At 37.7% G+C, this 144179-nt stretch overlaps 2 protein-coding genes and 1 pseudogene across 4 annotated transcripts; 2 read left to right on the forward strand and 1 right to left on the reverse strand.

Annotated features, from left to right (window-relative positions):
- Window positions 1-36488: 36488 nt before the first annotated feature.
- ERMN (ermin) lies at window positions 36489-42198 on the forward strand. The gene is made up of 3 exons (XM_003921960.4): window positions 36489-36961; window positions 37609-37701; window positions 40553-42198. The coding sequence occupies exons 1-3, from the start codon at window positions 36721-36723 to the stop codon at window positions 41071-41073; spliced, it is 855 nt and encodes a 284-aa protein (XP_003922009.1). The 5' UTR covers window positions 36489-36720; the 3' UTR covers window positions 41074-42198.
- Window positions 42199-43385: 1187 nt separating this feature from the next.
- GALNT5 (polypeptide N-acetylgalactosaminyltransferase 5) lies at window positions 43386-97013 on the reverse strand. 3 transcript variants are annotated; one of them, XM_003921963.4, is made up of 10 exons: window positions 95016-97013; window positions 75888-76054; window positions 73875-73994; window positions 64192-64327; window positions 63392-63511; window positions 61983-62100; window positions 60655-60978; window positions 55786-55866; window positions 52903-53064; window positions 43386-50434 (listed from the first exon to the last, which is right to left on the reverse strand). In XM_003921963.4, exons 1-10 carry the CDS (start codon window positions 96467-96469, stop codon window positions 50294-50296), a joined length of 2823 nt encoding a protein of 940 aa, XP_003922012.3. In that variant the 5' UTR covers window positions 96470-97013; the 3' UTR covers window positions 43386-50293. The 3 variants fall into 3 exon arrangements, with proteins under 3 accessions (XP_003922012.3, XP_074255765.1, XP_074255764.1); XM_074399664.1 differs by lacking the exon at window positions 95016-97013 and adding an exon at window positions 87661-88563; XM_074399663.1 differs by lacking the exon at window positions 52903-53064.
- Window positions 97014-110443: 13430 nt separating this feature from the next.
- LOC141584692 (uncharacterized) lies at window positions 110444-133896 on the forward strand (annotated as a pseudogene).
- Window positions 133897-144179: the final 10283 nt, after the last annotated feature.

The raw sequence follows: 144179 nt of genomic DNA on the forward strand, positions 1-144179 counted from the left end.
ATTATGCCAAATACGAATGGCTAATGTGGGTATCCTTATCTTATTCCAGTTCTTAGAGGAAAGACTTTCAGTTTTTTTTTTTTCCCCATTCAATATGATGTTAGCTAAGGGTTTGTCATATGTGGCCTTTATGATGTTGAAAAACTTTCTCTCTATACCTAATTTATTAAGCGTTTTTATCATGAAGTGAGGCTAAATCTTATCAAAAGCTTTTTCTGAGTCTATTGAATTGAGATGATTATACTTTTGTCATTGATTCCATTGATGTAAGATATAACATTTATTAATTTGTGTATGTTGAATTATCTTTGCATTCCTGGGATAAACCCCCCTTGACTGTGGTATGTTATCATTTTTATATGTGTTAAATTTTGTTTGTTGGCGTTTTGCAAAGATTTTTGCATCTGTGTTCATCAGGAATATTAAATTGTAGTTTTTCTTTTCATTGCTGTATCTTTGTCTGGTTTTTGTATCAGGGTTATGCTGATACCAAAAAATGAGTTATGAAGAATTCCCTCTGCTTTAAATTTTGGAATAGTTTGAGAAAAATTGGTATTAATTCTTCTTTAAAGGAATGCTGCTTTACAACCTCTACCCATCAATTCAACATTGTTTTCTGGCACATTTCCTTTCAGGGCGATCAGGTGAACTAGTGAGAGGTTATCTTGGGTTTCACTAGAGCCACTTGGCTTACCAGTTTTAGAAGTAATCATTCTGGATTTATTTCTGCTCAGGGGCATTCATTTTTAACTCCAATTCTGGCCTGTGTTTCTCTTTTATTCCTCTCCTCCTCATGTTACCTCCAGGTGGTTTCTGGGGTCAAGTATCCCAGCCTCAGAAGCAGTTTTGCTTATGCTATTTGCAGTGCTCACTTTGACTTACTTAGGGCATCTGCTGAGTCTTTTGTGAACCTCACATACTCTCATTCCTCCTTATTTTACATAAACTGTCTTTGGAAGAGTCTTTACAGATATTTTATGTTACTTTAAGATGTACTGGTTTGTTGCTTTATTCCTCAACTGTTTTTGGTGCTTTTGGTAGATTCCAAGGAAGGGTACAGAATAAATATGTCTTTAATCTGATATATTTTTCTTAAATTCAAAACTTAAACAATTTTTATAAACATAGTGCTAAATGTAAGGCCCAGCTTGTTTCTTTTTCAGTGTCAACCTGGGAGGATAGTCCTTTGATGTGGTATAATATGAGAAGCTGGCTGCAAAGTGGCCAAAGCAAACAGCAGAGTGAGAGGAGTGCATGCACTATTAATTTTTTCAATAAAAACATTTTTAGAAGAATCCCTTTCCATTATGTTATTTGTATCATGAGGTGACACCTTGCATTCCTGTTTCTACCCTTCAGAGTCTTTTAGATATTTTAATACAAAAACATTACGTGAGCTTTCATATATACCTGACCATCTCTGTAGAGCAAAGACACTGGTTCACATTGAGAGTGGGATTTGAGCCAAAGGACAAATTCGGGCAAGAGTAACCTCCAACAACAGAAGCATTTTAACAATACGTGATCATGTTGAAGTCTTCTAACCTCCAGAGTCTTATAGATATTTTTAATACAAAAACATTATGTGAGGTTTTGTATATACCTGACCCTCTCTGTAGAACTCAGACACTAGTTCACACTGAGAGTGAGATTTGAGCCAAAGGACAAACTCAGGCAAGAGTAACCTCCAACAACAGAAGCATTTAAAAAATATGTGATTATATTGAGGTCTTAAGATGTTTCTCTGTGTTGTCATTATTGCAACTTGATGCTCCATGGGACCCAAGATATTCCTGATTAGGTTTATAGAGAGTTGATAATTTCTATTCAGAGAACATTGTTGGGTGGAATTAAAATTTTAGTCAGAATTTGTTTAATCATTACTATATATACTCTAGTACTCTTCAAACTTTAAGGTATACATTACCTCATTTTGGTTCATTTTGCTTTGAGAATCAGTAATAATACTATTTCCATTTTTTTCCTAAGAGGAGTGCTATGGTTTGGCTGTGTCCCAACTGAAATCTCACCTTGGACTGTAATAATTTCCAAGTGTCAAGGGCAAGGCCAGGTGGAGATAATTGAATCATGGGAGTAGGGCCCCCCATACTGTTCTCACGGTAGTGATAGTGAATAAGTCTCAAGAGATCTGATGGTTTTATTAATGAGAATTCTCCTGCACATGCTCTCTTGCCTGTCACCATTTAAGATGTACCTTTGCTTCTCCTTTGCCTTCTGCCATTATTGTGAGTTCTCCCCAGCCATGCTAATCTGTGAGTCCATTTAATCTCTTTCCTTTATAAATCACCCAGTTTTGGATATGTCTTTATTAGCAGCGTGAAAATGAACTAATGCAAGGAGACTGTGGCTCATTGAAGTTATATGTTGATGTGGATCTCAATATAACGTTCATGGACTCTTTAAGAATATAGTAACAAATAGGCTATATCCCATATGATACAGGTACTTTTGAAGAATTTGATTCTGAAAGGTAAACACCAAGAGGCTGTAAATTGGTAAGTGGAAATATTTGAGCAGAATCTCGTGAGATTTACCAGTCTTGTCAGAGTGTAGTAAAGTAGTTGAGAATTTGGCCTTTAGAATCAGATGCCAGGATTCTCTAATAGTTGTGTGACCTTTGCCTATTTCCTCATCTTTAAAATAGAGGTTAAATTGCTGTGTAACTCACAGAGTTGTTGGATGATTAAATAAGGTCATTAGTGGAAGCTCTCACTACAGTGTCTGGTCCATAAGAAAGATCCAGTCAATGTTAATTATGTTTAGAAGCTGCCATACTTTGGCTTCTGTCTTCCAAATTCTCAAGAGGATGAAAGTTGGGAAATTCACTAGTTCTAGAATTTCTGTGTATTGATAGTTAATTTCACTTGAGTTCCTGTAATGCAGATCATCATTTTCAACTAATAAAATTCATCCATATAAATCCGCATTTGGTGTTTTTCTCTAGAAACTCTGATAACTTTTCCAGAAATGCCTTAGAGAGAAGAAATTGCCTGATTTGGTGAGCTTCTTACTTGAACATATTCTCTTTCTTTTTCAGCCTATAAACAAGGCAAGTTTCCTATTGTTACCTGACCTTCTAAGGTAACAGGAAGAACTATACTTGTATAAAGACATAGCTAATGCCCTGACACTAATAAAATGCTCCAGGTGTAACTACAGAAGAGGATGTAGTATTTTAAAGGAAAAATAAAAAGATAGATTTTTTTTTTTTTTTTTTTTTTTTTTTGAGACAGCATCTCACTCTGTCACCCAAGCTGAGTGCAGTTGCGGTCATAGCTCCCTGCAGCCTTGAACTCCAAGTCTCAAGTGATTCTCCCACCTCAGCTTCCTGAGTAGCTGAGACTATAAGTGCATGCCATCAAGCCTGGCTATTCAAAAAAAAAATTTTGTAGATACAGGATCTCACTATGTTGCCCAGGCTGGTCTTGAACTCATGACCTCAAGTGATCTTCCAGCCTTGGTTTCCCAAAGTGCTAGGATACTGGTGTGAGCTACCACACCCAGCTAATTCTTGTAGTTTTAAAATTTTTTGAATAGAGTGGTTTTCTTTAAATACAAATTGATACATTTGCTATCTATGTCAGTGAAGACCTTATGAAGTAGATGTGAAGATGTTCTAGATATTATTTACCATGGGTCAGGTACTTCTAAGGTGGTATAGACATTTATAAATGTCTCTAAGCTAGAGACATTTATTTCTTCTGATAGTCCCATGAGATTGATTTTTGAATCTTTATTTTATAGTTAAGGACATGCAGCTCAGAAAGGTGAAGAAACTGTCCTGAGATCAGTTCCCTGTGAGTGGTAGAATATGGATACAAACATGTCTTTCTTATTAGATACTCTGTGCTCTTGTTGCAATACCATATAGCTTTCTAGTCTAGTAGCCTAAATACATGGATTAAGCTATAATGCATGAACTTGCCTTTGATTTTTTTTTTAGGATTGTACTTAACCACTCACATACTAGTTCTTTTCCTTCCACTGATAGAAAATATTATCTCCAGAGTAGCACACTGATACATACTGATGACCACAAAAAGGAAAACTTGTTCTTTAGTTTCATATCACGAAAAATAATGGGCCCCTTCCCCAGTCCTGTTATCCAATTTACCTTGGTTATTTTACCATGAAACATTCTGTATAAATACTTATTTAGTGAAGGAACACCTGAAATTTTGACTGAAGTACCACTTTTATTTATTCATATTGACAAAACTTCTGTAAATGGGTAAAAGGGTTTAGAGCTCAGAACCTTTAAATTTCTTCTTTTTGTGCTGTGGATAAATGGAGCTGAATATTTCCCAAATGCCATGAGCTGGTAAAACTGGATGTTTATAGTTACATTGAGATGTACAGAAGTAAAGTTTCATACAATTTTCTACAACTTAAGTCTACTTTCATGATGTCCTCATGGAAATTTGCTTGCACATTTATAAGGCTATAAAACCAGGTTTACCAAAATACCAAGGGCCATGAAATCAAGGTAGACATTTTCTATCGGAAACCTTGTACAATCATATTTGTACTTCAAAGACTTAGCCTGACATCCCATGCTATTCTTCCACAAAGCACAAAGAATCCTGGGCATTATCCCTGTAATACAAACACAGATGGCAGCCTTTTCCTCTTATTTGTTACTGTTTACCTCCACAAATACAAAGCCTTGACAAACATAATATGATTATTTCAAGTTCTCTTCACAAAAAATTTAGACCATTGTATTGCCTGGCAGCCTGGTAAACTGCTCCTAGATTAGCCAACAAAGAAGAAAGAAAGAGAGAGAGAGAGAGAGAGAGAGAGAGAGAGAGAGAGAGAGAGAGAGAGAGGAAGAAAAGGAAAGAAGAAAACAAAACAAAAAAGAGGAAAGGCTGAAGTGCAGTGGTTCAGAGCTTCAATTATCTGCAGTTTTGCTTTCAGTGTTCATAAAGTTTGGCTCACTCAACTCATCTTTCACTAAGAGAATTAACTTATCGAACCAAAAGATTAGGTTCAGATTTTTTTTTTCTCACTGAGGAGCTCATTAGAGCTTCTAAATATGCCTCTCTTGAGTAGACTCAGTTTAAATTTTTCTATTAACAAAGACACTTCATCAGTCTTGGCCACCTTTTGAACTCATTCTGTTCAAAACTTCCTCAGTTCAAAAGTACACAGAAGCTGATAATTAGAAATGCACATTTCTTCTACTTTTCAGGCATATTTCAGGCCTTCGTCTTCTATTTTTAAAATCATCTTTGCCTTCACATTTTCTTTTTCACTTATTTTATTTTCTCTGCATTTTTCATATCTCTGCTGACCAAATTTTAAGATTAGGTAATATGTTGGTGTGGCTTAATGAAACATGGTGCAAAATCTGTGGTCTTGTGTCAAATGTAAAGACAGAACTAAAATAATCTGTTATAAGAAGGAGATGGAAAAATTTTGTAAACCCTAGGGTCCCTGGTCTTCCCGCAACGTACGCAAAAGCTAGAGACCATGTTTACTTTTGTTCCTACAGGAGTCTCACAATGCAGTGCTTTGTAATTCTCTCACGTCTGGTCAATGCTTTCTCATTCTCAAACTTTCTGCTGTGTAGATACTCCTTATTTTTAAATGTTACCTTTGAGTGTCTACCATGAAAGGCAATGAGCAGCATAAAATGGACTGAGAAAAAAAGTATAGAAATGTTGCCTTGATATCTCCTTTTTATTTCATAAATCAATCAGAAGAGCACATTGGCTTTACCTCTATAATATAACCTAAATCTACCCACCCCTTAAAGTCACCATTTCTGCTACTTACCTGTCTGCAATGGTAATCTATCAGCTGTTTTTGCCTATACTACTGAATGTTTCAAATGCCTACATGATTTCCCTTCCTGAATTCCTATTTCCACCCCCCACCTAACTAGAGTAAGCTTTTAAAATGTAAATTAAATCACATCACATCTTTGCTTAAAACTCTTCAATTGCTTCCCATTGAACTTGGGTTAAATCCATCCACCTTCACAATGATTCTTGAGGGATCTGGCTCTTGCCTATCACAGTGACCATATTTCCAACCACATTCTGACTTCTCTGCTTCTGCCACACTGGCCTCTTTTTCTCTAAACATGACAAGCTTACCATTGTGGTTCCCTGGGCTATAGTCATCCTTCCTGCCAGGGTTCGATTGGCAGGCTTCCTCTCATTCAGTTCTTTGCTTCTCAGAAGCCTGTCTTAGTTACCTAATCTAGATAAGCTCTTCCTTGTCACCATCTCTGTTGCTTTTCCTTATTTTATTATCATTTATTTTCTTTATAACACTTATCTCCATCTGAAATTATGTATTAATTTATTTCCTTGTTTATTACTTGCCATCTTAAAACAGAATCATAAGTTTATTAGAGCATTGTATTTATTTGTCTTGTTGACTGCAGTATCCTGTGCCCTGAAAACAGTGCCTGGTACATTGTGCATCCACAATAAATATTTGTTGAATGAATGAATATCCAAAGAGAGTCATGCATTGAGCATAAAAAAAAAGTGTTGCATCTCCTACTTAGATTCTGAGTTCTTTATAAGTTAGCCACAGTAGGAAGATTTGTTTCAAACAAATCTATGTTATGAACATAAAGATATTTAAATAACTCATCTGCATGTCATTTTAGTAACCAAGAATTTACTGTAGCTTTTCAGCTGCTCAGTGAAATGATTCCCAGAGGCTAAATGTGTAACACATTAAAATAAACATTTTTTTAAAAACACCTTAGATGTGTGTATGACAAAAACCACACAGGACATCTATTTTTAGAGTGATATGTCATGTGATGCTTAATTATTATCTCTGCTTATGCCAGAGAACAAGAAATGTGTCATGACAGTCTCCTGGGTGTTTCCCCTAGGATTTCTTGTCTAAGTTGTAACTCAATTTGGCTTGCACAGCTTAATATAAAATATAAAATAATTGGTGGTTCTATACTTATAAGTCATTCGGGAAATCAAATGGTAGAAAAGTTGAGGAGAGAAAAAGGAGAACTGAGGCAGAAGAGCTGGATGGTAATAAGTCAGTCAGCTAGGAGGATGCCTGAAATTTTTTTGCCCACTTGAAAATTTTAAATGTCTACTTTTCTTCTGTGCACCAAACAGGCACTCTACAGTTGTTTGAAAGATCCTATTTTGCTAACTGAAGAAGGCAAAAACAATGATTTAAACTATTTCTGGATTATTGGTTAAGAGTATTATAGAGATTTTGCAAGTTATAAAGAATCAGCATACTGGTAAAATTTAATTTCCACACCTTGAAATTCAAGTGATAATTTCTCAATTTTTCAAATGGGGAAACCAAGTCTGAGACAGTTAAAGAGATTTGCTTAAATGCAGCATTAAGAGCCAAGGCAGAATATGAAAAACACTTTTGCCTGTATTATATTTATATCTTATTGTCATTTCACTTTGGTCTCATTTACTAATAAATGGTCTGGATTAGAGGCATCTGTTAGAATAAGTAATATTATTTCATTCAGGCTGCATTAGTCTGTTCTCACACTGCTATAAAGATATAAAGAACTGTCCAAGACTGAGCCAATTTATAAAGTAAAGAAGTTTAATTGACTCACAGTCCCACATGACTAGGGTTGTGGGGAGCTCAAGAAACTTACAATCATGGCAGAGGGAAAGCAAACATGTCCTTCTTCACATGATAACTGGAAGGAGAAGAATGAGAACCAAGCAAAGGGGGAAGCCCCTTATAAAACCATCAGATCTCATGAGAACTTGCTCATTATCATGAGAATAGCATGGGGGAACCATCTTTATGATTCAATTGCCTCCCACTGGGCCCCTCCCATGACACATGGGGATTTTGGTAACTACAATTCAAGATGAGATTTGGGTGGGGATGTAGCCAAAGCATACTATTCCATTCCTGGTCTCTCCCAAATCTCAAGTCCTCACATTTCAAAACACAATCCACCCTTCCAAAAGTCCCTCAAAGTCTTAATTCATTCCAGTATTAACCAAAAGTCCAAGTTCAAAGTCTCATCTGAGACAAGGCAAGTCCTTTTTGCCTATGAGCCTGTAAAATCAAAATGAAGTTAGTTACTTCCAAGATACAATGGGGGTAAAGGCAAATGTTTTTCAGGTTAAAAAATCTTTTGGTCCCTTGCTATTTTGCCTGTCACAGAAATTGAAGAAGAATTAAAGAAACATGTGAAAATGAGACCAAGATTAGGATCATATTTGTAACTTCTCTGTTTTGGTGTTCCCTTTCTTTATACAAAAGTAGCAATGCCTCCCCTGAATATACCCACTCACATGTCTGGGGGTAGTCTCAGATAATTCCCAGCTGCCTCTTTCACCTGTGATGTCAAGTGACCCAGAGATGGAAAAGGTGGGGAAGAAAAAGAGCTGGAAGGGGAAAAGAAGTGGCCAAGACAGCACGTTTGTTTTAGACTTCTGTGTCAGGAATTGGAGCCCATGGGAAATAGAGCTAATACTAAAGATGTTGGATAAAGAGAGAGAGTGGAGAGAAGACTATGACTTTTGCTTTCTTGCCCTCAGTGTTCTAGCAAACCCCTATCTGTATAATTCAGCTGACATAAAAGCCTAGGAAATGCAGCCCCAAGTAATACAGAGCAGGGAAGAATGAATATATTTGGAGTCAAATATGTTCAAGACTGAGCACAGAAGTCATTGGCAGGGTACATAGCCCATGAGTCCTCAGGTTCTTCATCTATAAATTAGGAATAATAAAAGTACTTGCTCTTGATTAAGTAATATTATATATTAAAAGATTCTGAACAGATCATGTAACCAGTAATGGTGATACAAATAATGTAACGGAGTACCTAAAGCAGACTAAATTTTATTTATTTTATTTTTTTTGTGGCAGCCTATTTGTTACTTTGGAGGCTTAACTTTATTAAAATTTGTTACTTGAGAGGTGAAAACGAAAACTTTGAGGTGGAAATTGCATTCGTTCTGGGAAGGATTGCTATAGTGAGCCAAGCAGATGCAAATCATGCATGCATCTATCCATTGCTTTGGGAAGACTGAACCAGTGAAGATTGATGGAAATGCCTCCGCTGAAGGCCCCGAGGGTGAAGGTACTGAAAGCACAGTAATCACTGGTGTCGATATTGTCATGAACCATCACCTGCAGGAAACAAATTTCACAAAAGAAGCCTACAAGAAGTATATCAAAGATTACATGAAATCAATCAAAGGCGAACTTGAAGAACAGAGACCAGAAAGAGTAGCCTTTTATGACAGGGGCTGCAGAAAAAAATCAAGCACATCCTTGCTAATTTCAAAAACTACCAGTTCTTTATTGGTGAAAACATGAATCCAGATGGCATGGTTGCTCTATTGGACTACCGTGAAGATGGTGTGACCCCGTATATGATTTTCTTTAAGGATGGTTTAGAAATGGAAAAATGTTAACAAATTTGGCAATTACTTTGGATCTGTCACCTGTCATCGTAACTGGCTTCTGCTTGTCATCCACACACCAGGACTTAAGACAAATTTCATGTTTTGAAGGCAAGACAGGGCAAACAGCATTTGCTTGAAGACTTCATTTACAAAACAGCAAAGTGAGTTCAGTGGGAAAGCTTGAGTTGGGTCTGAAGGTACTCATCAATTATATCACTCTCTGTGCCAATCTGTCCCAAGTAAGAAACAGTCACAGCAGTAAAACAGGCATGAAAAGATCTATTTCATTGTTGCTATATAATGGAGAATGTGGCTTGGATCAAAGGCCAAATAAGCTTCTCACTACCTTCTCTTGAACTGAACTTATGTACCTAGTCAGAAGCAGAACAGCTGGATGGCAGTAAGTTTCCTCTAGCAACAGGAACAGAGACAGAAGAAAGAGAGGTGTAAAGGAAGGACAGCTGGAAAGAAGAACATATTCAGTCTGCAGGAAGGGAAGGTCCCCAAATAAGAAAGGGGAAAGGAAAAAGAGATTGGGCTACACATGCTTAGTTCCACCTCCTCATGTCAACAATAAAGGCATTCCTCCAAAGTAAGTCATGAGGGAGATAAGGTCATCCTCCCAAACTGCTTTCTCCTAGGAGAGGTATGGAAGTCTGTTCTTGATAGGAACCGAAGAGTGGTGATAATAAGCTGTCCCACTAAATTATAATTACAGTGGGCCTTCTTTCTTCTTACTATTTTGTTGGTATTTCTGAAAACTATGTCCTAAGGACTTTTAGAACTTCTTAAAAGCATTCTTGGGGTAGGAGAGCTGGCACAAATGTAGAAAGAGGGTATGTTTCAGAGAGAGTAAATAGAAAAGGAATTTTGACTTGAAGATACTATGAAGGAAGAAAACTTTGTTCAGGGACATGAAGACAAAAATAATCTGGATATAAAATTAACATACTCTAGAATGCCTCTATCTGCAATAAAGAGATGGCAATATGCATTGCTGGTCAGAAAATTTGGGAATCACTGACTTCCATATGGAAGCTTTTTGCAGGCACCCAATTATTCCAAGCTTTGTTTTCCTCTAGATGGAAGCTTGTCGTCTTTGAGCAAGCAGAAAGATCATAGGATATTTCTCCACAGCCTGATTATACATACATGAAGGAAGTGATATTTGCAGACTACTCATGCTTATTACATTTCCAGTTGCTGTTGGTTGGTGGGAAGTGTTGTTAAAGAGCTCCAGGAGGTATGACTTTCTTGAACTGAATAAAAAAGCAACAGTCAAAAGTTAGTGGTAAAAAAGAAACCACAGAAGGTGAATAGAAAGCCAGAATTTAAACAGCTTAGGAGTCTGAATGATAGACCATTATAATTGGAAGCCCATTTACTTTTTGTGGTTTCTGCAGAAGGAAAAAAGGCATAGTATCCATGTTTTGTTCTAACCATATATATACAAGCATACCTAGATCTTGTGGGTTTGGTTCCAGATCATCACAATAAAGCAAATATCACAATAAAGTGAGTTAATGGGAGTATAAATTAGTTCAACCATTGTGGAAGACAGTGTGGTGATTTCTCAAGGACCTAGAAATAGAAATTCCATTAGACCCAGCAATCCCATTACTGGGTATATATTCAAAGGATTATAAAGTGTTCTATTATAAAGACACATGCACACATATGTTCATTGCGGCACTGTTTACAATAGCAAAGACTTGGAACCCACTCAAATGCCCATTGATGACAAACTGGACAAGAAAAATGTGGCACATTTACACCATGGAATACTATGTAGCCATATAAAAAAACGATGAGTTCATGTCCTTTGTAGGGACTTGGATGAATCTGGAAACCATAATTCTCAGCAAATTGATACAGAACAGAAAATCAAATGCTGCATGTTCTCACTCATAGGCGGATGTTGAACAACGAGAACACGTGGACACAGGGAGGGGAGCATCACAAACTGTGGTCTTTTGGGGGTGTCTAGGGAAGGGACATGGGAAGGTAGGGAGGTTGGGGAGGGATAACATGGGGAGAAATGCCAGATATAGGTGATGGGTGGATGGAGGCAGCAAACCACATTTCCATATCAGTACTCATGCAACAATCCTGCATGATCTGCACATGTACCCCAGAACTGAAAGCATAATTTTTTTAAAAAAGTGAGTTGCATTTTTTTGTTTCCCAGAGAATATACAAGTTATGTTTACACTATACTGTAGTCTATTAAGTGTGCGATAACATTATATCTAAAATATGCACTAACTTAATTAAAAAATAGGTTATTGCTAAAATGCTAATGATCACATGACCCTTCAGCCTGAATTGTAATGTTTTTGCTGGTGGAGGGTCTTGCCTCAATGTTTATGGCCACTGACTGATCAGGGTGATGGTTTGCTGAAGGTTCATGTGGAAGTGGCAGTTTCTTAAAATAAGACAACAGTGAAGTTTGCCACATCAACTGATTCTTCCTCTTGTGATGTTGTCTGACATCATTTAACCCACAGTAGAATTTCTTTCAAGATTGGAGTTAAGTCTCTCAAACCCTGCCACTACTCTATCAACTAAATTTATGGAATATTCTGTTGTCATTTCAACAAGTTTCACAGCCTCCTCACTAAGAGTAAATTCCATCTCAAGAAACCACTTTCTTCACTTATCTAAAAGAAGCAATTCCTCATCTGTCAAAGTGTTATCATAAGATTGCAGCAATTCAGTCTCAACTTCAGGCTCCACATCTAATTCTATTCTTTTTCTATTTCCACCACATCTGCCATGACTTGCTTCATTGAAATCTTAAATTCATCTGACATGGTTTGACTGTGTCTCCACCCAAATCTCATCTTGAATTGCAGCTCCCATAATTTCCACATGTTGTGGGAGGGACCCAGTGGGAGATCACTGAATCATAGGGGCAGTTTCCACCATACTGTTCTCACAGTAGTGAATAAGTCCCACAGATCTGATGGTTTTACAAGGGGTTTCCCCTTTTGCTTGGTTCTCATTCTCTCTTCCCTGCTGCCATGTAAGACGTGCTTTTTGCTTTCTGTCATTCCGATTGTGAGGCCTCACCAGCCATGTGGAACTGTGAGTCAATGAAACCTCCTTTTCCTTATAAACTACCCAGTCTTGGGCATGTCTTTATCAGCATGTGAAAACGAACTAATACATCATCTGTGTCATCTGTGAGAGTTGACATAATTTATTCCTAACTCCTATCCATGTTGATATTTTGAACTTCTCCCATGAATCACAAATGTTCTTAATGGTATCTAGACTAGTGAATACTTTCCAGAAGGTTTTTAATTTTCTTTCTTTCTTTCTTTTTTTTTTTTTTTTTAAGCGGAGTTTCGCTCTTGTTACCCAGGCTGGAGTGCAATGGCGCGATCTCGGCTCACCGCAACCTCCGCCTCCTGGGTTCAGGCAATTCTCCTGCCTCAGCCGCCTGAGTAGCTGGGATTACAGGCATGTGCCACCATGCCCAGCTCAATTTTTGGATTTTTAGTAGAAACGGGGTTTCACCATATTGACCAGGATGGTCTCGATCTCTTGACCTCGTGATCCACCCGCCTCAGCCTCCCAAAGTGCTGGGATTACAGGCGTGAGCCACCGCACCCGGCCAGGATTTTAATTTTCTTTGCCTAGATACAGCAGAGGAATCACTACCTATGGTAGCTATGGCCTTACAATATATATATATTTTAAATAATAAGACTTAACACTTTGGGAGGCCAAGGCAGGAGGATCGCTTGACCCTGGGAGTTAGATACCAGCCTGAGAAACATAGTGGTACCATGTCTCTAGAAAAAATTTTTTAAAATTAACTGGGTGTGCTGGCACATGCCTGTAGTTCTAGCTTCTCAAAAGGCTGAGGTGAGAGGATTGCTTGAGCCTGGGAGGTTACGGCTGCAGGGGGCTCATAATAATAATACTTCAGAGTCAAAACTACTTCTTGATCCATAGGCTGCACAATGAATGTTGTATTAGCAGACATGGAAAGAACATAAATTTCCTTAGACATTTCCATTAGAGTTCTTGGGTGACCAGGTACGTTGTCAAGCAGCAGTAATATTTTGGAAGAATTTTTTTCTTCTGAGCAGCAAATCTCAACAATGAGTTTAAAATATTCAGTAAACCATGCTATAAACAAATGTGCTGTCATCCAGGCATTGTTTCATTTAAAAACTTCAGGGAGAGTAGATTTAGCAAAATTCTTAAGGGCCCTAGAATTTTCAGAATGATAAGTGAGTACTGGCTTCAACTTAAAGTCACCAACTGCCTTAGCTCCAGATAAGAGAGTTGGCCAGTCCTTTGAAGCACTGAAGCCAGGCGTTAACATCTTTTTAGTCCTAGATGGCATCTTCTTCCAAGGAAGGGCTATTTTGCTTCCTTATCATTAATGTTTTGACTGGAGTAGCATTTTAAATTTTCTTCGAGATTTTCTTTTACATTTACTACTTGGCTGTTTGGCACAAGATGCCCAGCAATTGTCCCGTCTTGGCTTTCAACATGCCTTCCTCACTAAGCGTAATTATTTCTTGCTTTGATTTAAAGTGAGAGACATGTGACTATTCCTTTCACTTGAACACTTAGAGGCCAATGTAGGATTAATTGGCTGAATTTTGATATCGTTGTGTCTTGGAGAATTGTGGATGCCCAGGCAGGGGAGAAATGGCCGGTGAGTGGAGCAGTTAGAATACACACAACATTTATCAATTAAGTTCACCATCTTTTATAGGTACAGTTTGTGGCACCCCAAAACAGTTACAATAGTAACATCAAAGATCAATGATTGGCCAAGTGTGGTGGTGCACGCCCTGTGGTCCCAGTTACTCTGGAAGCTGAAACAGGAGGATCACTTGAGCTCAGAAGGTTGACGCTGCAGTGAGCTGTGCTTATGCCACTGTACTTCAGGCTGGGTGAGAGAATGAGACCCTGCCTCAAATCCAAACCAAACCAAACCAAAACACAAAAAAACAAAAACAAAGCAAAGAAACAGTCAAAAAAGATCACTGATCCCCATAACAGATATAATAATAAACTTTGGAATACTGCAAGAAGTACCAAAGTATAACACAGAGGAAAGATATGAAGTGAGAACAGTTGTTGCTAAAGAGGTGCTAAAGGACTTGCTCCATGCAGAGTTGTCCCAAACCTTCAATTTCCAAGAAACATAATATCTGCAAAGAGCAACAAAGTACACCTGCACGAAGCAACAGCAGTATCATTTGAACGTTGGCGTTGTTTTATCATCAAAAGTTGCCAAAGATGATATCTAACAGCTGTTAAGAATTGAGTATCTGATTGGACAGATGAGGAAGAATAGTTGCTTCCTAAAGCAAGTGATAAGCTAATATTAAAGGCAAGTTAATTGGAATATTTCTTTTACTATTCTAAAGAAGATTAACTTTTTGAATAACACTTCTGGAGCTGGCTGGTATAACAGAAAGAAAATGGATTTTATCATTCTACAGACTTGAATTTAAACCACACTCTGCTCTTCACTAATTCCATGATCTTGAGCAACCTTTTAACTTTCTTAGCTCAGGTTTCATACTCCATATGATACAGTTGATAAGATCTACCTCATTGGGCTGCTGGGAGGATGATAGTAGAATTCATGTGTAAGGGGAAAATCAGGGCTTGGCTTCTTCCAGATTCCTTCTTGAGGGCAGATTAGGTGGAAGACTGGTTGAATGTTTGACCTATCAGCTGGAAGTCAGCCAGCCTGATGCTCAGAAGGTTCAAAATCTAGGCTCCATTGGACAACCTAGCAAGCCAGACAAATGTTATAATATTGGATTCTAGCCAATTGTGTGTGTATATGTATGTTTTATCAGTTATCTGTGTTACTTTTTAATTAAGGGCCTTAACACCAAGAGTTAGAGATAAAGGAAGAGTATAGAAGTAGTTGAGAGGATTACATAGACTTAGACACTAGTCAAATGGAATTGGTGTGAGCTCTACAAACACAGCTTCAAGGGCAGAGGGTTTTAAATCTACTGTTAACTTGTCTACTTCTGCAGCCTTTGGGTTCCTCTGTAGATATTTGAATGGTAAATAATGTTTCTCACGAATATTGAAATATATCACTCAAGAATTCTGGAAACATTTTGCATACTGTTTTGGGCTTAGGACTTTGAACAACTTTCTTTGTGATCAGAAGGTAAAGATATTATTTTCCCCTTCCTATTGGTTATACAGAATGTAAGTTCTTCGGACATTAAAGTATCAAGATGCCACAGGCAGAGAATATGGATGTGTATAAGATTCCTGAAGAGAAAAGTCAAAAGGTCTCATCTCATGACTGTTGATAAAGACTCTCTTTATAGGATGTGTGTTGTCATGGTATTGGAGAGCAGGGACTGAATTGGGAAGAAATTAAAGACATTATAGTGGGGTAAAGGGACTCAGCATATATAAGCTATGGAGAAAAGTGCATTTCCTTTATCTGGTCTTAGACATCACACAGCCAGCTTACAAGATGCTGGAAGATATTATGGAAATGGCAAACAGCTAAAGATTATGTGATTTCAGATTGGTCTCCACATTATCTAAGCTGTAACTTCAGAGTTGAGGGGGAAATTGGGTGGAAGTTGTTCTGGTAATGTTAACAGCTGGAAGTACTTTGAGAAGAGCGGGGGAGGCACACATATATCAACCACAAATGTTTTTGACACACCTAAATGTCAATTCAGCACAATTGAGTATTTACTTAGAAACATTTGTGCACTCATCCTTCTAATAGATTCTGTAGGCCACATAAAGGAGGTATATATTATCCCTAACTTAGAGGAAATAAAAGTCAGATTCAAATGCAAGTTTTTCTTTTTACTATTTGCTAGTGAATCTTTCAAAACTTCTGTGTGAGAAGCTTTGAGAATCAGGCTTAGGAACCTGTAAAGCACGAATTTTTCAGACTTATTTTGTAATAATAATGAATAAAAGTATAACTTTATTGATAATAATAGACTAATAGATTAGAAATATGTGTATTACACTACAGAATATTTCCTCAATCTTTCATATACTAACTTAATAATTTCTGTCAAACCTCAAACCACCTGTAATAGATTTACTTGTTACCTAAAACAAATTATTTATTTTTATTTAAATTAACTTACTTGAAAAAGAAATGCAAGGCAGGAGAACTGGTTGAACTTGGGAGGCAGAGGTTGCAGTGAGCTGAGATCATGCCACTGCACTCCAGCTCAGGCAGCAGTGCCAGACTTCATCTCAAAAGAAAAGAGAAAAAAAAAAAAGAAAAAAAAAAGAAAAAACTTGAATAGAAATATCCCTTGCCATAATAAAATATATTTGTAAAAATAAGTGCAATTAAAATAATGTAATTAAATTCAAGAAAAATACTTTTGCCTGCTGAAGGAAGGCCTGTCACCTACTCTCCCTTTGCTTAAAAGGGATAAGAACAAGTGCTAGCAGATGTGAAAATATACTGACACCAAATAGGGATTTTCCTTTTTATATAATTACAAGGATTAAAACAAAATTGAAGTAATTTTGGTACCATGTGATTTAATATTATTAAATGCATGTTCAATAGTCATCTAAAACCATCATGCTCCACATTTTGGCATTCACTACCTTAAGGCTTCCAACGTCAAGTGTATGTACTTAATTTTGTTTAGCCTTACAAGAATAACAACATATTCATTTATTAACCCAATTTTACAGATGAGAAGACAAAGGCACGAGGAGGTGAATAGGCACCTCATGTTTAATCAGTGGTCTATACAGACACAAACTGTTTCAGACTTTTGAGTAACAAAAGTTGTTTCCCATTACATAATCATTATATTATTATGTTATATACTATAATGTATTATATATTTTACAGCTATTATTTCATGCAATTTTGTTATTAATGAACTCAAAGAAATGAGTAATAACAATTATTGAATATTTTTTATCAAGCTATAGGAAGCTGTTTTCCATATTTAATACACTGATAAGCATTTTATTAATTAGAGAAACAGCCTCTGCTAACGGTATGCTTTAAGAGGGACATCTGCTAATGGTGTGCATTAAGAGGGATGTAGGTTAGCTAGTAAATTTTATTCATCTGTTTTTGTATATAGTAATAGACATTTGGAGTGAAAGAGATGTGACCCCGGGTGGCAGTATAAATCCTGTGCAATGGATTTAGAGCAATGGAAATGGGGACTCCTAATGTTGAAAAATACAAGGCAACGACAGAGGAAGAAGCAAAGAACTGAAGAAAAGATTTAGAAAGATTAAAGTATAAAATGGATCGCAACTTTTGACAAGGCCAAGGATAACCAAAAGACCCTAATTACGTTTTGGGTAAGAACAAGATCATCAAATGAATAAACTCAGTGGTGCTGTTTAGAGTGTAAAGTTGATGGTTGACACAGGAGAGTACTCTTTAATCTCTAGTTTGCTTTGTCTTTTCTCCTAAAGAGACTGATTTCAACACTAAGCTGTGTAGAAAAACATTGATTGGGATGAACAGAAGATGAAAATGGGATAAAATATTATAAGAGATAATTCTACTGCTAAAAATGAGTTCACTTTTCCTCCTGTGAGCAAATTTAACCCCAGAATATAATATCCTAGGGTGCAAATGAGGACAGTGATACACGAAGGAGGAAGGAAAATGGAAAAGAGGAAAATGTAAATGTAGATTCGCATTTTAAAAAGGAGGAGGAAAAATATCTATCCTGCTATTCAGGACTAGAGAACTTTAAGTTAACCCTGGGCAAGGTCCTAGAATAAAGTATTAAAGATGTAATTCATAAAAATCTAGAGGGAGATCCAGCAAGAGTTCACTAAGGTCATTTCTCAATGGAGTAACATCATTTTGTCCCTTAGCAGGAAATAATGCCTGTTGAATGAGTATCCGACATTCCACAGGCATTTTGGGAACACTTTCATAAAATTTCTGAGGATATGATGAAGAATGGGTTTAATGCTATAATACATACCCAATTGGAAGATGGTTCCCATGTATCCAAACAAGAACTGCTTAACAAAATGATAGCATTGAAAGAGGAGGTTCTTAATGTTGCTTCCCAGGATTTTTCCATGTGTAGTATTTGTTGCAAACTAGATCTACTGGTAATGAAGCTTCGTTTTTGTTTGTCTGAGAAAGTCTTTATTTCCCTTTTTTTTTTTTTTTGAGTTGGAGTCTTGCTCTGTCTCCAGGCTGGAGTTCAATGGCATGATCTTGGCTCACTGCAACCTTTGTCCCCGGGGTTCAAGTGATTCTCCTGCCTCAGCCTCCTGCGTAGCTGGGACTACAGGTGTATGCCACCATGCCTGGCTGATTTTTGTATTTTTAGTAGAGATGGGCTTTGTCATGTTGGCCAAGCTGACCTGAACTCCTGACCTCAGGTGATCTACCCACCTCAGCCCCCCAAAGTTCTGGGATTACAGGAGTGAGCCACCATACCCGACTCCCCTTTGATTTTGAAGGACAATTTGACTAGATATAGAATTGAAGATTTTTTGTTTTTGTTTTTGCTTTCAAGACTTTAAATATTTTATGCTACTCTCCTTTTGTTTATATAGTTTCTGTTGAGAAGTCTAATAATTTTTATTCATCTAAGGCAAAATTTTCTGCCCCTCTAGCTTCTTTCATAATATTCTCTTCCTTTTTGGTGTTCTGCAGTTTGTTTTGTTTTTGGCATTTATCTGGCTTGATATTCTCTGATATTCTTGAATTTATGATGTGATGTCTGTCATTAATTCTGGAACGTTTTCAACCATTTCAACTATTTCTTCTTTGTTCTCTTTATTTTTTTCCTTCTGACATTCAATTTACATATATGCTTTACCTTTTAAAATTGTCTACAGTATTTAGATGATGTGTGATTTAAATTTTTTTTTTTTTCTTTTTGCACTTCAGTTTGCCATTGATGATCTTAAATCTCACTGATTTTTGTTTCCTCAGCTGTTTTGGGTCTACTGGTGAACTCACATTTCTATTAGCGTTTTTTATTTTGATCATCTCTTTTGATTCTTAGAGTTTTCATCTCTCTGTTTACATTTCTCATCTCTTCTTGCATGTTGTCTACTTTTTCTATTAAAGCCCTTAACATATTAATTATAGTTATGATATTGTAAATTCCCTGTCTGATGATTTCATCACCTGTGTCATAGCTGAGCTTGATTTCTCAAGATTGCTTTATCTCCTTAGACTATTTTTGTTTGTTTGTTTGTTTTTTCTTGTCATGCTTTGCAATTTTTTGTTCAAACCAGACAGGTAAATAGACAACTAGGCAAGTAGGTCTTTATTGTGAGGATTTATATTAATCTGGCTAAGTGCTGTGCTATGTTTACGGTTTGCTATTGGTGTGGTTGTCAGAGCTTCAAATTCTTCCTTAATTTTGTCACTCACCTTGACTTTAGGCTTCCCTAGGCGCTTCTCAGAATCTCTGTTTTGCAAATTTTTCAAATGTAATCCGCTGTCATACGGGAGCCCTATTGCTGAGGTGAGAAGGTTCTAGGATGGGGAAGCATTCCATAATCTTATTAAAATTCCATCTTTTGAGGGCCCCATGTTTCTGAACACAGCTTCACAAGTGTTTCTTCAGTGATATAGCTTTTTAATTTTTCCCTTAGGAAAGACTAGAAGGTTAGAGAAGACAGGAGAGAAAGGAATGCCCTTCCTTCTTTCTGGAATGAGGCTCTGGGAAAGTCGCCCTGCAAAGCAGGCCTTTGTTATGGAGAATTCTCCAAGGGTATTTTATCCTCTTTCCCTGTCAAATCCAGGGAAGGATCTTTTTCACATCCTGACTATGAGAATTTGGCCGGGTTCTTCGAGGTAAAGATTGTGGCCCCCAGGAGACTCTTTTCTCTTATGAGTCCACATGTGGCCTCCAGCAATTTGTCCACATTACCATGTAAATGCTTCTAACAATTTATGACTCCAGCAGCTTCTGTTCCACGTAAGCAGATCTAAGCCGCTTCTTTTCCTGGTAAGCAGATCTCAGCTGTGTCTCTAGATACACCTGTCTCTCCAAATTTTGGGGTAGTGTTTTGCCCTGAAACTTCAGTTATTTGATGAGTTCAAGAAAAGTCATTGTTTTTGTTTTTCTAGCTTTTTGTTGTTATTGGAGGAATGCTTCCCATCTTATGGCGTATTAGACATGAAACTGGAAGTCCTCAATTCTATGTTTAACATTTATGAATTGTCTAGGTGATGTAAAGAATTTGGTCAGCCAGTTGAAGATGAATTAAACTAATCAGAACAACAACTGTATAAGGTGGCAGATTTGTGATACTATTAAACTGGACAATGACATGAATTTAACCAAATATATCATCCAAAGGATAACTTTAAGTTCCTGCTTTGGTTTCAAAACACATTTTTCATGGATAGGAAAGAGGAGCTGATCCTTAACAATGACATCCATGGAAACGATCTGGGGCTCTGAGTCATCATTTTGATTATCATGAGTCAACAGTGGGGATCAGCTTCCAATATAATTAAAGCATTGGTTTGTCAAAGTGCTTGTGTCAGAGGCGTGTGAACCAGAGCAATTGCATCTTAAATAGGAGCTGGGTAAAATGAGACTGAAATATACTGGTCTGCATTCCCAGACGGTTAGATGGTTACAGCATTCTTAGTCACAGGATGAGATGGGGGCTAGCACAAAATACAGGTCATGAAGACCTTGCTGATGAAACAGAGTGCAGTAAAGGAGCTGGCCAAAATCCATCAAAACTAAAATGATGATGAGAATGGCCTCTGGTTGTCCTCACTACTACATTCCCACCAGAGCCATTACAGTTTACAAATGCCATGGCAACGTCAGGAAGTTATCCTGTATGGTCTAAGAAAGGGAGTCATGAATAATCCACCCCTTGGTTAGTAAATCATCAAGAAATAACCATAAAAATAGGCACCTGCAGCCTTCGGGGCTGCTCTGTCTCTGGAGTAGCCATTCTTTCATTCCCTTACTTTCTAAATACACTTACTTTCACTTTGCAGTGCAGACACCACCCTGAATTCTTTCTTGCGCAAGATCCAAGAACCCTCTCATGGGGTCTGGATTGGGACCCCTGTCCTGTAACGCTTATCAGTATTAAACAAGAAGAAGACCTCATCTGAAATACACTGAGTTAAATCTCTTTAATGAAGACCTTCTTGGAAACTTTCATTGCTCAATTTCATCCATAACTTTTCAAGTGGATAAAGAACCTGTACCATTTTCCAAATTTATTTGACCATAGATCTGTTTTGGAATTCTTGCTCTGGAATTTAATAATTGTGAAAAAACTAGGCAAGCAAGATACATAACCCCTGAGGATCTTAGTTTGCTCATTTTTAGAACAGAAATAATGGTTCCTATTTCATAATCTTGCTGTGAAAATTAAATAAGGATAATGTTGAAAACATGTCATAGTGCCGGACACATAAGCAGTGCTGAGTACATGTTGATTTTTAAAAATTTTTTTTTTTTAATTTCTGAACAAAACCTTTAAAAAGGTATTTAGGAATGAGCCCTATTTATTTAGCAACTTGTATGATTAGGGAATTTATCAACCCCAAAGGACTTTGGTCCAGGAACAACCCTTGGTTATTGGTCATAAAGATGTCAAGAGGGTCCCAAGTGATGGGCACTTGATGAGAGAATTAGTGCTCTGGCTTTTTATCAACTTTAGAGAAAGTATTTCCATATTTTAATTCATATTATATCTATCATAGTATGTATCTGTCCACTATCAGCCTTGTATGTAGGCAAATAAGAGTATGTTCAGAGAAGAATGTTTAGTAGGGTAAAGATAGTCACTATAAAGGTATGTGAGGATCTGCTGAAGGAATCCGAGATGTTTATTCCAGAAAGGTGAAGACTTGGGGGAAAGGGGTGGGCATGAAAGCTGTCTTCAAATATCTGTCTTCAAATATCTGATTGTCAGGTGGAAGACAGGCTAGACTCATTCTGTGTGTCTCCAAAGGGTTCAATCAAGAACAATCAAAGTGTGAAAGCTTTAGGTCATGAAAGTTCAGCTCAACACAAGTAAAAGTTTTCAGAACTCAGAGTAGTTCAAAGAATAGCTGCCCCTATCAAGTGCTGAATTCTCCATTACTTTAAGATGTTCAGAGAGGCAATAGTCAAATGCCTGAAATGGATGTTGGAGAGAAGATACAATTACCATAATTATTTTTATAGATTCAATTCAAAGATCCCTTAATCCCTGAGCATCTTTGGTTCTATGACCTAAAGGTGGAAGTTCTTAGTAGTAATTCTCCCATTTCTGTAAACTAACTATATAAATTATGTTGAGTTTATTTCCATCTTTAGCCATAAAAAAGAGAGCTAAGAACTGCATAAATTAACTAGCAAGACAAGCTGCTGGTAAGTTAGAACATGAGTTGAGAACCTCTTCATTTCTGAGGGCTACTAATGTGAAGAGAGAAAAATAAAAGCAGTTCACTATCACCGAAGATACACAACTCAAAGCAGAAGTCAGTTTATTTATTTATTTTTAAATTTTGAGATGGAGTTTCATTTTTGTTGTCCAGGCTGGAGCGCAGTGGCATGATCTGGGGTCACTACAACTTCTGCCTCCTGGGTTCAAGCGATTCTCCTTCCTCAGCTTCCCAAGTAGCTAGGATTATAAGTGCCTGCCACCATGCCCAGCTAGATTTTTTTTTTTTTTTTTTGGTAGGGACAGGGTTTCACCATGTTGGTCAGGCTGGTCTCGAACTCCCGAGCTCAGGTGATCCACCCTCCTCAGCCTCCCATAGTGCTGGGATTACAGGTATGAGCCACCACCCCCGGCCCGGACAGTTTATTTTTTAAAGAGAGTTTTAAAATCTGAGATTTTCCTTAATTCTACACATAAATATATTTTAGTTACATATTAATACCAGTTACTTTAGTAAAGAAGGAACCAAAGGAGCAAAAGAAAGATTTAGAGATACACGGAGAAAGAAGGATGAGAGAAAGCTAGAAAAAAGGAGGGAAGCAGCCAGCGAAAAAGTTCTCTTATTTGCCTGGCTCCCTTAACTTCTTCATGCCTTCACTGCTGCCTCGTGAAATTTTCCACCTTTGTGAAGTCTGGGTTTTTGATCTATAAAAGGAGGCAGTTGGGTGCGATACTTTATTTATTCAATAAACATTTATGAAGTGCAAACTTGGTAACAGGCACTGTCTTAGCTCTCTGCGTGTGGTGCAGACACAGGTCTTTGTTCACCCTCAGGTTCTCTATGTCATGTCTAAGACAAGACGTCTGTGATCCTGGGCTGCCAGGTGTTGCCTTTGAACAGCTCACAATTACATTCAGCCTGAAATGATTTGCTTCCATCATCTCAAATGAATGGCTGATTGTGAAAGGGCTGTGAAACCTGGAACACGCCATCTGCATGCATATTATTATTATCTGAAAGTCTGTGCAGAAAGAGCATGGGGCTTAGACATGGGAAAGGAAACAAATCACTTTTGAATTGCCACAAATTTCTTCTTAGGAATGACTGTGAATTCTGATTCCTGCCATTCTCATTCCTGTTCCTCTTTTCCCACAGGATTTTGGACAGAAAAACTGGCAAGTTATTCCTTAAAATTGGTTACAAAGGTTTGCCTTAGGCATGAATTTTATTCTTAGCTATAAAATCTCATGAGAACAGAGTCTGGGAGATGCTACCCATTAAATAGTATTTCTTATTGTAGATGGTAAAAAGAGCTATAACCTGTAGGCTTTCTGGTGCATGTTATTAATTTTCCTCAAAACTGGCCTTTTATAGAGGTTGTGATATTATAAAAAAGGAAGCAGAGACTATCCTAATTAAGATAAACTAAAACAACAACAACAACAACAACAACAACAACACCACACACACACATAATGGTAGAATGCATCAGAAAGCTGGTGACTGCCGTGTTCGTTACCTTTTCACTCGGGGCTACCACTAAAAAAAAAAAAAAAAAAAAAAAAAAAAAAAAAAAAACTGCAGAAAATTTGGCCCCTTATATAGAAGAGATCTATGTGATTTGGTGAGACAGTGAGTTCTGCTATATTTTTAATGAAGTATAGATTTGTGTTTAAGAGCACAGGCTCTGACGCTGAAATTCTTTGATTCAAATTCTGGCTTTGTCCCTTTCTATTTAGGTTACTCAGGCAAAGTGCTGAAACTTTCTGTGCCTCAATTTTCTCATTTATAAAATGATGAGAATCAGAGTACCTGCCTCAAAAGGTTGTTGTAAAAATTAAAGGGCTATTGTATGAAAAGTTCTTTGACAAATGCTTGCCATATAATAAGTGGTAGATGTGTGTGAGTTATTATTGTTTTTAGCTACTCCCAGAAGTTCTTAAGTAATAAGAATGAAAAAAGTTTTGTTTTCCAAGAGAGTTGCTGTCTCTTCATTTATCTTTGTTTATGTTTGAAAATTATAAACTGTAGCATTGCTTATTAGGATTTGTACTTGTATCACCTAGGTTCTTGTTTATAATGCACATTCTGGTGTACAACGAAATCAGAATATCTGGGAGGGTAGTCTAGAAATGTGTATTTTAAATGAGGTGCCCAGAGGATTCTGAGGCAAATTAGAGTTTGAAGACAATAGAATAAAGCACACATGATTAGCTTAATCACAGTAACAGGGCAATTTCTAGAGGGTAGACTACATACTGGCCACTGGGCTCTGAGGGCAGGTTCTATTATAAGCTCAGTTTTTTAGATCAGAAATTGTGGCTTTCACAACTTCTGGGTTAAATGATTTGCTCAAGATCTGCTAGTCAAGGGCAAATTGGGAATGGAAATTGGTCTATCTGTCCGGAATTGTTATTTCGAAGCATTCTGGACATTTTACATCCTGTCTGAACCCAAGCTCCTCCTTCATTGAGGCTTTCTGTTTTGGGGAATGTGAAGCATAATATTCACCTCAAAGATGACACAGATCCACCTCCACATGAATAATATCTTAGCCAATATATATTTTCTTGAGCAGGGGCTGTCCAGTAAACAGTCAGGAGGGTGGGTGAAGAGTGAAGGCTGGGAGAACCATCTTCTGTTGAGTCATAGTTTACTTCATTTTCTAACATCAACTCTGCCAGTAGGGGGCGGCTGCTAAATCCACATCACAATTCTACGTTGCAGGAAGCTCGATGCTTAGATTCTGAATCCCTAGTATTTCCTTTAAACAGATAAAAACAAATTTATACAGGAAGAATGGAAAATAGGGCAAGGAATATGTTCAGATAAATGTACTGTCACACTCTAATGCTGGAAACCTCTAATTGTTGCCAATTCAAAGCATATTTATATAACATAAACTATGAGCCAGGTGCTATGCTTGTCTATGCTGAAATGCAAAAATGAATCACACAAAGTCTGCAAAGACTTGACAATATATTAATAAGTAGCATTGTTACTATTTTTCAGCTCTCACTAGGTGTCAGGCACTGTACCAGATGATCTACATATATTTTGTCATGCAATTTAATCCTTTTAAAAACTCCACGAGGTAGGCATTTTTCAGAGACCCTGAGGTTCTGAAATTTTAAAAAATTACCTAAGTTCAGATAGCGTTTCAGTGGCAGAACTGAGATTTAAATTGAGGTCTTTCTATTGCAATATAGACTTTTCTGGTAGTAAGGTAAGACAATTGCATAAATAATAATGCAAGGCAGAATAATGAGGTATCATTAAAACAACGTAAAAATAAATTACTAAGGGATCTCAAAGAAAATTGCAAGTAGAGCCTTTGGGTAGAAGTGTCATGAAGTACATAGTAGACCATGCAATGAGCTGGGCTTTGAAACATGACCCCGGCTTTGGTAGAGACAGTGAGAAGGATCCTAGGTGAGGAGGTAGGCACTCCAGATATGAGGAAATAATAAGCCAGGACCTGGAAATGAAAACTATGTTTGGAGATACTAAAAAGTTTACTGTGGCAAGGGTAAAATAAAGGGACTGGACAATTTGGGTGATAAACCGGAATGCTAGTTAGATCCTGTTAAAAAGAGTTTGCACTTAATGTGAAATGCAATGGTAGAAGGGAAAAAGCGGAGTTTTCAAGTGTATCTTTGTGTCGGAGGGGGGGAAGGGGGGAATTTGGGCAAATAGAGAATCTTTAAAAATTAACTTTTATCAAACACTATAAACCAGATAATGTGCTACCAGATTTATAATAATATCTTAATTATTCTTTTATGACCATGTTTAGAAGCTTGCTGTCAGAATACAGTAATCTGGTAGTAGTGGGAATGATGGATGGAGGTGAGGAGAAGGGAATTAGAGGTTAAATTGGGAGACTAGTTAGATGACTATTATAGTGATAGTGGTGCAGATGAGCAATTCCTAGAGCCTAAATTTCAGTTATTGGGTAGACCCCACTGAGTGTGCTGCTCTTCCCACGTTTCTCTGAGTGGCATGACTCCGGAAGAGCATTTCCTGGCTGGCTTCAAGCTCTTGGGGGTGAGTAAGCTTATTATGGAGTATAGGTTTAAAAATTATTATTCTCCTCATCTAAAATGTCAGTAGAATTTGCACAGCTGTCCAGTGTTCCTTTCTTGGATTCAACACAAGGGCTTGACAAGAGATCCTAATACTCATGGAGAAAGTGTGAATTTTTTTTTACTTACCCCGAGACAAAGTTTACTCAGCTAAATTTTCAAAGATATTCTAGGAAAATTGTATTTGCTCATAGTCACATTACTATCACTTTCTTACAAAAGCAGGCTCATGGCAGACTTGCTTTCTCTTTTTTTTCTTAAGGAAAAATGTGTTTAATTATTTTCTTGCCTTTCTCCTCTGAAAAACAACATGTTGCCTTAACTCCTTGTGACATTCAAAATAGTTTGGGAAGAATGATGCTGACAGTGATATCACTTTCCTACAGTTCTGCTTCCCCAAGAGGACTGAAATGCTTTCAAACTACCAAAGAGAGTACATGCATATATAATTCAAAATTCTCTTTCTATGGTTTTATAAATACCCACACAAATTCCATTTCTATCTATTTAACACTTGTGGAGTCTCCATGAATAGAGAAACCATTCTTTCTATTTAAACTGCACCAAGAAATATCCCATTGTAAGTAGAACAGAATTGTAATTGCCTGGTGAAAAGCTATAGAGAGCCCAGGCCACTGGGGACACTCTTTTATCCATTTAGGATGATATACTCTTAAAATTATGGCCAAGAAAGTGAGATGATTTTATTTTATGGGAAATTAGCCTTTCTTACATGTACAATTGCTCTGCAACTGTTTAAAACATAGTCCATTCTCTACCTGGATGGATTCCTGTGAGAGATAGATCTACGGGTCAAGGTCTGCAGAGTCACCTCACTATTTTATATGCTCATGGGGTCAGTTTCTACCAATTCCATGCATTGGGATGTTTGTAGTGGTCACAGGCCAGTGCTCACACACTAATCTCAATCCTAGATAAGAAGGTGAAGCCATGTTACTTAACTGGGTGTGTATTATTAGAGGGAATAGTTGCCACCCACTATTGTTTTCAATGACCCCCTACCTCACACCATTTTTTTTTTTTTTTTTTTTTGAGATGGAGTCTCACTCTGTTGCCAGGCTAGAGTGCAGTGGTGCAATCTCGGCTCACTGCAACCTCTGCCTCTCAGACTCAAGCGATTCTCATGCCTCAGCCTCCCCAGTAGCTGGAACTACAGGCATGCACCACCATAGCCAGGTAATTTTTGTAGTTTTAGTAGAGGCAGGGTTTTACCATGTTGGGTACGATGGTCTCAATTTCCTGACCTCATGATCCACCTGCCTCGTGATCCACTCCCAAAGTGTTGGGATTATAAGCATGAGCCACCATGCTCAGCTACAAGCCATTCTAAAAGGTGTCCATGACTGAAGCTTTCCCCAGGACTACAGGAAGGAACAGGGCTGAAATCATATTAGACGTGAACTCCGTATCAATGGGCCAATGTTGGGAGCAGGCACATCTCTGCAGCTACACTGCTTCTTACTGAGTAAAAAGAGCTCTTTAGTAATCTAACCCCAGACCATCTCAGAATTATAATTTTAGAATTTGGCTTATAAAAAGATCCATGAATATGAAGATGAGATATGTGTATCCTATTCCTTCCAGAGACTTTTCTTCTCAAATAGCAATAAAAATAATATCTTGTATCCACAGGTCTCTACCATCTGCCAGTCCTGTGCTCGGTACCTTGCGTCTTTTAACTTTCATTGTTTTGCTGCAAGGCATGTGTCATCAGCCATTTGAAAAGAAGAAATGAGTCAGGTGGGTTAAGTGACTTTTCCAAAGCTGCATAGCTAGGAATAATAATAATAGTAATGTAACAGTAGTAGTAACAGTAACACAATAAAAAAACACATATTGAAAGAACACCTACCACATTGTGCTAATCGCTTTCCCTGGATTAAGTCATTTAATTTTTATAGCAGTCCTAAGAAATATATTATATTATTATTTATCTTTAACAGATGAGGGACTTGAGTTGGTGGGCACCTGCTACCTTTTTGTTTGTTTATTTTGTTTGTTTGTTTGCCCTACCATCTCTCTCATTTTCTTTTCTTTTTTTTTTTTTTTTTGAGACGGAGTTTCGCTCTTGTTACCCAGGCTGGAGTGCAATGGCGCGATCTCGGCTCACCGCAACCTCCGCCTCCTGGGTTCAGGCAATTCTCCTGCCTCAGCCTCCCGAGTAGCTGGGATTACAGGCACGTGCCACCATGCCCAGCTAATTTTTTGTATTTTTAGTAGAGACGGGGTTTCACCATGTTGACCAGGATGGTCTCAATCTCTCGACCTCGTGATCCACTCGCCTCGGCCTCCCTCTCTCTCATTTTCTATGCCTGTTTTCTGCTCAGGGGTGGACACTTGTCCTAGACATGGACAAGTGGAACATTCTATCCTTTCTAGTCACAGCATCTGGCTAAGGGATTAACTCCTATACCAAACTAGCTCAGTGAGGACCATCCCAGGTACTTTGGCTGAAATTAATGAGAAAGAAAGGCTCCTTTCTTTTGCATCACTAGTTATCTTGATAATGTAAGCTTAGAGATGCCAGAGGAATATTTGCCATGACCTAGGGAGAAACTACTTGAGAAAAATCCAGTATAAAAGAAAGTAGAACAATGAGAATGGGGTGTGTGTGTGTGTGTGTGAGAGAGAGAGAGAGAGAGAGAGAGAGAGAGAGAGAGAGAGAGAGAACTTCCCAGAAGCCAGATTAAGTCTCATTTCTGTTTAATCTGTTTTGGATTAAATCTTTTTCACTTTCAGCCAATGAAACATTGTATTAAAAAAAAAAAAAAAAAAAAAAGACACCAAGGATGAGATGCGGATTACAGATCCCAGGATGGGGTTGGCTCATTAGAGGACCAATGGGAAGCGGTACAAATTCACCCATCCCTATTTGTGAAAGCTGACTATCACTACTAAAAACTGCCTTCCAGAATCTTGATTCAAACCACTTCCTACCGAAGATTAAATTTTAGAGATTTGTTAGGAAAGTATCAGGATGCTGGAGGGTTTGTGATTTTTCTCATAGCTTTTATGAAGTGTTACAAGTAAGTTTCAGTCAAACTTGGACTGTCAGGAAGCTGAGAGAGAAAATAAAATACAATCTTGCTAAGAGAGGTGTTTTCGGTGAACAGGAAGCAATCCAAGATATTTAAGATTCAAAAACATGTATCCTGTAAAAGGTTGGAAAAGCTAAATTTTCTGGCCTTTGCCAGTCTATGAAAATGAAGGCAGAGAAGCAGGAAACTCAGTAATTAGTTTCCTATTACTACTGTAACAAATAACCACAAATCTGGTAGCTTAAAAGTAGCACCACTCCATTCAGTTCTGGAGGTGAGAAGTCTAAAATCAAGGTGTTGGCAAGACTGCACTCCCCACAGAGGCTTCTCAGAGGAGAACATTTCCCTGCCTTTTTCAGCTTCTAGAGCAAAGCTTGTCCAACTCACACCCTGCAGGCTGCATGTAGCCCAGGACAGCTTTGAATGTGACCCAACACAGATTCATAAACTTTCTTAAAACATTATAAAATTTTTTGTGATTGTTTTCTCTAGCTTATCAGCTAGTGTTAGCGTATTTGATGGTGCCCCATTCAATCCTTCTTCTTCTTTTCTTCTTTTTCTTTTTTTTTCTTTTTGAGACGGAGTTTCACTCTTGTTACCCAGGCTGGAGTGCAATGGCCTGATCTCGGCTCACCGCAACCTCCGCCTCCTGGGTTCAGGCAATTCTCCTGCCTCAGCCTCTGGAGTAGCTGGGATTACAGGCATGTGCCACCATGCCCAGCTCAATTTTTGTATTTTTAGTAGAGACGGGGTTTCACCATGTTGACCGGGATGGTCTCGATCTCTTGACCTTGTGATCCACCCGCCTCGGCCTCCCAAAGTGCTGGGATTACAGGCTTGAGCCACCGCGCCGGGCCATCAATCCTTCTTCTTCTAATGTGGCCCAGGGAAGCCAAAAGATTGGAGGTGCTTGTTCCAGAGGCTGCTCATGTTTGTTGGCACATGACCACTTGAATTACTACAACGTCTTGCTTCTGTGTTACATTTTCTACTGCTCTCTTTTACCTTCTTGCCTCCCTCTTATTAGAACTCTTGTGATTATTACATTGGATCCCATCCTACAATCCAGGATAATCTTCCTGTCCTTAATTTAATTAATCCCATTTGCAAAGTCCCTTTTACCAGGCAAGGTAACAATTCACAGGTTCTGGGGATTAGGATGTGAACATCTTTGAGGGTGGTCATTATTTAGCCTACAACACTCAGTTAGAGGCATTAGGGACCCTCAGGTCCACCCAAGTACCTCCTAATGTGCACTTTCCTTGTGATCAAAAAAGACCAGTTACCTAGTACATTGTTTGAATCTTTGTTTTTGTTTTGTTTTGAGATGGAGTCTCACTCTATCACCCAGGCTGGTGTGCAGTGGCATGATCTCAGCTCATTGCAACCCCTCCCTCCCAGGTTCAAGCAATTCTCCCAACTCAGCCTCCTGAGTAGCTAAGACTACAGGCACGCGCCACCACACCCAGCAAATTTTTGCATTTTTAGTAGAGATGGGATTTTACCTTGTTGGCCAGGCTCGTTCTGAACTCCTGACCTCAGGTGATCCACCCACCTTGGCCTCCAAAAGTGTTGGGATTACAGGTGTGAGCCATGGTGCCCAGCCTTGTTTAAATCTTTGGATCCAAACAAGTACAAAGCCAACTCTGAACTTACCAGTCAAATTAGCTATTGCAGTCAGAGTTTATGATTCTTTGAATTAAGTTTCTGTAATCTGTAACCCAAACATGCCTGCTTTGTACACTGCCCAAGGTCACACAGGAGCAGGCTGAGTCTCTCTACCCTGTGAGGGTCACTGATGAGAATGCTCGTCTGTCCTCTATTTTATGGGGATTCTTAACTGTTGGTTAGCACTCTCCCTCCCAGCCTCCACTTCAGCCCATCTTGGCCACAGGATCCTATGTTCAGGGCCATACTCTCCTCTAATCCTCCCCAAATACTCATACTTTTCTTTAAAATGGTGTTCACTAGAAGGCCAGGCTCTAGACGCTAGAACCACGGAGATATACCTTTCCTGGGGAATAAGAAATATTTTATCTCTAGATGGAGAACATATAATTCTCCCCTCCCCTGCCTCCAACATTGAAAAGCATGGTTCTAATAAGATGCAGTTAAATTTTGAAATTCTGTTACATCAAATCCTTAATACTCATGAGCTACCCATAGACTTCACTATTGGTTTCCCGGCAGAAACCATTATTTACTTCAGGAAACTGTATAATCAGAATGACAGCCATTATTCCACTCTCAGCATAAAAGTAAAAGCAAAGTGTGAACATGGCACAGGATAATCAATTTAATCTGATTTATGCTTTGTACTAGGTGGCAGGCAATTATTGTTTTGTAAAGTAAAATATATGGCTGTTGATTTATTTTATTATATTCTGGTAGTCTGTATTTCTGCAACAGTTCACTTTAGATGGGATATTACCTTCAATTTGGAATTTTAATCCCTGAAATGAACTAATTCAATGATCCTGTCTCCTCAGGTGTGTTTAGGATTGCACATTCCCCGGGGCATTGCTCTATTCCTTACACGAGCTTCTGTGGGCTATTGGTAGGATTATGACTGTCCTGTGTCAGTCTGACTAGGTTAAACTACATTTCCCTGAATTTCCTTTCCTGAATGTTTCCTGAAGAAGAAACGTGAGCCAAAGTAAACATTGTTCTGTGAGCTTGGTGGGGCAGAAGTGAAGCAGCTATTTTGTAGCTGGCACACACTGCTGCCCATCTGTTGCCTCACCTGGTGCGTGGGCAGCAGCTGGGCCTGCAACAATTCCACCTCCCTGGATCTTCCTCCAGCTTCCATGATTCCTGGGCCCAACTTCTTTGGAAGAACATTCAGAACGCCATGGTCAGAGGCATTGAGAGCTGACACAGGTTTCAGTGTGCCACCGTGTGTCCAGCTTGTACCTGGGAACCCAGCTTGTTCTTGCTCTCCCCCTTTACGTTTCTATCCGTCTTCCCTTCCCAATTTCCTGCCCTGCAGACTTCACGCTCTGGCATCAGATGTAACAGAAGACGTGGAGACAGCTTCACTGGTACCCGCTGTTGTGTAAAGTCAAATCCCTTCCAATTGATCCACTGATTGATCAATAGACAGATGGATTGCTCCATCTCTTAGTGGTTCTACCTTTCCGTTTCAAACCTAATCAAAACAATACCCCTGTCCTAACTATGTAAGTCAATGTTTGTATAAGACTGACTTCAAACTTCCAGGATCAACACTTTTCCTTTTAAATGTATTTCTTGCTTTTATTCAGTGCTCAGTGGCCATCTCTTAGCCATAACATTAGCTTGTGGGTTGGCTTTTCACATGGGATTAAGATTAAAGACCAAGATTTTATGACTTTTCCCCAAATCCTGATTCTGGACTTAAAATAACCTTAACATTAAGCATTTGACATTGGACAAATGGAATGTGAATATTTACATAATTTTGATTCTTTACATTTTCATATGAAGATCTTTTCATTATCTTTTTTTGATTTATAGATTTAATAATGATTACATTTATGCAATATCTTTTGGCATTAAGAATAATAACTAGCAGCAGAGTGTGGTGGCTCCCACCCATAATCCCAGCACTTTGGTAGGCCAAGGCAAGTGGATCACCTGAGGCCAGGTGTTTGAGACCAGCCTGACCAACATGGAGTAACCCTGTGTCTACTAAAAATACAAAAATTAGCCAGGCATGGTGGTGCACACCTGTAATCTCAGCTACTCAAGGGGCTGAGGCAGGAGAATTGCTTGAACCTAGGAGGCAGAGGTTGTAGTGAGCTGAGACTATGATACTATACTCTAGCCTGGGCGAAAAGAGCAAAACTCCGTCTCACAAAAAAAGGATAGTAACTAGGGCAAAAGTCAAATGATCCAGTAAACTACACAAAATAAAACAAGTTATGTTTTATAGAGTGAACATTCTGCAATTGTATTTGAAGTAAGGATCATAGTGCAAATTTTTCCATACTTTCTAAATCAGAAGTTGTTACAAATAATGGGGTACAACTTACCTCTTTGTGAACAAAGTAGCCCATGTTTTATCTGGCAGTTCCGTAGACTCATCTTGTTGCTAAATGTGTCTCACGTTGATGTCTACTTGTAGGAAAAAATAATGCATGTTACAAACCATTTACCTGAACTCCATGATTCCCTAGGGCAACATAAAAGCATGTTTTTAAATAAAAGTAAACACATGGTTAGCCAAGGCTACAGAACCCCATATCATTTTTCTATCTTTCCAAATCTGAAATAATTTTAAGGCCATAAAAAATGCCAGAGCATGGTGTTAGAAAGAAGGCAATCCAAAAATAAAGTCATGAATTCCCATAAACTCTAGGCTGTAGGTATGAAGTACATGCTGTCATGGGGTGATAGAGACCTAGGAGTAGGAGGGACAATGAATCTGACCTCTCTCAACTGTGCTGTCTCCCTGGACTGAGGTACTTGGCAGCCCTGAGGGAATTGGGAGTAATTGGAGGCAGGTCCTTTGGAGCTAATGCATTTCTATACTTTATTTATTGCAGGGCATTTGGTTGAATTAGTGCCACTTCCAGCCCTAAGAATCTCACAATCTAGTATGTTCCTATTTGTTTGTAAGCTTGGTCTTAGCTCTGCATTCTCCCATATGATTCCACTCAATATTTTCTCAACAGTAAGCTTACTAGTTGAATTTTTGGGGAAGACACGCCCACAACAGGATCCTCAGCAGCGGCAGCGTGCCTCTGGGGCAGGCCTTAAGACTGCCTTAGGCTCTCTGCCGCTCTCTCCTGGCCACAACTGTCTCTACCGCCAAGGTGCTAATGCCGAATCCCGGCGGGATCCCTGGCGGAAGGAAACATCTGCACACAGGCCAGGGCTGGTGCTTAGCTTCATGTGTGCTGCAGACTCTCATCAGCAGGCTTGCTGGCTGTGTGATCTTACCAGCCGAGCTCCTTCATCTCTCTGCGCTTCAATTTTTCAGTCTGTAAAGTGGAGATAACAACAGTACCTACCTCACAAGACTGTTAGGAAGATTAAATGTATTATTATTTCTGAGTCAATTAGGACAGTAACTTGCACATCATAAGTGTGATATGAGTGTTAAAACAACTAAACAATCAAACATAGAATTCGTGTGCTGACTAGAGAAGGGCGGGTGAGTACGAGGGAGGGAGATCTAGGATCTATTAGATATGTCTCCTAAGGACAAGGGAGAGGGGATTATGCAAGAGTGTGGTGGTGTCCCTGAAGTAGACCCTAATGGGCTCAGCCCCAGATACAATTTTAAAGGCGATACACTAACTACAACTCTCCAACCCCTATTCTTCGTCCCTTTAAAAATGATCTGAAATGTATTCTCTTGGGGATAAAATTTATTAATTATATATATATATATAATATATACATATTTACATATATGTGTGTGTATATATATAAATATATAAAATTATTTTTATTGCATGCTACTATTTCAAGCCAGATGCTAAGTGCTAGGGACACATGTAAGGAAGTTAAAATGGCCCCTGACCAGATAAAGCTTAGATTGTAGTTGGTGAAACAAACATTATGGAGATAATTGTGCAGTTGCTTATTTAGTTACAACCATGAAGACTACTCTGAAGGGCAAAGACAATTTGTAACAGAGTCCTGCGCTAATCCTGCCCTAATTATGTGGTGTCATTAAAGAGATGATATTTAAGCTTAAAGACAGAGCTGGTTAGGCCAAAGACTCGGGCTTGAGGAGGAGAAGGGCATTTCACATAGGAGCTGTGTGGGCAAAGACTCTGGAGCCATTTTGTACTATGAGAGATCCAAGAAAGAGAAATAATTAAAAAGGAAGAGATGGTCAGTAGCATGTATTTAACATTTAACCTGTTTCTCCCAAGGAGAGATTGCACTGGTCCCCTACATTTTAGCATCATGTAATAACAGTATGGAATAGAGAGGTTTCTAATTCTGATTGAGGGAGGAGAAAACTTCATGGTGATAATTTTACTAGGATTTGAAAGGATCGGTTGGGCTTCAGTGGACATAAACTAGAGGATAAGAAACGATAGATTAAGTAAATTACTCTGAAATTGTAAAACTTTTGATATTAGCGAGCTGGTAGAATTTGTTTTTTTCATAGGTCCCTTCTCCAGCTTGCTGAAAGCAGGCCATGTAATCTGCAGCCAGAACCATTTACAGTATAGTTTTCCTGTTTATAGGTTTTTGATAAGCTGTTTTTATTTTGTAATAAATAAGAAACGATGCCATTGTCCTTAACAAAATAGCTGAGGTTTTACTTGAACAAAATCTGTTTGGAAATGTTAAGCTGGTTACACAGAACTAATATGCCTCAAGGTGGTCATTCTCTCTGGATTAAAGCTGTGGGACAATTGTGGCTCCTGTTACAGGGAAAATTACAGTGGGCCATTATGAAAAGGGACAAAAATCTCTGTTCCCAGAGGGGAACTGACAAGCTGAAAGTCCCTCTCTGCATGCCAACACAAAAGCCTGATTGCTTCAGATTGTTTGTTTATGTAAATCAAAAGGGTGCCTTTAACTCTGCAAGGGGGCTGGCAAGAAACAAAGAAGGTGGTGATTGGCTGGACTCTTGCTCATGGCTCCTGACTAATAGGACAAATCCTCCTGCTTCTTTGCTCTAAGCTCTGTCTGGATACCTTTAGGAAAAGAATCTTATTACGTACCAAAGTGAATAATTTGTACTCTTAGAGTAGCTGTTGGAACCGTAGGACTTGAAGGCAAGAGCAGGTGTATTATCGAGGATCTACTCACTCAGTTTCCCTAACGCTCTCTCTCCAGATCGGATTTAACTGCACATCATGACAGATGTTCCAGCTACATTTACCCAGGCTGAGTGTAATGGGGATAAACCACCTGAAAATGGTCAACAAGCAATCACTAAAACCTGTGAAAAATTGACTGATGTGGACAGCCCCTTGCCACACTATAGGGTAGAACCCAGTCTCGAAGTTGTACCCACTGAAGGAAATCAGGAGGAAAGAGGAAAATTACAAGGGAACATGCTGCTCAACTCATCCATGGAGGAGAAAATTCTAAAAGGTAAAGTTTTTCCCTTCTCCTTAATTTTCTTGTTTTGACTTATAAACTTACCATGGATTTTTTTGTTTATAAACTGTTACAGGAATGAGCTGGAGACCCCCAAAATGTAGCCCTTTATTCTACTGTGCATTGCATATGGACTAAACCTCTCTCTCTGGTGAAATCCAGGCTTGTCTGTTTGACAGCTCTGTGACTCCAGATAACTTTCTGTCTCTCAAAGTCTGAGTTTTTTTCACTCGAAGAAGGCAGAATAATTATAATAATAACACCTACATGTATCAAGTAAGCACTGGATAAATGTTGACTACTGTTATTTATCATGATTATTGGGTAGCCCCATTATTATTTGAACAAAGAGAATTCAACATTTTAAAATTTCCTTCTAAATATACCTGAAGTTGTATGAATTTATGGTGCAATATATATATATCTTATATAAAAATTAAAGGAGAGATTATCAATCAATAAAGTGATCATTAAGCAAATAAACTGAATCAATAAAGAATGAATCTGAACAGTCAAACTAATTTTTAGTGATCAGATTTGAAATTAAAGAAATCCACCTGGACCTTAAATTGATAACTTCTTAACTGTTGAACAATATATTTTTTCAAATGTTGAAATACTGATTTTGTATTTTTTTCCAGAAAATCCAGAAAAGAAACTCTTTATTGTTCATAAGGCTATCAAAGATCTTTCTCTCCAAGAAACAAGTGCCGATGAAATGACATTCAGAGAAGGTAACAAGAACTACAGTTTTGTACACAGAAATTGTTTGACTGAATATGGATGACAGTTTTCCCATGAAATGCTGCATGAGCGTGGCATTGACAAAACAATCCAGGCAATGACTTCAAATTTTCAAAGCTGCTGTAGGCAGATAAGAGAGTCTTAACCTATCTCTGGGTTCCACGTTATAAAGCATTCCAGATTGTTCAAGGTTGAGGCTGCATGGATTGGCATAGCTAATTGGCATACCAATGTGATGTCTGTCTCTTAATGTTAGTCCACTAAGTCAACCTTCTTTTTGATTTGGTGTGTCCAAATCTGTGTGTGCACCTTGTGAAATGTAAATGTTTAAAAAATAGTTCTTTCCTAAAAGTCTACAATTAACATACAGGTTTTTTTTTTTTTTTTTTTTTTTTTTTTTTTGAAGATGGAGTTTCACTCTTGTTTCCCAGGCTGGGGTGCAATGGCGCTAACTCCGCTCACTGCAACCTCAGCCTCTCGGGTTCAAGCAATTCTCCTGCCTCAGCCTACTGAGTAACTGAGATTATAGGTGCCCACCACCATGGTCAACTAACTTTTCTGTATTTTTATTAGGGATGGGGTTTCACCATATTGGTCAGGCTGGTCTCAAACTCCTGGCCTCAGTTGATCCACCCTCCTCAGCCTCCCACAGTGCTGCGATTACAGGCGTGAGCCACCGTGCCTGGCCAACACACAGTTTAAAGTAATCTCATAAAATGATTTCCTTTATAGGCCTCTAAAGTAAGTACAAAATGGTTAACTATTTCGTGTCAACGAAAGACAGGGTAATAAAGTTAACTTTAATTGTGTTCTTTAAGAAAACGGAAGAATACAAGGAATTTTGAAGTGACTATATTAAATTTTAAATAAACTTAATAGACTAAGACAGAAAATTCTTTAGATGTTTCTTCCAAGAAGACATCTATATTTAAACAGTTTCCAAATAGTGTGTAGGATAAAATCTATTAATTAATCATTTATTTCCTCTCTTGCAGCCATACACATCTTATCTCAAAATTGAAGTTAGCTTGTTAAACCTAACCAATTTAGCTTTGTTAGGACTTTAACAGGCAAAATATTGGAGACTATTGGCTGAGATACTAGAACGTTACATAAAATAGTAGATGTCAAGGAGGACAAGAATGTGATTGGCTATTTCCTACACCTGCTCCCTTTGCTTGAACACTTCTCATACTGTGTCTGCCTACCGATGTATCAACACTTAAGGAAATATGTAGCAAGCAATAGCCAGTGTCAAGCTGTTACATCACCAGAGATAATTTTTAAGACTTAAGACTCTACATTATAAACTAAATAACCTCTTTGCCCTAACTTTTCTGCTTCCAATGTAACAAGCTCTCAGCAGCAAGATCTCAACCTTCTATCACGTAGAGACCCTTTTAAATGTTTGATCAGGAGTCCACTGCAGATAGCAGTGTTCAAGGATCTCTCATTTTCATCAGATGGAGACTGAAATCAGTCTGTAGTTTTTAGTTAGATGGTCTCACTAGCTGAGTTTTCCCTCAATGAATTCTTTGCTGTTTGATGAAGTATGCTTTTCCTCTATAACAGAAACACAGATTTTGGTGTCTTTTATTTTCACAGTGGCAAACAGCTATAAAATCTTCAAAAAGAATGTTACTGGATTAAAACATATAAAGATGCTAAAAATATTGAGGAAAAACTATAATTTAAATTCAAAGAGTAATTTTATATGTGACAATCTCATGCCTGAGTCATGAATATAAACAAAATATCACGTTGGTTCTTGCGGAAAACAAAATAAAACAAAACAAAGCATAAGATTATAGCAAACATTCTAATGTGTATTTGTGGATATTGTTAGCAACATTGATGGGATATAGTGACCTGATAGCAGCTGTTTATAAAAAAAATTAGGGCGTCCACCATCTTTACTTCTAGCTCTGTAAATTTGCAATCTATTCCCTAGAGTGAGAAAACAACAACAAATAAAAAGAGAACGAAACACCTTGGATGTAAATGGACTTGTGAGCATCTCTCAGAGAGAGTAGAATATTGTGGAGGAAAGAGACAAAGAGGAACATTGCCTCTCTCCTTGTAGACCCTCATGGTGTCAAAAGAAAATGCTGAACTCAGGCCTGAAACGGGGTGTAACCCAGACAGATTTCTGAGTCATGTATACCACAGATGGAAACCTCCCACAGAGGTCTTGCAGGGATGAAGGCTCAGAGAACTACCTCAGCTTCCTTACAATTAATCCTTATCATATTCAGTAAATATCCCTGAGGATATGCTGGTATGATCTAGCTGTCTGAAAAGTGACCAGACACGGACAGTTATCATTTCAGTATTGGAAATGATGATTTTTTTTTTTCTTTCTGAAATATTTTTCTAGTTTTCTTTAAGGTGTGTGTGTGTGTATATGTGGGAGAGAGAGATGTCCAAATATTTCATTTTACATGTGAACACATCCAGTTGTGTCACACTAGATAAGATTTTTTTTTTTTAAGTGTCTCAGGGAATATCAGTCTCACTAAATACAGTAGTCCACAACAGAGTTCCATAGACAAACGAAGTTAGGTTGCTGACTTTCTTACAGATTCATAATACTCATTTGCATTTCAAAGGCGTGTAAGAATTCTGAAGATGCTTATTTAACTGTATTTAATCCAGTGTTTTCAAAATTAATTTGGCTGTGTAGTCTGTTTGTGCAAAACATATTGGTAACCTGCAGAATCACATCCCATAAAACACGTGTTGGGAAATGATCATCAAAAAAATTATTTGGAGAATAACGGACGAATGGCTGGGTATTTTGGAACCTCTACACATCTCATCTACCAATTGATTTTGCTACAGGGTGTCAGTGGGAGAGGATTCCTCTGAGTGGCAGTAGTCAGGAAATAAGAAGACAGAAGGAAAGGATTGCTGAACAACGTCTCAAAGAGGAACAAGATGAGGACAGGAAGAACAAAGCTCATCAGGCAGCTGAAATTGAATGGCTGGGATTTCGAAAACCTAGCCAAGCTGACATGTTACATTCTAAACATGATGAGGAGCAGAAGGCTTGGGATGAAGAAATTAATAATGATGATGATGATAATGATGTTGATGATGAAGATGAAGTTCGAGTGATAGAATTTAAGAAAAAACATGAAGAGGTTTCTCAATTTAAAGAGGAAGGTGATGCAAGTGAGGACTCCCCACTGAGCAGTGCCAGTTCCCAAGCCGTGACCCCTGATGAGCAGCCAACCTTAGGAAAGAAGAGTGACATCTCCAGAAATGCTTATTCCAGATACAATACAATATCCTATCGGAAAATCAGAAAGGGAAATACCAAGCAAAGAATTGATGAATTTGAGTCTATGATGCATTTATAAAGTAACTGGAACTGAGAAAATCTCATGCACACGAAAGGAAAAGCTAATTCTGTTGTCCCAGTGTGCATATTTCTATGCCTTATTTGAGTTATCACCTGAAAAGAGGTGGAAGTTGACTCTCTTTTTCACTGTAGAATAATGTGGAAATAACCCTAGATAAAATTCAGTCTGATAACCTCAAATCAAAAAGCTTTAGATTCATTCTTGGGCATTTGTCTTTTAAAACGTCACTAATATAGCACTACGTGATAAGCACTAAGCAGTCAGTCCCCTGGGGTAATATGGCATAATTTGGCTATAAATGTAGCAATGCTTGGAAAGGTAGTCATCAAATGAGACTATTTGAGGGGACCAGTTGAAATAATTCTTATATTTCTTTCCGTGTCTTTTTTCTTGTACATCGGAGTGACGGAAAGTCTGATATTAAAACCTCTCTTACATTTAAACATGGTTTTACGGACTTTGGCAAATAAACCTTCCAAAATTCTTTGCCTTTACCATTATCATCAAACAAGATTTCAAGTGACTTTCCTTGGCATCAACAGAGAGAAAATTCTATCAGCCTCCTTCCTAGGTGTTACCATTCACTGAATCTTCTCACAGAGGGGGATGAGCAATTGTCAATCAGGAGAATTCTGTTTGCTAAATGTTGCCTTTATGCTTTCAAACTGAATTAAACCCATTGTGAGGTTAACATGGGAGGGGCTAGAAGATTGGTGGGCAGCAGACTAAAGAGTTATGTTGGATAGTTTTATTTCTGTAGCTGAAAATAAAATCTTGTCTAGCACAGTTAAAGTCATTAAAAATAAAAATGACAGCTTTAGCACAATTTTAAGAAAATGCCCCTCTCTATTACCACATTTTCTCTTATTAACAGTATCTCAGAATAATTTTCTTTCCTTAGAAACCTGAGACGACGCTAGTCATAACTGTACTAGTTACTATGAAAATGGAAATAATTATCTTAGAATATTTTCAAAGTAGAGTGTGAGCATGTATTTTTAGTGAGAGAGCTCTGATAGTTGTTGGGAATATATAATTTACTGGACCTCAGCCCAAATCAAGATGCTTAAAATTGTACTTGTGGAGCTTCACTCAAACCAATGTGTCAAATAACGTATTGAATATTTATGAAAAGAGAGACTATATTTATATTCTTAGATAGTTGCTTCCACAATTTTTCACTGCATGCTTCCATATATATTACCCTGAACTTTCTATCACCACAGATAAAGTTTTTTTTTTTTTTTTTTTTTTTTTTTTTTGCCCTGCAAATAAAAAGACAATTCCTTATTGTCTGGATGTAATACAGTCTTCATTGTCCTATTCAACCCTTTGTTTATTTCTTTTTCATTTCGTGAAAAACTCCGGGTTAGTCCTCTTAGATGACTGCTTATTTATGTGTAACATAAATCCCACATGTTCTAATGACAACTTCTTTAATTCTTCCCTGTCACGTAATATATTTCCATAGTATCACATACTATTATTTAGTTGTTTACAAAACTCAAATTTGAATTCAGGATTGCTGTGCTCCTTTTATTCTTTCCAACAGATACCATATAAAAGTAATTTTACCCTCATTCTATGCAACCTATAGATTTCATTTGTTACAATGTCAGTTTCCAGAATGAAGTGAGGGAAATCAGGTTTTTATTGATAAAGTTAGGGAGAAGATTGAGGCAATAGGACGATTTCCAGTTTAATTTAGATCCTCTTAATTTTTCTGCCTGAACAACCTGTTTTCTTTTCTGGGTTACTGACAACCCCTACCATTTTCCGCTTAACTTCAAAACATAGTATTGTGTTATCGAGCACAAAACAGGACCATGTTTCTAACCTGCCACCAAGACCTTGTATTTTGAGTTATTCCAACAGAGATGATGGATTCCTGTAGGACTAGAGATGGGAGAGCTATGGCCATGTGGCGTGGCAAAGCAAGTAGCTCTACTGGGAGTCCAGTACATGCTAACGCGGTCCTCTTAGCTTTGTGCTCTTACCAGACAATGAATGACCTATGAAAGATTTAGTCAACAAAAACTATTTTAGGACCTATGAAAGATTTAGTCAACAAAAACTATTTTAGAGTATGTTTAGTTAGTAAATACTTCATGTTGATGGATGATGCAATGTTTCTGCAAAAAAAGCCCTGAAACTTATTCTTTGGCATTGGTGTCCATGGGCCTATACGTCTTACGTGAAAGCCACAGAGTTAAGTGATCTCAGGTAACATAATGATAATGGTTGGCTCTTTGAGTCTTTGTAACCTAGGAAAGACAAGGGTCTGATTCAGATTGCATGGGGGATATTTAACATGTTTGAAACTCAGTTGGAACACAATTAAGAACACAACCTGGTAGCCACACATGAAGGTTTATTGGAGCTTTTGTGATTCAAAGTTTAGGGGTCGTAAGGACTCTGGTACCAGGGAAGAGGGAGAATTAATTTATTGTGCAAATGCTGGTATTTCTTACATGACTTTTTGTTTTCCTTTGTTGCTACATGAACAGAAACTAATAATAGCTCTATTTCTCTTCCAATATAAAATCTATCTTTTATATAATGCTACGTTCGAAGTTACAGAATTTGCTAGTATCTCTTTCTCTCCCTTTACCTACCTATCTACAATTTAAATAAAGAACTGCTGTCTCTGACTTACTCTCAATAAAAGTTTGTGTCTTTATTTCTGGTTTCTAGACTTTATTTTGTTTAGCTGCCTTTTAAAATTTAGGAAGAATCCTTGTATATCAGCAGCTACTAAGATAATTAATAAATGCCTCTTCAGAAATCAAGGGAACACTTTATTTTAATTCTTTTGCATTATTTATTTCAAAAAGGTCTTAAAATGATTGTATATAAAATTCTAAAAATGATTTCTGGTAGGTAGGTATGTAATATACATGAAACATTTCTATTATTTTTTAAGGAACTGAGATTCTGTTTAAGCTACAGCTTAATACGAACAACTTGAAAAAAATCTCTGTAATCATCAAAGTAATACATTTAAACTATGCTGACATCTTTATAGTAATTGTTTCTGCATATTTACATGAAATAGTACTTTTGGCACATTTTCAAATGGACAATCGACATTTAAGTTTTTCAGTGTGATGGGAAAACTTTTAAATAAGTAACAATAGAAAATTATGGAGAAGGATGAAGCATCAGAGTATAAGAAAGAAGAAATATGTTTGACAGTATGAGAAAGGCAACCACTTCTCTTAAAACTTGAACTTTCATCACTCTAAAAAAATAAGAGGATTGTAAAATGCAATGTCAAAAATTATATTGGCCAATACTGAAATATCAGACAGAAACATAACACAATGAATGGGTTACTGATAACTCCTACAATTTTCTACTTAACTTCAAAACACAGTATATAAGACAATGAAAATGTGTATGTAGTTCATGGAGATCATGAAATAACTGAGCCAGGCCATCAACACAAACACAATGACATGGGTAGTAATAAGCAACTGAACTCACTCAAAACATGGCAAACTGCAAAATCAAATGATGATTTCTAGTAGTTAATTGCCAGCACAGGAGAATTTTGGAAAGGAATTTAGAAAGTAATTTGGATTTTTATCTAGAAATATAAAGTTACATACTTGATTCCTTCTTTATAATAACTTCAGTTGATCAGATGCAGAAAAAAAGTACTTAAAAATGTTTAATTCCAACATCCTTTATACTCCAAGTTTCTATTTTTATTCTCCCCTTAGCAAATGTTTTCAGGCAATCCTTTAAAAAATTCACTTACTTAATCTTTGGCTTATCTTGTTTGTACCTAATATGTATAAAACTAGCAAATTTGGGGTACTTGTTTGAAGGAGAAGATGTATGTGTAATCTTAAACCGATTGGTATGGTAACAAGCTTCCTGATAACTGAGAATTTGATTACTCCTTCAAGTTGGAAAGTGGTATCCAGAGTGAAAGTTCATTTGAGATACTTTTGTGCAACAGGCCAGATGCGGACAAAGCTATACACCTGAAAGACTTAAAATACCCAAAAACGTTTGATTTTCTTTATGTTGTGAGTAGAAATTCTTGATATTTCTTTCTTCCAGTTCAAAGTATCAAAAAATATATAGATACATGTATATACATATACAAACATACAGCATAATCACAAAAATTGATGTTTTTGAATGGTCAGTTAAAAATATATTCATGCTATCAAAAATTTTAATCTAGCATCTAATATAAAGGCTTTATTATATAGATACTTATGACCAATATCTTTAAACTAGTAGATATCTGTCAATTAATAAAAAAATAGAAAGCTCTTGTTTCCAAAGAAATTATTTATTACTTATTTGATGGCAACTCATTATTAGAAACTCAGCGTATTAGAAGTTGCCATATTTGCTAGAAAATGAGAATTTTCCCTTGTGTTTTGTTTGTGTTTTTACAAAGCAAAGATCCACATAAACTTGCAGAGGGTCCCTAATTGAAATGATTGTTCCATTAGGTTGAAAACAGGCATTAAATCTGCTTATTGTGATGTTATTTGTTTCTTTTAGACACAGACACCACCAACACCTGAAATAACAGTCCATTAAGCCTCATCAGGGATATATAATGCTTTATACGACTTATTCCATACTTTATATGGAATGGCCATTTGTCAAAAAATAAATATTTGTACAATAGCTCTGGTTAATGTTTCTTTTCTAATTGTAAGGCATTTTGTCTTATAGCAACTATTGAGTAACCTATGCAAAAGTTGCTGCAAAAGCACAGTAGTGACAATCTACACAACGAGTAGAAATAAAACGTCATGGCTTGCGTTTTAAAGGACTCCAACTTTTTAACTTTTTATCTCTGTTCATGATGAGCAATCTGCCGGCTTCGTTTAAAGGTTAAAGGAATCAAGAGTTGGTAATATTAACACAGGAGTCATTAAAAGTTTATTTTAGGAAGTTAGAAAGGGTAAAATAGTTCTCAGTGGGTTTTGTCTTTAATAAAAAGAACCCCCCAAAGCATTTTTTTTCTAACAAAGCAGCCTGAAAACTCAAGTTGCAACCAGAGACATGCTAGCTAGAGGCTTGCATATGTAAAACTAACAGCTGTACCTGGAAGCCAGACACATTGAACATGGGGATTCCTGCTCCCTTTTCCTTGTCAGCACATGTGAAGTTGTCATGGCATCACTGCACCAGCCAGGTAAAGCCACTTGTGCAGGTGTCATGGCGACAGCCAGGTAGTAGCTTCATTTGAATAATAAAAGATTATGGAGTGCAGTGGCCGATCTTGGCTGACTGCAGCCTCCACCTGCCTGGTTCAAGCGATTCTCCTGTGTCAGCCTCCCAAGTAGTTGAGATGATAGGCACCCACCACCACGCCAGCTACTTTTTGTATTTTTAGCAGAGACAGGGTTTCACCATGTTGGCCAGGCTGGTCTTGAACTTCTGACCTCATAATCCACTTGCCTTGGCCTCCTAAAGTGCTGAGATTATAGGCGTGAGCCACCATGACTGGCCGCTAAAATTTCTTTCTTGTATTCTGAACATAGGAATTCAGTCGGAGATGTTAAAATGAAGAAAGATGGTACTGTCTGTCATATTTCAACCTCCTTCTATTGCATGTATGCCCCCTAAAAATAATTATAAGCCATTAATGAAATTAAAGTTGGTTGGGAATATTGAGCACCTACACACTGAAAATGATATCTTTCCCCCTCTGCAGTCCCAAACTAATACTAGAAGCAAGGTGTTTTAATGTTGAAGGGAATGTTTCCAAATAAGTGTGGTGAAGCTAATAATATATTGTAATCATGGCACATGGTGGTTTGCTGTGAATGACAGCTGAGGGGATGTCAGCAAGCGGTATTGAGCAAATCTGATGCTGGTGATAAAACACGGTTGTACCAACAACAGCTGTGTCAGCTTACAAGAGACTAGGGCAGAAGCGCAGGGTTAACTATTGAAAAAGAGAAAGAGATTATGCAAACTGAAAGTCTCAGAAGCACTTAGGTGGCTTGGTAAGTTGGTTAGTCCTGTTAAATATTAATAGGACCACCCTTGTATTCAAGGTAACAAGATGCGTATACTTCGTTTTTTTTTTTTTTTTTTTTAAGGAAAGGCAAAGATCTAAGTTAATCCAGAGAAAAATCTGTAACTCCTCTCATACAGCCCCCTATTGAATAATTCAGTGCTGATTAAGACCTGTCTCATCCAGAGGCTTATCATTAGAAGTACCAAAAGACCTAGTAGCATTGATACCTTTATTCCAGTCTCCTGAAAAAATTTAGAAGACAATCCTTAAGAGAATGGTAGTAGATTTCATAACAAATCAATACGCTCAAGGTTAGGCCTATATAGATTCCCAACTAGTGATCAGTTTCATGTTTCTTAGAGTAACTAAGCAAATATATAATAAAAGCAATTTATAAAATTCTATTCAGAAACAAATTTGTAATGTTCAAAAACAATCCTTTGTTGTATTGACAATGTAGATTTAAATATAGCTTTATATAGTAAGTATGTCAAGGTAAAGTCAGAAAGAATGTGAACTGAGAAGACTGCAGACGGTTCTGTTAAGGAAAACGATCTGACCTCCTTTAGCTGATATACCCAAAGGTAAGTGTGTTTAAAGCATAATTCATTTTTTTTTTTTTCAGAACAGAGTTGACTTCTTTGTGGAGACTATTTTTGGAAAAGGAAAGAGCCTATGTATTGGGGGGAAAAAACCTCTCAACATGTTTTAGTTACATGAAGAGTTACATGGGACACCTAGTATATTCAGTTTGTCAGTAACTCAATTAGTCTTTTGGCAACTGACTTGTGTCCCCCGACTCCCCCTTTCCCCATATGGCTCTGTTTTGAAAAGAATTACAGTCATGCACCATTTAATGACACAAATACATTCTGAGAAATGTGTCATTAGGCAATTTCATCATTGTGTGAACATCAGAGTGCAGTTACACAAACTAGATGGTGTATGTAGCCGACTACACACCTAGGCTATATGGAACTCCTGTTGCTGCTAGGTTACAGACTTGTACATATTACTGTGTTGGATACTGCAGGCTACTGTAGCACCATGGTATTTGTGTATCTAAATGTAGAAAAGGTATAGTAAAAATACCATATTATTAATATAATCTTTTGGGTACAACGTCAAATATGTGGTTCATTGTTGACTAAAACATGGTTATGCAGCACATAACTGTATCTCATGTTCTGGTCATTCTCTCATTCATCTACAATTTTCAATTATTTGAATAAAACATCTTAAATATGTTACAAATGTGCAGAAATAGTTCTTCTTCCCATTCTTAGTTGTAGCTTTGTTTTTAATGTAACTCACTGAGAGTTAAAATTAAACACTAAACCCAAAGTCAGAATGAAAGACACCTTGTTTCACCATCATCTCAACTGAACAAAGGTCGACATATTTTTTTTAACATATTAACAAGAATATAGTGTGGTTGTCCTCCAGGGACCTAATCTCAGCAAATAAGTTTGTGTGTCTCTTTCTAAGGAATTCTGTGGAGCAGATTTGTTTAGCCCAGTGGCCCGAGGCAGTAGAATGAGCCCTGTCTCTGGAAACCTGAATTTTAATCTTGATTGGATTTTTAGATTTTTAGGTAATTTGTCCTCTCAGCATCAGTTTTCTTATCAAAAAGGATATCCCGATTAGTAAGACTTCTTATTGGTATACTTAAGATTAGAGGCTTTATTTAGATCAAATCAGTATTTAACTTTTCCCAAATTTGACAATGTTTTCATTGGGTCCACATTGAGGGATCTGCTCTTTTTTCCTTCATAGAGATACCAGATCCCCTTCCTTCTTTGGCTAAATCCTGGGCAACTTTCTTAACTCTCTTCCTAAGACTTGTTTACCTCATTCCTTTCCTTTTTAATGATGTTTGCTTCACTTTATTTTACCTTTGAAATATTTCAGAACCCATTTTTATCGTATTTTATCCCTGTGAATGCTACTATATCTAAAGTAGTATTTTATTATTTTACGTAAAAGAAAATTTCGGCAGCTCTGTTTCTGCTTTACTCATTTCACTCCCCTTACGTGGCCCTGCACTAGAGCATACTCAATGCTTAAATGTATTTTTGGAGCCGGGCGCGGTGGCTCAAGCCTGTAATCCCAGCACTTTGGGAGGCGGAGGTGGGTGGATCACGAGGTCAAGAGATCGAGACCATCCTGGTCAACATGGTGAAACCCCGTCTCTACTAAAAATACAAAAAAATTAGCTGGGCATGGTGGCACATGCCTGTAATCCCAGCTACTCAGGAGGCTGAGGCAGGAGAATTGCCTGAACCCAGGAGGCAGAGGTTGCGGTGAGCCGAGATCGCGCCATTGCACTCCAGCCTGGGTAACAAGAGGAAACTCCGTCTCAAAAAAAAAAAAAAAAAAAAAATGTATTTTTGGTTACCACAGTGTGTTATAATCCAGCCCCTTTTTAATTGCCTTAAAAAAAAAAATCCACATGAATCTAGGAAGTGATTGGTATCGTGAATCTTTAAAGTTGTCGTTCGTTTTAAAAGCACCAAATAAGCGGAAGCAGTGTTTATACCTAGAATTAAATAAGCATTTGAAGGCCTCTTCTTCCTCACTTAAAATTTTTTCCACTAACTCGGACTGGGAAAAGCCATTGTGTAATTTAGATCAAAATGCTACCATCAGGTAAGGTTACCAGCAGTAAACCAATACTATTTCAAACTGTTAGGAAAGCATGCATCTTGTCTGGAGGGATTTCACAAATGTGATAGCTGTGGACGTCTGAGGACTTCTAGCCATAAAAACTCAAGAAGTTTTTGTTTGATGAAAATATTCCCAAATAAAAAACTAAATTAAGTTCTCATAGATCATCCCTACTTGTGGGCCAGAAGAGCTGATTATTATCAAACACAGTCATTGGAAATATCCTCATGCTTTCTCAAATCCTTCTGTCTTCATTTCTGGTTACCTGCTAGCTTTCACAGGGAAATTTGCAGGATGAGTTCCAGCACAAGGTGGAAAGCAGGCAATTCAAAAGGTCACTCACTTCTAAAGAAGGACTTCAGTCTGATGATGAACTGTTCTCCTGAGTTGTCCTTTGGTATTCCAAATATCGTGATTTACAAAAAAATCTCCCATCCAAATGCTGTTACAATTGAAAATTTAAACTACTGCTGAGAAATAGAGTTACCAAGTTCAGTGTTATTTTCACAGTATTTGATGGGTTTACTACATAAAAACATCAGTTCCACTTCAAGCTTCAAAATATTTTTCAAATTTCCACTTTTGATATGGCTTTACTGGGTCACAGGGAGCTACTTTCAGGATCTTTAGAGAAAAATTTCCTTCCAAGCATAATAATTGCTGATTGTTTTCAAAAACGATGTGATCCACCTGGAGAGAAAGAGGAGCTGGAATGAGCCACAGGCTGAATTTGGTAACTGCGGTATAAAGAATGAAAATCAATAAAAAAATTCATAGGCAGCTATTTTTTTATTTTTAAATAATTAGTCTGAACTAAATTATTAACATAAACACAGACTTTGAAAATTATTAAATTTGTCTCTGTTTCAGACTAAGTAATCATCCCCCTCTAAGCTGTAAGACTTTTAAGTCCTCAGGAGGCAAGAGACACATTTTTTTGATGGTATGGCTGAGAATTATATTCTTTAAAGAGAAAACATGACAGATGACATTTATTGGACTTGATAGATGATAACTACTTCATTGAAGGTAAAGAAAAAATACATACTGTAACATAAAGTTAATTAATTTTTAAAGTGCGTATCTTTGTGAAGTTGGATTACAAAATTCTGGCAGTGATATATTTTATTTATGAGTTCCTTACCATAATCTCTGACAATTCATGATACGTGATGTCCAGAATCCAGATTAGGAAAAAGCCAATGGCATGAAAGAAAGTTCTATTATTGCTTAATATTTAGTGGATATTCTAGAAATGGTAGATAATTTTCATAGAACTTACTAATGGCTTATATATTTTTTCATCTGTAAATCTTCTCAATTACCTATGACTATGACAAAGATGATCTTAATTACACATGTTGTTTTGAAACTTTAAAAGGTTTTCAAACAGGAGTGACTTTCAAAATAATTTATTTTAAACACTGCTCCTACAAAAATATTGTTGCCCTTGCCGGATTTTGGACATATGATGTTTAAGTATTGCCAAGGATTTGTAAAGGAGTCTCATTTTATACTTCTCTTGTTGTTTAAGAGTTACATGTATTGGAGGACCTAGGAGATACAGCATGAAAACTACGGAAAAACTGAAAAAAGAAGAAAGCTGATCACCAAGCTACTCATCTCCAGGACATTTGGTAGCATCAAAAGGGAAAACCAAGGCAGAAGGCAGCTGTGTAAAATGTCACGAAGTCATAGGTACAAACAAGGTAGAGAACAGGCTTTCTAATTTTGGTATCTTAATTACCTTCTTTACCAAATCAGCTTATTGCTTGAGAGAAACTGCTAACCTTGACATCTTTCCCAAGATTCAATTCTGGAGATGAAGAATGTGTTTTAGTTCTCATTCTCATTCATGTTCTCTGTCTCTCACTCTCTCCTCACCCCACCCCCCGTTCCTCTTTCTCTCCCTCTTGACTTTGGCACAGGGAGAAGGTAAGATTTAAGTTATTCACTACACTACATGTTTATGGATTTCCTAACACTATGCAAAATAAAATTAGCAGCATATATGCTAATAATTCCTAACCTTTCTGAATAACTCAATAATAACCATTATCACTAAAGAGAAAAGAATTGCCCAGAAGCAGCTGAAATATAACAGAGAAGATCGAATGGGAGAAAGACTAGAGAATGCATTACTTAGGCTCCAGTTTTGACTCTGAGAAGAAAGAAAAAAGTTGAGAAGAGAATAGTCATTGGCTGTGTTGTTAAAAGGAACGAGATACCTCTAGGAAGAAAAGGTGCTTACTTTGGGGATAGCCCTGGACAAACTGAGAGTCTCCAAATACCCAAATATTTACTGTAGACAGTAGATTTGGTGGCCACCTGCTAGAGAGATGGTAGAAAATCGAAGAGGGCAGTTCTGAGACTATTCTTATCAACCCCAAGCTCCTACACCAAAGCTTATGACTCTGTATTCTGTTAAAAGTAACTGGGAAAGATGGAGAGAACTTTGAGCATGAATGTAGTAGACCAGCAATGTTCTGGTAAATAGAACAACTGGACCTTGTGAAAAGTATCCAATCCAGTAGCATCTTCCGATTTCTGTGTTATAAATACTCCCAATATGGCCAGTTTCAAGCTACCGATGTGGTGTGATTGAATGCAAAGCTGGCAAGGGTGCACACAGCGGCCCCGGTGAGCTGGTGAGAGCTGTCTGCAGCAGAGCTTTAGGAGCCTCGGTCTCTGGGCCCTGTAGGGGTTGAGGAAAAGTCTTCTTGTATGGAAAGGGGACAGAATGAGAAATCAGATTCATTCTAAAATGCAGGACTTGTAGGAGGCATGTGGCTTCTTTTGTAGCCCACAGCCTGCCCGTATAAGCATTTCTGATAACCAGTGGGGACCAATTCTAGCCTTTAAGCCTTACTTGTGGTGTTGTTGATTGACTGAAGCAAATGATAGCAATGTAACTACAAGAATTTGGTGGCTTCTATATAAAATAACTAATTTGAAATAAATTTTGAAAAAAAAAGGACTCGTCAAGTCCTTACTTACAAGAGATACCCATGTATCTCTCTGAGTGAAGTTTTACATAATCCCGTTGTCACAAACACACTTGAAACTTCCGATTGAGGAAGCTGACAATGAGAATTTTGTGTCCTATTTGATCAAAAGTCAAATTTGTGGTAAAGAAGAGGTACGAATCTTTTGCTTACCAGCTCTGGATGAAAGACTGGTGTTGATTTATGCAGCCATTTTAGCCCTTTGTTTCTGTTATCACAAGGGTGCAGCTCTATGGCTCCTTTATCAGGGATGGGGGCTATACACCATTCTCCAGATTTAATAAGTCTTAACCAGGTGTAATTAAATTGTTGAAGCTGTGAGGGAAATGAATAAAGAGGTCACTTCAGGCAGCAAACAGAGGCAGGGGCTTTGTCAAACATTTTTGTTTGCAATAGTTAAGACTATAAGAACTATGATCTGACATTTTATGTTCAAGTCCCTGGTACTATCATTTGTAATTCTGATAATACAGGCATATTATTTACTCTGTCCAATCTTATTTTTCTAGTTTTTAAGTTGGATAGCAATTGTATCTGTCTCAGAGGGTTGGGGTAATGACTATCAAGTGTTTAGCACACAATAAGCCTTCAATAAGTGTTAGTTACAATAATAAAATTATTTAGTGCAGTTAGTTCTGTCTGCATATGGATGTCATTTCAGTGTTCTGAATCCCAGACAAGTCTGGTGCTCCAAGAATTGGAACGTTCGGGCTACCACATGATTAAGATTCTAAGCCACGGGTGGCTACAGGGAGATAACAGTCACAGCCCTAAATTTCTTGGATGAAGATTTTTATGTGTCCTTGTATAAAATTATCATAAAGGCTTTGTCCAATTGTAGGAAAGGTTAGTCTTTCTTTGCTAACAACATGAGGAATCATAGGTTGTTACCAAGCTGGCCTCTCCCAGTTCATAGAAACTGCTCTTGGAGAAGTTGCCAGTGTCTAAAATAAATACCAATTTAGGTAACGAGACCACGTTTTTAAACCTTAAAAATTTTTCTTCAGTTGTTTACAACCTAGTATTATCTGCCTGGTCAATTTACTCTAATGCTCTGGGTCTGTGGGAAATTTGTTGTTTTGTATTAATAAAAACATATTTGAAAAATAGGCTTCTGGTAAAATCTATCTAAAGCCTTTACCTAATGAATCATTTGTCTTGTAACTGAAGTTTAACTTTGATTATCAGTTTAGATCAAAGCCACCATGTGGGACCTTGTCACTCGAAGGGTGGTCCTTGGGCCACCATCTGCATCACCTGAGAGCTAGTTAGAAGTGCTGAGTCTCTGCTGCATCACAGACCTACCGGTTCAGAACCTACAGTGTAACAACGTCCCCAGGTGATTTGTGTGAACGTTAACATGTAGGAGGCATGGAAGCATGGCATAATATAAGGAAGCTATGTGCCACTAAGAGAAGCCAGATATTACCTTGAAAAAATAGATCTCAACTGCTTTAAGGTTCATAACTAAGGAGACTTTTGAGGTGAGGTAAGTGATAGAGCTTGATGATTCAATCTAAGGGTCTTATTCCTTTTGAGCCTTTTTGGATGAATGTTGTAGTCACTATCTTGGTATTAAGCCTCATTAATTCTCCCTAAAATGAGCTAACTTCCTCCACTTTTTAAAAACTTTTTATTACCTAAGCAAACCACGAGAGGCAGAAGCTAAAAATGAGCAACAAGACTAAAAGGGAGCTGGGGCTTTGTGTGGAGTGAAGGCTGCATCACTTATGCTTTTGCCTCCCAGCATCCAATTGAGAAAGACTCAGCGGTCATCAAGAATAGAACTTGGGTTTTCAGAAAAAAATACTGGTTAGTCCAGCACAAAAAGTCCCTGCAATTAGGATTCAAACAACAACAACAACAAAAAAACTTAATACTTTCATATAATGTGAACAAATTGTGGTTCTGTTTTTATAATTTATGACTTTATTTCCTCTTTGTTAGTAAGTGAAATTTATTTCTTTCAATGGGTTTTAACACTTTTCCACTTCCTTTTGACTCCTCTCTTTCCTAATTAAGGAAGAGTAGCCTTGGCTTCCAGTTTACAATCCACAGCTAACTACAGCAACAGAGATACCTTTTCTTCTAGTAGCAGCTTTGCGTTAAGAGGTAGAGATGGGATGCACTAACAAATATAAACAGTATCTCAAAGTCAAAGGAAAGATGCAAGACTTGATGAGCCTAGTTATTATTGCAAAATAATTTCTCTACCAAAGAATAATCTGCAATTTTGGGGAACTGATATCTACTCATGAATCCATCTTCCTCTGAGTCCTATTTGCCACTCAAACCAGTCACTGTTTCCACAAACACAGAACTGTTAGGGAACGTATGTTAGAGAGGGAAGTGAAATCACTCAGAGCTCACCTCCAGCACTGTGGAAGGAGTCTCTATTCCCCGCTTCCTGGTCCTACTCCCTCTACTAACCATTTTGCTCTGAGTTTGTGAAGTTTTCCTAGAGGGGTTTCTGCCATGGATCATGGATTTGGTTATTTCCATTACTCCCTTAAAATGCAGGAGAATGAGAGGAAAAAGGAATGGAATCAGAGAATAAGACTGCTTCCTTAGAATGATTATTTAGAAATATGTTCTCTCTTTAGTTCTTTATCTATGTCATGCATTTTTTATGTTTTTATCTTTGCTATTACTACAGAAAACATTTACAGAGCACTGAACATTAGGTATTGTCCTACGTGCTTCATATGAATTACCTACCGCCAGCCTCACGCCGGTTCTAGACGTAGGCATGATTATCACTACCATTTACCCTAAGGTTAAGGAATCTGCAGAAGTTAACACGCTTTTGCTAGTGATGGTGCAGGGACTGGATTCATTCTGGATCCAGTGAGTTGACTTCAGGACCCATACCTTTATTCCCTTAGTCTTTGTGTTAATGGTGGACCCTCTTATTACAAAGAAATTTAGAAAATTATTTTTCTATTGGGCAAAGATGAATTTCTCAGGGGAGCGATGAATGTGTCATACCCTGCACCTATCAGCTACCATGAGAGAGAAAACCACAGTTTAGCATACCTCGTTGCTCCCATCGCAGTCTTCCAGAATGACTGTAGTGTTTCCAATGGAAATGCATTTACCCAAGGCCACGTTAATAAGCTAGGAAGCATAATATAAAACATGAATTTAAAAAACACATTTTAAAGTAGAACAAGACATTCAGACTCATTTAGAAAATACAGAATATAAAACCATAATAAGGTTAAAAGATAGTTAAGAGCTTAGCATCACTTAGCACTATCCAGTTTTATTGGTTGCTATCTCTAACAGAGACGTAATGTAATGTCGTAATAGCACAGCTTCAATCTGTCAACTTAGGCCTGCGATCAGCCAGAGAGCCAACAGGTACAAGCTTTTAATTAACCCTTGCCTAGAATGCTAAATAAAAAATGAGCAAAGGTGGCATGAAAAGAATTATTTTCTTGTCTTAAGTTTATCTAATGTGTATACTAAAAGTCAATGCACACACAAGAGTTATGAGCTATGTTCCCTGACTGACCCCTTCAAGCTTTTTGACTGCTTAAGCACTGAATCATAGATAAATTGAGTCCTTCAAAGAACAGCAGATTCCAGCTGATTCCCTGTCAGAATCTTCTAAATGACTCAAGCGAGCTACAACTCATTATAGGAAAGTCACGAAAGCTAATATAGAGCCAAGCATAAAGGCACTTTCTGGCAGGCCCCCAGGTTTTTAATGCATTTACAAGGTCAAATATGGAGGTAGCTTTCTATAAGTCACCATTTAATGCAGAAGAATGCTGATTTCCTTTCCCCCTTTGACATCATGGGCAGGGCTAATGAGATGATGGGTTAACAGTGCAATTCAGAATTTTCAGACTTCTAGAAGAGCTGTGCAGAGCAGAATCTATATGATATGTCCAGAGAATGCCTCTGGAGCTGGGAGGAGCTGAAGTCTTTGTTGCCAGGGACACTATCTGTGCTCTTCCTGTTCTACAATGCCTACCAAGGAGCTCTAATGCAGGGTGCTGCACTGATGCAGGCTGGATGCTCACAGAGTTGCCAGACTTCGCAAACGGGGGCTCAGTAGTTTGGTCCTCACTTTTGCATGCTTAGTTTAGTGGGCAAGAAAGTAAGGGACATCTTCAGGGATCAGAATATGCAGAAAAAATTAAGAGCTGGAGGGAAACTTGCATGGTTGGCAAGAAAGACTTGCTCCCTAATATGGGTGGATGAAAAACAGAGGCATGGATAAGCCAAAAAGCTGGAATTCTGGTCTTTCACATAGCAGCGGAAAAACAGTTAGACCTTCAATTGAATGCTGCAGTAGGATAAACGATTTGCCCATTATCACAGGGTGACCACAAGGAAGCTGGGTTCCTCTGGAGAATCTGAAACTACACCAACCTTCATTTGGGTTTGAGATGAAGATTTGTACCCCCTGCCTTGGATAGGAACCATCACAGACATAGAAACAAACATTAAAAATAGTCCCAGGTTGGTAACTACTTCTGAGGTGCCTGGTAGAGAAAGATACAAAGCAATAATGGAAGGATGAAATCTCTATCAAAAATCCTCAGAGAAAGTTATATTTGCAATTGAAAATGACAAATACTAGAGGAGGCAGCTCACTATTAGTAAATGTGGGCATCTCAAGGCACAGAAGGGTTCAATACCCCCTAGATCCATCCCCTAAACTTCAGAGAGGAAGGTGAATAGAAAGATATGAAGGTAGAATAATCTCAGGGCTTAACAGAAAAAAAGCATCCTGCAATTGCTCTCTGAACTGTAGCAGAGATAAATATTATATAAGCTCCTGTATTTGTGGATCATGCAGACATATTCTATCTCCAAACAAAGTTGGAAAATTCTGGTTTCCACAGAGCTGAACAGGTGGTTCCACTACAGAACTTCTCAAAATCTTCAAGGTGTTAATGTTCCACTTGCTGCTCAGAATGTTGTTGGAATATTTCTCAAATGTACTTGACCATGGAACCCTGAGGCAGCACAAGTAACATAGGTCAGCACAGTGTTTGGGAACCCCTGTTTAATGGATATCTTTGTGTTTATTTTGTATAATCCCTCCAAGAACTGAAAAGCATTGGAAGGAAAGATAAAACTTTTCTGTTCCTTACATGCCCCTCTCTTGCTTGACCTGAAGATTTTTTTTTTTTTTTTTTTTTTTTTTTTTTTTTTTTTTTTAGGTTCTTCTTAGAATTTACTGAGGAGACTATTTAATTGTGGGTTTTGCCATTAAAGGCACTTTAACACCAGCTGAATACTTTTCTTCATATAGACATCTCTGAAGTGCTTTAGAATTGTTATTCTTTATTTCATTATTAATCATTTTTAGAAATTTTCATTTTTATTTAAAAATAATTGATCCATGTTTTTACTGTAAACCACTTTAATCTTTAAAAAATCAGGTAGTGTATGAATTTTTTTGAAGATTGAAGTGGTTTACAAAATTATCCATGTTGTATTATTTCATTTTCCAATTTAGGAAGTAAACATTCCCCAGTTTATGATAGAATTGTTAAACATTAGGCTATTTGCAAGCAGTTTAATCCAGTGCAAAAATACATTATTGGTGAGATTCTTTTATTAGCTTCAAATATTGTTGGTTCAATAAAAAAATATTTGTTCTTATTATAAAAAACAAAACTTTCACTGGATTTACATTTCTACTTGCGGAAGTTGAAAAAAAGGGAAATGAAGTTATAGACTTCTCACAACCAGTTTAATACAGTGTAAAAAACATTACTGGTGAGATTGTTAGCTTCAAATGTTGTTGGTTCAATAATAAAATATTTGTTCTTATTACAAAACATGCAAAACTCACTGAAGTCCTGTGTGTGGAGGTTTAAAGAAGGAAAACGAAGCAAGTAAGGAAAAGATGTTGTGGAGTTTATTTTCTGTGAACTTTCCAATATTGTCTATTTAAAATAATGTCCTGCTTAATTTGTTCTAAATTACCTGGAGAAAGGCCCTAATTTTTAAAAAAGGTAATAACACTCCCTGCTGGTTGCTTCAGAAGGAAGCAAACTACATCTTCACTGAAATTTGTTTAAGGAAGGCAACAAAGAAAAATAGAAGGAATTTGTTAAAATCATTTTTAAAAAATACATGCTACATTTTGATATATTATAGTGGAGGCATCAGCAGAAGGCTGTTTTATTAGGCGAGATCTTCAGAAATTTTGTAGAAACTCACACAAGTTAAGACACAGTGGAGCTAAAAGGTAGTTTTCTAGTGCCCTCTGGTGGTTAAAGTTTAGTAATACTCTTACTGAAATTCTATGTCGTTGAAATGGGAAAAATTACTATCATGGAAATTCCTCTTTTTTTCTGCTTAGGTGTTGAAATTAAAAATTGTAAATTTATTTTACAGTTATATTTGACATGTTGCTATTTGACTAGTATATATAAATCCAAAGTGTCTGATAAGTTACCAGGTTGAGCCACCTAAAGTAGCTGCTCTTCTATTTGGACCTATAAGGATGGCAATTTTTAAATACAGTACGTTACCTAAAAATGGGTCACATATACTTACTTATCAGTTGAATTTTGTAAAAACAGAACCAGTTTTTGAGACTAGTTTCCTGTCTTTCACACCTTTCCTGGATTTCCCTAATACTTTCAAGAGGAATAGTGTGCTAAGAGCCTTGCTATCAGGAGATTTTTCCAGGCAGAAAGCGTGGTATAATCCACTCTCTAGAAGAAATGAAAAAATTTGGCCTAAAAGAGCAGGATAACCAATGGTCACATTTTAAAAGAATTTATGGAATGAAAAAAAAAAAGGAAACTGAAATAAAACAAAAGAACACTGCGAATAAAGTCAAATTAAATTAGAAATAAAAGATTAGAAATAAGCATGATTGGCAAAGAATTCTAGCGGAAGGCTTGACGAATCATATTTCACCCCACTATGATAGATGTCCTCGTGTCTTACCATCCTCTTCAAATGCACCTTCAAATTAAAGCATGGGTTTGAAATGGCTTTCCCCCCAGTATTTCCTCTTCCTTGATGTTTTCTTACACTTGTACTCTGGCCACCTTATCTGGCTTAGCTTCTTCCCTTTGGATACCTTCCCTCATGCCCTGCAATGTTTTCTGCCATTCTCTGATAATTTCTGTTATTTTAAATACCTCTTTGAAATCTTTACAAACCCTAATTGAATCTTATCATTTTCTTGCTTAACTCTGCTCAATAGCTGCCAACTACATTCAGAAGAAAGAAGGAAGGAAAGAAAGAAAATTCTTACTTTGCTTACAAGAACCTGTGTGATCTGCCTCCTTCCTTCCTCTTCACCTTCACCTGGTGCCATTCTTCCCTCCTTCACACCCTGACAACAACCTTCGTCTTCTTTGCAGTGCTTGGATGGAGAACACTCACTTGTCTTAGGGCTTTATGTGACCTTCACCCTCTGCCTAGCACTCTTCTTTAGAGCTTGGCTGACTGACACTTTGTGTTTTAGGCCTGAGTTACAAAGTCTCCTCCTCAGAGAGGATTTCTCGACCACTCTAACTGAGGATTTATCAATTGCAGCCTGTTCCCTAAATAAGAGCTATTATATTTTGTATTTATACCTTATTTGCTTATTTGTTTATAATCTTCTTCCCTATCCAAATTAAGCTCCACAAGGAAAGGATCAAGTCTACTTTATTCATCACCCTGTAATCTAAGTCTGAAATACTGCCAGATCTATGGATACTCAATAGGTGACTGTTGAGTTAATCAATGAACCTGACCACTTGGTAGCCTTCCTCAAATTTATCTGTATTTAATTCTCAGCCATGCTTTGTCCCATCTATGCTCATACTTGGTGTTTATTTATAATGTAATCACTCATTCTTTCCACACATTTTTGAAAGAGATTTTGTGTTTTGTTTTTATGGAGTAAGATTTTAAATTGCCACTTGAACTTACCACACCACTAGCTCTCACAATGGGAGCCTTTAAGTCAGGAAAGACATTCTCCAAGTACCATTTGAAACTTTTGCACCTCAGTTTCTTTCGCAGCTCCCTTTGCTGGGTGAGGTTGCCAACATCTAACCCCTGGTTGATGAGGTGGTCTCCATGGCCGTAGAACAGCTCCTTATACTCATCCAGCCAGACCTCAGCAACCCGCACCAAGTTCCGCTCCACCGTCTTCATCCGGTCTTTGGGGAAGGAATATGGATTGTCATTTCTGAATATATGGCCCACTCGGGAGCAGGGAATGATCTCAATTTCACCACCACACATCCATACCTGGAACAATTTGATGATAAACATCAATTATCAAATGATTATCGACAAATCATGAGCACTTAACAATGACAAGCAACCACCTGGCTGGCAACCTTGTTTCCCCTTTTCTGAAGTAATACACAACTTCAAAAACACATTTGCAATAGAAAATCAAACTCGACAGGTTTATTTAATTGTGTGTATTGCTATGGATCATTTTAGAATTAGTAAAATGCAATTTCTTTCCTTTCCTAACCTGCAATGTAAGTTCTTTTTTTTTAATTTCTAAATAAATTTTCACAGAATCCCATTTTGTAAAATATGAGTTCTTGTTTTGGTTGAAGCAGGGAAAGAAGTGTGGATGTCCATTTGTTCGCATTCCTCTACTCTTATTTTGGGAAGAACCAAAAAGCTTGTGATACGCAATTGATCTGCAGCTCCAAAATTACACCCTTTTATATGCAGACCACCCACCCAATAGGAAAGCAATTGCTTTTTGGACACGCTTCACTACTGCTGTTGCCAAGGCTTTCTCAGAAGTTAATCAATGATCGTATAAAAGATTGCATAAAGTGTCCAAAGAAGCTGTACAATGAGGTACACCTGACCTGTTGGTGGCCTGCTTTCGAGTACTTTTATGTCCTTCTGTCATTTGTGTCCTCCGCAATGATCCATTACACACTGAGTCTGTTCCTTCCAACATACTAGACAGATCTTCCAGGAGAGTTATTTTGTATCACGTATGACATCCAGAGCATTTACTGAGTGGCAGAAAGTCATTTCCCCCATATTTACAAGCAGAAATGGTGTTGTGAAATATTAAGGAATGCCAATAAATTTCATGACAGCAATTGATTCTTTCAAGTTCAATCTGAGATATGAAAGAATTAATCCGGAGACCCTAAAATTTCTGTGAAATTTCCTCTCAGTGGCAGTCACATATCTGATTATAGGAGTAAAATGAAACCATTTAAAATTGATAAACTTATTATTGTAAAGAAAATTAGGGAAACACCTGGTAATACCTTGAATGAGAGCTCCATATTTTCCCCACCCCAAACATCAAGGCCAGGGTCGTATGTTCCAAGTTCAAAAAAGTAACTTTTGTCAATAGAAAATAATCCACCAGCCATGACGGGGCACCTACAAAAAGAAAAGTTTTTAAAACTTGCATCTCGTGAAAACTCGACTTTTAGAGTTGTTCCTCTATACATTTGCATTGGCGGTAGGAAGCTTTCAGAATAGCTGCCCAGTGCAGGGAAGCCCTGGGACGGAGTCACAAATAAGGCTTAAGTGATGGGATCCCTAGGTCATGGTGGTAGAGCTTGATTAGGTTCAGCAAAGATGCATCCTGGAGCCAGTATTCTTATTTGTCCTTTATACTGTGACACAAACTCCCCAGGAATGTTTGTTTGTTAGTTTGAGACAGTCTCGCTCTGTCGCAGAGGCTGGAGTGCAGTGGCTTGATCTCAGCTTACTGCAACCCTTCCTGGGAAATTACTTAACTCTTTTAAGTCTCAATTTGCTCATCTCTTTAAGGTGAATATTTCTACCTGCCTCCTAGAGTTATGAAGAGAGTTAAGTGCCTGCCACAGAGTGCTTAATAAATGGTAGAACCTTCACGTCTTTGCTTGGTGGAATAATTCTGAAGGCATCACACCTGGCAAGGAAGGCAGCGTGATTGATTGAGGGGTAAGTTTGGGGAAAGCATGCTGCAAAGCACAGTCTGGACCTGGCTTTCTCTTGGGCCTGGCTTGCTTGTGTATGCTCAAGTGGAGGTCACTCCAACAGGGAATGCTTTACGCCACCTGCTGCTCTTCCTGTGGCTGGCTGAATGCCTGCTCAGTTAGCTAGATTCCGAAGAAGTAATGGGGAGCCTCCACTTCAGCTTCAGGTCTGAGCTGTGTTCTTTAATGCAGTTTCTTGGGAATAAAAACCCAGACTTGAATTCATATCTAGCTTCTGAGTCAATTTTTAAATTTATTCATAGACCGGCACTTTTCTCATGGAGGGGGTAGGATTAGTCTATAAAAGAAAATCCTAACCATTGCTATTGTTAGAATGATATTTCTATTACTATTATTGACTTTTAATTTGCACTTACGGTTACTTTAATATGGCATGTGTTTATATAGTATGTATGCAGCATATTTTGCTAGTTTGTGTTTCTTAGGTTGCAAATCCTAGGAGACAGGATAGCATTAGTAAATTTTTCTGCGTTCAAGTCTGAGTAGGGTACAAATGACCAGTGAAGAACGAGTTTTGGGAACAAATTTTTCAGGAATACTGTGTTTGCTTTGGTAATCTATTGACTAGAACTGTGATTCCTGATTTCTATAGCATAACAAGGTGCAGCTGTTTTGTAGAATTGTTTTTTTATGCCTTTACAAAGAGATACATGACTACTTTCTAGTCTTAAATTTCATACACTTACCTTATTACATCAGTTTCTTTAATTCTGTTTTTTGCAATGACATCTGGAGGAATTGTTCTCCAACCAAAGTTCATGGGCCACACAAAGATGCCTCTTTGAAAGTTGTCCACTGTCATATAACTAATCCAGGAAAAAAAAAACAAAATGTTACCTGGGATTTTATATATATATATATATACACACACACACACACAAACACACACACACACATGCACACATACATATTTTTTATATACTTTATCAATTTAGCTTCACGATGTATTCAAATGAATGAAACAAGTGCTTATGATGATTTAAGATCACTACTTTTTATTAATAGTTGAAGAAAGTTTACAAGTACTATTTGCATTAGTGACGAATTGGCTTGATTGTTTGTGCTTAACTTATACTTTTCTTTTGATAACATCCTGGTCAGTTTTGAAGAAAAAATATGGGAGCAACTTAGATGCACATACATGTTTCCCACAGAAATAAGAACTAAACTTGAGGTAAATAAATGTTTTGGGGTTCAGCTAAATATAAAGGGGAAAAAATAGATAATGAGTATTAGGATTTATTGGTATTTGGAGTTAAGAATTTGTAGTGACCAAATAGATTATTGCATCAGCATACTCTAATCCCAAGATATTGATCATGTTTTTCCATTTATTTAAGTAGATAAACTGTATATGTCTTGGATTTTAAAAATCTAAGTTTATCTACTTAAATAAATGGAAAATATTAGGCATATACTCAGCACTTTCTGCTGCATGTGATTAAAGATGTGCTTAGAAGTATCTTGTAGAATGTGTCAATATTACCTCATATCTTTATCATTGATGACTTCAATTACTGGACAGGCCACTTTCTTTCTACTTAAATAAACTCTTTCTAGAAGAGGTTCCAGCCAACCAACATTACATTCCACGTGAGAATCTAAAAATGTCAACACGTCACCTAGAGAGCCAAAAACACACAAAAAACCCCTTGAAAACACAATATATTGAATGTATGTACTTCATGTTCAAAGGTATTGATGATTGCTCTAGAAATGTGGCTGTAAAGGCAATTATCTTTTTTTTTTTACTGAATTTGTGATCACTGTAATTTCATTTCATAATGAAATGAGAGTAACTTTGCTCCTAGGAGTCCTGTGGTGTAAACATAATTCATTTTTGGAAAATATTGATAAACCACTTAGAATGGGTAACAAGAATCTGAAAAGAATACTTGGTACTAAAGGTAGTTGCTAAGTCCCCTCTAAGAGAGTGTGCCCATTAACGCTGGGGGTACAGGATTTGGGACTTTGTGGTTTTTTTGGGAAAAAAGAGAGAAAAATAGAAAAAGAACAAAAGAAAGAGAGAAAGAAAGAAAATGAAAGAGAAAGAAAGAGGAAGAGAAAGAGGGAGAGAGAATGGGAGTCTTGCTTCATTGCCCAGGTAGAATGCAGTCTAAAAATGGGTATTAAAAACCTCTTTAGTGCCAATAATTGTGCTTAACAATGCAGACAGGAAGGAATAAGGGAGGAAAATAAACAAGCAGCCAACCAATAGTTCATTTAAACCTATGAAATGCTGTGCAGTTACTGAGGAGTGATTTACTTCCAATTAGGTAGTCACTTTTAGGGTAGGTGTGATGTGGTACTGAGAAGAATGTATGTTTTGTGGATTTGGGGTGGAGAGTTCTGTAAATGTTTATTAAGTTTACTTGTTCCAGGTCTGAGTTCAAGTCCTGGATATCCTTGTTAATTTTCTGTCTCGTTGATCTGTCTAATATTGACAATGTGATTTCAAAGTCTCCAACTATTACTGTGTGGGAGTCTAAGTCTCTTTATAAGTCATTAAGAACTTGCCTTATGTATCTGGGTGCTCCTGTATTGGGTGCATATATATTTAGGATTGCTAGCTCTTCTCGTTACATTGATCCTTTTACCATTATGTAATGTCCTCCTTTGCCTCTTTTGATCTTTGTTACTTTAAAGTCTATTTTATCAGAGGTGAGAATTGCAACCCCTGCTTTTCTTTTTCTTTTTTTTCTTTTTCTTTCTTTCTTTTTTTTTCTTTTTTTTTTTTTTTTTTTGCTCTCCATTTGGTTGGTAAATCTTCTTCCATCCCTTTGTTTTGAGTCTGTGTGTATCCTTGCACGTGAGATGGGTCTGGATGCAGCATACCGATGGGTTTTGGCTTTTTATCCAATTTGCCTGTCTGTGTCTTTTGATTGGGGCATTTAGTCAATTTAAATTTAAGATTAATAATAATATATGTGAGTTTAATACTGCCATTTGATGCTAGCTGGATGTTTTGCCCATTAGTTGATGTAGATTCTTCATTATGTTGATGCTCTTTACCTTTTGGTATATTTTTGGAATGGCTGTTACTGGTTGTTCCTTTCAATGCATAGTGCTTCTTTCAGAAGCTCTTGTAAAGCAGGCCTGGTGGTGATGAAATCTCTGAGTACTTATTTGTTCACAAAAGACTGTTTGTAAGAAGCAGAGAGACAGAGATGACAAGTTTGGCCTTAGGAATGATTAAGAGGAAAAATTACTTCACATAATAGGGATGAAGTAAACTAAAGTGGGCAAAACGGCAAGGCTAGGAGGTACTGTGAGAAGAGTTACAGGAGATGGGAGTGGGGAATGCGAGGTTGCTGATGAATCAGTATGGAGTTGGATTTTTGCAAGGTAAAAAGAGTTGTGGAGACTGCACAGCAGTGTGAATGTGTGTAATACTATGGACCTATACATTTTAAAATGGTTAAAATGGTACATTTTTATATTCTATGTTTTTATACAATTTAAAAAAGACTTAGAGGCGGTTAAAAAAAAAAAAAGGAAAAGAAACTTGGAAGACAGAAGTAGTTTTAAGAACTCTTTTTTTTTTCCTGTTAGTTGTGTGAAGTAACACTCTCTCCCTCCCCACTGAAACTACAGTAGCATCTACATCGCTCCAGAGGATCTCGTAGAAGTGAAGTGTGTGTGTGTGTGTGTGTGTTTGTGTTATGATGTATGTGTGTGAAAGAGTAACAACCCAGGAAATAAGCTCCTGGTCCAGATCCCATGTGTGATCTTTCAGTCCTAATCACAGGTAATACAAAGGCTCTACCTAGCAGGCCTCATGGGGGAACCCTGCTTTCTCACTCTGGTGTCCAGCCAGTGTGTTGAAGTCTCTGAAGGGAGTTGCGGTCCAGGACTCACACCCTCTCCTTGGCTGCAGGACTTGCTCTTCTGCCTGTCTTCATTTCTAACACAGGTGCCTCCATTCACACCAAAACCTCTGCCAGGACCACCTAATTGGAGGTGGAATGGGTCTTGAAGACACTTTGTTTCACTCGGACTCAGTATTCAGTGCTTTTCTACTCCTAGCTTTTCCCTTTCTTACTCTGGATCCCAGGGCCCTGCAACAGAAGGAGCCTTTTGTGCTGGGATCCTTGGGCAGGCAGTGAAATGCTCCTCTTGTCTGCTCTGCTCTGATCCACCACTCAGCCACATTCCAGGGGAAAAATAGAATATGGAAGGAGCTGGTGCCTTCTCCTCTTCAGCCTCCTGCTGATACTGCTGCAGTAAGGGATTAAGGCTTGACTATTGCTTTCATTTTGGTTTATCATTTTAATTGACTATGATACCTGGATACTCAGCTCAGCTCTTGACACTCCTTTAAGAGCAGCGTCATCTATTAGATGCTTATTCTACGCCAGCCTCTGTTTTAAACATTCTTCATGGATGTTTTATGTAGTGCTAACAACAACCCTGCCATCTAGAACTAGTTTTCATTCCCATTTAAGAAACAAGGAAGCTAAAGAACCTAGCTAACTTTTCTATGGTTGCACAGCTAATAAACGACAATGTGATATTAGAAGATAAGTAGCTCATTCCATGGATTACATTTCTTAAAAAATACCAGAAAGAGGCACAGCTTTGAGAACGGGAAGGCTTAGAGAACGAAATGGGGATAGTTATCTGGATGATAGATATTTCATTATCACTGAAATCTGCAAACTGCATCTCAATTAATGGAATTTAGCATCACATTAATTGCTTAGCTGACAATGGCATTTTTGCAGGAGGGTAAGGTATTGGTGTGGAGCGTTCTAGAGGAGTCTGTGCAAGGCTAAAGTGCCTCACTCCCATATAGTCTTCTGTTGTTGGAGACAGCAGTTTCATCTCCCGACCAGGCTGGAGGGGTCCTATTCTCAGGGCATTAAAGCTTGTTTGACAATGATAGGGTATTGTTCCCTGCACGGTCTGAATGTATTGTCAATTCAAAATTCATATTTCGAAACCTAACCCCATGATAAAATCATGAGGGTGGAGCCTTCTTAAATAGGATTAGTGCCCATATGAAAGAGGCTGGAGGGCATTTGTGAGCCCCTTTTGCCCTTCCATCATGTAAGGTCACAGCAACAAGGTGCTGCCTTTGAGCAGTGAGCTGTCACTAGACACCAAATCTGGTAGTGCCTTAATCTTGGAATTCCCAGCCTCCAAAACTGTAAGCAACAAATATATGCTATTTATAAATTATCTAGTCTAAGGTATTTTGTTATAGCAGCCCAAAAAAACTAAGCCATCTCCTTAGGGTGTCCTTTGGGGATGGTACCTTTGGGACAACTCTCTCCCTTGTCATGGGAAGATTTACAGGGTCATCTAGGTGTATGAAGCGTGGCCTGCTGAAGACCACTTGACTTGTGGTATACAATGCATTAAAAAAAGATTCCTACTTGTGATCCATGCGGACCTAGAGTTTAAAAAGCAGTCTTTACTGCACCATCTGTCCCTATCCTCATAGCAGCCTTATGAAGTCAAAGGGGCCTGGATTATCTTTCTCCGTCCCCAGTGGCAGCAGGATGGGTCCCCAAACCTGCATTCACTTCCCACCTGGCCCAGATCACTATGAAAATTCTCATTCATTTGCTGCCAGGACCTAAGGGAAGCAGCATCTGCTCAAAACATAGTCTGGAATTTTACATTGTTTTATTTCGGGGAAGAGGAGAATCCTCCTATGCATGCATGCTTTTGCTCTACTTTCAGACATTTTGTTTTAAAGTAAAATCTTAGGCCTATGTTGGATGAGAAATCAGGAGCTCTCTGTGTAGCCGACTCTTGGTGGGATTTCCGATTGTGGTGGTTATTGTCTGTGGACATTGTACATGCTGTTCCTGATCCTGTGAGGCTAAGAGGCATAGCGAAATGAACATAGCATTGAAATTCATACATCTGCCTTCTATCCAAGCTCTGCTTTTCCTAGACAGGTTAGATAAGTTACTTAACCTTTTAGAGCTTTGTCCTACGAAGGTATTTCTAAGATCTACCTGATACCTAAATTCTTCAAAAATGGCCAGTACCATTTACTGGCAGAATAATCAATCCAATCATTTAAAATTTTTAAATTGGCACATAGTAATTGTATATATTTATGGGGTACAGAATGATATTTGATACATAAAATGTGTAGTGATCAAATCAGGGTAATTAGCATATCAACCACCTCAAACATTTATCATTTATTTGTGTTGGGAACATTCAAACTCCTCTCTGATAGTTACTTGAAAATATATAATAAATTATTGTTAACTATAATGACCCTATAGTGCTATAGAACACTAGATTTGGAAAGTGTAGGGAAGAGGAGATATAGGGAGAGGTTAGTTAGAGAATATGAATAGGATTTTCTGTTTTCTAAGCATAGGCCCCAATAATATTGGATGGGTTTCATTTGTAACTTAGACATTTTGGGGATGGGGCTAACCTAAAGCTGTTCAATGTGCCAAACAATTCTGGGTCCTTGTTGAGCATGGACCCCCACTTATATCCAGTGTACCAGCCTGGAATATTGCTGCAGTACCGTTAATGCTGGATTGATATGTCTAGGATTCCTTGAGGGATGCGGGTTTGGGTTGCCATTTAATTTTACATAATGCCTCCTAAGTAATGCTAAGAAAACAATTTTTGCCTACAGCAGACACAAGTTATAAAAGTTTGCAGAAAGATGTCCACTGTTGCTTTTAGGAGGCCTTGGAGTTTGCTAGAAGTTAGATGTCACTTGTCCAGTTACTTAAAGTTAGCCAAGGGATTATTTAGAATGCTCACAGAAATGTCAGGAATTTTGCTACATGCCATATCATGAGGGAAATGAAAATCTAGTCTTTGACTCTCACTAGTCAAACTGTCTGATGGTAATTCCTCTGGGCAGGGCAGTAAATCACTTGGTCTGTTCCATGCTAGGAAGGGCTGCAGATAATCTACTTGCTCCCCGATGTCTCACTTACTCTATCTTTTTAATTCTGTTGGCTTGATATTGTGAGCAATTCTTAGAGATCCATTGCCCCTAGCCTACCTGTCAAATTTTGAAATCCTGCTTGGGCCTCTCAACCTCCTCATTCATAGCAAGCAACTGACTGGACCTAATCTTTTTGCCTGAATTAGATTCAGATGAAGAACTAACATGCCCTGGAAACTGAATGCATAGCAAGCATTGCTAACAGTAAGGTAGATCACTGCTTGGCCCCTTGTTACTTTGTAGATGATTGCGGGCTTTCAGAGAGCCTCTTGCAGACTTTCAGAGAGCCTCATAATACCCTGGGACCAAAACAGGCCACCTGAATTCTATTTCTGCATGTCTTTGGATCTCTGGATCTCATCTTTGCCTGTTATTTCCCTTTTCTATGGGTCCTAAAGGGCAAATCTCTAGGGAACAGTATCTGTCAAGGCCTGTCAGATTCTGAACTCAGAGTCATATCTTTAAACCCTTTGTTTGGCTGAGGCATCCTAGAGAAAATGTTTGTCTCCTGTCTTTGCTGACCTCTAATTTACAGGGACTCTTCAGAAGGCCCTTAGTCTCTGACCTATCTCTACTCTTGAGAGCTGTGGAACACCCAGGGTAGTCTGAGAGTACCCACCACACCTGCCATTTCTTCTCAATGCGTCTCTGAATTACATTCTCTTCTAAAGCTGATCCTGCATTCCCTTGAATTTCCCACAGGGGTCAGGTGTACTTTTCGGCATTTGATATATCCTTAGGCAAAGCTGTTGAGACACACATTTCTCTTCTTTCCAAATTCTCAGGCACCCAGCCTCCACTAATGCTGCTTAAAGTGCAGGCCACAGACCCTGCTGTCTACAGAGAGATAACAATAGAAATTGAGAACATATATTTTGAAACTTTATAGCAATTTGCAAAATTAATTAATTTATTATTTGTTTACTGTCTTTATATACATGTAGATACATATGCACATATATTTTATATATAATAAAAATGGGTTTGTGTTTTATATATTTACTTTCCTTTTTAGATAATTAATATTTATTATAATTTACAAAGGGTTAGGCCAATAAAAAAGAAAAAAAAGTCCTTTTCAGATAGTTTGGAAAGCTTCTCTCTACTAGGTAGTGGCAAGCAATTAAAATACACCTAGCTGGGATTTTCCAAACTGAGAGTTGTAGACTCCCTTAGTGAATCAATCACTAAATCAATTTATTGGGATTGGCCAGGATCTAAAAAATAAATAACATAGAAAAGAAGATATTAGAATCTATTGCACATGTTATTTGATAGAATGTGATTACACATGTACTGAGTTGTGATTAAAAATTTATTTCTACACAAGCCATTGTCAAAATGGTTTGAAAGTTATTGCACCAAAACTGAGCTAATATTCTCAAGGGTGTTAATGAATCTAAATTTACATTCAGATTTTCTAAATTCAAAGAAATTACTTTATGGATGTAACTGCAGGTACTTGAGCAAACAGTTGCAACTGTTTTAATCAAGCTCATAATACCCCTTCTAAGACACTCCACCTATGTCATCTAATAGTTTGGACTATGCTGGAGGCCACTACGAGAATACTTCATGCTCCATGCAGGTAGAGATAATATTTTTAAAAATAAGTAACCCATATTTGGTCCTGTATTCTACTTTCTGCATATAGATGTCTAATCTTCATCTCAAATTTATACAGACAAAATCAAAACTTAACTGCAATTCCAAACGTGCTCCTCCAGTTTTAAGCCTACCACCCACCAAGTTATTTTTCAGATTCCAGTCCTAGGGTTTTTTTCTGATTCTTCTCATTCTTATTCTCTTCACATCTTATCTGATGGCAAGTCTGTAGGTTCTATGTCCACAATCTATGACGAACCTGATCACTTCTCCCATTTACGCTGGCACCTCCCTGGTACTTGAACAACTATAATGGCATCCTAACTGGCCTCCCCACTTCCTTTTTGATCTTCCTAATATCCATTCTCTACATAGTGGCCAGAATAAGCTTTCAAAATGCTCATCAGACAACTTTGCTCCCATTTTAATATTCTTCATTGATTTCACCTGATACTGAGAATAATGCCTACGATCTTTAAGTGATGCACAAAACTTTAGAAAATCTTGGTTATTTTCCTTGTTCCCCAAATGAATCTTATGACTTTCCCCCGTGGTCAGCACCCATGAGTCAAAATGAACTTATTTCTTTACATTGAGTATGCCAAGCTCATTTCTGTATTAGGACATTTGTACTTCTTTTTCCATGTACTTGGGAATATTCTTCATTCAGACCTCAGCTCAAAAATCACCTACTCAAACTATTTCTTGAGTATCCTATTTTTACATCATTTATAAATAATTACTTTCCAAAGGAAATTAAGCATGGAATGCCATTAAATTTTTCTGAATGTAGTCTCTTATCAAGAATCTTAGTTGTCACTGCAATGCCAATTTTGGTGTGATGTATTTGCTGCTCACTAAAAATTTCCTCTACAAAGAGAAGACATTTGTTAGCAAGCCAATGGAATCAGAAGAGCTTCCAATATGGGGTCTAGTTACAAGAAAATTAAACACAGGTTAAGTAGATAATTTCCCATCAGAACATGCTTGAATTTAAGCTGGTGGAGATCTGCAAAACCAGGGCTTACAGGGCTGGAGTAGTGGCTAAGTGTCTAGAGGCCTCAAGGTGTAGTAGATAAGAGGATGGACTCTGGAGTCAGGGCATTCAGGTGCCAATTTTGGATTTACCACTGACTACATGGGGGAGCTTGTGTAAGGCCCAGCCTGACTGTGCCTCTATATTCTCATATGTAGAATGAGGATGTGATTGTACCCAACTCACAGAGTTATTTGTGGATTCAATCAGTTAATATACAAAGTATTCAGTATGGCACCTGGTATTAGTCACCTAATATTACAGGGCACAGATCCTACCATAAAAAAGTATAAACATGAACCCAAATATTTTATGTTGTTTTTAGAATACTCATAGAATAGATTCACTTCTCACTCACTCACCAACATCTGCACACTAAAAAGAGGAGAGGAAATTAAAGCATATGGCCTTTGGGGAAGGCAGAAAGAGCTATAGGCAGAACAGACATGGGCCAGAGAAAAGAGGGGTGAGGATTATAGAATTAAAAGATTATGAAGTCTTCAAATACTGATGGTTCAGGTCAAAAGGGCACAGGCTTGAAGAAGCTCCTAGTGGTCAAATTTGGGACAATTTGAGCACCAAAAAGAATAATGGTGATATAATACACATTTAATTTTAAGCCAAAAGTCCACAATGGTGAGGGGAGGAGCGGGGAGGGGAGAGGGAAATTGAGGGGGAATGGAGGGAGAGTTAGAAAGCATGAGTGGGAGAGGCAGAGATTTTTTCCTTACACATGAATGCCAGCTAAATAAAAAAGAAGGGATTATAGAAAAACAATTTTGCAGCCCTCAGTGTAATAACTTATTTTAGCAAGGATCATCAGTGGATACTAGAAACCATTGGGTAAAACATTGTAAGATAAATGGAATATTCTCATGCCTCAGTGTATCATTCCACAGATTACTTCTTACTCCCAAAGTAACGATCTAGCTCTCAACATCTCAACTAAGTTCTCAAAGTTAGTATCAACAATAATGGTGATATTATGTTATATTCATTTCTATCATCTATGTCCTAAAATTCTATGTAATATTTTCACTCCAAAAACATTTATCCTGCAGGTAACAAGAAGAAATCAAAAATTTCAGAACGTGGTTAATTGTACCAGACAAATGGCATGAACTTAAAAGTACACAAACACACACACACACACACACACACACACACACACAATAGTATTTAAACAAAGTGTGAGGAATTGAATATTCTAGACTAAGAAGATCAAACTATCAAATGCAGGGTATAAAACTTAATTAGTTCCCAAATTAAAAAAAAAGTATGAAAGTACAAAAGCTGTGCTCATTTAAGAGAATGCTCCTGTTCTTCAGAGATGCCTACTGAAGCACTTAAGGATGCAGTGTGATGATGTCTGTAATTTCCATTTTAAAGGTTCAGGAAAAAAGTATATATAGTAGGTGTCTATGTATGTGTATGATAAAGCACATATTATAAAAACTGTTTAAAATTGATGGAACTACATGATGCATATATTGGTATCATTGTACTGGTCTTTCATATTTGCTGTATGCTTGAGAAACACTTTAAATTAAAACAAAAATGTTACCAAAGAAAAAAATAAGTAGCATCTTACCTGTTGCATTCTGTGCTCCTGCCAGCCTGGCCCTTATTAAGCCATGTCTCTCTCTGAGGTGAAGAATGCGAACTTTTGGAAACTGAGACATGTATTTATCCAAATTATCTTTTAGGTAGTCTACATCAGAGTAAAGATAAACCAGGAAATACTTGAATTAACTAGGTCTGGATAGTATCAGAAGTGCCTCCCCAAAGTCAAATGCTGAAAACTATGACATTACTATCATCACTAACTTTTATTCCTTGGCTCATAATTTTATTTTCTGATGTCATTTTCTTGGAGGGATTCTGTCTTGGTTCAATATTCTAAGCTGTCTGATTTTTCAAACCCCAAATCTTGTTTTCAGTGTTGCAAGGTGATACAGTGGAGGGCTCACCTTTTTTGAGTATTTGTCAAGGCAGGGGAAGATTTGCCTTAAATATAGCTCAGGCTTTTGCACAACTCTGCCTCCACTCTCAGCCCCACCTCTTGCAAAAGCCCCTTCCAAGACCCAAGAAAGAGGCTAAACAATGTATGCAAATAAGATGTTTTCATTTTCTATTCTTTGTGTTTTCTTTTCTTTCTTTCTTTCTTTCTTTCTTTATTTTATTTTATTTTTTTTTTGAGACAGAGTCTCTGTTGTCCAGGCTGGAGTACAGTGGCGTGATCTCAGCTCACTGTAACCTCCACTGCCCCAGTTCAAGTGATTCTCCTGCCTCAGCCTCCTGAGTAGCTGGGATTACAGGCATGTGCCACAACGCCTGGCTAATTTTTTATTTTTAGTAGAGGTGGGGTTTCTCCATATTGGTCAGGCTGGTCCTGAACTCCTGACCTCAGATGATCCGCATGCCTTGGCCTCGCAAAGCACTGGGATTACAGGCATGAGCCACTGTACCAGGCTGACACTTCCATTTTCTGCTGTGACATCACCTTCTATCCTACCTTTTCTCTCTTATAAGATGGCCATGAAGGGATTCAGCTAAAGAAACACTTTTCTGTGGGTTGTATGAGTTATGTTTATGTGACCTACAGTCACTTCTGCATGTAATTAAGGTAATGACAGCTATCTTAGGTAGGAATGGCTTCCAGAAAATTTTCTAATAAAGTTTTCTTAGACAGGACCCTGAAGACTGAATAAGCTTCAGGTCCCACAGAATCTGGACCTGCCCCTCCTAAAGGGACTCTTACCTCCTTACTAAGTGGATACTATTCCTGTTTATGATTTCAAGGCCACTTTTCAGCCAGTTTTTCTCTGTCATCCCACAGCTTCTTGAGCTCAGTGTGATTATGGTAGAAACTCTGAAGCTAAAGAAACTTCCCATATTTCAAGGCTAAGCTGTTCTATTAGCATTGCCAAGTCTTTACTATTTTCTAAACTTTTCTGAAAAATGGGCTCAGTTTTGGGAATTTGTAATGTGGCTGTCAGACCACCTACATACACAAGTTATTTGACAACCCAGACTGAGATTCTTCACTGTAATAAACAAAAATCAAACATAAAGGACGGTGGATTCTGCTATTGAACTTTATTGGAATCACCTCGTCTCTCTTGTCCTATTGGCAATTTGTCTTCTTAACACTTAATTGACATATCATGTGCCTTGCTCTCAAGGAAGAAGCCATGAGACCTCAATTTCTTTGCCTTCCATAGAGTCTAACTCTAACTGTAGTTATTACTGGTAGGCAAGGCTTCCCTTTAATCGTGATTCTATTAAAAGGGATTTGTGCAATTGTAGAGAACATCGAAACTCCGATACTTCAAAGTGCTCATCTCTAAGGAGCTGTAGTTAGAAAATCATTCCAACATGGTAGGAGAGTTACAACGAGAAAACTAACTGAACAGAGATCAAGATGACTCTTAATAGTCATAGGTGCTTAGACTTAGGCCTATAAGCACCACATAAAATAATGCATTTGTACCATGTTTATGCTTCATCAAATTATCCTATACTTTTGCCATCCAAATTGCTACCAAACTTTGCTTCCGTCAAACTTTGACATTTCAAGAGACAGCCTGAGTGGTTTTCTTACCTTTGGTGCTGAAGTCATCTACCAGCAGAATCTCCTTGATGAGGTGTGGAGGAGAGCGATTGAGGACACTGTGAACAGATCTCAAAAGCGTAGACCACACTTCATCTACAAAGCACATGATGACACTGGTGGTTGGGAGGTTATTGTGAACTAGCTGCTCTGTACACCTGGGCCAGAACATAAGCAGAGCACAAGAGATCTGCTAAGGAGATCCACAAGATGTTTTTAAAAAGTCACAGAGTGTGATGGTGTGCATATACACACACTCAATCTGTCATCGATTTCTCTAGTCTGTCTATCATCTATTTATATACACCAAGGATGGTTTCATTATTTATCATGTGCCTTTTCTTAGGGAAGGGTACATGCAAAATAAAAAAGCAAAAGAATAACTTGTAACAGTGATTGTTGTAAAAGGACTAGTGATGCAAGACATGAGAATGTCCCATGGAGGCGTCACACTGCAGTGGAAAGGACACGGGCTTTATAGGTCGTTAGGCTCTATTTTGAATCTCATGGCCAATATTTCTCAGGGATTTAACCATTCATGCCTGCTTTAACTTATCTGTGCCTCAGTTTCCTCATCTACAGAATGAGGTAATAAATGTTTTTTATTTAATAGAGTTTTGTAGCCTAGTAATAATGTACATACCAAGCCTTGCAGGGTTCCTGGCACAGGAATTTATGAAATCATAGTTATTGCTATTATTACTAGATTATATTATTACTAGAATACTAGAAGAGAGCATTCTGACTTATTTAATGTTTCCAAGTAGTTTATGATCGCCCTTACAACTGGCCATCTGCCAAAGTGCCATGGGATCTATTCTTTCTCCCATTCTGCTTGTGAATGTATTTATGGCATAATATATATGTGCCAAATAATTAAACTCTTTTCAGCCTCCCTGTCTGGGGTTCCCTTGCTAAGACTCTGCTACAGAATAGCCACAGTTGAAAAAACACTTAGCTGGCATAGGAATGCAATCCAAGATACAGTGGGAGTTGGTATTCAGGTGGGTTGCAACTGGCCTGGGTTTTCCCCCATGCCCTGTGGAATACACTGCCTCACTGCTGGCATTCTTTCACCTCCTGCCTGTGACACTCTTCATAGGCAGTGCCCAGTGGTACCTCACAAAGCATATTTGCCAACTCGCTAACATAGCCACTGTCAGTAATGTGATCATTGATGATGATCATAAATATTATAAGCATTCTATGTTATTTCAATGTAGACCTCAAATTATCAGCATCTCTTTGCCTTTCTATTGGTGACTAATCAAAATCATAGTAAGATTCATTCATAATTCTACCGTTAATAAATGGCAGAGCTAGGACTCGAACACTGATCCAGTCTGGCTCCAAAAGTAACCATTGAGGAAGCCTTAGATTCACAAGAATAGAAGCAGCTGGCGCTAGATGTGGCACTTTGTGAGAGTTGGCACTTCTGCCAAACAACATGGTTACACTTTACTTATTCCATAAATAAAAAAAATAGGTAAGAGCAAAAACCATAATAAAGCAAATCACATTTGTGTGGCACTCTAGTGTTGCCAAAGTGCTATTCTGTACATGATTGAATTCAGTCTTCATACCAACTGCCTGAGATACGTATTATTATACACTTCTTCAAATAGAGCAAACTAATCTTGGGAAGTTAAATGACTTACCTACATCATCCACCTAGACAGGATATGTAAGGAAATGTGAACAAATAATATTTTCACTTCACTGCTGGTTTTTCTGTAGGAGAATGGGTTTTGGAATTAGATATATATGTGCTCAAATATAAGTTTTTCTAATTATTCATTTGGAACAGTTTTACTACTTTGATCATCAGTTTGCCAACTACAAAGCAGAAATTAAACATCTACCTGTAAGATTACATTTAAATATTGTATAAAACTCATCTCATATAGATCTGACACATAGCAAGTACTTAAGAAATGGTAGGCAAATCCAGCTATGCTCCCTAATTTCAATGGTTTCCTAAATGGTTGTTTATCATAATAATTGACAATGCCTTAGAAAAACATAAATATCCAATCCTCAGCCCCAGAAAATCAATTTACAAGGTTTGCAGAGGGCCCGAGAATCCATTTCTTAAAAAACAAATAAAACAAAAAAAGAAACCAACCAACGAACAAAAGAATGACTCGTAAATCATTGACTGGTGAATTTAAGAACTTCAGCTCTCAGTTAATTTATTCTTATTATTTGAGGCTAATATTAAAAAAATAAATCGAGGGCTGATAGGAGCATGTCCCAAATGTTCAAGTGACATATAATTAAAATAACACATTTTGATTAGGTATCTTGATGTAGTGATTAGGTATCTAATGCTAACATAAAACAGCAGACTGTGTAAACTTATATTAGTGTACACAAATGATCCATGCATTGGCATTTCTGAATAATATGATAAGATGTTCCTGTCTTCACTTAAGAGCTTTATCAGTTGCCTTTGGCTGCCATAACAAATTACTGAAAATTCTGCTTAACAGTTTCTTCCTCGATTTATCTCTTTTCTCTCACATTTTAACTCTAAACAGAAGGAAGATACCAGGCTGCACCCTCAACATTTTGCTTGGTACTCTCCTCAGCTGAATATTCGAGTTCATCATTGGCAAGGTCTGCTAATTTTCACCTGACTCTAGGATACCATTAAGCCAAATTTGCTGCCCCAATGTAACATGGGTCATCTTTCCTCCATTTCTCAATCATGTGCTTTGTATTTGCTTCTGAGCCTGCACCAGAAGTACTTACAATGCTCATATTTTTGCCAACATTCTGCTCAAAACAGCATACGTATTTTCAGAGAGGATTGATAAAAGCTTTCTCTACTGTGCCCCTCACTTCCTTCTGATCCTTCACCAACCGCATCCTTGATATCCATATTTCTACCCACAGCATCTTCAGGGCATTCTAAGCTTTTCTATGATGCTTGTCAGAATTCTTCCAGCCTCTACCCATTAGCTAATTCCTTGGTGTATTAGGCCATTTTTGTGTTGCTACAAGAAATCCACCTGGCCTTGCACCTGTAATCCCTGAGGTTTGGGAGGCCTAAGTGGGTGGATCACCTGAGGTCAGGAGTTCAAGACCTGCCTGACCAACATGATGAAACTCCATCTCTACTAAAAATACTAAAAATACAAAAATTAGCTGGGTGTGGTGGCAGGCACCTATAATCCCAGGTACTTGGGAGGCTGAAGCAGGTAGAATCACTTGAACTGGGAGGTGGAGGTTGTAGTGAGCTGAGATCGCACCACTGCACTCCAGCCTGGATAACAGAGAGACTCCATCTCAAAAACAAAAGAAAGAAAGAGAGAAAGAAATTCTTGAGACTGGCTAATTTATAAAGAAAAGAGATTTAGTTGGCTCCTGGTCCTTCAGGCTGTACAGGAAGCATGGCACTGGTATCTGCTCAGCTCCTGAGAGGCCTCAGGGAGCTTTTACCCATGGCAGAAGACACAGTGGGAGCAGGCATGTCACATGACAGAGCAAGCAAGAGAGACAATAAGGTAGGGTCCCAGACCTCTTTAAACAACAAATCTTACGTGAATCAAATACTTGGTTTTAGAACAGAATTCTAAGACCAAGATGTCAGCAGGGTCTCCCTCCCTCCAGAGGCTCTAGTGGAGATTCTGTTCTTTGCCTCTTCCAGCTTCTGCTGGCAATCCTCGCTTGTTGTGCCACTCGAATCCCCCTCTCTGCCTTCGCGTCACTTACGCGAACTTACTGAGGAAGACTTCACTCATCACCCCGGGGATGACACTAAGTCGTTTATTAAGGAATTGCCTCCTTAATGAATGTGATCCAACATCTCCCACCAAGTCTCACCTCCAACATTGGAGGTCACATTTCAACATGAGATTTGAAGGGGACAAACATCCATACCATATCAGTTGGCTATTCCTTTGATGATACTTCTGTATTTTTAGGTATTTGTTATAGCAACACCTCACTTCCTGATACCAAAATCTATATTAATTTCTTCTGACTGCCATGACAAATCACCACAAACTTGGTAACATATTCTGTCACATTTCTGGGGGCCAGAATTCTAAAACCAAGATGTTAGCAGAGCCTCCCTCCCTCCAGAGGCTCCATCAGAGATTCTGTTCCTTGCCTATTCTAGCTTCTGCTGTCAATCCTTGCTTGTTGCAACCCTTGAATCTCTCTCTCTGTGTTAACATCACTTTCTCTTCTGTGTCTCTCTGGGTGAAAACTCTGCCTGGCTTTGTTTTATACGGATACATGTGTTTTAGGGCATTTGGGGCCTATCTGGGTAATTCAGGGTAAATGTCTCCTCTCAAGATCCTTCATCACATCTTTTCCTCAGAAGGTAATATTCACTCTTTTGTCAGGTTAGGTAATAGTCACAGGTTCTGAGAATTAGGAAGTAAATATAGTTTTGGAGGACTATGTCTTTTTGCCTGCCACAAGAGCTTAATGAGTTAAAGTGAGAAACATGCTGTTTTTGAGAAAAAAATTTAAAACGGCTTCCCTACCCCTCAACAAAAGGTAGGCTTATTTTGAATTTATGGAATTGTTAGTCATATTGTTTTTTCCCCTACAGTTTGAAGTTTCTTTGAAGTTTTAGGAATTTGCACAATTGAAATCCATGAAAGTGTTAATTGGTGAAACCAAATTATGAACTATAATATTGAAACTCAATTTTAGAAAAGAAAGATTATTAGAAAAAAGAAGAAAAAATATACCTTGAGGGATTTCCAAGAAGTGCACAAAAAATTAGTCTATTTGGTTGCATAATTACCAACAATTCCAACAATTAAAGGACAATTTTGGAACTGGACAAACTTTAAACTCTGAAATGTTTCTCATAAGGCAAAAAAGGAAACATCTCCAAAATAAGACTTGAATTCTCAGAACCTCTTGTGGTGAACATTAAAGACCAGAGTGATGAGACTAGAGTTTCCCAGTGAAGGAATGGGTGGGGCTAGGGCACAAAGTAAAAGGGAAATGAGCAATGAGACACCATCTTGTACCAGTTGGAATGGCAATTATTAAAAAGTCAAAAATCAACAGATGCTGTCAAGGCTGTGGAGACAAGAGAATGCTTATACATTTCCATGCTGTTGGTAGGAATGTAGTTCCTACCAATTAGTTTAGCCACTGCAGAAGGCAGTTTTGAGATATCTCCAAGAACTTAATACAGAACTACCATTTGAGTAAGCACTCTAATTACTCAGTATATATCCAAATGAAAATAAATCACTCTATCAAAATGATTCAGGACTATTCACAATAGCAAAGACATGTAATCAACCTATGTGCCCCTGAATGGTGAATTGGATAAAAAAACTGATACATATATACCATAGAATCCTATGAAGCAAAAAAAAAAAAAAAAAGAATAAAATCATGTCAATAAAATATGTATATATATATAAAAAAAGAAAGAGGAGGATAAAACTTTCCAAAATGTCTTAATTAAAACTCAACAGACAAACTCAGAGGGCAGTCATGGAGGAATTAGAAGAGCATAATTCAGTAAACCTCAAGGAGAATGAATACTTTGGCTTCAAAGAAGCCAACTCAAAAAAATCTACCTGATTTCCAAGAGCAAGGTGCCCATCCATGGTCTGTGCTGGGCAAATCTGTGTGATTTAGAAGGACAGAGTTTGGGTGGGGGTGGAGGGTTAAATGATGACGCCTTTATTAAGTCTGAACAAAATGAAACAAAGAAAATCAGTCAATTGGGGCAAAACAGTAGCTTTTCAAGTGGAGTCTGCAATCTGTTTTGGAGATTGACTTTGTCATTAGGATGTTACACAATGTGGTGACATAACCAAATTTTTTCCTCTCCAGCTGTTTGTTATTGTTTATATGCCTTCTTTGTGTTAGATATAAAATTATCTGACAAGGTAAGATGAAATTATGTTACCTTCCTAATAAATGTATAATGGCCAAACAAAAACAACAAAAACAAAAACAAAAACAAAAACCCATGTCCTTAGCAGCAACATGAATGCAGCTGGAGGACATTATCCTTAGCAAATTAACACAGGACCACATGTTCTCACTCATAAGTGGGAACTAAGCATTGGGTACTCATGGACATACAGATGGCAACAATAGACATTGGGGACTACTAGAGAGGGTAAGGAAGGAGGGGGAAAGGGTTGAAAAATTAACTATCAAGTGCTATGTTCAGTACCTGGGTGACAGGATCATTTGTATCCTAAATCTCAGCAGTACGCAATATACGCAGGTAACAAACCTGCACATGTACCCCCAAATCTAAAATGTTGAAATTATTTTTAAAAAAGGAGTGAAAGGTAAATAAGAAAAAAGGAAAGGATAGTATCTTGCAGACAATTTTGGGAGAAAACCTAGAAAAGAAAGAAATACGAGAGTAGATAGGTGGGATACAAGGGAAATTTGTTATCTGTGTTCTCTCTTCCTCTCCTGAGTAGAAATGGAGACAATCATATTTATGAGCATCAGAGAAGGTACAGATGCAGTGGAGAGTTGAAAAAGAATCAGTGATTGATAGGATTATCAATGAAGCAAGGTCTCCTTATGCTAAACCCCCTTACAGTGGCAGTTGACGCAATTGACAAGTCTAGATTCCTTCAGCCACTTTCCGTTTTTAAAATTTTTGTCCCATGAGACCCTACACTCTCCTAGTTTTCACCCATCACTCACTGGCTATTCACCTTCAGTTTTCGTCTCAGCTTTCCTGTCCTCTGAAGAAACACAAAATTCTCAAAGCTGGGTCTAGGGCTTTGTTTTCTTCTACGTATGATATGATTGTATGAGCCCATCCACGCCCACAGTTTTAAGTGTGATAATATCTTCCTGGTTTCTATCCAGGTCAGATTTCTCATCTAAATTCCAGACTTACATTATATCCAAACAGCTTCTGAGCATCTCCTCTGCATGTCTCACAGGCATCTTACTCCTAATGTGTCTGAAGCAGAAACCTTGACTTCACCCCACTCAACCCAGCCAGCTCCGGTGCATTTCCAATCATAATGGCATCACCACCCACCTTGCTGCAGAAATACGGATGCTGTTCTAGACTTCACCCTCTTCCTGACCATAATACAACCAATCTCTCAACTTCTATCCTGTGTATTGCCAACAGATATCTCAACTCTAACATCTTTATACCTCCACAGTTGCTTCCCCTAGCTCTTGAGCATCCACCCTCTTACTCCAGGATTATTGCTGGAGTCTCCTAATGGGAGACTCCCTGGTTTGCCACATCACCACCACTCTTCCTGTTTAAAATCCTTCCGTCAATTTCTATGGGAAAAAGTGAAAAGGAAAAAAATCCAAATTCTTTAGTTTATAGGACCCCTGCTCACCTTTCCAACTACCTGCCATTCCACACTCAACCTTGGCCTTCTTTCAGTTCCTTGAAGAATGCTCCAGCTTTTGTTATTTGCTTAACCTCTAGTATTTTGGCTACCCTTCCCATGTCTTCATGGCTGACTGCTGCTATTCATTGAGGTCCTAGTTTAAATATTCCCTTTGCAGAGATGGCTTCTCTGACTACCCTCTCAAAATTTAGCCATTCTTTTATTATTCCCCTATTGTGGTCAACTGTGTTTCTGTCATAGCATTTTATCAGTTTTATTTCCTTATCTTCAGCATCCAAAATTTTCTGAGGCCAGGACAAATCTGTCTTGCTTATTACAGTGCTACAAACTTCCAGCATAGCTACATAAAATAAATAATTGCTAAGTATATATTGAATGCATGGGTGGAGGGATGGAGATGAGACAAAGCCTAAATTTAAAGCTTAAATAAAGAGATATTTCCCTTTGAGGTAGAAAGTACAAAGAGGTGGTAACATATACAGATACATTTATGCACATGGGATGAGATGTTGAAAATATTCGTAGCTCATAGTGGAGGAAAGGTTATCTGTTGATGTATTAGGCTAGAGGACTTGAGGAGAATGGAGAATATTTTGGATAGATACTATGGGCAATGGGAGAGAGTGCTAGCCAGCTAGCTCGAATTTCAGAGGGGCAGTGAGCAATTTCCTGAAACTGGAGATGTCAAAATTTTATGAAACTTCAATATCTGATTTGCTCCAGCAGTGCCTGCCAGCCTGAGTGTAAGATGAGATAAAGCAAATTGCTGGATTAATATGAGTTTAAGAAACATCAGAGCAGATGAGGTAGAAACAGAATGGGTAGCGGTGAGGGGACTGGTGTAAGGTCGTTGAATGCTCCAGCACGGGCTCTGGGTCAGAGAAAGAAGTAAAGTTAAGAGGAGTTTAATATCCTGAGTGAAAGGGAGGGTAGAGAAGAAAATGACAGCTACTGCCTATGACTTCCTCATCTATAATTCTGTAATATAAATTAATGAGAAATGCACGTTTCACACTTAATTTTTTTTTTAACAGTATCTGGTGCTGAAAAAAAATCAAACCAGTTCTAAAAAGAAAGGATCAATTGCACAAATTCTGCAAAAAGCAATAAACCTAGCTGTGAAGTCCTGAAAGTTGCTTTATGGTTAAAATTTGATTGGCTTTAGAAATATCCAGCGACAAAAGGAATTGTATCAGAAAGAGTTAACTAAGTAGGCTCACACAAATAAATCTTTCTATATTTTAAATTAGTAGAGTTTTTGTCTTTTTTAGAAGGAAGTTCTAAAAAATGCTAGATAGTTTGAAATTGGAAGTAAGAAAAATTCACAGAAATTTGAGAGATTTGGGGAAGGGACCTTTAATCACCAAATAGCGAATTCTCCATTTCCTCAATTGTGTCATGGTGCCTTAGTACCCTATGTGGGGAGATTCTGAAGGATTCCACTAGATGCCAATACCCCAGAAAATAAGTAGTACCTTTCTAGTTATTGACAAATACGTAGCTTAGGTGAATTTAAAATGTTACAATGAAGAGGCTGGGCATGGTGGCTCACACCTGTAATCCCAGCACTTTGGGAGGCTGAGGCAGGCAGATCACAAGGTCAGGGGTTCAAGACCAGCCTGGCCAATATGGTGAAAGCCTGTTTCTACTAAAAATACAAAAATTAGCTCGGCGTGGTGGCAGGCACCTGTAGTCCCAGCTACTTGGGAGGCTGAGGCAGGAAAATCTCTTGAACCCGGGAGGTAGAGGTTGCATGAACCAAGATCGTGCCACTCCACTCCAGCCTGGGTGACAGAGAGAGAATTACAATGAAGAATATTCTGTGGAGATTATATGGTACAGATCATATTAGTGCCTGGTAAAGGCAATGTTACAGATGGGAAACAGGGATCCAGGAAGAGATGCCAGAGCTTCCCTACACAAAGTTTCAGGGCGTGCCTTGGTTTGGGGTGACTGGCATGTCAGGGCACTCTCATATTTACAGAGGCCTGTTCTCCTGCATTACTAAACAGATTAAACATGTTTCTGGGTATCTAGAAAAACCAGTGTGCTTGTTTTGTTCAAAGGAACAGTGGGTCACTCCAGAAAAGCTTTCAGCATTTCAAACTCTCATACCAGTCTTCATACTGGAAGAAAAGTTACTTGCTAATGTAATAGGGTAGGAGCTTGAGGAGAATAGAGAATATTCTGGACAGAACATATGTCATCTAGTTTTCATAGGTTGTAAAAACTATTTCAAGTTATCCTACACCAACCTAATTCAAGCAAGTTTCCTTTATTCCAATTTTTCCTTGATTTCTTCCTATATCGTGGGAGGAGGAATTGCTGCAAAGTCTAATTTGAATGCCAGATATTTCTAGGTTCGTAAACTTTTTTTGAGGCTAAGAAATCATATTTATATTCTGTATGCCTATTTATTACACAAATTAGGTATTTAGAGTCTACTGGTCCCGTGCTGTACTTAAAAATTAACCCAATCTATTTTGTCTGGAGGAAATCAAGGCTTAGATTACTGTAGTCAATCCAAGTTCCACAAACAAATGGGGTCTCTACTGTGGGGAGTTTCACTATCCTGCACTTAGCTGATATACTACTGTGGAAGGCAGAAAGACCCTGGACTTGAGAAAGATGACGAGGACTAAGTTTTTAGTTCAGTCTAGTGTTTATTGGCCTTCTGACCATGGGCGAGTCACTTAGGACCCTAGAACCTTAGTTTCCTCACTCTTATAATGAATATTACAATGCCTTCATCACAGAATGGTGGTGAAGATTTGATGAGATAATGGATGTAAAAATACTTTGTAAGCTTCATGCTGAAAAAGTCATGTGAGAATCTACGATTACCCATAATGCAAATACACACATTTTGATGGAGCACACTGCCCTTTTCTGAGGCAGTCCTTTAATCTGAATCTATCAAGTGCTCAATCATTTATCGAGAAGCCCAGAAAGTGATGCATCCCGCCCTCCTGACTTCTATGTGCTGAATGCTGAACCACTAACTTGATTTGAATGTAGCCTATCAAATAGAGAAGGTTTTAAATCAGAAGATTGAGGGAATGATAACATTCTCTCATTTCTATGAATTTTTCATTTTATTCCAAGACAGTCAAGATGTACTATATGGGTCAGGTCTCAGGCTTCACAGGTTTGAACAGAAGGTCAAGGAGAATATTTTCATAACTTCTATTTGCAATTCAACTACTGCCTTGTTGCGAGCCTTCAGGGGCCTTCATTCCCGAAGCGCTGGTATCTCAGGAACATCAGGAGGAGAATTGAGCACACAGCTGAAGAGCTCTGCTTGGAATTTTATTCTTTTCTCCTAGACCTTAGAGTTGTTGAGGTCGCTTTCCCTCTCACTGATAAGAAGGTACAGCAATATAAAAATTGTGCTTTCATGCCTTGTTCTTTCTAGAGCAGACTATCCGTGATATTCAGTCAGAATCACCTGGCTACTGATTCAGAAAATTTAAGTCACACTCATCACTTCTACTCCAAAGTCCTTAGCCAGCTGCTGCTGTGGTTGCTGTGGTAAATGTAGATTCATCAAAGTGACAGGACTCAGGCTTAGAAATATAAGCCACTGGCATCAACATTCACCACTTCAATAATAGCCTATTTTGAGCAGGAAGCTGTCACAGTGAAATTGGGATGGCAGGGAGAAGAGGGGGAGGTGGTGGGATATGGCAGAAATAATGCTAGGTGGGGATGCTCTGTCTCTCCTGCTGTGTATGACCTTGGGCAAGTTATTTTTCACCTGGAACCTTATCTGTAACATAAAGGGCTAGATTAGATCGCCTTCAAATCTTCACCTAGTATTAACATTCTGTGGTTTTCTATGCAACTTCAACTGCATTTGCTTGTAAGTGCTTTCCTTTGGGTCATAAGACCCCTGAGAAAAGGCAAATTAATGGTTATGTCTATGGTTTTAAATCCTTTAATGGTTTCTCCCTGGCCCTTAGAAGAACCTGAACAAGGTTCTGAGTGATCTGGACTCTACTTACATCTATGACCTCATTTACTCCTCATTGCTTTCCTGCAACCTGTGTTGGATTTCCCTCAGTTTCTCAGTGAATCATTCTTTTTACTGCTTTCCCCATTTCTCTGACTCTCTACTCTTTCAGGTTACAGCTCAAACATTTCTGTTCCCTCTCAGACCAAGTTTAGCCTTTTATCTCTTTTTTTCCAGTAGTACCCTGTGTTTCTGCATCACATTTTGCTATACAGGCCTTGAAGTCAATGACCGTGCTCTGATGCCATACTGCACAGTAGCAGCCCAGGGAGATTCACTGTAGGGCTGTGGTTATGTCCCAGTTGTAAAGAATCACCTTTGCTTAGTGCAGTATAGGAAATGGTTTTCCGTGATTTTTTTCTCTGACTAGGTACATGTCATGCAAACTTAGTTCCCCTCATGCACCTCTTACCCATGTATAAGGAAGAGAGATGTTTTAATTTCTGCCAAAGTCATATGACTACAAGGAAACAAAGGAAGGAGGAGCTGTTCCCTGTGGAAAGAACAGTAGAATTAAAAATTGGGATTAGCTTGCTGGACAGTGGATAAATCATTTATTCTTTTACAGCCTCACTTTTCTCAACTGTAAAACATAGGAGAGTTAATATCTCATCGTGTTATTGTGAGGATTGCTTGAAATACAAACACACACACATACACACATAAGTATACATGCATACATATATTCATACACAAACATCACCAACTGGAACAAAACTAAGCACTTTTTTTTTAATGTGTGAAGCTGAGCAAGTGAGGGATTCCCCTTTATGGAGAGGGCCTTGGCAAGCCAAGGAGAGGTGCAGGTGATGATGATCCCTACATGTGGAGAGTGGCAGGGGTGGAGAGAGAACCAGTCTGGTGCAGTGGAATTATTACTGAGTGAGAAAGAATCAGAAAACTAAATGTCGGGTCCCAACATTGGCACTTGTGAGCTGTGATCCCTTGGGCAAGTTACTTTACCATGTGCTCTGTTTTTCCCCCTCATTTGTTAATAAAGAGATGTAACACTTTACTAATCTGGCGTGGCCACAAGGATCAGATGAGATAATGTTCATGAAGAATGAAAGGGCTCAGCTGCCTGGCATGGTGCACTGCTCCTGATTGATAGGCAGTGAGCAAATATCACATGCAATGAAATGAACTCCCGCTGTCTGAAATATCCACTATTATCTGAAACCCCAGTTTCCTCAGTAAGTCTCAGTTTTTCTTTTCTTTCTTTCTTTTTTTTTTTTTGTTTTTTGTTTTGAGACAGGTTCTTACTCTGTCACCCAGGCTGGAGTGCAGTGGTACAATCTCTGCTGCAGCCTCTGCCTTCCGGGTTCAAGCAATTCTACTGCCTCAGCCTCCCAAGTAGCTGGGACTATAGGTGTGTGCCACCATGCCTAACTTATTTTGTATTTTTAGTAGAGACGGGGTTCCACTATGTTGGGCAGATGGTCTCAATTATCTGACCTAGTGATCCGCCCTCCTTGGCCTCCCAAAGTGCTGGGATTACAGGCTTGAGCCACTGCACCTAGACAAATCTCAGTTTTTCTATAGGTAAAGCTGGGATGATGGTAGTATCTACCTTCAGGAATTGTTTTAAGGATTAAAACAATTGAGAAGGCAAGTAGTGAAGGCCTTTGTAAGCACTGTTTCTTCCTATTGCTGCTTCTCACACATATCCAGATTATCAACATTTTAGAAGCAAGGCCAACTGAGAAGCTACTTGAGTTTGCAATAATATAGCTGTTTTTCCAGGAGACTCTAAAAAGCTCCTTTCATTTAGAAAGCAAACAGCAAAATACAGCTTCTGAATATTGCTATTTTCCCTGAATTTTCTGAACCTTGAGCAAAAGAAGTTGTTTCTCTCTTGAGAGGCTCTGTCCTGATTGGATCAGCTAGAAAAGCCCAACAGGAAGTTATTTTCGGGGCCAAGAGTACCAGGGCAGTATTACAGCAACAGTTTGATACATTATGCTGATGGTTAAATTGGGCCTTGGGTTCAACATTTGAAAAAGTATACTTCTTTCAAATGCCTGCATTTACTAACTACTCTCTCCCAGGGGTGTTTCTAGGTCTTTCACGGTATTTAGGAGGAAAAGTCAGGAATTTGCTTTAACATTTCTCAGTTTTGTATTAATTAGGGACTGTTTAGCCGTTTTCTTCTCTTTGAACTAGTAGCAGAATTGTGCTTTACATTCTTCTCCTCTGATATTTGTTGTCTTTGTTGTTCTTTTTGTTATGAAGAGAGTGGGATAAATACAAGTATTCAAAGGCCGACTCATCGTACTTCAGCCATGTTTAACCTTCGATGTGTTGCAGTCTAGTCTGAACTCTTTTAACAAATTTTCCTTTTCATCTCCTGCTCTCCTACATGACTTTTGAGTGAAATAGCACACTGGGCCCTAACATGCACACACACACATGCTCACAAGTGCACGCACGTGCACACAAAAGTGAACACATACACACTATTCAAAAGGCACTACTGCATTGCTTCCACGCATAGAGGTAAAAGCAGGAAGTAAAGCCTTTTGAATTTTTCTTGTGAGGAGTTCTTTTTTCTGCCTCCAATTAGTTTCCCAAGGAGATCTCATAGCTTCTCCAATCAATTTTAATTAATATTTTCCAATTACTATCAGTCACAAAGCCATGTCCATTTCATCAATTAAGATTTGTGTCCCATGTAAAAATTAAAAATTTGTGTTTTTTAAAGTTTGTTTTTTTCTCTCAGCCTGATAAACTTTTAGAAGCTCAAAGTTTGGAGGATTCCTGGTCAGTTTATTTTCTGTCTTCTTTCTCCTCCCTCTCCTCCTCTTCCTCCTCCAGTAACTCATTAGTTACAGTTTTTGACCCTGCTAGGATCAAAATTAAGGTCCCAGAAAGTTTTTCTTTCCCCCCAGTAATTTAGATTGGTTTGTGACAAATGCATGGTGCTATCTTTTGCTTTTCAAATGCGCCAGAAAAAACCTTTCTTTAGCTGTGTAGGAAGGAATCAAATTATTGGTTGACAGTCCTGGCTCTGGGCTAAGAGAATAAAGACCCATTTTAATTGCTTTATTGAGGGGCTTGCCAGAGTTTTGTAGGGAATGCAAAGCATAAAATTAAGCAATTGAGTAACATTACAAGGACACAGCAGTGGTAGACAACCATGCCAGAATTCTTATTGTACTTTAAAAACTAAATACTGGCAGCAAAAATTCCTTTGAGTCATTTTTCTCTAAATTCAGATTCAGGAAGTACACTCTTAAAATAAGTTCATTTTTGGAGTTCCATCTTAACTATAGCTTCAGGCCAAAAGACAGACTTCTCCAAGTAGAATTGCCCTGCATTTCACATAGGACTACATTTTAGCAAAACCTCTTTGTACGTGTGTGTGTGTGTGTGTGTGTGTGTGTGTGTTGATTGCTGCTGACAGAAACAAGGTTCAATAATTAGGAGCAAGAACTACCAGGATTAGCTTTTAATTTAAAAAAGATTAAATATGGAACTTTAAAATAACCATCATAAAAGCATTTTATTTCAAGCAAATTTTATAGGCAAAATTTCTAGGCAACAATTAAGTTGTATTTTACATACTGACATAAAATATTCTTGTAAATAAAATAGACTTTCCTCTCTTGAAAGCCAAAATGTTAAAATTAAGAACCAAAACAACAACAAAAATATGAAATAAGTAATAAACACAAATTAGTGAATAGATCATAGTGTTAAATATGATGTATTTACCTTAAATCAGATTTTAATGTAGTCCATATATTCAAAACGAAAAATGAAGAAGTCATTATTGATTTATAAATAGACTTGTTGCAGGTTTCATTTGAATTGCTGCCTTTTGATTATTCTTAATGTAGTATCAATTTTCAAAAATCATTCAGAGAAACATGCCTTTTGAATTCATACTGTGTAAACCAGTTGCTTTCGAATGCACAGCACTGTGGTCAGTGCTAAAGGAGTACAAAATAAAGCTAAAGATAGAGTTTCCTTCGGAAGCTTATAATTTCACTAAGAAGACAAAACAGACATTCAAGGATCCAGTTAATGAAGAGCACACGATACAGAGTGTTTTCATAGCTAGAAGGCCTGTGTACACTAAGGGTCATTGGGATTTAGAGGTCACACCTACCTCATGGTCCAGCTGGAGGGAAGCCACGGTTGGATTTTGAGCAATGTTGGATTAGAATGTGTGCAAGAGAATGGGGAGGCTGGAGAGAGACTACAGGAAGGGACCAGTGAATGAAAACCTCAATGGATGGTTACAACCTTAATGAGTAGAGAAGAGCAGAGACTAGCTTTTCTTATGCTGAAGGCCCAGCTTGGAGAAAATGTCATGTGCAGGGTGCTATTGCTATTCCACAAAGGACAGAAACCTGGGCAGACAGAAAAGGACCACGTGAGTAACCCTAAGAACAGAAAGGGGTGTGAAATTATATCTTAACATTTTAGAAATGGTCCTTTAGGACTCAGGAGAAAAAGGAGGACAGAGCAGATTTGGAAAAGAGAATCTGATTTTAGAACTAGAGTAAGAGAAGTTGTCCTAGAAATTCCTGCCTGTCTCCTCTACCTTTTTCTTGTTGTGGCTGCTTTCTGAGACAAGGTCTTATTCTGTCACCCAGGCTAGTGTGCACTGGCACAATTTTAGCTCACTGCAACCTCAACCTCTCAGGCTCAAGTTATCCTCCCACCTCAGCCTCCTGTGTGGCTGAGACTACAGGCATGCACCATCACTCTTGGGTAATTTTAAAATTTTTGGTAGTGATGAGGTCTTATTATATTGCCCATGCTGATCTCAAACTCCTGGGCTCAAGGGATCCTCCAACAGATGGCCTCCCGACGTGCTGAGATTACAGATGTGAGACACCATAGCTGTCCTCTACTTCTTAATGGTAGCTTCACCCTAGCACATCAGCTAATTCATCTGTAAGATGATCTTAACTACTACCTAGTTCTTATCTTCACTGGGGGAAGTCAAATTTAAATGAATATACAAAATCAGTGGGATTTTTTGTTCAATCTACATTCAATGAGCAGTTGTGATATGCGAGTTATGTGTGAATTTGTCTATAACAGTGGATTTTGGGAAAATGAATAGGTCAATAAGGAAGATATTCTCCCAAACTCTTAAAATTTAAAGGTTGCAGAGGGATGCTACTGCAGCTAATTTTAAGCTAGCCCTCCAGTGTTTGTATAGTTATTTCTCTGTCTCTCTCTCACACATACACACTCATTTTCCTTTTTATAAAAAAAAATTATACTTTAAGTTCTGAGGTACACGTGCAGACTGAGTAGGATTGCTACATAGGTATACACGTGCCATGGTGGTTTGCTGCATCCATCATTTTCTTATTCTATTTTATAACAATTTTCCCCTTATGCTGACTTTTAAAACTTGTTATCTTAAAAAAATCTTACTGCGTGTGTTCCTGTAAGCAGCTACCTCAAACACGTTTTGAGCAAGGCTGAAAATAAATAAAGCCAAAGTAAAAAAAAAAAAAAAAAAAAAAAACCACTCCAACTCCTGCCAACCTGATGAATCAAATGTTTTTTGATCATATTTTCTTTAACCTTTATCTCTATGAATACATAATTTACACATATTTATAGTCAGGGTGTTTGGGTAAAAGAACAAAAAATGATTTATCCTCTTTCAAAGAAGAGGGCTACAAAAGGATCAAAAAATACTGTGGAAGGCCCCAGGTCCAGGATCTTTGGTAGTGGACCCCTGAGTAGAGCGCAGCATCCGCCAGGCAACTTGGGAGCACACCTGTATTTAACCAAGGTGGGTTATGTGATAAGCGGGAGGAGGCCCAGCCACATGCTCTCTGACTCATCCTCTCAAGCACACGTGTCAGTTTTTCCTACAGTTAGGACAACCTCCTTCAGAAGACAGAGCCTGACTATAACTTTCCTGGGCTGCAAGGCTCAACTCCTTCAGACAAAAGTATAGAAACTAAGAACCACTGGGAGCCGGTGAGCCTTCAGTGAGCCACACTGGTGATATAATCATGATTACTTGCTTTGGTCACCCCCACCCCGCCATGCACATGCTTTTCTCTGGTTTGGAACTGGAGTTTGTGCTTCTGTGCAGTGTCTGCTTTCTCCCCAGACTCCCTAGCAGCCTGCCAGGTCAATAAGGGCATGTTAAAATGAAGCTGCTTCAACAGTTACTTCGCTTCCTTGCACTTTGTGTTCAAGGCTGGCATGTGTAATCCTATGATACACAGGACTTTAGATTAGAGCTGGCCAACATAATTTTTAGGGTCCTTTTTGAGGAGAGACTGGCAAGAGATGGAAGAGAGCACAGAATAATTTTCAGCATGATTTTTAATCATTTCTCTACAATGTCTAGCTCTGTGACTACAGGCAGTCTAGCTTCCCAGGGCCTCAGTTTCCTCATCATTGAGTATGTCTGGATTCTTTTCAAGGCTGTGATTATCACCAGGGTGAGGAATGCGAATGGCACAGTGCTCGAACTAAGCAGTGCATGGCTGATAGCCATTTGCTGATGGCTACGAGGTAGGCAACAACCTGGTTATAGCCAACATCACAGTGAAGAGACTCTTCTTACTAATATGGATAAAGCTTCCCCTGTATCTGCTTTCCTCCTAGTAACACTGACTAAAATGTAATGCTGACTGGCTAGATCACAAAGAAGAATTTTCTGCAGAAGCCAAACAAGGTCACTGTTTGCATGCCACATGTGCTAAGTCTCAATGTTGATATTCCCCAATCCAACTTCCTGGCAAATATTGTTCAACTCAGGGAACCGAGTTACCAGATATTGAACATATGGTTATAGAGTACCTTCACTTATCAGTGGGCCAAGAAAAAAATGCCAGGAACCCAATTATATTTGAATCAGATTAAATATCTATGCTTTGATCCACCTCTGGTGATAGAGTTATAGGAATTTAATTCTTGGAAGAACTGGTTCCTGAAGGCCCACTGGGCAGCTTTAGAACTGCATTACCTTGTGAAACTGTTGTAACTTCTAAGTGCCCTCATCAGTGTGTTAATTTGAACCATAATTCCTGCCTACTCCTTTCCAGGACTCATACGCAGTTCATCTGTATGTATGCAGGCTCTTTGTAAATAGTAAAACCCTGCAAACATAAATGGAAGTGATTATTATGATGTTTTTTAGCTCCTGTAGGTGTTTGCTGGTCATGGACTGATTGACTTTTTCCAACATTATTATTCCTATGTAACTGATCTCTTGAAATGTCTACCATCTCCACCTATAAAGGATTTTAAATTTTAGGGAGTAAAGTCACTTCTCTTCTATTCTGGTTATCAGTACTCATGATTAGGCAGAATTCTGGCTAAGATACGATTCCAGGGAGATCTAAGAAGAGTCCTTCTGTGTGCTTCCTTCCCAAATTTATTCCTGACAGACTTGCTAATAATGAAAAGTTCCAAAATTGGGAATTCGCTTCATTGTCACTATTCTAATGGAATTACACTTTAAGCTCTACCATTCAAATATACGTTATTATGAACTGAGTTCATCTAATCATTTTAATAGGTTTTCAGCAGAGGGAAGGAAATTGAACATAAGCTAATGGTGGGGACCAAAGTCTCAGAGAACGAGAACTCTGCAACTGCTGATTTGAGAATTTTTCTCTGTGTAGCTGGTGAAATGTTTGAATGATATCCAATGATTAATGTTTCCTGAATTCTCAAGGTGACCAAAAATCATGCAAAATTATCTAGCAAGAAATCCTCTCTAAGTAGGAGCCAAAGCACTTGGGGTTGAGGAAAGAGAAGAGAAATAGGTCTTACCCAGCAGGTCTTGTGTCTTCAATGGCTCTGTCCACTGGGATCAAATCGCTGAGGTAGACATTGAAGTTTCCTTCTTTCCATCTTCTTTCTGCCTCCTTCTCCTTTCCATGGGGGACAACTACGGGGCGCCCAAACTGCCCTGGAGCGTTGGGGTCCCTTGGAGAAAGCGTCACATCAATTCTTAACACCTGGTGCATCCCATAGTCTTCAGGTAAAAGGGCTTTTATATGACTCTGGTTGTATTCTCTAGGGGGGGCCTTGGAAGTTAGGTTGATTTTGGCTGGCTCTAGCCCCCCAGCTAAAGCGTGGTTAGTTTGGGACAGTGGTAGTCTCTGTGGAGCAAGTGAAGAGAAAGACATCTCACTTCTATTCCTGGAAATGTGTTTACCTTGGCTTTTACCCAGTACGTTCGGAAATATAATTTTGGTTTTAGAATTGGAGACCTCTTTGGGGTCTGTCTTTTGCTCTTCCTCCTTGGTTATAATCACAATGTGGCTTTCAGAGAAATTGAGTTTCTTTCCATGAGCCCCTCCAGCTCTGTCATTCTTTGACAAGCTTCCCAAAGCCGTCTCATTAATAGATTGCTTCCTTAAGCGATTTGAATTGACAATGAACTTAGAAAAAGGATGACTCTTATTGACTTTGTGTTTATTTGCATTTACTTCTTTGCTCGGAGTTTCAGTTTTGTTTAAGGCTATGGCTTCCCCAGACTTCGACACTGGTGTGCTGGCAGGGTGTGTCCTCTCTTTTGCTACTGCCTGTGATCGCTGCTTTGGTCTGTCAGTAGTAAGATGGATGGTCACATTCAAGTCCCTTTCAGCCGCTAGTGTTGATATATCACTGCTAGGGCTATGACTCTTCAGGGCCTCCTGTTTTAAACTGAGGGGTCCCATATGTACTGACGTTGTAACTAATGGAATTCCTTTTGCTGCTATGAGTGAGGTTTTTGGAGCCCCCTGAGCTGCTATTTGCTTTGGTGTCCCCTGGTGAGAGGAGGCTTCAGGTTTGATGCCTCTCCCTTCTGTCTTCTGCTTGTTAGGAGTCACGGGGAGGGTCTGCAGATGCACAGGATGCCACAATGGCACAACCTTGCCCCTTCCCAGGGCATTCTGCAATTTTCCCTCCCTCTGGGTTTGGTCCAGGTCAACCTCAACCTTGAGCACACTCTCCTCAGTGTTTTTAAAGTTTTCTTTGCCCCATTCCCCTTTCCCATGTCCCCTTAGGGGAGGTTTCATCTCTTTTATGCTGCTGTAAAAAATTTTCACTTGGTCTGGCTGAACTCTGAATCCTAACCGTTCCCTCCTCACGATGTCTTCCTTGATGACCCGAGTGTTGATCTCGCTGAATGAGAGGCGGAGAGCTGCCATGTCAAAGAGCAGCCAGATGACAGAAGCTATGAAGATAAATGCCAAGACTCGCCCACTTCCTCGGAAAAACTTTCGGATCCTGTTCATGGTACAAGTGTTTCGCTTGGCGCCTGCCCTCCCTTAGCCTGCTTACCTTGAGTGGAGAAGGAGCTGAAGTAGTAGTAGCAGCAGCAGCGGCGGCAGCAGCAGCAGCAGAGTTGCCAGAAAGTGACCCCCTCCCCTGAACACAGCAGGAAGCAGCCGTCCAAGGGGAAAGCTCAGCTCCTACCGCTTGTCAGTCTCTGCCTGCGTGGCATTTCACAGCAGAGCATCTGTGCCTGCCTGGCTGGCCCTGGCTCAGTTCTGGCAAACACTGGCCTTAGGTCACTCTAGAAGCAGTTGATTTCAGCCACGAAGCAGTTCAACATATCACTTGTCTGGTCCCCAGGAGCCCGTGTCCACCTTCCTACAAGCCCAAGAAAAGGTGGGGGCCAGATTGAGGCTGCTGTTTCTCTCCTCCCCGTTCTCTGTCTGCACGCTGTAACTCAACACCACTTCTCATAAGGAAAACATTTCAAGCCATTACCCAGAAAACTTCATTCAGCTCTCACCTTCCGTGTTATGCGAGAGTGTGTGTGTTGTAAGGGTAATTAAAAAGGAAAAAAAGCTATCTAACTCGGAGGGCATGTGTTCCTGATTTGTAACCCCACCTACCCTGCTCCTGCTCATTAACCCTGTTGTACCCAGGTGCCAATGCTCTGCCTGAGGAATTTATCACTGAAGTTAACGTTTCAGCTTTAAGATGTAACAGCTTAAAGAAGGGGCTCGGTGTATCCTCCTCACTTCCAGAGATGTATATGTTTAGTTACTTAGAGCGTTCTTTCAGGAGGATTCAATGTGTTTCTTTGTAAGCCAACTACTTTTTGTGTGTGTGAATCCATCTGCTTTTATTATTATATTCAATAAACATAAACTTAATTTGTCATATTGCTACAAAAAGTTTCTAAGCACTTTGTTATGGTCTGAATGTTTATGTCCACTCAAAATTCATATGTTGAAACCTAATCACGAATGTGATAGTATTAGGAGGTAGGGCTTTTGAAAGTGATTTGATTATAAGGCTAGAGCCCTCATGAATGAAATCCACACTCTTAAAAAAAGAGACCCCACTGCCTTGCCACTCCACAAAGTGATGGTATAATGAGAAGGTGCCATCTATGAACCAGGAAATGGGCTTTCACCAGACTACGAATCTGCTGGTACCTTGATTTCTGATTTCCCAGTCTCTAGAACTGTGAGAAACAAATTTCTGTTGCTTATCAGTCACTTAGTCTATGGTATTTTTCTACAATAGCATGAACACAGTAAGACACATTCTCAGTTTCAGTACTTATCTCGTCACGAACCAGCAAGAAATAGTTTGAGGACACACCAGGACTTGGACCAGATTTGGAGTGACGCTAGTTGACTGGTAGGGTAGTGGCTCCCCACAGGCTTCTCATTAGAACCACTTGAAACAAGATTCCCAAAACTCCGATCAATTGGTGAGAAAGGAGGTGGAGATGACAGTGTATTAAAATATATATATATATTTAACAAAGCTTTCCAGGTCTTTCAAATGTGCAGTTAAAGTTGAGAAACACTGGTCTAGAAAAAGATGTCTCAATGTTATTATTATTATTATTTGGTTTTTGTAACACTGCCCATGGGACGTTTAATTTTAGGTGTCTACTTGACTGGGCTAAGGAACACCCAGAGCACTGGTAAAGCATTATTTGTAGGTATGTCTGTGAGGGTGTTTACAGAAGAGACTGGCATTTGACTTAGTGCAGTGAGTGGGGAAGAGATGCCCTCACTCAATGTGGGTAGGCATCGCTATTTTGTTGAAGGCCCAGATAGAATAAAAAGGCAGAAGGAAGGTGGATTCTTTCTCTCTTAGTGAGCTGGGACATCTTTCTTCTGCCTTTGGACAAGAACTTTAGGTTCTCTGACATTGGAATCTGAGGCTTGTACCAGTCTGCCTCCCAAACCCCCACATTTCCCCCTAGGTTCTCAGGTCTTTGGCCTTAGATTGAGACTGATGCTATTGGCTTCCCTGGTTCTCAGGCCTTTGGACTCAGAATGTGCCACGTTACTGGCTTTCCTGGTTCTCCAGCTTGCAGGTGGCCTAACCTGAGGTTTCTCAGCCTCCATAACCACATGAGTCAATTCCTCTAATAAACTACCTCTCATTTATCTATCTCTATGAATCCTATTGGTTCTGTTTCTCTGAACAATCCTGGCTAATACAGTCTACAACTTGTGTGGCATTCCTTCCCTGACAAATAAAGTACAGTCTAATAAAAACTATGCATTCCCAGAACATCTAAATCAGAATATATACTTTGACATTGCCAGTTATAAAGATTGTCTACAGAGTTTAAGAAGCACTGCTCAGGACAACTCTTCTCCTCTCTGAGGAACTCTGAGTGAGTTGTAGACAGCACTGCTATTCATTTCTCTAGTGTGGGGAGGGTCTAGCTTCCATGCTTTGAGGTAAACTTAGGTTTCTAATGGCTTGGGAGGGGATGGAGAGATTCCAATTCTTGATACGTATGCATTACCTTTTACAGCATTTGGCCTTTGCACCACAGGAGGGAATGCAGGTACATGCAGCCATGGCAACATGTTTGCTGAGTCCCTGATTCTCCTCTCTGTTCAGTATCTGCTCACTTCAACTTGGAATATCCACATGGATGGCAGCATCTATGGTTCACCCATTTCCTGTGTGCACCCCTCTCTCAACTTATCATCATTCCAATATCTATTGGGCATATTCCACAGATCAGGCCGTGTGTTGGGTGTTGAGGGACACTAAGCAAAAGGACATAGTCCTTGTGCTTGAGGACCTCATGGTTTATTGATTGACACAGACAAGTAGGCATATATGTTCCAATATGTAATAAGTAATATGGGAGAAATAATATCCTTGATTCTGTGGGGACAGAGCTTAGTTTTAGGAGGCATAGATGATTTTTGGATAAGCTATTCTTAGACTTGAAAAATGAATAAGAGAATAATTACCATCACCCATATTGTAGTCTGAGAAAATCACTATTAGTTAGATGGTGAAAGGCAGATAAATTAGCAAAAGCATAGAAATGAAGAGAGAGTATAGTTCCTTGGGAAAGTCCCAAGTTTTTGAGAACTAGCATGACTGAAAACACAGGCTTTAGTGTTCTTCTGCATACATGTATATTCGTGTGTGTGTGTGTGTGTGTGTGTGTGTATATATATGTGTGTGTGCATATATATGTGTATGTATATATGTGTGTACATATGTGTGTGTATATGTGTGTGTCTATATATATGTGTATGTGTGTGTGTGTATATATATATACATATATACATGTCTCAAGCACTTTGCTAAGTTCTTTCCATTGACTATATCACTCAATCCTCACAAGAATCTAATGGGAAGGAGAAAATTACAATTTGTAGTCAGCAAATGAAACCTTAGAGAGGTAAAGCAGCAGTAGAGATTGGAGGAGTTGGGTCTCGAATACACGACTGTACGATGCTGTAGTCCCTGTGCTTAAATATCACACAGTACTGCTTCTCTAGCTGTATGACCTTGCAGGCTAGATAATTTTCTGTGGCTACTGAGCAATAAAAAAATCCCTGTGTTTTGCAGGTTAATGTGAGAATATTTAAAAACGGTTTAAGTTATTGTTATATTGAAGTTACTCTGTAAATATTGACCACTACCATTCATACTGTTGCTAATACTTTGCTGTAGTAGGAGTGTCAGGTGCATGTCAGTGGCAATATACCAGCTCTTCCCAAAAAACAAGTAGAAAACTAGTGACTAACATGATGCTGGCAATGGGGAAGAAATATATCTTATTATTTTGTTTTATGCTTGCTATTCTTATTTCCTTTAACTGTAGATTTAACCAATGACAGTTGTTCACTGTGAACTCACTACATGCCCAAAACATGAAGTTGGTCACATTGTCTCTGCCCCCAACAACCTTAAAACTCCCCTCAATAGAACACCATGAGCAAAAAACAGCACACATATTTAGCATCCACATTCCAAAATAAAGTGAGAATCTTTTTAGTATCATGGAAAAATGGTTTGCATTACAATATTGTTTTAAACATGAAAATAGAATGCTTTGAAATTATTTTACTTGCATGATTCAATCTTGTCCAGCCACCATCCCACCCTAAATGGCAGTTGGAATTACTCAAATGTCTTTTAGGAAAGTCAATACTTGTTATATTCTATGCTTAACAGTTTAAAACACTGTTTGAAATATATTCTTGTTTCCATATAAGTTTTGTCAGAGAGTACTGATTTCTTTTTATCCTTCCTGGGGATTTCTTTTTTATCCCTCTTGTGAATCAAAACACAAATTACTTGCAACAGGAGAGCAACATGTCAAGAAAATTAAAAGGCAATCTTGGCTTATCCATCATGAGCAAAGCAACATGTTAATCTGACTTAGTCTTCAATCTATCTGACATACAATTCAGAATGAGAACTGAAGAGTAGGTAACAGAGTAGGGAAACATTGGTTAAATATCCTGGAAATGGAGGAGTAGATTGGGTTGTCAGACCTGATCTGAAATACTGACTTGGCCACTAATAACATATGATCACGTATGTGTCATGCATCACGAAGCTCGTGTAAGGTTCTCTTCCCAGTCTCTTTCTGGTCTTTTCCCTTGTGAGTTTATGATAATCTGTGATGAGGGTAGAAGTTTGTTATAAGCCATGCCACTGACTCAACACTATGGGTCTTCAGGGACTCAGTAACAATTTCTGTGGCCCCTATAGCTGTACATCGCTCTCCTTTTTCTTCTCTTTTCTGACACACATGCTGTTTCATGTCTCAGATCAATGAATTGTATAGGTTAAAAGGAATAGAAATAAAAGGATACTAGGAAATTCTACCTTTTCATTAACATGCATATTGCCCAGCACATGACCCTTATATATTGGTAAATGATGGTGCTTCTAAAATTTTAGTTGAATTAATTTTTATGTTACCAGCAGGAAACTAAATATGTAAGTGGGTTGTTTATTTGAGGTACCCTACAGTTAGGGAGCCTGGCTTGTCATCTCAAGTGGTAGAATGCGAGTAGCTTTGGCTGGTCAAATTTCTCAAGAATCTGCACATACTTAGTTGGAGATGACATCCTTTTGAAAATCTAGAGTTATGAATTAGCCTTGGGAGACATTTAGAGACATTTGGTTTATTTCAATTATCAGTCTGGCTCCAGCTCGTAGTAAAAATCTAAAAACAGACTTTAGTTTCTTCTTCTGTAAAATAGGTACAATAGTAGGAGAACTTGCCCTCTATTCTGTTTGGTTGTTGTCCGGATACTCATATTAAGAGCAACCATTCATTGGGAATTTACTGAGGGCCTGCCACTAGTCACTGGACATTTTCTCATTTAATCCTCAACGTTTGATTTTCACAGACTAGATCATAAACTGTCCAGCAAAACAGATCTTCATAAAGTTAAAGTGAAAAGTGTATCTATGTTATATTCTCATGGCAGATATCTTTGAATCATCCTTATTGTTAATCAAGTAGGAGCTCAGTAAACACTGCTTTATATCTAGCCTTAAATCTCCCTAATGGAAATAAAAAAATCTTAGAAATACCGGTTCCAGCTCTCTGGCTTTGTATCTAAAGTTGCTTTCTCTGGGTATTTGAAAGTTTCTTGACTATGTGAGCATATCCTGAGTTACTAATATCTGTTTTAATTTATGATCTCAACTACTCACCCCTAAGTGAAAAGAAAGATGTAAAAGGGAAATTAATTTGAACATATATTTCATAGAGAATAATGATTATCCACAGATGCATCACTGAATTTCTTTTTTTCTCAGTTTTGCTGACTATAATTGACTGATAAAATTGTATGTATTAAATGTTTAAGGTGTACAACATGATTTTTGATAACCTTATACATTGTGGTATGATTGTGTCAATGAAGCTGATCTCCATCATCTCACATAATTACCTTTTTTTGTGTGTGGTGAGAACATTTAAGATCTACTCTCTTAGCAAGTTTCAAGTATACAATATATTATTATAAACTATAGTCATCATGCTGTGCATTAGCTCCCCATAACTTATTGGTCCTGCATAACTGAAACTTTGTATTCTTTGACCAATATCTGCCAACCTTCTTTATTCCCCAGCCCCGAGTCATCACCATTCTACTCTCTGCTTCCATGAGTTCACCTTTTTTAGCTTCCACATATGAGTGAGATCATGCAGTATTTCTTTTTCTATGCCTGTCTTATTTCACTTAGTGTAATGTTCCCCAGGTTCATCCATAGCATTGCAAATGATGGGTTTTTCTTCTTTTTAAGGCTAAATAACATTCCTCTCCCTCTCTATCTCTCTCTCTCTCTCTATCTCTCTCTCTCTCTTTCTCTCTCTCTCTCTCTCTCTCTCTCTCTCTCTCTCTGTGTGTGTGTGTGTGTGTGTGTGTGTGTGTGTGTGTGATGTCTATAGGTATGTATATTGTATTTTCTTTATTCGTTCATCTGTTGATGGATACTTAGGTGAATTCCGTATCTAGGGTATTGTTCATTGTGCTGCAATGAATGTAAGAGTGAAGCTATCTCTTCAAGGTACTGATTTAATTTCCTCCGGAAATATACCCAGAAGTGTTATTGCTGGGTCATATGGTAATTCTATTTTTTAGTTTTTTTTGAAGAAGCTCCACACTGTTTTTCATAATGACTGTAGTAATTTACATGCCTACTCTCAGTGTACAAGTGTTCCCCTTACTCCACATCCTTACCAACACTTATCTTTTATCTTTTTCACCACAGCCATTCTAAAATATATGAGGTGTTATTGTATTATAGTTTTGATTTGCACTTCCTTGGTGATTAATGTTGTTAAGAATTTTAAAAATATACCTGTTAGACATTTATATGTCTTCTTTTGAAAGAGGTCTACTCATTTGTTTTGCCCATTTTAAAATCCAGTTGTTTTCTTGATATTGAGTTGCGCTCCTTGTCAATCAGTAGGAGCCCAATAAACATGGTTATATATTTGAGATATTAACTCCTATTCAGATGTATGGTTTGAAAATACAGTCTGTCATTCATAGGTTGTCTTTTCATTTTATTGTTTTCTTGTCTCTGCAGAAACTTTTTAGTTTCCTGCAGTCTCATTTGTCTATTTTTCTTTTAGTTATCTGTGCTTTCAGAGTTCCAAATAACCACCACTCAGACCAATGTCAAGAAGCTTTTTCTCTATGTTTTCTCGTAGTAGTTTATACTTTTAGGTCTTCTATTTAGGTCTTCAATCAATGTTAAGTTGATTTTATACCACAAAGAAATTAAGCAAACAAGCCTATTTACAATAGCATAAAAATACTTAGGAATAAGTATTTTTTAACCAAGGAGATGAAAGTATTTTTAACCAAGAAGGCGAAGTACCTGTGCACTGAAAACTATAAAATATTGATAAAACAAATTGAAGACATGAACAAATGGAAAGGTTTACTGTGTTCACAGATTGAAAGAATTAATATTGTTAAAATGTTCATATGAACCAAAGTGATCTATAAATTCAATAAAATGTCTATCAAAATTCTAATGGCATTTTTTACAGACATAGAAAAATATCCTAAAATTTGTATGAAACCATAAAAGATATTGAATTGTCAAAGAAATCTTGAGAAAGAAACACAAAACTAGAGGCATCATACTACCTGACTTCAAAAATATACTACCAAGCTATAGCAATCAAAATAATATAATACTGTTTTGAGACAAGCCTGGGTGACATTATGAGACCCTATCTCTACAAAAAATAAAAAAATTAGCAGGGCATGGTGGTAAACTCCTGTGGTCCTAGCTACTCAGGAGGCAGAAATGGGAGGAACACTTGAGTTCAAGAGCTCAAGGTTGCAGTGGACTAAGTTTGTACTGCTGTACTCCAGCTTGAGTGACAGAGCAAGACACTGTGTCAAAAAAAAAAAAAAAAAGAAGTATGAGACTGTCATAAAATCAGACAAATAGACCAACAGCACAGAACAGACAGCCCAGAAATAAATCTACAATTTTCCAATTAATTGTTCTTTGACAAAACATCCAAGACTACATAAAGTGGAAAACTAGTTTTTTCAATACATGATGTTGGGAAAACTGGATATCCACAAGGAGAGTTAATTTCAGCTTCTTCAGACTTCAGACAACACAGGATGAAGAGACTATTCATTTGGAGAATTTAGATGGAAAAACCAAGTTAATATTAATTATGATTTTTTAATGATATTAATGTGATATTATGTTTCTTTCAAAATTCTCTCTCTCTTTTAGAGAAGAGACAAGTTGTAACAACCGAATAATAACATCCTGTGAAACAAATTCATAAAAGAAAATAGAAGTTTTAAAATCATATTCTAAAAGGCTGGCATTATTGCAATAGCAACAGGGAGAGTAAAAATACAAATGGAAATATTATTCTGAATGGTTACAACTTCTGGCAGTCATTTAAACCTTGGTGTATGTCTCTTTTTAAATAAGATTTGGAAGCTGACTAAGAAATGACCTTATTTCCTAAGACCAAGAGAATCAGGATACCCTTTAGATATTTGTTCTTTAAAATGGTTGCCTACATTAGTGATAAATCATAATTGGTTAAGCCTGAGTTTAAAGAAAAAAAAAAAAAACAAGAACCCTATCATTGAAAGATAATTTATTGTGTTTAGATCATAGTTTTCATTGATTTTCGAGTAGTGAGGCTAAGCCAACATTTTTGCTATACTACTTTACAGGTCCCTAGTCAATTTTTACTTAAAAATATTTTAGTTTAATTAGGAAAAATTTAGTAACTTTAAAAGAAAATCATTGAGTGTCTTCCTTGGACAAGGAACTGTGCCAGTCATTAGAATGAAGAAAGTAAGCAGGTTCCTGAAGGACAAATTGTCAATGAGCCCAACACTTGCAACTCATAATCTTAATTAATTGAGTTATTAGTGTTGGTTAATTATGGATTTGGGGATAAAAAGAGAAAATAGCTCTGGGTGGCTCTGTAAGAACTTCAATAACTTAAGCAGGAAACGTAGGGGGAACAATGATAGTTTGAGAGAAAATTTCAAATTTAAACATGTTGGATTTGAAATACATGCAGATTTTTAAACTAGGTATATATTTGAAAAATACTTATGGAGTACCGACCACATACTAGACTAGGCCCTGTGCTAAGCTTTGGAAAAATAAAGAAACTGAAGCCATAATTTAGTGTAGCTGCTTTCATTTGTGATTGTGTGCATCAAACATTTCATGTGAAGGGTTGTTAAAATATAAATTCTGACTTGCTCCCCTCAGAGATTTTGAGGTTGGGTGTAAGGCCTAGCAATCTGGATTTTAACTGAAATATAATAATTCTGATAGAGTTGGACCATGACCCATACATTGAGGCTCATGGGTTCAGTGGCAGAAGTATATTAATATTAAAATAAGAAAACTGGAGTAGCTCATTTGGAGGGGTGTTTGGAAAGGTGTCCTGTGGTGATGACTGAGTATGAATTCCCCTTGTGGAAAGGGAGAGGGGAATTTAGGAAAAGCAGTCTAGGCAGAGGTAGGCTGGAAGCATTGAGGGAGGAATGCATAAGAAGAACATAAATGGGTAACTATGATTTGCTTGATAATACTAGATTTTACAGTAGATTGGCAAGCAACGAGGTAAAGATTGTTGGCTGAGCTCGAGTTGTATTTGTTCAAGATTTTGGATTTTTACTGTTCAAGGGATAGAAACTTTTATTTTTAGATATGTATTTTATTGCATTTTAGGTTCTGGGGTACATGTAAAGAACATGCAGGATTGTTGCATAGGTACATACATGGCAATGTGGTTTGCTGCCTCCATCCCCATCACCTATATCTGGCATTTCTCCCCGTGTTATCCCTCCCCAACTCCCTATCCCCCACTGTCCCTCCCTTTTCAAAGTTGGAGTGTGATACTCTCAGGGTTTTGGATAGAGAGCGGCTGGGTGTATGAAGAATAAATTGAAAGCAAGCAAGCTGCAGGCTGGGAGACCAATCAACAGAAGTGCTACATATTTATTGCCCTTCTTTCAAGCAGTCTATAATCACATGTGGAATAAGATCTAAACTTTAATTGTGTGTGTTAATCTATTTAAGAGATAGTTTTCTAGATCAAGGGGAAAGACAAAGCAGGATCATTTCTACTAACACAGCGGGTCTTCATTAAAGACACAGTCTCTTAGAGTACACATAAGGCACAAACATACAAGCTATGTTCTCTCTTTATAAGGTTAAGGTGTGTTTAAGAAACTGCCAAAATGTCCCCAAAGTGCTTAGACCATTTCATACTCCCACTGACATTTTTCTGCATTTTCACTCATACTTAACTTTTTAATTATAGTCATTTTGTGGGTATATGGTGGTATCTATTTGTGGTTTTAATGTATGTTTCCCTAATGACTAATAATTTGGGGCAAATTTTTCTGTGCTTACTTGCCATCTGTCTACATTCTTTGGTGAATGATGTCTTCAAATTTTTGATGAATTTGTTAATGGATTGGTTTTCTTATCATTTAGGGGCACAAGGAAACCTTTAAGGATGATAGGTAGGTCTATTATCTTCATCCTGGTGATGCTTTCATAGGTATAGACACAATATCAAAATGTATTCAGTTGTACAACCTAGAAATGTGCAGTTCATTGTGTATATATTATACCTAAATAAAACTGTTAAAAAAAAAAAAAACTAAGGAAAGAATAAGGACAATTCCTGGATCAGAAAAAGAGTTCAGTGTTTTAGTTTCTTATGATTCCAAGCAGGAAAAAAGTGAGTGATACCAATATTATAGCTTGTAGAGCCTCAAGAAATGAGGTTCCTGCATCCTGGGTCCTAGGAAGGAGCTGCAGTTCTGGTCTCAACAAGGTCAGTGCGGAGTCTGTGGTTTGGGCAGTGCTGCCTTAGGCTGTTAGAGAGAGCAGGAGGTTGTGTGTTCCCTGTATGGGCCCAGCCAGATGCCCTTCTCACTCTGCTCCCTGGGCACAAAGTACCCACCAATTCATTTAAAACATTTAAATGGACGCTGGCCTCAAAGTTAGAGTTTGTCCCATTGTTTCTACATTCAAATTGTTGTGTTATGATTGAGTTGTATAACATTTAACATGAAGGCCTATAGGTTTCAATTACAGCACTGTTTGAAGAAAATATTTATAAATACGATATTTGTGGGACAGAGTTGCTCCAGACTCCAGGTTCAGGGTCAAGATTGTGCCAGGGACTCTTTCTAAGAATGATGGTAAGGGCTTTGGAAGTATAAGGAGAGTAAGAGTGGAGAGAGAGGGGAAAACTCAATGCTTAGGAGCCTTTGGTGAGTTAGAATTTCTCAGTGAGTGAGACAGCAAGTACAAAACAAATGAAAGATTTCTACTTGGGTGAGTGGGTGAATACTATTTTTTTCCCATGGGTCCCCATCTTTAGCACGCAGCAAAGTCACTCCCAGACTTCTGGCCCCGCCCCTAAAGTTTCCGGTTAGTTTTGGATGGAGAATAAAAATTTGCCTTTGCAAGTTCTCTTGAGGCTGATTGTACTAGCTGTGGGACCACACTTTGAGAAACCTTGGCTTTTGCTGAGAAAGGTGAGCCTAGATAAGTAATAAGTCTGTAGCGGGATGATGATAGTTTAGATTGTGGCTGTACCGGGTTTGAAGTGCCAATGGGATATTTGGTTAAAAACAGCTTTTGTTTAAAAAAGTTTTCTTGAATTTTAGGAAAGAGACCAGGCCTTGAGGTCTTTGTGGAGCTAAAGTACTCTATTTGATATTGTGTATATAAGATTACTCAGGTATCTATATGCCCAAGGGACACAAGACAAAAAAAGGGCTAAGAAAAACCCTAGGAAGCTCACATGAAGGGGGCAGAGAGAAACATATAACAAGAAAGAGACAGAGAAAAAGCAGTTAGAGAAAGGAGGAAGACTGGAAGAGAATAATCCCATAAAATTCCAGGCAGAAGAGAGTGGAAGATGGTTAACATAATCAGATATTTCTAAGAAGTTAAGCAAAATACATTCTAAAACTAGTTCTTAGCAGGCATGGTGGCTTATGCCTGTAATCCCACGACTTTGGGAGGCTAAGGGGGGCAGATCACAAGGTCAGGAGTATGAGACCAGCCTGACTAACATGGTGAAACCCCATCTCTACTAAAAATACAAAAATAAGCTGGGTGTGGTGGTATGTGCCTGTAATCCCAGCTACTCAGAAGGCTGGGGCAGAAGAATCATTTGAACCCAAGAGGCAGAGGTTGCAGTGAGCCGAGATAGTGCCACTGCACTCTAGCCTGGGTGACAGATCCAGACTCCTTCTAAAGAAACAAACAAACAAACAAACAAAAACTTAGTTCTTTAGATTTACCAGTTAAGAGTTTATTGATGACCTTAAATAAAATTTTTATTGAGATAAAATTCAAATAAAATTAAGTATTTTAAAGCAAGCAATTCAATATCATTTAATACAGTGACAATGTTGTGCAATGAACCCTTGTACCTAGGTCCACAAAGTTTCATCACCCCAAAAAGAAACCCTGTACTTGTTAAGCAGTTACCTCCCATGCTGTCTTCCTCCCAGTTCTGGAAACCAATCTACTTTCTATCTCTATGGTTTTATAATTCTGAATATATAATATAAATACAATCATACAATACATGGCCTTTTGTGTTTGGCTGCTTTTGCACAGCATAAAGTTTTCAAGATTTATCTCCTTTATGGTATATATTAGTACCTCATTCCTTTTTTTAGTTAAGTAATATTCCAGAGTATGTGTATACCACAATTTGTTTATATCCTCATCTGTTGAAGAACATTTGCGTTGTCTGTACTTTTTTGGCTATTGTGAATAGTGCTTCTATGAATATGCACACATTGCACACACAGTATGTGTATTGGTTTGAGTACCTGTTTTCAGTTCTTCTGGGTATATACCTAAGAGTGGAATTGGTAGGTCATAGGGTAATTTTATGTTTAACTTTTTGAGAGGCTGTCTTTTTCCAAGTGGCTGAACCATTTTACATTCTTATCAGCATTGTCTAAGGATTTCAGTTTCCTCACATACTCACCAATAACTGTTATTTTCTAATAGAAATGTATTGACTGTTAATTTCCATTACTAGAGGAAAACAACAGTTGTTGGTGAGCATGTGAGGAATAGCCAGTGGATGTGAAGTGATACCTCATTGTGGTTCTGAATTGCATTTCTCCAATGACTAATGATGTTGAGCATCTTTTCATGTGCTTGCTGTCCATTTGCATATCTTATCTTCTTTGGTGAAGTGTCTATTCAAATTCTTTTTTGAAGAGACAGGCTCTTACCATTTTGCCCAGGCTGGTCTTGGACTCCTGAGCTCAAGCAATCCACCTGCCTCGGCCTACCAAAGTGCTAGGATTACAGGGATTAGCCACTGTGCCTGTCCTTGTTACTCATTTTTAAAATGACTGTCTTTTTGCCTTTGAATTGTAAGAGTTCTCTGTATATTCTGGATTTGCAAATATTTCCTCCTATTCTGTAGATTGTTCTTTCATTTCACTTTCCTGACAATATTCTTTGATGCACAAAAGTTTTTAATTTTGATAAAGTTTAATTAATTTATTTTTCTTTTGTCATTTGTGTTTGTGCCATATCTAAGAATTCACTGGTAAAACTACATTCATGAAGATTTTACTCTTGTTTTTCTAAGTCTTACGGTTTTTGCTTTTACATTTAGATCACTGATCAGTTTTGGGTTAATTTTTGTATATGGTATTAAGCAAATAATTTAATAAGAGTTATAAGGGTAAAAAAGAGTAAAAAAGTGAAAAAGGCTTTTCTTTTAAGAATTTGGATTATTTATTATTAATTAATTTTGTGTTTACTTATTTATTGTCTGATGCCTGTTTCATGAAGGTAAGGCCTCCATTTATTTTATTCACTGATACATCCTTAGGAACTAGCATTCTAAAACATTATTTTCCATGTTTTGGGTACTGAGAATACAAAAGTAACTCAACCAGACGTTGTTCCACCCTCCTGTAGTTAATGAAATGGGAGCGTTTCCTGATTCTCCTCAAAAAATATGCAACAGGAGTGTAGCCTGCTTGGTTGCCCCACAGTTCAAACCCCTAGGAGGAGCACGCAAACGGACAGGTGCAGAGGTTGGCGAGCACTTTTGGGCTCGGGCCCCACGGCAGCGTCTAGGGGTGGGTGTCTGTGGGTCCGAAGTCCAAGTGGGCGTGTGTTACCAAGCTCTTTCTACAGATGGCTTGTGTGTTAGTCAACTCAGTGGACCCTCTGCCTTATCTCAAGGGCACAGCAGGGAGCAGTGTGACAGCCTTCTGTACCATGCACCCTTGCCCAGTGTACTGGAAGAATCGGATCACACATGGCCTGCGAGGATGCATGCAAGGTTTTATTGAGCAGTGGAGGTGGCTCTCAGGGAGATAGATGGGGAGCTGGAAGGTGGGGATGGAGTGGGAAGGTAGTCTTTCCCTGGAGTCGGGCCACTGAAGGTCCCTGGCTGAACTCCCTTCAGCGTCCAGATATCCCTCCTCTTTTTTCTTTCTCAGCAGCGGTTGTTGCCCCATAGCTGGTCTGCTGGTTCCGACATTCAGCTGCTGTGTCTGTGCCTGCGATGGTCTCGGTTTTAGGTGGGGGAAGGATGGGGCATGTGGCAGGCCAAAAGGCAACCTTTTGGGTGTGAAAACAAAATGCTTGTCCTCATTTAGGGCCTTTTGTCTTCAGGTTTGAGCGTGGGGCCTTTATTGGGGAACCGCCCTCTTCTACCCTGTAATTCCATTTCCTGTCCACATTAATACTCTAGTTGGGGATACAGAACAAATAACCAGGTTTTAAAAGTGGAATTTTAGGTAGTAAGGCATGCTGGAAAGAAAAATAAAAGGCAATAGGGTGAGAAAATAGGGATGTAAATTAGGAAAGATTCTTTACAAAGGTAACTTCTGAGCAGAAACCTGCATCGAATGAGAGAATGAGCAATGGGGAAATTTGGGGAAAGAGATTCCAGATGGAGAAAACAGAAGGGGTGAAAACCTTGAATTAGAAATGACCCTGGTAGTTTGGGAAGTGGTAGGAATGTTAGCATGGCTGGAGCGGACCAAGTGACAATAAGACCAGAAGGAAATGCATTTGGAGAGGTAGACAGGGACGCAATTGCATAGTGAAGTGGGTTGAAAGAGTAAGCTAACATTCATAGTAGCAGGTGCGTTAATTAGCTCATGTAGCTCTTTTAAAAATCAGCTTGCGAAACAGATGCTAATATTACCATTTTAGGTAAGGAAACTGAGGCACAGTGAGATTAAGTACCCCGCCAAGGAACACACAGTCAAGTTGAGGCAGATCCAGTTTGTAAACCTAGGTAATCTGGATCCATGATTGTTTTCTAACCTCTTTTTCATTATTGGACTCCACTCTCCAGGAGAAAAGTTAATTAAATTAAAATTATCTCTATGGAAAAATAAATTAAGTACTAAGAAATACTATCTCATTGACCTTTGGAGGCCCATAAACCACTATAATGTTTAAGGATTTTTTTTTGCCCCTTTTCAACCTAAAATGAGTGACAGACCAACTCTCCAAAACAAATAATTTATTTGAGGTTAGCATGGGACTGCAATCTGGGATCCGAGTGCTCTGAGGGGTCATAGGTTCATCCAAAGAGCTTGGCAAAAGGGGAAACATTTAAAGACACAGAGAGGAAGTCCCTGCAACCTGTTTTGGAAACAGAGGCCATTGGTCACAGGGGGAGTTGGTGTGAGCTGCTCAGTGGAGGCAGCTGTTGTTAAGCAAGTGTCTCTATGCAAGTGGCTTGTCATGAATATTGCAGTTTTGAGGAATGCCTGGGATAGTTCCTATCATGGGCATACATAGGCCTCCTTCATGGCCTCCCAGACCATTTTATTAGAGTTTGACATTTGTGACTCCATTTTGATGCTGATAACTTTCACATCCCCAAGAACCAATTTTTGCCTGCTTAAGGGTAACATCAACTCATTAAGAAAAGTGCATGCATATATTTTAATGACTTTCATAAATACAAAATTGTGTAGTACAATTTTTATAAATAAATCATGAATAAATGATTTTTCTCTTAAGTAATAGTCTGTCATAAAGATTTTTATTTTAAAATTGTCTTATAAACAGGGAATTTTTAAAAAGTCAATAGCTTGATGAGACTGTCTTTTATTTGAGTATGAATAAAACCCGAATGTTTTTCAAGATGAAGGAATAGAGGTAGTAAGATTGAAGATAAAGGGTGGATACCACCTGATCAGATAAAAGTGTGTCCCCAGAGGAGACAGGAAATGGGTTTACAAACACAGGTTAATTACTTAATTAATTGTAAAAAAAAAAATACTAGAGACACCTTTGTTTTGAAATTGTACCAGTTCTAGGACAGATAAAAATGAATGGAAAAAGGCAAAGTTCAAAGTTTGGGCCTGGTGACTTTTGATTTTCTCAGAGGAGTAAAAGATAGACAAATGCCAGAGTGAAGAGTTGAGGGAGAGTGCTGTCAAAAGGCAACATTGTAACAAATTTAGTTTACAGCATCTCCTCCACAAATTTAGAAAAGGTGCTCTGATGGTTGGTTTTTATAAGACAGTCTGAGCAGGACCAAACCTATAGCATAATACAAAAAGCAGATGCGTTAGCACCAGGTTGCTTCAGATACTTTCCTTGCAGGGTTAAAAGAGGTGCTTCCTGACTCAATCAGCTAAAACTGGCCTGTTTGGGTACTTGGCAATGATCTCTTTCTTCTGATTTCTTGAAAGGTGACATAAACAACTTTTTTAGTTTGGTACCACCTCTGATACATTTTATTTAACAGTCAGTAGGGGGTGGTTACACTTGGTAGAGTTTGGAATCAGCTGTTATGAGGAGAAAGAAATGTACTACCTCAGAACAAGAGAGAAGACCGTCAGAGAGCTTCGAGAGCCCTGCTCTCATTTTAACCAATGCCTCTAAGCAAGGGGAAAACACAATGAGTGACAGCAGAACAAAGCACACTCCCACAGCATTCTTGAGACAGAGTGACAAAAGGTGATGGGGAAGCAGATATGGTGTAATGATTTCTGACAAATGTACAAAGAAGGGGATATCATGAAAGGCTTTAAGAAAGTGGAATTTCCATATCTAAAAGCATTAGGAGAAATTCTATAGGCTAGAATAAAAAGAAGTCACTAGAGATTTTTGTTGTTTGTTTTATATGTAGAAAGAGACATTCTTTAATGCCTGCAGGCATGTTAGGACTTTGCCCTTTGAAAATCTATTAGTCATGATATTAAATTCCTTTCTTTTTCTCTTTTGGCAGAAACTGAATTAAATCTTCAGCTTCTTTCTGAATCACTCATTTAGAAGTTTCAGTGATTCATATGCAAGGCTTGAGTTAAAAGAACGAAAACCTGGGTGAGTTTCTGTAGGGTTCGGCCTGAGCAAAGTTGTCATGCAGGATGACATGAGTGCTTGGTGCCCAACCCTTGGCCCTGAGAACGTCCACCTGAGGACATTCCAACTTACTACTGCTTTGTGGCCTCCCAGGTGCTGCCCTGGGAACGCCCTCAGAATGGGCCACGTCATCTGATCCTGACTCTTCTTCCTCTTCTCATCCATCTTCCTGAAACGATCCTGTTCTCTTTATGGCCTCCATTATAGAAAAGAAAAGAGAAGGAAGAAGAGAGGAGTAGAAAAAGAAGTGTCTCACACCAGTTTGAATGGCGATCATTAAAAAATCTGGAGACAACAGATGCTGGAGAGGATGTGGAGAAATAGGAACACTTTTACACTATTGGTGGGAATGTAAATTAATTCAACCACTGTGGAAGACAGTGTGGCGATTCCTCAAGGACCTAAAAATAGAAATCCCACTCGACCCAGCAATCCCATTACTGGGTATATATCCAAAGGATTATAAATCATTCTACTATAAGGACACGTGCACACAAATGTTCATTGCAGCACTGTTTACAATAGCAAAGACCTGGAACCAACCCAAATGCCCAACGATGATAGACTGGATAGGGAAAATGTAGTACATATACACCATGGAATATTACGCAGCCATCAAAAACGATGAGTTCACGTCCTTTGTAGGGACATGGATGAACCTGGAAACCATCATTCTCAGCAAACTGACACAAGAGCAGAAAATCAAACACCGCATATTCTCACTCATAGGCGGGTGTTGAACAATGAGAACACATGGACACAGGGAGGGGAGCACTACACACTGGGGTCCATTGGGGGGAAATAGGGGAGGGACGGGGGTGTGGGGAGGTGGGAAGAGATAGCATGGGGAGAAATGACAGATACAGGCGAGGGGACGGAAGGCAGAAAACCACACTGCCATGTGTGTACCTATGCAACAATCTTGCATGTTCATCACATGTACCCCCAAACCTAAAATGCAATTATATATATATATATATATATATATATATATATATATATATAATAAATAAACAATGGTAAATATCAAAAAAAAAATAAAAAAATAAAAAAAGAAGTGTCGTGGGACGAGCACACAGCAGGTAGCAGGTGCTGTGGAGGGCATTTCCGTGCTCTTTTCGTGTGCTGTGAAGAAGTGAGATGAAATAAAAATCTTTTTGAAAAAGCTGGAAGCTCTTTCAGATCTCCCCTGCCCTGCTCCCCACCAACTCAATTCCTGCTTTCAGGAGAAAGTGCAAAATAACTTTCTGTGAGTAGAAATGTTGACAATGACTTTGGATCCAATAACGTTATCATAACCTGGAAATAACACTTCCATTTGAGGCTTGCAAAGGCACTGAACTGTGAAACTCAGATTACAGTCAGAGAAATGAAAGACTTGAACTCAGGGCCCTTTGGACATTTCCTTCAATATCAAAGAAAAGTTTTTATTTCTCTCTTCTGAAAATAGGGTAGGAAATGGACAGGTGATAAACAGAGAAAAAGGCAAAAGCAATACCTAATTAGAAATGAAACTAAGGAAAAGAAAAATGGGTTCAGATTAATGTCAGATTTGGTTTTCCAGGCTCTCAACTTTGCTGATGTTATCACATTCTTTCAGAGGCATTCAGGTCTTGGGATGCCGAGTGCTTGACTGTTTTTCTTACTCTTGGAAGCTGAGGATTAATACTCAGGGCTGGGCACACGGGAGACAAGGGTGTGTTAAGCATCCACTCCTGGCTAAGCAAAAAAATGTACATAGAGCGTGAAAGCACCGAACTCATTTCCAAAGGGATGAAATAAGCCTGAAAATAGGTGAGCTCTGGCTGTATAGGGGCTGGCCTGGAAACACACAAGAAAGGAGCACTTGAAAGAAAAGGAGAGAAGAGCAATGTGCATATTTTACGTGGTGAACACACGTGTGTCTGCATATTTATATACAAATGTACAAACTCCATGTGTGCTTCATGTTTGTGTGTGCATACTCATATTTATACACGTGTGTATATGCAGAGTTCACAGAGCATACCCACACAGATACACATCAGAGGTGCTGACTTTGAGCTCTGTAAGAAAAGAATGACTACTCAGGAAGAAATGAAACAGGCTTTTTGAGGATATTGGTCCTATACTATGAGGTCTGCTACTTTTTGGAGGGCAGATCATATATTTTGCATATGTTTATTTTGGGTAGGAGGAGACTCAGGAGCAGTATAATAATGGCTTCAAAATTTTAGAGGACTATCATGCAGAAGAAGGGTTTAACTAATTCCATATGGTTCCAGAAGAGAGAACTGAGACTGAAGTGTGGCAGATTTCCGTTCTGAATGAGAATGATTTTCTAACAATTAGTACCAAACAAAAGACACGTGGATTTCTTCTAAAAGTAGTTAATGACATGCCTGCTCTTGTAAATGACATGTGGCAGAGGATGAATGGCCATCTGTCACAGAAACTGTAGGGGGTATTCTTCTATTTGGTGGGGGTGGGCTACAGTATTAGCTGGACCAACTCCATTCTGAAATTCAATGGTTCTCTGAAATACATAAACAAGTTTTGAGGCAAGGCAAGTCAGATAATGGTTTTGGTTTACTGACTGCTTTTACTTCATTCAGCGACTTTGGGGCAGATGATTCCTGTCTCAGTAGTTCCTGTAGATATCTATTTTTTCTGCCTTCTGTTTGATTTCTATTCTTCCCTCTTTTCACTTTAATTTTTGTGCTTCTATTCTCTTTTCCTTTTCTTCTTCCTGTCCATGCCTTCTAGATATAAGAGATGGAGTAAAGTCAATGTTTGTCAAGAAAGCAATGAGGAAGGATAGAGAAAGGAAAACGTTGAACTCAGTTAACTTTTTATTTTCACTTCAAATCTTGACTGTGTATGAATATGTGAATACATATGTGTATACTAGATTGTGTATGTGTGTGTGTGTGTGTGTGTGAGAGAGAGAGAGAGAAGAGAGAGAGAGAGAGAGAGAATGTGTGAGTAGACCCTCAGTTAACTGTGGTTTCACCTGGGGAATAACAGTTGTGGCATTTTTATGTTGAATAATTCCTCTCCCAAGCAGATATTTGGAAATGCTGGAGGTTAGGTACCACTTCTTGTCACAATGCCTAGTGGCTGCAATGGTAATTAACGACAGAAGGGGAGGAATGCTCAGTGTCCTGCAACATGCATGTCAGTCCCATCCAATCATGTGTTATACTACCCTAAATAACATGGCTGCATTGAGGAACACTAGGCAAAGGATGTGGACACAGACTGTCTGGGTTTGAATCCTGGTTCCGCCATTTTTAGCTTTGGGATCTTGGACAAGTACTTTAAGCTTCTTGAGTGTTTGTTTTCTCATCTGTAATATGAAGGGTAATAAAAGCACTAACATCACGTTTTTGTCAGAATTAAATGAATTAATACAAGTCAAGTGCTTAGAAAAGCACAGACACATAAAACACATTCAACAGTGTCATCTGTAATTTTAATTTTTCTGAAATGGCTGGAAATGGACTACTTGGATTTGTCTTATGTGGCGAGTATGTGAAAGTTTCTATATGCTTTAACTGATTTTTAGAGAACTTGATCATAACGAACCAGTACTTACGAAAGTGTGGCTTATGAACCCCTTGATATGGTGAAGCTTTTGTGATATGACCCTGAACACATCTGTGTGCTAGGTTTTGGCAAGATAAAATTAATTTGTCTTGTTGTTTTTCTCACACATATGCAAACATATAGTCATATACCACATAACTATATTTTGGTGAGGGACAGACCTCATATATGACAATGGCCCCCTAAAATTATAATGAAGCTGAAAAATTTCTGTTGCCAAGTGATAATATCATAGCCATCTAACTTCATAGCTCATGTGTTTGTGGGGACTCTGGTGTAAACAAACCTATGCCAGTTGTATAAAATTGTAGCATATCTATATCTATATACACAAGTATATGCCAGTCATATAAAATTGTAGCACATGTAATTATGTATAGTACATAATACTTGATAATGATAATAAATGATTATGTTTCTGGTTTATATGTTTACTGTAGTAAATTTATATTTACTTTATTATAGTATTTACTATATATATACTTTCTAACATCATTTTAGAGTGTACTCCTTCTACTCATTAAAAAAAATTAACTATAAAACAGTCCCAGGTGAGTCCTTCTGGAGGAATTCCAGAAGAAGGCATTGTTATCATAGGTGATAAAAGCTCCAGGTGTGTTCTTGCCCCTGAAGAACTTCCTCTGGGTTAAGACACGGTTGTGGGGGATGGCGATATGAATGATCCTGACACTGTGTAAGCCTAGGCTAATGTGCGTGTTGTGTCTTAGTTTTTAACACAAAAGTTTAAAAAGTAAGACATAAAAATTTTTAAAAATAGAAACAAGCCTGTAGAATAAATATATAAAGAAAGAAAATATTTTTGTATAGCTGTACAATGTGTTTATGTTTTAAACTAAGTGTTATTAAGGTCAAAAAGTTAAGAATATTAAAGTTAGTAAAGCTAGAAAGTTACAGTAAGCTAAGGTTAATTTATTATTGAAGAGACTTTGAAATAAATTTGGTGTAGCCTAAATGTACAGTGTCTATAAAGACTATAGTAGTGTAAAGTAACAGCCTAGGTCTTCATATTCACTCATAATTCACTCACTGACTCACCGAGAGCAACTTCCAGTCCTGCAAGCTCCATTCCTAGCAAGTGCCCCATGCAGATGTGCCATTTTAAAAATATTTTATATAATATTTTATGGTATCATTTCTATTTCAGATATGTTTAGATATACAAATACTTATCATTGTGTTACAACTGCCTATGATATTAAGTATATTAACATACTGTACAGGTTTGTAGCCTAGGAGCAATAAGCTATGCCACATAGCCTAGGTGTGTCCTAGGCTATACTATCTAAGTTCAGGTAAATACACTGTATGATATTCACACAATGACAAAACTGCCTAAAGATGCACTTCTCGGAACGTATCCTTGTTATTAGATGACACATGATTATATACACAACAATTCCCCTGATCCACATACACACACACAGACAGATGCATTTGTAATAATAAAATGTAAGTCCTAGGATTTTTGTCACATGCATTTGCTTAATAAGTGGGCAGAATAAATGCATTTACAATATGTGGGAGGCTATGTAATTTTGAAAAGGTGTTTTCTCTAATTCCTTACATTTGATAAGGTTGTGATTCATACAACAGACATGTCTTAATCCTACATTGATACTGAATATTATGTTATCTTTTTTAAAGATTGATTTAATAGGTGTTTCAAGATTTTGCCACAATCCTACTACATAATCACGGACTGTCATAAGTCATTCTGATCATAAGTCAGTTCTAAAAGGCACATTTGATTAAATGGAATCTGTTAAAACATTGTAATGCCATAGAAATTGCTTTTAGAAAAAAACCACCAACATTAGCTTGTTTACTTTTCATTTTTAATTTATTTTATGAAAACAGACCCAAGATTCTTCATAATAGTATGTGCTTTGGTATGATGAACAATATTTACAATTGATTTTGTCCCATCTGTTTAAATAATTTCCCTTTCCCACTTGACCACTCATTTGGAGGGAAACACAAGTGCATATGCAACATGTGGACAGAACCATTTGATTCCCCCATGATATGATTATTAAATTTTTCTGTGAATCCATATTGAGAAGTGTTAAACTTTTTCCTGCCATTCACAGATACATTTGTTGATGAACATCTATCACGTGTAACTTGCATGTGCTGGATGCCATAAATTACATGGAAATGCAGGAGACATCTTGCAGTTTATTAAAATATGTATACTCATGCATTTTCCACTATTTGTTCTAAGGATTAAAGTACTTTATATGAGTCAAGTGCTTAGGAAAACCCAGATGCTTAAGGCACATTCAGCAAGTGTCAGCTATGACTTTGATTTTCCTGAAATGGCTGGGAATGAGATATTGGTGTTTGTATTACATGTTGAGTATCTCAGAATTTCTAATATGTCTTCAGACGTTTTTAGGGAACTAGAGTTAGTACTCAAAAGTTCCATGGAGAAGATGGAGATATCTTATAATTTATTAACCCTTTTCCCGTTTGCCCCAAGAATACTTGCTGGCAGGGCTTATGGCCGCAGCATTTACCCAAAGACAACTTTGCCACTAAAGATTTCACTTTTCTTAGTGTTTTTGCATCGTTCTAACATATCGACTTTGGACACGAAAGACATCATTTTATATATAGCATTCTGCTTTTAGTAGTGGTATTTCCATTCACAAAATATAGTGATTCTTGATTGCTGAAAATGTCAAGTCCTAGAAAATGTAGTGTTCCTATGTGTGATGTTAACATTGTTCTCGAACAGTTGTTGGCCGAAGATTCATTTGATGAATCTGAGTTTTCTGAAATAGATGATTCTGATGATTCAGATGATTCTGATGTTAGTTCTGTTTAGAAATAACTCCAAGAACAGTTTTTATATTTTACTTTCACATTGAAAATTAGTCAGATCTGCTTCAGCCTCAAAGGGCATGTTTATGTAAAATTAAGTAAGCGCTGGCAGCAGGTGGCACGTTTTTGTTTCTAAACAGGAAGAGGGTTAAAATATGAGTGCTGAACATACCACCTTGCTGCAGGATGTTGATAGTGGGAGAGGCTATGCACATTTTGGGGGCATAGAATACACTGGTACTCTGTACTTTCTATCAATTCTGGCGTGAACCTAAAAATTCTCTAAAAAGTAAAATTTATTAAGCACCCAGAAAAATGCTATTGGGATTATAAAATAATAATCATAATAATATCTGAGTAAGTCAAAGTCAGGGTCCACAAAAACAAAACTTTAAATTATAGCCTTTCTCTCATTTATACCCCTACCCATAACACCAATAGGTGGGTTACCTGAATTTGAATTTATGAGAAATTTCCTTTGCCGATTTGTGTTTCTTGGCCTTTGAGGCAGCTCAACCTAGAAAGCAAAGCTGACAGTCCTTTGTGGTGGCGTGACTGGCCTACTCAGGACACTACCGACTTGCCTGAAGTGCTCCTGTTGCATTAGTTTATTCAGTAAAAATCTGGATGTTATTTGCATTATTTTCTTTTGTATGAATTCTTTTGTTTGTGTTTTGTGTATTAAAGATTTAATGACATAAAATATATGAGTACCCACCACCATTTATTCCTTGTTAGCAAAGACACAAAGGCATTGAATAGAGAACCACATTTGCAAAAAGTTCTGTACAGGAAAGCAGTCTGGTGTAGTAAAAAGTAGAGTTTGAGATCCCCAAATTTCAAACTCAAATCTCAAGCCCCTTGTTTTCTTGTGATGTGACTAGGGCATCCTAGAATCTTCACTGAGCTTTGGTTTCCTCACATGCAAGTTGTGGACTTTAATGCTTGTTTTGTTAGAGTTGTGAAAACAAGAGATGAAGAGGGTAAAATCACTTCACTTGGTGTCTGGTAAATAGTAGATGCTCATAAAGTATTGTAGTAACTAACAGCCATGGCTGTTATTATCTTTATGTTAAAATTATTTTTTGATTTTTAATTTTTGTCGGGACACAGTAGATGTATATATTTGTGAAGTACATTAGATGTTTTGGTACAGGCATGCAATATGAAATCATCATATTATGGAGAATGGAGTATCCATGTCCTCAGGCATTTATTCTTTGTGTTACAAACAATACAATTATACTCTTTTAGTCATTTTTAAATATACCATTAAGTTATTATTGACTACAGTTACACTGTTGTGCTATTGAATACTAGGTCTTATTCATTTTCTTGAATTATTTTTTATACCCATTATATGGTTGAAATTTTTGCTAAATGAATACTGTTAAAGTACTGTACTTTGTTTTTAATTACAGTATTATGAAACAGTGCCTGCAGCAATAATAGCAACAAAAAGACTGAGGACACAGCCCAGTGATTTGCTATATAGTTAGCAGACAGAAACCTCCAGTCTTCAACAAATACAGACTTTAGGGACAAGACACAAGAATGCCCTATGTGACTGAAATATACACAAAACTGCTTAGCATGTATGGAATTACTGTTTCCATGCATGCTAAGCTTGAGAGTTTCCTTAAAGTAACCAATATGGGTTTGCGATTTGGATATAGGTAACAAATGAGCTTTAGGGGTGTGTGTGTGTATATATATATATATATATATATATGTATGAATGCACCTTAATTTATAGTTAGAAGGAGTAAGGCTAAAGTGCAATACAAATGAATTGCAAACCAGAACATTATGAACTTATTTAACAACTAGTAATGCCACAAATATTGTGGTATATACTACAGGTAGAGGTGTAGAGATTTTTAAGACATAGTCCTTAAAATCAGGTTTTTTAGGCCAATAAACCAGCACTTACAACACAGATAAATGATAAACGCTATAGAGAGTTTTATGCCACAACAATAGCGTACACAGAAGGACATCTGCTTTACTTGAAAAGGTCAGGGGAAATGGAAATGACTCTAGGAATGAATAATAAAGATTAAATAACAGCTATTCAGGAAGACAAAAAGATTGGGTAATTCTAGTCAGAAGGAACCGTGTGTGCAAAGGCACAGCCTTCATAGAATGTGGATATATGATAGGTCAGGGAAACACAAGAAATAAGCACAAAGGGGTAAACAGGGACCAGATCATTATATTGTTTGTACAGGATATTATGAAGCAAAAGAAGAGGCCCAATAATCAGCAGTAGTAGGCAGAAATTTATCAGTTGCCCCTACAAGTTAGTGAAGTAAACATTTCAAGGAATCCGTATCATTTGGGTTGTCTGTTTGTTTTTGAAACTGAATCTTGCTCTGTTGTCAGGCTGGAGGGCAGTGGCGTGATCTCGGCTCACTGCAACCTCCACCTCCCGGGTTTAAGTGATTCTCCTGCCTCAGCCTCCCAAGTAGCTGTGACTACAGGTGCATGCCACCATGCCCCACTAATTTTTGTAGTTTTAGAAGAGACAAGGTTTCACCATGTTGGCCAGGATGGTCTCGGTCTCTAGACCTCATGATCCACCCACCTCAGCCTCCCAAAGTGCTGGGATTACAGGCATGAGCCACTGTACTGGGCCTATCATTTGGATTTTTATTACAGTTTCTCTTTTACAAGTTTTTCTTTCCCTGTCCTAATTCTGCTCCCTAAGGGAGCCCACACATTGTGACCACACGGATTGTTTATTTTTGTCCTCCACGTGGGCCACAAACTGCGTAGAAGTGGAGTTTTTGGTAGAACAAAGGAGCTTGTATTTATGTAATGCAGTGGAAGACATATTGGTGAGCTGACAATAGTTACAGCTTGTTCTGAAAAATGATTCTAGAGCCCCCTCACCAAATAATAATGCTGATATCTAACTTGATTATCCAATTTCTTGCATTTATTTCAGGAATTAAGAACACTTACAGTGTCTTTCTGTGTCTCAAGACTCTCCCCCTGTGATTTCTGACCTGAGATGACTGTTCTTGCATGATTCAGTTCCCCATGCTGGGTTTCTCTAATCTTTCTCAACCTTTCATGACAATCTACAGCTGAAATTATCCTGAATACCTTAGTGATGAGTTAGATTATCTGACCAGTTAATTTACCAACAGATGCTAATGGCTTCCCATGGCTCAACTGATTGATTTTGTCCAAGAAAAGGATTATTGTATTTAATGTTTTCTTCATTATATTTCCATTACTTCTCTTCTCTTTCCATACCTAATTTATGTTCTTTTTGCAGTATTATATGTGTATTTGTAAATCCTTTTCAATATTTTCCTTTTTTTTTTTTTGAAACAAAACAACTGAAATAAAGAATGGGCAAAAAGCAGTACCTTTACTAAGGGTCCTTTAAAGTTGAAATGAAGGTGGGCCTTCATGGTGAAATGGTATCAAAGTAGGCTGACTTCGGTGACATTTTGAGCGGAGGAGTCTTTGGTCTCTCCTTAAATTACATAGCCCAAGGATGTTATTGATTTTACTACACCAAGGAAGTTCTTTGCTAAAATTCAATTATTCTCATGTTTTTAAATTTTAGAATTTGCTAAAAGTGTTAATGGTTTGCTTTAAAGAGTCATCAGAGCCAGTGTAACACTGGACAAATCAGCAATGTAACAATGCAGCGTAACAGTGTTCCAATATGTCTATAATATCAACTGCAATTATTAAACTCTTAATTTTGTCACTCTTCTTACTCTTTTTCCTTTTAGTTGTAACATTTACTGTCTTGACCATGATTTTGAAATGGGATGGTTCCCTTGACCCTTCACAGGATTTCTGAAGAGTGTGGCTCATTTACTCAGCCCACTGCTCTTAGCCTGTCACAAGAAAGGGAGTACACAGGTGAGTGAGTGTAGGGGTCAGGATGAGTGCTTCTGAGCACTGGCAGGAGGAGAATTTTGTGCCACCCCAGGGCAGTGTCTAGGGGGAATCCTTGACCCCCAGAGCCACAGAGGGCATGTGTTACAGTGTACTCTTTTAGATTTACCACCCGTGGATGGCTTAAGTGTTTAATGGCTCAGAGTGACAGCCTCTGTATCCCGAGCTATTGTTTGGCATCCAAGAAGAATCACGCCACACGAATGAAATGAAGATGATAAATGTGGAGGATTTGTTGCTGGTGGAAATGGCTCTCAGTGAGAACAGGGACTGGAAAAGGGAAAAAGTGGGAAAGTGGTCTTCCGCTGGAGTTTGGCCATCCCTAGCCGGACTCTTCTCTGAAGTCCCCCATCAAGCTGTCCCTTTGAAGTCAAGCTACTCCTCTATGACATCCAGCTGCTTCTTCTCTTCTCTCCTCCTCTGCTCCTCCACTCCAGTGGAGGATGGGATTTTTTTGGATGCAGGATTGAAGGGCAAGGCAGGCCAGGCTTTTGAAAAGACATCATTCAGGTGGGAAAACAGGAATGCATGTTCTCACTTTGGGCTGCAAGTTCAGGCTTGAGGTTGGGGCTTTATCACAGACCTGCCCTTCTCTGCCTAGTATTTCCCTGCTTCTGTCCATATTAATTTCATATATCCCCACCAGAAATAGCTGTTAGGTGAAAGGCATTGCATAATTCCAGCAGGCACAGGATTCTTTGAGCAGTATTATCACACTTAATGTTTTCATTATTATATTTCCAATGGTATTCTTACAGCTTTGGAGTTGTGCGATACCACAACTTTGCACATGTGTAAGCATGCAATACTTGCCTGACTTGGTTTGGTAGTTAATCTGTTCTTCCTTAAACTGCACTTTTCACCTTCTCCTTATAGTGATGTTCATCTCAATGTTCATTGTGACAAACCACAGTAACATTGTCCAAATCAAATAAAATGAGACTTTCTTCTTGATTTAAAGTCTGTCTTAGCATTGAGTCTTAGACAATGGGACTAGCTGGGTGGAGAGTGCTGTAACTATTTGTGCTTTGATTATTTTGTCCTGATTACATACTCTAATTTGTAGCAAAAATAAATTTTACCTGTAGATTAAAAGCTATTTATATTAGTTTTAAAATCTTTTGGAGAGCATGATCCTCCTTGCATTCAGAGAATTTGTATTCTAGGATATCAGCATTACCACTGATGATCATAAACACTTTGAGATACATAGTCTCTTGTTCCCTTTGTGTTACATAAAATACTGGGTCACCATTTTGGTTTTCCCTCAATCATTAGCTATAGGAGCTTTCTGGCGACACAGAATAATGTGTCTTGTTCTATATTGTCGCTACTTTAAGAATATCTCAAAACTTAAATCAGCAACTTCTCGTTTTTGAATGTTGAAAATATAGCACTTTATGCTATTTTAAAGAAGTTAGAGTGGTACATACTTAACTAATCAACTTGTCCACACGAAATCACTATCTTCTCAAGGGAGGAAGTGCTGTTCAAATAGTCAGAAACGTATGTATTTGTACAGAAACTCAGTCTAGTCTATAGTGCTTGGAGTAAGCATGTTTAGCCAGGTTAATAGAAATAATTTTCAGGGTTCAGGTCAAGAGCACAAAGACTAAAAGCATAGAATGTTGTCTTGGGAACTGCTTGTGAGAAACTATGGATAATCAGCTATCCAAATGAGCTGTGACATAGAGTGGATTTCATTATTTCTAAAAGCTTCCTCCATCTCTTCTAAAAATAGTTTTGTTTTTTTTTTAATGAAAAAAGATTTAAAGATCTTTTAATGAAAAGATCTTTTTCTTTTTAAAAGATCTTGTTTCATCTTAATATAAAAATATAAACATAGCTACCTTATTTGGTGTCAGGATGTTCAAGGTTGTACAAGGATGTTCAAGCCAGTTTTAAGCCTCTAGTCCCTGTGAATTCTACCACTAAAGAAGAGAATAATTTTACAGTAGAAGATTAGTTCATGATTCCTAAGTATCTGAAGGATTTTTCTCCCCTTTTCTCTTTTTCCATTCATCCATTCACAGTATCTATGTATCTGGTACCATGACAAATGCAGGGAATATCAAAATGGAATAAGTTAGTGTCCTGGCTATCTAGAAGTTCTTTAATAGTGGGGAAAGCAGACATATAAATACAGTTAAATAAATATCATGAAAAGTGAGCATGAAAGGTGTCAGGGGAACTGCTGAGGAAGGAGAGGTGAATTGTGTCTCAGTGTTTGCCTTTCTGCTTATTCTGTGACCAAGAACTTATTTATCATCCTTGATTATGAATTGGCTACAGGGCTTACCTTTACTCTTTTTAAGAGTTCTTCCCTGGTTTTATAAATTCTGGCTTCCAATACATCATTCTCTATCATCTGTCTACTATCTGAAGTTTAGAAATTAGCACACAAAATGCAGTGGTCTAGCTATTACTTGCTTAACTGAGACACTCAAAACAAATATTGAATAGACTGAACTTATTAATCCAATTACCAAAAACATAGAATACAAGTAAAGAGTTAAAGCTTATGAAAAAAATGTATAATTCTAAGAAGTAGTTATGTTCCCACTCTTCATGTCTATACATAAAGCATGAATTCTAAAGTCAGTGGTTTGGGTTTGAATCCTGGCTATGACATTTCGGAATTGAGTGATTTTGGGGAAGCTGTCATTGGGTTTTTGTGAGAAAAAAATAAAATACAGTGCATAAAGGATAGAGTACATTACTGTTCATATAGTAAATGTTCAATAAACATTGGCTGCTATTATTTCCGGATTGGCGTCATGCTAATCTTGCTCCTGCTGTTAGAAGACAGTATTTTTTCTTAGGTATGGTCTGAAGCATTTACTTAAGTGGTATGATTTCAAGAAACAATGGAAAGAAACATCAAAAATATTTCACAAGACTATAATAGAAGTTCTAATAACTGTAATTCAATAAATTATTAGTTCTGAAGCTTTCCCCACATTTGGTATTCTAATCTATTAATGTTCTTATATGCAGAAGAAAAAGAAAATTGGTTTGACCCAAGGGTACCTCCTCTAACCTCCTTTGACATAATTGACAACTTAGGGGAATTGGAGAAGATAATCCAAAAGGGCACTAAAAACAACATTTTTGTGAAAAGTTGGATGTATTTGCCTCTACTATTTCACATTTTAGTCATTAGATCTAATGCGAAAAGCCAAGGCATCAACTAAAAAATACAATTTAGATGGTTTTCCAGTTTCCTGATGTGGCTGTCTTCTCAAAGTTGAGGAAGATGATTCAGCCTGTGGGAATGTATTGCTTAACAATGCATTCATTTTTCTTTCACATACTATAGGCACAAGGTGATGATGGTTGAGATAGATTCAATCCATCCTTTTGCTGAGGAAAAAAATTTGGATATTATATAAAAAAGAAGCATTTACTTGAATTCTTTTGAATTTTAACAAGCTAGAAAGAAAGCTAAGCAAAAGGGGTGAAAATGGAGGTGAGACTCAGTTCAGTGAGGCAGTGTTTAAAGATTATTTTCTCCTGGAATTGCTGAATTTAGTAAGAGGCCGCATAAGGCTGAGCAGCTGAGCAGAACTTTAGACATCCATGCTCAGAGAAGTGGAAGATTAAAATATACAGAAGGGGGGAAGAGACACAAGGAATACAGCGAGAAGCATTAAATTATGTTTAATCAAAGTCTAAGAGGAGAGGAGAAAAAAGTGAGACAGAAGCAACTGACAAAAGACAGTAAGCCAAAGATTTAAGAAGCCCTACAAACCCCAAGCAATAATAAGGAAAAGAAAAGAACACTTAAGAAATTAAAAAAAAAAAAAAAAAAAAAAAAAGAAAAGAAAAAAAAGAAATCCAGAAAAAAAGACAAAAAAAAAAAAAAATTTAAACAGAGCTGAAGAAGAAACACTGGTTATCTTCAAAGGAGCAATATTTAGACTGACAGCTGAATTCTCCAAAGAAAAACAAAAACAAAAACCAACAAAAATAAAAATAAAAAGCAAACGGGAACGCAATGGAATTATTTCTTTACAGTATTAATAACAATTGCTGACAAAAAATTTCATAGATGATGAAAATATTTTTCAGAAGAGCATCTTCAGAAAACAAAAATAGGCCAAAAAAATTATGAACACCAGACTCACATTCACTGTTAAAACAAAAAAGTCAAGGGTTTTCTTCAGGGAAAATAGAAGAAAAATAAATCTAGATAGAAACTTAAAATAAATAAAATAAATCTAGTTAGAAAAATAAATCTAAAAATAAATCTAAATAAAATAAATCTAGATAGAAAATAAATACATTAAAAATAAATAAATAAATCTAAAAATAAATCTAGATAGAAAATAAATCTAAATAGATTAGATAGAGATTCAGAAAAGAACAAAGAACAATAAAAATAGTAAAATTCTAAAATGCACATAAACCCAAATGGAAATTGACTGCATAATACAATAGTAATAATAATGATGTCTTACAAAGTTTAAAATGCAAAGAAATAACATATAAAACAAAAATGGTATGTCATGTGGGGGGTTAGGCACTTGAATTAAAACATTGTAAGTTTTTTACTTTGTTTGGAAGATGGCAAATGTATCAAGTTAGACTTAAATTTGTCAAGAATGTACAGTGCAATTTCTAGAGTAAGCACAAAAAAGTAAACATACCTAAAAATTTCATAGTAATAGGAAAGCAAAAATAAAGAAAAATCATCAATCCTTTAGGAGAAATTAGAACACTTGCACACTGTTAATGGGAATGTATAGTGGTGAAGCTGTTACGGAAAACAGTATGGCTGTTCCTCAAAAAACTAGAGTTGCCATAGACTCAGCAATTCTTTTTTCAAGAAATTTATTTTTTATACTTTAAATTCTGGGGTACATGTGCAGATTGTGCAGGTTTGTTACATAGGTATACACGTGCCATGGTGGTGATTTGCTGCATCTATATTAGGTATTTCTATATTAGAAATACCCGTCATCTATATTAGGTATTTCTCCTAATGCCATCCCTCTCCAATCCCCTCAAACCCTGCTATTCCTCCCCTAGTCCCCCACTCCCAGACCCCAATTCTGTCTCTGGTTATATACTCCAGAAGGATTAAAAGCAGAATCTCTAAGTGATATTTGTACAGCAATATTCATAGCAACTATTCACATTAACTAAAACACAGAAGCAACATAAAAGTGCACTGACAGATGAAAGGATAAGAAAATGCAGTATATATGTACAATGGAATATTATCCAGTCTTAAAAAGAAAAAAAATTCAAACGTATGCTATAATGTGAATGAATCTCAAGGACATCATACTAAGTGAAATAAACCAATCACAAAAAAAGACAAATTCTGTATGATTCCACTTTCATTAGGTACCTAGAATAGTCAAAATCATAGCTACTGAAAGTGGAATGGTAGTTGTAAGGGCATAGGAGGAAGACAGCAAAAAAGTTACTGTTTAATGGGAAGAGAGTTTTAGTTTTGCAAGATAAAAAGAGTTCTGGAGATGAAGAGTGGTGATGGTTGCACAACTCTATGAATGTACTTAAAATTACTAAACTGTACATTTAAAGTGGTTAAGATGGTAAATGTTATGATAAATGTATTTACCATGATAAAAAAAATTAAAGAAATGAATTCATCAGTACACTTGAAAGTAAAGTGTGAGGAAAAGAATAATAGAATGGGCAAAACAAAGAGAAAAACAATTAGTAAAAGAATATGCTTGAACTGTGAATATCAGTACTTGCATTAAATGTAAAGAGAGTAATGTATCGATTAAAAATATTTTCAGATGATATGCTGTTTACAAAAGACACACTATTTTAGACTATAATTCGAATATTTCAAAGGAATGTAAACATACAGCATATTACTGTACAACAATAAAGCTGAATAAGAAATCAGCCACAGAAAAATAACCAGAAAATTCCCATATATTAGAAAATTAAGTGGCATACTTCCAAGTAACTCATGAGTTAAGGGAAAAAATCACAATGAAAAATAGGAAATGTATACATAAATTACAATAAAAGTACTACACATCAAAACTTGTGAGATGTAGCTAAAGCTGTGCATAGAAAATAAATTTACAGTTTGAAATAGATATATTGAAAAAGTAAAAAGCCAATAATCAGTGAAGTAAACATCTAACTTAAGCAAAGATAACAAATTAGTCCTAATAAAAATAGAAAGCAGTAAACAATAAAATAAATCTGAAAATAATGTAATAGAAAACACTCATAAAAATAGAGATTGGCTGGGTATGGTGGCTCACACCTGTAATCCCAGAACTTTTGGAGGCCAAGGCAGGTGGATCACCTGAGTTCAGGAGTTTGAAACCTGCCTGGCTAACAGGGCATAACCCTATCTCTACTAAAAATACAAAAATTCGCCTGGCATTGTGGAAAAGGCCTATAGTTCCAGCTACTTGGAAGCCGGAGGGGGATCTTGACAAGAAGCTTCAAGATAACTAGAGACATCTAGTACTTGACTCCTCCACAGAGAATAACCAATAGTATGTAAAATAGAGCATCTAATAGAGAACATTGGAATTTAACACAGAAGTGACAGGACATACCTAAAGCATGGAAGGAGAAGGAAGCAGGCAGCCAGCCTGGCCAGGATTGGCTGGGAACTGGGAGAGGTTCACCAGTATAAGAAAAGTGTAAGTGACAGATCTCTAGCAGTCCACATTCCCACTGTTGACTCCTGCAATCCTAGCCCCTTTGGAGAGAGCACCTCAATCTTAATCAGCTCTGAAACTGGCATAGGGAGTTACCTGGAGAGGTTCCAGCCTCACCATCCCCTGAGTTCTAAGTAGCTGTAGCACAGTGCCATTTTCAGAGCCCAACCCTCAAGAGAGTGCATCCTGCCCTGGGGCCCAATAGTCTCTACATATCCACATCCCTAGAGCCACATTGACATACCTTCATATCTACCTGAAAGGCTGTAGTGATTCAATATAGGTTAGATGAGTGGAGTCCTCACATAGCAATAATAACCTTAAATGTAAACAAGCTAAATTTTCCACTTAAAATATATAGATTGACTGAATGGATTAAAAAAAATGACAAACTGTATCTAATGATACACCACAAGGAACTAGAAAAGCAAGAATAAACCAAAATCAAAATTAGTAGAAGAACTAAATGAATAGAGACCAAAAAAAATGTAATGTGTACGATGAAACTCAATAAACTGCTGCCTAGACTAAACAAACAAAAAAAGACCCAAATAAAGACAGAAATAAGAAAGGGGACATTATCACTGATAACATACAAAAGATCATCGGAGACTATTATCAACAACTGTATGCTAATAAATTGGAAGACTTGGAGGAAATAAATTCCTAGACTCATACAACTTCTAAGTCAAGTTTAGCTGAAAGCTGCCTCCTTGAATATTTTAAGTTTGGCCTAAAGGTTTCTCTGTACATCATGAACTAACCTAAACGGAGTTGTAATCAGACAGTAGCATACTCCTGTGACAATCACTGAGTTTTGGCTAATCAAAGGTGGCCAATTCTTCAAACTGTGTTCAAATAAGGCAAATGCTGAGCTGTAACCAATCTATCTCTTTCTGTACTTCACTTCCATTTTCTGTACATCAATTTCCTTTTTCTGTTCATAAATCTTCTTCTAACACGTGGCTATGTTGAAGTCTCTGAGCTTACTCTAGCTTGGAAGGCTGCCCAATTCATGAATCACTCTTTGCTCAATTAAACTGTTAAATTTATTTCAGCTAACCTTTTTCTTTTAACACAACTAACCAGGATTGAATCAGGAAGAAAAAGAAAACCTTAATATACCAAAAACGAGTAACAAGACTGATTTTAAAAAGTTTCCCAACAAAGAAAAGCCTAGGACTGGATGGATTCATGGCTGAATGCTACCAAACTTATAAAGAAGAATTAACACAAATTTTCCTCAAACTACTTCAAACTCTTGAAGAGGAAGGAGTTTTTCCCAACTCATTCTCTGAGGCCAGCATCACCCTGATATCAAAACCAGACAAGGACACAACATCCTTTATGATTAAAATTTTCAAAAAACTAGGCATCAAAGAAGCATAACTCAACATAATAATGGCCATATATGACAAATCCACAGTTAATATCATACTGAATGGGGACGATCTGAAAGCCTTTCCTCAAAGAACTGGAACAAGACAGTGATGCACACTTTCACCTTTCCTATTCAACATAGTACTGGAAGTCCTAGCCAGAGCAATCAGGTCAAAGGAAAAAAGAAAACACATCCAAATTGGAAAAGAGGAAGTCAAGTTGTCTCTCTTTACAGATTACATGAACTTGTATCTTGAAAAACCTTAAGACTCTACCACAAAAACAGTTAGATTTAATAAATTCAGAAAAATTTAAAGATACAAAATTAACATACAAGAAACAGTAGCATTTCTATACATCAGTCATGAAATGCTGAAAAAGAAATCGAGAAGATAATCCCATTTATAACAGCTAGAAGAAGAAATATCTAGGAATACCTTTAACCAAGGAGATGAAAGACCTCTACAAGGAAAACTAGAAAACACTGATGAAAGAAATTAAAGAGGACGCTGCCTGTGGATGCCGCCAAAGAAGCATCATTAAAATCTCTCTTCTCCCTGCTGTCATGTCTAAATCAGTCTCCTCAAGAGCTTGAACCACTGAGGAAGCTCTTCATTGGAGGTTTGAGCTTTGAAACAACGAATGAGAGTTGGAGGAGCCATTTTGAGCCGTGGGGAATGCTCACAGACTGTGTGGTCATGAGAGATCCAAACACCAAGTGCTCTAGGGGCTTTGGGTTTGTTACCTGTGTCACTGTGGAGGGGGTTGATGCAGCCATGTAAGGCCACACAGGTGGATGAAAGAGCTGTGAAACCAAAGACAGCTGTCTCAAGAGAAGATTCTCAAAGACAGGTTCCCACTTAACAACAAAAGGATATTTGTTGGTGGCAATAAAGAAGACACTGAAGGAAATCACCTGAGAGATTATTTTGAATAGTATGGAAAAAGTTGAAGTGATTGAAATCACGACTGACTGAGGCAGTGGCAAGAAGAGGGGCTTTGCCTTGGTAACATTTGATCATTAACTCCGTGGATAAGATTGTCATTCAGAAGTACCATAATAGGAATGACCACAACTGTGAAGTTAGGAAAGCCCTGTCAAAGCCAGAGATGGCTAGTGCCTCACTCAGCCAAAGAGGTCATAGGGGTTCTGGAAACGTTGGTAGTGGGCGTGGAGGTGGTTTCAGTGGGAATGACAGCTTTGGTTGTGGTGGCTTTGGTGGCAGCCGTGGTGATGGTGGATATGATGGCAGTGGGGATGGCTATAATGGATTTCGTAATGATGGAAGCAATTTTGGAGGTTGTGGAAGCCACAGTGAATTTGGTAGTTACAACAATGAGTCTTCAAATTTTGTATCCATGAAGGGAAGAAACTTTGGAGGCAGAAGCTCTGGCCCCTGTGGTGGTAGAGGCCAATGTTTTGCCAAACCACGAAACCAAGGTGGCTGTGGTAGTTCCAGTAGCAGCAGTAGCCATGGAATACCTTTACCCAAGGAGATGAAAGACCTCTGTGGCAGAAGATTTTAATTAGGAAACAAAGCTTAGCAGGAGAGGAGGGCCAGAGAAGTGACAGGAAAGCTACAGTTTACAACAGATTTGTGGACTCAGCCAAGCACTGTGGTGGCAGGGCCTAGCTGCTACAAAGAAGACATGTTTTAGACAAATACTCATGTGTATGGGCAAAAAAATTCAAGGACTGTATTTGTGACTAATTGTGAAACAGGTTATTTTAGTTTCTGTTCTGTAGAAAGTGGAAAGCACTCCAACAAAGGATTTTAATGTAGATTTTTTGTTTTGCACTCAGGCTGTTGATTGCTAAATGTAATAGTCTCATCATGAGGCTGAATAAATGCCTTTTTTAAATATAAAAAAAAAAACGAAATTAAAGAAGACACCAATAAATGGAAAAGCCTCCCATACTTATGAATCAAAGGAATTAATACTATTAAAATGACCATACTAAGTAATCTAAAGATTCAGTGTAATCTCATTTAAAATACCAATGTCATTTTTCACAGAAATAAAAAGTAAAAACAAACTTAATGTTTGTATGGAACCAAAAAAAGAGCCCGAATAACAAAATCAATCCCGAGCAAAAAGAACAAAGCAGAAGGCATCACTCTATCTGACTTCAAAATATATTACAAAGTTATGATAATTCAAACAGCATTGTTTGTATATAAAATAGACCCATACGCCAATGGAACAGAATAGAGAATCCAGAAAGCAATCCACAAATTTACAGCTAACTTATTTTTTTACAGCTAAATTTTTTTTAAAGGGTATCCTTTCTCCACTGTATATTCTTAGCAAGTATGGTTCTTGGAAAACAATAAATGGTTCTGGGAAAACAACATTCATGTTAGGAAGAATGAAACTAGACCCATTACCTTTTACCATGTATACAAATAATGTCAAAATGATCAAATATCTAAAAGTAAGATGCTAAACTGTAAAACTACTAGAGTGAAAACATAGGCAAAACACTGTAGGTCATTTGTCTAGGCAAAGGTTATATGGCTAAGACTTCAAAAGCACAGAAATGAAAACAAACAAAAAAAATAAACAAATAGAACTATATTAGACTAAATGTTTATGCACAGCAAAGGAAACAATCAAGAGAGTAAAAACAACTTGGTGATTGGGAGAAAATATCTAAAAATGATTAACCTGACAAGAGATTAATATCCAGAATATATAAGAAAGTCAAACAATTCAACTGCCAAAACAACAACAGCAGAAACAATAAATAATCCCACTAAAAAGTGGGCAAAAGACATGAATAGACATTTCTCAAAAGAAAACATAGAACTGGCCAACAGGAATGAAAAAATGCCCAACATCACTAATGATCAGGGACACAAATGAAAATCACAATGAGATATTATGTTATCCTAGTTAAAATTGCTATTATTAAAAAGGCAATAAATAAATAAATAGATAGATAAATAGATAAGATGCTGGTGATGATATGGAGAAAAGGGAGCCCTTATGCAGTGTAGTTGGGAATGTAAATTAGTACGGCCATTATGGAAAACTGTATGGAGATTTCTAAAAAAATTTAAAAGTAGAACCAGCACAATATCGACCAATAGCATTATTGGGTATTTATCCAAAGGACAGGAAATCAATATGTTGAAGAGATACCTGTACCCCATATTTATTGCAGCACTATTCACAATAGCCAAGATATGGAATCAAGCTAAGTGTCTTATCAGCAGATGAATAAAGAGAATGTGGTAAATAAACACAGTGGAATACTACTTGGCCATTAAAAGAATACAATCCTGTCATTTGCAGCAACATGGATGAAACTGGAGGTCATTATGTGAACCGAAATAAGCAAGGCACAGGAAGACAAATATCATGTGTTCTCACTCAAATGTGAGAGGTAAAAAAATTGATCTCATGGAAGTAGAGAATAGAAAAGTAGTTGCAAGAGGCTGGGAAGGGTGTTTGTTTTGGGTAGAGTGGGGTTGGAGGAATGAATAAAAATTGTTTAATGTGTACAAACATACCTACAAACATACAATGAAATAGAAGAAATAATGTTTGATAGCACAGTAGATTTATTATAGTTAACAACAATGTAACATAGATTTCAAAATAGCTGGAAGAGAGAACTGGACGTATTCCTAACACATAGCAATGACAAGTATTTGAGGTGATGGATAGTCCAAATACCCTGACTTGATTATTACCTATTCTATGCATGTAACAAAATGTACAAATATTATTTATCAATAAAAGCTAAATCTAACCATGCGTCTCTTAAAAATGTAGAAATTGACAAAGCCAGAAGTCTAATAGGCAAATAAAACAGATTAACTTGAACAGGCTAATAAAATGGGTAAATATTTGGTAAAAATGATCAAGAAGAAAAGGATAGCACAGATAACCAATACAGTAAATGGAAAAAAATGACATTATTATAGACCCTTCAGAGACAAAAAATATCAAAGGAAAATATTATGAATGACTATACAGTAATAAATCTGAAAATTTAGATGAGGTTGAGAAATGTCTAAAAGAATCAAAACTTACCAAAACTGATGCAAGAATAATGAAAATAAGCAATGAGTATTAATATAAAATTTTATTATGAACTAATAAGAATATAAACTGTCAATATCTTTTGCTATTAAAATATTGAATTCTGAACTCAAAAAGTGAACAAATTAACCCAAATAAACTAAACCAAATTGACCAATCAAACAATATCTCATCTTTCCACAAAGAATACTTCCAATATACGTATAATCTTCATTGACTTCTATCAAACATTTTAAGAGCAATGACATCAATTTAGAGCAATTCTACCAGAAAATAAAGAGAAAACATTCTCAACTTATTTTATGAGGCAAGTGTAACTTTGAAATGTAAAATTCTTAAGAATATTTTAAATAAGAAAATTGACAAGCCAATCTTACTCATGAGCATAGATATAAAATCCCTAAACAAAGTATTAGTAAACCCAGTATGGCAATACACAAAAAGATGATACATCATGATTAAGTTAGGTTTATTCTAGGAATGCAAAATTGGTTTATCATTTTAAAAATTGGTGGATTTCACAAATTAACAAAGAAAAATTATATAGTTATCTCAATAGATACAGAAAAAGCTTAGACTAGAATTCAATTCCAATTCATGATCAAACATCTTAGCAAACGGTGAATAGAAAGGAGTGCTTAACAAAAACATCCAGAAATATCATAGATTTGAAGAATGGAACAATATGGCTGTGAATTTACTACATATTTTTCAATGTTGTCTTGAAGAGCCCAACTGATATAGTCAACAAAGGAGCTATAAGAATTGGGAAGGAAAAAATACAATTGTCATTGCATTTCAGAAGATACAACTGCATAACTAGGAAATCCTCAGGTATCTATAAATAAGTTATTACAATATAAAAGTTAATTTAGCAAGATACTTTACTAAAATTCTCGGAAAACAGGCATGATTGCTGAATAAGAGGCCAATTAAAAACATAAAAACATATAAGTAGCATATATTCTGTACTGTAGAGTAATAGCTTCAAAGATAAATAAGCTTCAAAGATAAATGTTAGCTAACTCATCTAGCTAAATCCAAAATTTTGGACAAACTCAGAGGTGACTCTTAATCTTGAATCTGTGGCAGAAATTCACCCCAAATTTCTTTAAAATTCTCTGAAAGTTTTAATCTTTTTTTTTTTTTTCAGTGGAATTCTATTGCTATAGTGACAGTTATTTGAAGAAATGAGTCTATCTATTTTTTAATAGAATATCAGTATCTGTGTAACTTTTTCCAGGATAGTAATGAGCAGCAAAACCTCATGCTGGAGAAGCCATCATCAATAGTTAAATGAGATTTTGTTCTATTATATTTCCTCAATGCTTTCTTCCCAAGTGTCAGTATCTCCTTGTGAGCAGCCTCTCTTTCCAAGTCCTCCCTGTGGTGAACCCAAATGTTGTTTATCAGACAGGCGTAATTCAACTCACTAAAATACATCCCTGCCAATAGGATTCGTGCTATGAACCCCAGCCCCCTCTGCTTAGTAACATATGCACTTTGTTCTCAATCTGCGTCATGAAGATCTGTAGGCAGGTGTAGGTGGTACTTAACAGATGCAAACGTTTTATTTTTCTGGCTGTTTTCTTTGTCATTTGGACATGACGGTAGAAAAACAATCATCCCTCTGTTACAAAGGGTTCAGACTGAGAGTCGGCTGTCATGGCTGCCCCCAACCTAGTCTTCCCCAGCGTGACCTGCCAGATCATGGGAGAGAAATGAAACCGTAAGAACCTCCCATTCTGCAGCTTATTTTAGTTCAATCATGCTCTGTTGTGTTTCTATAGCTGGGCCATGCTTACTTATCATACTTACCTAACTAACTTAAAAAGAAGATGCCTAAATGGGATCTAGACTTAAAAACAAAGCACTTGCTTTGACTCCTGTATTAAAAATGTGGTTGATATCATTTTCCTCCAACATTGAAATGTTTTAAAACTGAATGAATTCTACGATTCAGAAAAAATGGAAGTATGCTTTAATCACCTAGCAACCCTCCATAGGTTTAGTAGACATGAAAAATATGAGAAGATAATGAGAATATGGTTACAGTACTACATTTCATTTTTAATCTCTCTTTTTTAACCAGGAAGAACAGCAGGAAACTCCCTACATTTGAGTTTTTAAAAGATCCTGAATTCAATTAAATCCTGAGATAAACAAAAACAAAACCCCAAAATATGTAACTTATTCCCTCTTGATTTTTCTAAATTGTTGGATCTAAGGTTAATTTCAAGATTACTTGTTGGTTTTTCAGTTGGATATCCAGGATTTTTGTTTGTTTGTTTCTTTTGAGACAGAGTTTTACTCTTGTCTCCCAGGCTGGAGCGCAATGGTGCAATCTCGGCTCACTGCAACCTCTGCCTCCTGGGCTCAAGTGATTCTCCTGCCTCAGCCTACCAGGTAGTTTGGATTATAGGTGCCCACGACTATGCCTGGCTAATTTTTGTATTTTTATTGGAGACAGGTTTCGCCACATTGCCAGGTTAGTCTCAAACTCCTGACCTCAAGTGATCCACCTACCTCACCCTCCCAGGATGCTGGGATAACAGATGTGAGCCATGTTCCTGGCCCCAGGAATTGTTTTTAAAAGGTCAATGATACTAGTTCTAATACACTTAAAAGATTTTGAAAACAAGAAGATATGACTTGCTATATGCAAGCAAGTTCATTTCAGAAATCAAAACTGACATTTGAGAAGCATTAAACTTGGCATAGCTGTGTGTAGAAAAGGAACAGTGGATTGTGAAAGGATTGAAAGCTATGTAGTTTATTAAATCACTTGTTTATTCAAAATCTTTCCACCTCTTCTAAACAATGTACATTTTAATTTCTATCTTCCTGTTTTTGTATTTGAAACCAATATCACTTTAGTTTCAGGAGTACTATTTTAAATTTTTGTTGAAAAATAGATTTTGGTTGTCTTTCACTTATGCAGTGGATTTGTTGTATTAAATCAGGAGGGCTATTTTTAGAAAGGAGAGGAAAAATTCACCTTTAGCAATCAATTATAGTATTTTGATTGGTAATGGTGTAAATCTCAAGCTTTGTACTGTCAGTGGATAAGTGAGGATGGTCCTTCTGGTAGGTTCTTGTCTTTTTGTTGTAATAGTCTAACAATGTGTAAATATTGCCAGCACTACCATAGGCGCCCCCCTTAATGTCTTTTCAAAGGGTGAAGTCGTTACTTGAAACATCCCTATTTGATAACATTAAATCAAGCTCCTTTATCATTGTTAAAAATTACTTAAGGCTTTCTTACATTTCCCTCTTTCTACTGCTCAGGCATAGAATTTTGATAGTACAAAATGTGTTAGAATACTCACACCTGAAGTTTTTGTTGCTATTTTGAAAATAAACCTGTTTTTGCAGCATAGTCCATCATGGAATTTTTTTCCAAGACCAATTTTAGAATCATTCATGATCCACTGTGAATTCATGCTGAATGTTTAGAATTTTTAAAGCCCTTTGGCAAACAGTCATCTGCTTCTTGCCCAGAACATATGATGATTTCTCCAGGAGATTACACTCATACATGACAAACTCTGTTTAGAGCCTGCTCACATTCAATGACAGACCAACGAGCTCTGAGCTCTGCCTGACCCCTTTTACTTTCTGACTTTGGGGAAACACCCCACTTAGCCACTTATGTTAGAGCTTCTCAAGGCAGAAGGCAACCATCTTGGACAAAATTGCATCAACTCGCTTTGAGCCCAGCCATTGTAAGCAGGTGATAATTCGGCTGAAGGGGACTTTACGCTTTCTAACCATATCAATGGCTGTAAGGACAGGCTGGCCTCACAGCTGAATGGTCTCCTTACCCTGCCCATCTCTGACACTCCACTCATATTGCTGCCTTCAAAATTTTCCAAGCAGAAAGCAGATTTCAATCTCTTGCTCGTATGCTCCCAATTGCCCTAGGACACGTTACAAACTGTCAAAACACCTAATCACCTCACTCATTTTTGGTTCTCCAAGATTGTCAGAGCTTAGCAAATGTTCATGTGCAAAGCTAAATGTTTGTCTGACTGGCAGGCATGTCAATCTTTGCTTGTGAGTGGATAGGAGTTCCTTTCTCTTCTTTACAGGTTGGGAGAAAAAATGAATTGACACAGCATTGTCTATCTTGATGATCTATTTCAATCTCCCTTTCTGATTTGTAATCAATTCCCCTATAAGCAGGTAATGGTTCAGTGTGACTGATGAAATCACTAGATTGTGTCTATCATCTTTAGTTAAGTCTACCATCTACCATAGGTATAGCTAGTATTTTTTTTTTCCAGAAAGTGAATGTACTTATTGCATACTGTTTTTATTATTGGAACTTCAGCAAGATTTCCAAGACAATAGGAAAAGACTCCTTCAACATCCTGTTGATTTATCTTATGGAGTACTTAGAAGATTGTTAAAAATTGTGGCTGGCAATTTTCGTGATTTTGAAAAACTTAAACAATCTTGTTAAGTAATCACTAACTTTCTATTCACATCTTTGCACATTTAATCCTGAGGTGGTTAAATACATGTGAAAAAGAAAAAAGTCATGAAATAATGTTTTCCATTGTCCTATTTCACATGCCTTTTACTTTACCAGAAGGTATAGGATAACTTGCTTCCTATTGATGCAAACTATAAGTGTTGAACTTGCTTTAATGCACAATGACCTTGAGATTGGGAGTCTAAATACTCCCTCAATACAGGGTAAAGGGTGGCTGGAGCTGTAGCAAGAGATTTCTACCAGATGTAACCCATGGAGTCAAAAAAGGGAACAATAGCCAAACCAGATTCACTGGCAAAACTGAAGCTCAAATACCATAAGCAGAAATAAAGTCAGGAGTCATAAATTCAGAAGACTTAGCCTTAGTAGAAATGAAATGAGAGAATAGATTGGGAATAAGTAAGAGGAGGTTCATAATAAAAGCTAGAAACTTTGGTGGATACTTAAGTCTTGCTTTAAGGCTGTATGGTATATATATGCATTGAGTTGGCCTGATTTAAAGAGACAGAGCTAGCCATGATGGAAATAGTACATTTTTTTTTTTTTAATTTAAAAGTCATTTTTTTGGTGGAAACTGAAAATGCCTATGAGAATGAGACTTTAAAACTGCTTGTATTTCTCTAGGACCATTAGGCTATATATTAAACTCCTGGCAAGTTCTTATTTCTTATTTGTGGTAACACAAGTCAATCTATTTTAAACATACGATGCTCTCTGGGAAAACAACAATAACATATACAATATGGCAAACTTCAGTGGGTCCAGAAGGCAGATTTCAGTCCGTGGTGTGAAGCCAAATTGTGAACCAGGGAGTAAATGAAAAAGCCCTCTAAATGATAAACGACAGTCCAGAGCTTACTCCAGAGAAGAGGTTGGCACACTTTCAAAACCTTACCCAGACAATTGAATATAGAGTAAGGGAACAGATGAGAAGCAGTGACATATTGACAATGGTGAGAAATAGCCAATTTAGAGGAAGGACAAAGGATTATTTTTGCAAATGAGAAGCATATAAGGGACAATTTATGGGAGGAAGGGGCTCTGTATGTCTTGTGAGTTATTAGGGAATTATTTCATTATAAACAACTCATTAATTAATAATCAAGAAAACCCCTAAAGTTGCCATTACAGGCTAAATAAAGATTAAATAATTTTCTTAAAAATAGAGTTTTCAAAAGTGACATTGTTGGCGAGGCATAGTGGCTTATGTCTGCAATCCCAGCAATTTGGAAGGTCAAGACAGGTGGATCGCTTGAGCCCAAGAGTCTGAGACCGGCCTGGACAATATGGCAAAACCCCTTCTCCACAAAAAAATATAAAAAAATTAGCTGGGCATGGTGGCACATATCTCTAGTCCCAGCTACTCAAGAAATTGAGGTGGGAGAATTACCTGAGCCTGCAAAATTGAGGCTGTAGTGAGACCGGATCATACCATAGCATTCCAGCCTAGGAGAGGGGAGTAAGACCCTGCTTTTTTTTTTTTTTTTCTTTAACCCATTATTAAAAAAGAAAAGAAACTACACTAAACAATTCATTTTCTTGATAATGTTAGAGATATTAGATTTTGCTCTTTCTATTCAAGATAATACATTTGAGTCTTTGAAGGCTCGGTTGAAAAATGACTAGTGTGCTACCAATGAGCAAAGTTGTCAGTGACTTTTCTCATTGGAAGTTTTCTGTTCCACCTTTACAAAAGAAGGTGGCTGCTGAGTGGTCATTTTTAGAGCTGTCGTCAAAGAGATGGTAGTGCCTGGGGTGTTTATTCACAGGAAGCCTGCAGAGTTAGATATCTCTGGTGTATAAAATTTAGGACCAAATTTCCCATTACCAGTCAACGAATGGTATTTGTTGAATTTGTGATGTGTGTCTTCATCATTATCCGCTGCTGAGGTTATCAAGGCCAAGATTGAGAGGCTATTTTAGGTAAGGAGAATGAAGTCAGAATTGAGATTACCTCAGGAGTTAGTTTTCCCTAGAGGAGTAGCTAATTTGGGGACCCTCTGTGGCGACTGTTGGTGCTTCCTACCGCAAGAGGTTCTTGTCTCAGAATTCTGAAAAGCAGGTGTAATAGAAACCATTAGTTACATCTTCTTTCTGCCGTGGCTGCAAGGGAATTCAGAACCCTTCTGTCCTTCCACCATGGAATAATGCAGCAAGAAGGCCCTCACCAGATGGACCCCTTGATCTTGGATTTCCCAGGTTCCAGAACTGTGAGCCAAATAAACTACTGTTTATAATTACCCAGTCTGTGACATTCTGTTTAGCAACAATAAATCAGACTAAGATAGCTGGGTGGAATTTTTCTCCTATGATTTGAAGAAGGCAGTGTTTCTCCGTACTTTTACTGGTTCTTTGGTTTATGGGATTTTCAACCTAATTATTTTAATTAAGATGTGGAATATCCAGCAAACTGACACAAGAATAGAAAATCAAACAGCGCATGTTCTCACTTATAGGTGGGTGTTGAACAATGAGAACCCATGGACACAGGGAGGGGAGCATCACACCCTGGGGTCCATAGGGGGGAAATAGGGGAGGGACAGCGGAGGTGGGAGTTGGGGAGAGATAGCATGGGGAGAAATGCCAGATATAGGTGATGGGGAGGAAGGCAGCACATCACGCTGCTATGTGTGTTCCTATGCAACAATCTTGCATGTGCTTCACATGTACCCCAAAACCTAAAATGCAATAAAAAATTGAAAAGAAAAAAAAAACTGTCAAAAAAAAGATGTGGAGTATCCATTGTAAAATATAAGTTATTTATACAATAAAATTGAAGCATGTTTAAAGGAGGACAAACTATTTTATCATTTTTGCCTAATGTTTTTAGTATGGCTCCCAATTCCTTTTTCTTCATTCTTCCAAGAATCTCATTCTTGACATTGGAATTATTTTGATTTTATTCTTTGGGTTATCTCTATTCTCTTTTTATAGCAATAATAAAGTAGTAATAGTTTCAATAGAAATTACTGTGCTGTTTAAAATATGCAAAACACAAAGGAACCAAGACTTCTTGGCATCTCATTGTACCCCTTCAACCCTTGCTCCTAACTAAACCATACCAATAGGTACTTGTTTATCTCCAAAAATGATAACATCAAATAATCTAAGAAGTAATTTTTCTCATGAGATGTATGTATAGGTATTCTCAATATTTAGCTTTAAATTTGAGAAGCGGAGATGGACAATTATAATCTGCAATTTGGGTAAGGAGCAGGAAAGAACTGATGGACATTTGTTGAGTTGGGTACAGGCAATACCAGTTATGTCTCTAGTCAAGAAGTTGCATAACTTAATGGTCATACTTTAATGTTTGCAAAAATTATTTAAACCATATGTACTGAAAAATTTAATGAGATAAAACAC

This window comes from Saimiri boliviensis, chromosome 5 (genome assembly GCF_048565385.1).
Source record: "Saimiri boliviensis isolate mSaiBol1 chromosome 5, mSaiBol1.pri, whole genome shotgun sequence".
In the NCBI taxonomy this organism is placed as follows: Eukaryota; Metazoa; Chordata; class Mammalia; order Primates; family Cebidae; genus Saimiri; species Saimiri boliviensis.

Coding starts and splice junctions, on each gene's coding strand:
- ERMN (XM_003921960.4), top strand. CDS start 36,721: ATGACAGATGTTCCAGCTACATTTACCCAGGCTGAGTGTAATGGGGAT. Junction 36,962..37,608: donor GGAGGAGAAAATTCTAAAAG/GTAAAGTTTTTC, acceptor ATTTTTTTCCAG/AAAATCCAGAAAAGAAACTC. Junction 37,702..40,552: donor TGAAATGACATTCAGAGAAG/GTAACAAGAACT, acceptor ATTTTGCTACAG/GGTGTCAGTGGGAGAGGATT.
- GALNT5 (XM_003921963.4), bottom strand. CDS start 96,469: ATGAACAGGATCCGAAAGTTTTTCCGAGGAAGTGGGCGAGTCTTGGCA. Junction 62,101..63,391: donor AAAGAAACTGATGTAATAAG/GTAAGTGTATGA, acceptor TTCTTTTTGTAG/GTGCCCCGTCATGGCTGGTG. Junction 55,867..60,654: donor TTGTGAGAGCTAGTGGTGTG/GTAAGTTCAAGT, acceptor TATGCTTCCTAG/CTTATTAACGTGGCCTTGGG.